The sequence below is a fragment of the Pinus tabuliformis genome, chromosome 4_1, assembly GCF_031772625.1.
Source record: "Pinus tabuliformis cultivar Carrire ecotype Pingquan chromosome 4_1, CPIR1, whole genome shotgun sequence".
In the NCBI taxonomy this organism is placed as follows: Eukaryota; Viridiplantae; Streptophyta; class Pinopsida; order Pinales; family Pinaceae; genus Pinus; species Pinus tabuliformis.
The window spans coordinates 584,621,147-584,765,325 of NC_142303.1; the positions used below are offsets into that span (position 1 = coordinate 584,621,147).

Sequence of the window (144,179 nt, forward strand, 5' to 3'; positions counted from 1 at the left end):
GCCCCGACCCCGAGATGGACTTGGTTGGGGTTGGCTGCCTCCATGCCAGAGCCCAGCACGTCATCTCCGTCCCCTGCCTTCTCTTATCATGTTGCATTTACTAGAGGAAGGGCGCACCATAATGAGAATCTATTGACCATGATAATGAAACAATACCCTGAAATGGTAACCCACAATCCCTAATTCGATGCAAGTATCTAGCTTAAGGGCCTGGTGCGTGCACTGAGAATTGAAACTTGTGGGAGTATCACAGAAAAATTCCACATAGCTATGAGTAGCAAGCCAATAAAACAAACTTTTTCCCATGAATATGATATGGGTATATTGAGAAAGGCCGGAAACATCAACCAGTGGCTCCACGAGCCTTCGAAGAACAAAACACAGAATCCATTCAGGCGGATACTCTCGCAAAAGACCCCCTGTCTTAAATAACAGCGGGAACAACAAGAAATCAAGATATAAAACTAAATGATCCATGCAGAGAGTACAAACTGAATGCCAAGGCACAAACCCCAAATACATGCCCATCCCGAAGAGTAAAATACCATAACAAACTGAAACAATTCTACCAAATTGAGACTACCCATAAAAAAAACCAATGCTTTCCTTCCAAGATTTCTAGAATGTAGTCCTTCTAATCCAAAACATTGTCCCAGAGGTCCTTTTCCAACAAATTATTAGAGAGTAATTAAACGAAGGGAAAAGGAAGGGGGAATTTACTGAGAGAACATGCCCATAGACGTTGGTCACAGGATAGAGGGAAAGACCTTCTGCACCAGGTTGACGGGCTTCAGGAGGAGCCTTCAAGAGCGCCCCAGAGTGTTCCACTATACCTATAACCATACCAATTTCATTATCTCTGACTCGATCCAAGCTCACGACATAAAATCCCAAGATGAAATTATCAAACAGGGCTCTTTGTTCTCCATTAATGCCTTGCATGCGTATAGCCACCTTGCAAAGTTGGTGAATGTGTGAGGGTCGATACAAGACCCCTCGCTGTCCTTTTGCCTCGAAATTCTATCCATGGCATGAATCCTGTGGAATCCAGTTCTCCACTCGCACCCCAATTGGGGACTCAATATATGGCACTTTTATTAAAATAATTGTTTATATATAAATTTAATTATCTATATTATATTTTGTATTTACCTATCTACATATATTTTATATTTAACTATTTTTTTGGTGTTTTTTTAATGACATTGTTTACTAAAGCCACAATTTCGCCCGGAACATATTTTTTTGCCAGAATCCAATCTAGTAATCTGTCCTTTCTCGAATATGCTTTTTAACTATATAACCATTTTATATTTAACTACTTTTTAATTATTTAACTATCTACTTTAGGCTTCTTTGATCCATATCTACATTATAAGAAGAAATTTTTCAGTAATAATCACATCAAGGAATATTTGTCGACACGTTTCGAACCAAGCAATGTGGTTCATCGTTAGGACAAGATGAAGAATTAGATCATGGCAATGAGTTAAATAGATAGACAAATCCTTCCAACGGGTACTTTTGATTGGGTCAAAAAATAGGGGAAGAATTAATTTAACTATTTTATATTCAATTATATTTAACTATTTAATTATATAGTCTATATTTTCTGTCGAAATCCAGTCATTTGTCCTTTTGGGAATCTACTTTTTAACTATTTTATATTTAACTATATTTATCTATTTTATATTTAAATATACATTTTATATTTTTGGCCAGAATTTGGTAGTTCCTTTCTGGAATACATTTTTTAACTATTTAACTATAAATATATTTTAATTATAACTATTTTACTATTTTATATTTAAGTATAACTGTATATATTGATATTTTATATTTAACTATTTTTTTTGGTGTTTTTATGGGGCATGGATATTAATGTCAAATGGGAGCGCATTTTTAATTTATATTTTTCTAACTTAATATCAAGATTTACATTGCATTAATAACATTTTCGATATTCTCATTCATATGGGTAAGGTAGGTAAATAACATTAATAAAAATTTCATGAATACCCAATTTAATAATTAAATATTTCATCGATACCCAAAGTAATAATAAAATATTTCAGGGATACACAAATTAAACAAATTAAAATCATTTAAGACATGTACCTCGTTTTAAATCTAAAGGATTTTGATTGGTTTACATATTATGACATAGAAGTTACGTGAAAATTTCATGGGCACTTATATGGTGAAATTTCCTCTAATTAGTATAATAACATAGTTCAAAAGGAAGAGAAGCCAAAGTAAAAAGGGTTCACATAATTCTAAAGGGTCAAGAGACATTTCTGACATGGAAGTAGACAATGTTGTTGTACCTGACTAGGTAGTATTGAGAATTGCTAAAAGCCAGTGGATAGTAGAACAATTGGATCAAGAAGAACTATTGTAGTCTAGCAGAAAGTGAGCATTGGTTACCAATAGAAAGGACAACAAGAACCTAAATGATCATATGCAACACAAGAAATATATAAGAGACACAAAGTATTCGAGAACTAGCAAAACAATACTTTATATTATATCTTCTTAATGATCAAATCAAACTAGTATATTGAAGTGGATACATTCATGTATGTGCACACACACACACACACACACACACACACATATATTCCACATCTCGACAGTTATAATAGTTTAACTAATTGAACTGACTTTGCTTAACCGACTTAGATGGTCGACTCGACTAGAGGATTGACCGAATTTACAATATTTCTTTCCTATCGACTCGACTAGCCCCTCCAGCATCTCACCCGCCCTTAATTCCTTGTTCGCCTAGAAGAAGTGGGAGATTTGGAGACTTACAAAACTTTACGAAATTTGTTACAATAGAAAGAGAAAGAAAGAACAAGTATTGGATAATATCATTGAGTTGTTGAGGAAGAAGGTTGCAAGGGTGCTTTCTCATGAGATGTTTTTTCCTCAACAATTGTCAGCTGATCAGTTGAATTTTCTTATCCTCTATCTAACAATTTTAAAATTTGAATTCCCCTTCTGTCTATTTTCATCGACGACCAATCTCCTTCTACCTCAATTTCTTGTGTGTCTGGTCTCTGCTCATGGGTTTGGCCATATCCTGACAGAATTGGTTCAAAGAACTGGTACATAGGTCAAGGAGGATTCAGTGCAGAAAACTGTGTTGGGGTTGGGACCTTTGAAAATGTTTCTCGGTGAATGATGGGTGCAAGTAGTTGGACATGTTGATCAAATATTATCCATTCTCTTACAGTTAGCCTTGCTTGTGCTTCCAATTTTTTTAGCTCTGATAGTAGTGAGTGGATCATCAACAAGCTGTTTGATGGTATCCAGTTGATCATCAACTTCAGTAGGAATTTCAATATTAATTTTGTATGCTTCTTGGTTCTTATAGTCCAACCAAACCTCCCTTTCTTGCTACTTTCTCTACTTAAGCTTATTATTACCTATTGAAATATTCTTCTATCTCCTCTTAGCTTCTAGAACACCATTTTTTAAAAAAGAGAATATTTGTCAATATAAGGAATCCTTGAGTTCAAATACTCCACTGGATGTATCGTTCAGTAGAGGCTTTTGGATTGATGGTGTAGAAGTACCTGTTGTAGTCGATTGGTCCTGTGGAGTGTGTTACTTGGTCAATTGTGTACTTAATGTATTTGTTCTTTCTGGATCAATTTTTACCAATGGAACTCTAGTTATATTGTCCAACTTAGTGTTCTTTGACGAGACTTCGTGTGTGTCTACCTGATGAGTAGTTTTTGAGTTGACCTGTTGAGTAGTTTGTGTGTTGACCACTTGAGTAGTTTGTGTGTCAACCTATTCAATAGTTTGTGTGTTGACCTATTAAGTAGTTGTTTGCCCTTCTTGACTATATACTTCTTCAAGGGGAAGTGATTCTAAAGATAAGTAAATTTCCAGGACTTGTTTCTTTTGCTTCCCGACCCCACTTGCTTGACCTTCAGTCTGTTGTGAAGCTGGAGTTTTCTTTGGTGTGCTCAACATTAAGGGAGTCAGTTGTTGTTGTACTTGTGTATGTTGCCCATCCATTAGTTTTTGCCTGACTTTTTCAATAAATATATCCTTAACTTTCCCTAAGGATCATAAATTGTCGGGTTCAATAGATGACCAAAGAAATTGTTGTGATCTCCTTGGTTTCTTAATTACTTTTCATTTTGCTCCACTGTCCTCTAGCACTTGTTTTGCAATGGTGTCTAATCTATTCTGCATTTTAGGATCTTCAAATTTGATATCGATAAAGACTTCCTACTAGTTTATCCCGACTACTAGCGTTTTAGCTTGGTCCAGATAGTGTGCTTCTCTACCTATAGGCTTTTGAGAAGATTTCGAAAGGGGCACTGATAAGTAGACTTTGAAGGGTTCTATGTACAAATCTACCTCTCATTCTTCTTCCTTCTCTACATTTTAAAGAGGTAGAATTACAAGTGTTTGGGTTTTTCTAGCCGGTGATGGACTTAGGAACACAGTGTTAGTTTGTCAACTCAATTCTGTAAATATTTGATCGACAGTAGGCTAGTATGGCAATTCTTGGGTGTCAACATCACTAGAGTTGACATAGTAGACCTTAGTTGTGTCTAAACACAATTGAATATGTGACGTAGTGGGCCACAAATCTCAAATGTGTTGAGGAACCCTCCATCTATTCGACACTGACTTTAAATTTGATAATCGGTTTCTAAATATTTCATGGGGTCTAACCTACTACGTTTTCTTGACCACCCATGTGCAAATATTTTGAAATTGTTCATTAAGGGAAATGACCTCTTAGTAAATGCAATTTCTCTAACTAGGGAGACTTGTCTCATGGCTAGCCAAATTAACGAGGGCAAGAATCGAATGGTATTAACCAAGTTTTGGAATCCTTGGCAGTTGGCTCTAGCCATGTTGGCTACATGTCACGACCAATTGTATACTTTCCCAATCTCCACAATTTGGCCGATTTTTTCCAGCATATTCAACTTAACATTAGAGGCTCTACCTACCGGATTGAGGTATAGGGAAACGTTGATGCATGCCCATTTAGTTTCCAAATCACAGACTTAGATGATTATTAAACCCTTAGAGTTCATGGTTATGATTTTACCTATAAATTTCTAGATCAAAGCATTAATGTCAACTATCTTTGGGATCTTGTATCCACGGTGTGGTAGGCCGGTGATGTTGTAAATAAAATCTGTTGAAATGGTTATTGGTTTTTCTAGACACAAAACCCCATTGTGGTAACGACTAATGATATACTTGGTAGATTCTTCCTTTAACCCATGTAGGTCTGCCACTAATGGAGCATTCAGGATATCTCATAGGTTAGTTTTATGTAACATTTCAGAGTCCTTGATCCACTTGTTATCAACCTTTTCCATTTCATGAATGCCTTAGTGTGTTTTTACCAAGAGGGCTCGTCCATTTTTTCTTGTTTGGTGTTATTGATTCAAATCTGCAACTCTGTTGCAATCAACTGGTCGAATCGAGCCTTTGTTCTTGGTTCTATATTGACATCCAACCCCTAAAAGTGCACTCACTTTTTGCCCATTTTGAAATATTCTTGGAATTATTTTGTTCTCAGACTCTTAAGTAGTTCAGGTTTTGAAACAACCACAATAGACAACTATGGATTTTTTGCAAGTTTAGTCACCCTATCTAGTGAGTGTTCAATAAAACTTATATATAGTTCCATGCGCTTTGTTCACATTTATACTTTTTGAATTAAATGCTTCGTTAATTTTGGCCTCAAAATCCATTTGGAGATGTCTCGTCACATTAACGCTCAAATTTTGCATATTTGTTAACTTGTGCAATGTACATGGCTCATTTATTTTTTGAGATTTGGCGGTCGATTCTGATTTAAATTTTGATGTGACATTGCAAGGTCTTAAATGTGACTTGAATGTTTTGTCAAACGAGGCATGATGGTCGAATATATCGATTTGATTTTTCCACCTTTTACATTTTGATCTTTATTCTTTCCAATTAGTCGATTCGAATGCATTCCTTTGCTTGATATCATTTACTTGATGTCTAACATTGATCCTTTTGGTCGAGTCAGTCAGTTAATCGGTCCAACTTCTAATTTGATATCTATTTCATCTAGTCAAGTCAGTTTCTTTATGATGATGATCTATAAATTTCCTTCACCACTCTTCCATTCTTTCATGGTGATGTCAGTTCCTTTCTTGTGCTTGTTGTTTAAATATCTCCTAAACTATGATCCTTGCTCCATTTTTCCATAGGCTTGTTTCTTTATTCTCATGACTTATTTCCTTAATAACCTTTTGTTTTGATGGTACAATTATTCTTTTTCCAAGACTTTGTAACTACTTCTACTAACTTATTGACTTAGAGTGTTTAATGACAAAATTAAATAGAAAGATACTAATATACATTTGACTGGCCAGCTTAGCTTGCCACAATGTGGTTTTTAGACTAGCCCATGTGCCTAATGCCTTATACAGGTTATCTCTAGTCACATGCCAATTTTTTCAAGAGATATACTTTTTCATTTGGGCACCATTTACAAGTGATTTAAATTGGCACCCTTGTATTGTATTTAATTGTACAACCCTTGAATAATGTATATCTTCAATGATAAAGGGTCCAAGCCATGCAATTTCTATTTTTTTATGCTTGCTCTTCACCTGACTATCATAAAGCAAAGCAAGGTATCCGACTTTTAAGTTCTTGGTCTACATATTTATGTCATGCCATGATTTTTGTTGATTCTTACTAGCTTATTGTTGGTGAAGCGCATGAATTATATCTTCTTCTAAACGATGCAATTGATGGTGTCATTCCTTCTCTACTTTTATATTATATTTTAGGATAGTCGACACACTTGCAACATTTAATGTGTAGTGGAGTGGTACGACTACCTCTTGGCCATAGACCGGTTTGAATGGTGCCAACCCAGTCAATTGCTTATATTCCATACATTATTCCCACGAGACAACTGGGATTTTATCATCCCAATAATCTTTGTCTAGGTTGAATATTTTGGTCAATCCTTTACGTAATGTTTTATTAAATGATTCTAAAGCATTGTAAGCATATTGGTGGTAAGCAGTGGTATGTCTATGCTCAATCATGAGTTTTTGCATCAACGTCAGGATTGTAGCATTGATAAAATGAGTTCCCCTATCATTGATTATAATTAAGAGGTAGTCGAATCAAGTTACTATATTCTCATAATAAATTTAACTATTACTTCCTTTGTGCATGACTCAATGGGCTCTATTTACACCCACTTCATTAAATACTCCAATGTTGTTATAATGTATTTTTATCCCATCCATTTAGACCTTTTGTGAAATGGTCTGACAAAGTCGATTTCCCAAATCTCAAAATGTAGCATCCGGTTTACTGAGTGGAGTGACATATGGTTCTTTACTAACAACCGACCTGATATTTGATGTATATCACATTTTTGGACTTGCACCCAATAATATCGAAATATCGTCGACCACCATAATGATGGCTGAAGAATCTTCTTTGCATTTGTGTCACCTTGACATTGTTCGCTTGCTCCTCATATATGAACTTCATTGATGATGGCTTCCCTTTCATGTTCCAATGCACACTGTCTAAGTATGTCATCTACTCCTATCTTGTATAGTTGACCATTTATTAATGAAAATGGTGTTGCTTTAATTGCTAATATATTCTTCTTATTCTTCTCTTTTAGTCCATCATGTGCCTTCCATGTGTGTAAAAATTGTGCAATTTCTACAAACTATGAAGGGATTGTTTCTACTTCAAACAGGTGAGCATTTGGTAAGTTACCTTCTAGGTTTGTCACCTTCTCCCTTGTCTCTAGTCATGACAAATGATTAGGCCTAACATTCTTCTTACTGGGTTGGACAATGACTTCAAATTTGAATTTTTGAAACAATAATAGCCATCGACAGGTTTGTCCTTCGACTAGTATAGTAAAAATATATCATAGAGCTTGGTGATTCGTAAAAAAAATGATTGGGTTAGCAAGGAGATAATGATGGAATTTAAGAAGTGAAAAGATCACGGCGAGCACTTCTCTTTCTTTTGTCGAGTAATTCTTTTTAGTCTTATTTAATTTTTGACTGGCATATGCATTAGTATAGTCTATAGACTCATTTTATGGTTGTGCTAAGACAACCTTGACTACCACAACATCAGCATCGACATGAACATGAAACTTTTTAAATCAGTGAGGGAATTTAAAATGGGTGCCTCAACCAACTTATTCTTCAGTAATTGGAACGATTTCTCACATTTTATTATCCATACATATGGAACATCCTTATTTAGTTATTCCTCCATTGGAAAAGTAATGTCAAATTAATGTCTTATAAACTTCCTATAGTGTCCTGCATGCCCCAAGGATATTTTTATCTGTTTTTTATTAACTGGAGGCTTTAGATCCAAAATTACTTTAATCTTTGCCATGTCTACTTTTATTTCATCCTTGGATACTACATGACTTAGCAGTATTCCAATTGGTGCAACAAAGATGCATTTTTTTATGTTTAAGTATAATTGAATCTATCTACATATTTCAAGCAATAAGTGTAGCCATTGAATGTGGTCTTTTAATAATGTATAGATTGTCCATTCATTGAAGTAAATTGCCATTATATTATAAATATATTCTTGAAAGTATTTAACCACGATCCTTGAAAACATTGTAGGTGCATTCTTTAATCCGGAAGGCATTACTTTGTATGTGAAACAACCAAATTTAACCAAAAAAAAAAAAAGGTGGCTTTTTCCTAGTCTTCCTTTGCAATGGGTACCCATTGTAGCCCAAGAAGTCACATGTAAGAAAATAACACTCATGACCTACTACTTCATTTATAATTTCTTCTACAAATAGAGTAGGGAATGGCTCAGTTATTATGAGCTTACTTAGTTCGTGAAAGTCAACACATATTCTGAATCATGTAGGGTCATGTTTTTTAGGTGGCATTACCATAAGACTTTACCATTTCAACTTGTCGATAGGATAGATGATGCTAGCAGCTAGCATCTCTTTTATCTCTTTCTACACAATGGGTTTATATTTATGCACAAGCTTGTATGGTCTTTTATTTATAGGTTTAGCTCCTTGAATGAGGTCAAATTTCATTCCCCCCATTTCTTTAACAAGTCCATTGAGATATTTGTAATCATAGGCAAAAACATCTTGGTACTCTTTTAGTAAGTCTATAAATTCTATCTTGTGTTTGTCCAACCAGTAGTCGCCTATTCAGGCCATCTTTGGTCGGCCATCATTTGATATATAAAATTCTTTTATTTTAATCTCTACATCCATCCAGTTGGGGTCCTTTGATTCATCGAGTGTCTGGTCTCCAATTTTTACCTCCTTATATGTGGGTGGAAAGTCTAATCAAGCTTCTCCTTTTCTTGCTTTTCGACTTTAAATTTTGAATTGATTTTTCTAAGATTTTCAAGATGTTCTTTCTTCCAGCAAAAACTTTGACCAGTTGTATGGGTATCTTCCATCTCCAAACGAATGGAAAACTTGTCATTTGGTAAACATGACACATGGTTGCATACAAGAGTCGACGAGGTGTCAAATGTTGCTTCTTCTTTACACTTGTTATGTGACTCTTCTTCAAAATTTCTTTGATATGTTGAGTTGTCTCGACTAGTTCCCGCTCTTCAAGTTGGAAATCAAAGTCCTTAATAAATTTGTTTTTTAATTCTTTCCGTTGTAAGGATTGACCATGAGCTTCCTCTAATTTGTATTATTTATAGGGAAAACCATCCATAGTGTTAGGAAATATATGTCATACCCTTTCATCCCTATATCCAGTTCTTCACCATCCTGACTCACAATTTTGCATATGAAGAATGGGGTCTTTTCTAGGCTTGAATATTGGGATATTTTCTTGTACTGATAATTTACACCCTCTAAACCTTTCAATAAAATATGTTTTGTACGTTGTCTAGGTTTGGAGTCAAGTCGAATGGATATTCCACCATCAATTTACTTGACCAGTGAAATTTTGCACTAGACTCTTCATTCTCCCTTAATCTCCAATAGATTTAGTCACTTGCTCAACATGATTCATAGGAGAAGCTTGTTCCTTGAATCTAAGTGGATTACTAGAGGCTTTATTTAAATCAAATGGTAGAAATAACGATATTTCTTTGATTTTCCTTTCTTAGATTATAGGCACGACTTTTATGTCGAAACATGGGTGGGAATTTTTCATTGATATTGCTTCAATTGTCTAAAACTCTTTTGCTTTAGATTCATAATTCTTGATTTTCCATTTGTATAGCTCAATGTCAAAATTTTGTCTAATAGAAAGTGGGGAGTTAGTTAAGATCTCTCTGAATGCATTAGGCTCCATGTTGTCTTTGTCTTCATGCAGGACTTGATACAACCTCCTTGTCTTTGAATCTTCTTCCCATGGTTCAACTCAAGATTTTCCTTCACAAGGGTTAAGAGGAATGATTATCTTCTTATTATAACCCTTTAATTTATTTCTATAATTTTTGTAAGGATATAGTAGTTTTCATCTTTCAACCCCATGGTCTTCCAAGTAAAGTTGGATAAGTTGGTATTTCATCGAATAAACATATGGCCTCGAAGTCCACAAAGGTTGAAATTCCCATAATCGATGTTTTAACTTGTTGCATTATTCTGATTGGCTCAATGAACGTTTGGTATACTAATTTAAGATAGTTAGTCGTCCTGTGAAGAGATGGTCTCCCCAAATTAATCCATTTTTCTCTCTAAAGTATATTTACTTCTATCTAGTCAATTTAGTGTCCTAAATTGCTCCACATAAATTATCAATCCGGGTATTGTAAACTGATGAAGTGTGGTGCACTATATGTGCTTAGTTAACCTTTTTCTTACTTCGTTGTTTTATAGTTTATGTTGTTTTTGGGGGTTTTGTTTCTCATGCTTAAGGAAATTAATCTAAGAAAGAAAAGTTATGCTTCTAATTGAAATCTCTAAATGTTAATGGACAACTAAATCTAATGACTTTTAATGTTAAAATCTAATTTCTAAAGAAGGGAGAAAATGAAATGAACATTAGATAAAAACAAATCAAAACTTTGAATAGTTAGATTAATCTAAGCCGGCAAAATGTCTATGAAATGAAAGAAAAAATGATAACAGCTAAATGAAGTGTTTTATCACTTTGCTATACAATTTTGGGAGAACTACCTCCTTGTGATAGCATTTTGAGGGACTCCATACTTCATTGTTCTAAAACTGAAAATGAAATTTAAATGAAAGACTAAGACTGAAAGTGAAATTGCAACTAATCTACTATAACAGCTAAATGAAGTGTTTTATCACTCCGCTATACAATTTTGGGAGAACTACCTCCTTGTGATAGCATTTGGAGGGATTCAATACTTCATTGTTCTAAAACTGAAAATGAAATTTAAATGAAAGACTAAGACTGAAAGTGAAATTGCAACTAATCTACTATAACAACTAAATGAAGTGTTTTATCACTCCGCTATACAATTTTGGGAGAACTACCTCCTTGTGATAACATTTGGAGGGATTCAATACTTCATTGTTCTAGAACTGAAAATGAAATTGGAACAAAATTAAATACAAAACATGTAAAGGAAAACTAATCTACTATGTGCTCTAATGCTCCAAGCACCAATTGGAAATACTTTCTTGGACTATTTTGCTAAGCATAGATTACACAGTTAGATAAATCTACAATCAACCGGTTGAACACACTTGCATGAATGGAAAATCTAAACTATTAAACTTGAAAACAATAAAATGACATACTTGAATGAAATCAAAGCAAAACTACAAAATAAAATCTACTCTACCTTACATTCTAATATGCTCCATGACATCTCCTACTTCACATCTCCTTCCATGTTGGGAACTTCAAAGCTTTATTCAAATTCTTCAAAATTACAAAGTACAACAAGTTGAGCTAACAAAGTTTACAAAGCTTTCAAATAAAGGAGAGAGATCTCCTATTTATACAAAAAGATGAGAAGTCATCTCATTAATGAGAGTCCATGAATCTCTCCCTATACCTCTAGAGTTATAATCAAAATAGGAAATGATAAGAGACATGTCTTCTTAAAGATTCAATACAAATAGGAAATGTGACACATATCTTCATGATCCCATGATCCTCTCCACTCAAATTCGAATTTTGCCTTATGATGCCACACAAAAGGTCTTCTAGAAGCTTCCTTTTGACCTACACATGTCAACAATCTCATCCCACTTGTTAGGTATAAGCATATGCACATTATTTTCTAATTTTTAACCACAAATTCACTTAAAAATGCTAAGAATTAATAAAGTTTGTAAAAGCATAAATGTGACCCAATAATGATGAAAGTGAGATGAATGTAGTGACATGTTAGTGAAATGAAGGTGAAATGGAGGTGATATAATGGGCATGATAGTGAAAGTGTAATGGAAGTGAATGACAATTTCAAGACCCAACAACTTCCAATCCAAAATCGAGCACGACTTGTTTCACCAAATATCCATTTCTATTCAAATCCACCCAAGGGTCGTGATTGACTAGATGTTTACCATGCGAGAGCTAGCGCAAGTTTTTCATTGATTTCTTCCTTCATTTAAACTTTTAATATATTTAAAATTTTGACAAGACGACCAACTAATTTTTCCTCCAATAATTCCAGAAGTTCCTCAATTTTTTCATGTCAACTTCATTAAAAAAAATGATTTCTTTTTCCATAGTGTCATTCTGAATTTGCATATCTGGATATTTAGTAGTACTTTTAGTAGGTCGAAGGATTGGTTGATTCTGAGAAGTATTCTCTTAACCCACACAAGACCTAGTAACAACATGGAGGTTTTTTGGATTTAAAATCTCCTGCTTCGAAACATATTGTAAAAGATTGACAACTCTTTTCAAGAATTTAGGGGCAATCCTCCAAGGAGTGATTGCCTAGACTACACATATTTCAAAAACGTGAGTCAATATTGTCTTTCAACAAGGATCTAGGTGTTGCATGGCACTCTTTCCAACATGTGAAATAATATAATCTTCCTCATCCTCGACCTCGGCCATGATCTCGACCACTAAATCTCTGCATTGACCACCACATCCTCTTCCTCCTTGTGTATGTATGGTAAACAACATGATATTTGGACTTTTTCTTTGCATTTAATTGACATTCTTGTTTTGAATGGATATTATCCTCACATATGGCACACCATTTCGGCTTAGTATTATGTAAGTTATACTGAAATTCATTAGTACTGTGGTTCAATGCAATTTGACATATATCATAATATATATTCGACTGAACTCGTCAAATGTCTTGATCAAAATAATCAACAAATTTATAGTTATTTTTGGTATACCCTTCACATGGACAATTAATACACCAAGTATTATTTTCTGGAGGGATAAAGCCAATAGATAACTTTGCAGTTGTTCAATATTTTCTTCTATTTTATTGTTAGCCGTTGAGGTATTCGACAACCCTTCAATATATGTTTCAATGTGTTGAGCCAATTTAAGGGATTCTTTGCATGTTTGTACTTCGTGTATCCATAGTGGTCCTCAGATTTTCTATAGTAGACCAACAATGTACCATTGGACTAATAATGCTTCATCAATAGTATATGGGATTTTACTTAACAAATATTTAAATCATTTATCATATTCTCTTTCTATCTCATTTTCCCATTGTTTATTCTATTTCAAATTTTGAGATGCGAGATGCTTGACATCTTATGCTTTAAAAAAGAAAAAGAAACTTGTTTGATATCATTTTTACTTTTCTGTTGATTTTCTGTGATATTCATGAACCAAGTAAGTGCTCACTTCTGAAGAGCAGTTGCAAACTGGGCCATTTGTTTGTCTTCATCAATAATGTCATTAGCATTCCAAAACTTTTCATAGACAAACCAATGTTTCTTTGGATCTCCATCTCCTTCATAAAGGGGGATATGATTTAACCCCATTTTTACTCGTAGAGGTGTAGTTTTTAATGTTACCTTCTAACAAATTAATTGGCCGGTCTTATCAAATTTGATTATTGGCTGGTGTATCGGACGTGTGGTATTTTATTGAATATCGACTTTGACTTATACAAAAATTACTATTTTTTTGTTGACTTGAAAACCTTTGTCTCTATGTTTGGTGAACCGACTTGTTCTGGGTCATGACTATTCAATGTCCAAGCTTGTATCTTTTTGTTCTTCAATAGATAATAATTGTAGAAGGGGGGCTACATTCGTGAGATCACAGATGTGGAGAATTATGTCTCCATTTTCTTTATTATCAATCTAAGTTTGGTTTACAATAGGAATTTCAAATTATAGTTGATCACTTAAATTACCCTTTTCATCTCTTCTATACCAAATTGTGGATGATTTTGAATTAATATGCAGTCATTGTTGGAGGAATTCTCTAATAGCGAGACTTAATATTGATGGAACTGGTGAAAGTGACAATGCTAGACCAGAGTCGTCGATTCCCATTTCGTCTACCCGCCTTCCAAGACTTACTTGTGGGTTATTAATCTCTGTCATAATGGGTGATGCTACACATCTCAACTCTTAATGTTGAGCATCAGAGGAGTATCGTTCATCTTCTCTCTCATGCTCCCAAGTTTGAATTTTCCTTCTCTAGTATTCATCTCTTATTTGTTCTTGTCTCTTGTTCCAAGCTAACTTTTGAATGTCGGTAAACTGTTTATACAATCGAAACCCGTCTGAAGTCTTTCATCTACTATCCTCATCTTGTCGTTTCTTTACATTCAACCTCTTTCCTCCCATTTTAATTTACTTAATACTTCTCCTTTTTCTTGTTTTTCTTTTCTCTTATTTATTTTTCATGAATCATTACCCCCCATGCAAATCTAACTTATTGTCAGTTGACGAGGGTAACATCAACATCCATTTTTTATTTGCTCAAGAAATAAACCCACGCTTCTTTTGATTTTTTACAATGAGTGTCGAGAAATTTATCCCAATTGATATGTTTTTGACGATGGTCGAAATTAAAGATTTCGTAAGGGGTGGTCAATATTTTACTATGTGGCTAACTCCTTTGTCAAGGAAAAACTTGTGTAACATAGTCAGTATGGTATAGAAGAAACTCTCGTGAATATCATAAAAAATCGTTCTTTGATTCATTCAATACAAGTATGTTCTTTTATTACTTTCTCCTCACAAAATTAGTTCCAAATATTTTCAACCCTCTCATGCAGGTTTGTTTGAAAATTGTTCGTTAGTTTCAATGTCAATCAACCATCATTTTATTTTTGTCACATTAGTGATATGGCCAAAAAATTTATTGATCTCGTCTAGGGATGCTACAATAAACCTTTCATGTGCAAGCGACAGTCAATGGGCCTTGCACCATCTGCTTGGAAGACATCTCTGTGACCAAGAGGTTATTTTGAAGGTGACATAAAATTATATCACTGATTGGTCTAGCCAGGTCTGCACTAAGAGTCATCGTTGAAGCTCTTGACATCCAGTTCCCTCCTCCTCCTATGTCGCCTAGTGACTTCCAACTCCACGGGCAATAAAGACTTTCGACTTCCTTCGTCCTAGTCTAACTTGGGCTTTCCTGGCGGCCATCCACCCAGTCAAAGGATGTCAGAGTCAACCAAACATGGGAAAAATATTGTTGAATATTTCAATCCTTTGAATAGAGAGAGGAACAAGTACAACTCCAACCATCTAGTTGTTGTTGTTGACAAGCCAAGAGACACAACTTTGCATCTTGTTGAGGACCCCTGTTGGGGTTGAGCTACTGTAGAATGGGAAAGACTCGATTCACTGCCAGAGGGACAAGAGGACACAACTGGATAACTCCTAGAATGCATAGAAGCGCCACCAGAGACCAGGAAAGAACTCATTAGTTTCCTTTGACTTTTTTGCTTACTCACTTTATTTTAGATGTCAAAATTTTGCTTTAAGACTCTTAGGGGGGCCATCTTCTTCTCATGTCTAGGAATATGGTCTTTCCTTGGCTTAGTCACACCTTATTTTTTGTGATTATGCTCAAGTCAAACAAGGTCCACAAATGCTCTTTCATGCTTGTACAATCTATAAATTTCTGGTAATATAATACATTATAGCTTAAAAGAAAAATTAGAAATATTATACTTATATATATATATATATAACCAAATTAAAATATTAAAATATTTTTTTAATATATATATATATATATGTTTCTTTTATTTTTTACTTTTATATTTTATACATGTTTCTTTTATATATTTGCTTTTATATTTTATTAAAATGTTACCATTCATTTATAAATATATAAATTTATATCATTTAAGTATATATAGTATAAATAAAGAATTAAGAATAATAATAAAAGAAAAAAAATTTAAAGATTAAAATATTATTTTAATTTATATATATTTCTTTTATGTATTTAACTTTTATATTTTATTGAAATATTACATAAGTGTGTATAGAATTAGAGAGCGCAGAACTACAGAGATGCACACACAAACAACTCAGAACTTGTTTTCATTTGATGACTGAAACAGGTTTTTATACACATCACAGATCTTTCTGGAGTCGGTGGGGCGGTGGCTTCTCTAGGAAGCTTTCCCATTTGTCAACGACTTCTAGACACTACCTGCTGAATTCTCTAGAACAGTCTATTAATGTGGGTGGTTGGAATTACTGTCTTCCAACATCTTCCAACACTCCCCCTTAATTCCAACCATATGAAAAATATACTATAGCACAATAAACAAGACACTATACTCTTAATCATGACAGCCTAAACTTTAACTTGCCCGCTGGTCTAAGTCTCAGCTAGGCTTATTTCATTTTTTCCTTCTTGCGAAAGGGTCCATGCTTATGCATTAGCTGGTACAATTTCATCTTCACCTTTTTGGGTTTCCTTATGAAATTCCTTTGCTCCTTGCTTACATACTTAACGTCAACAACCTCTTCTGGATTGGGATGCAATGCAAGATCCCGAACAAGGTAATCTAATTCATGTTCTCCCCACTTTCCATGAGGAACCAGCAAAGGAGTCACCAAAATGCAGTCATCTTTGAACATGAGCGGCCTCCGAAGAACATCCATGGTAGTATCTTCCATAGTAGCAGTCATCTTGAAAGCAGATCCAATAAAACTTCTAACAATTGGGTTATGAGAGAAGCAAGTTTTACTCTGAGTGATTTCTTCAATGACATGATCCTCAACAACATGAGTAATTTCTTCAACAACATGATCCTCAACAACATCAGTGATTTCTTGAACAACATGATCCTCAACAACATTAGTGATTTCTTGAACAACATGATCCTCAACAACATGACATTGTTTGTCCAAGAACTCACAAATACTGCCAAACCCAAATGGGTTCCTGAGAAAATGATCATCGAAAGGATCATTGTCAAAAAAGTCTAAAAAGATAGACATATCAGCTAGGCTTAAATTTTCCTTAAACTCTGGTCAGCTTTGACTTCAAAGTAGCACTAGGCTCGGCTCTGCCTCTCACTTCCCAAATGCCCACCACACTTTCGCTGCCCCTCTTCTGATCAGTGTTTTCCAACAACAATTTCACCTTCAAATTAAATCAATGATGAGGTCTCGGCCCTCCAACTTTGGAAATTCAATAACACATGCACATTCTACAACTTTAGCACCAACACACTCCAATAATCTCATGGCTATATACCAGACTTCATCAACACTGCTGTCCTTTGCCGTTCTCTGCCACGACCGCCACATTCTCCTGAGCCATTTTCTCACTCACACTCACAAATACAGAACACTCCTCTTACTCAGAAAGAGAGCGGAAACGTAATCGGTCAGACTCGAACAAAACAACGACTTACTGCCTCTTCACATTGCTCAAAACAGAATCCATACTCAAAGCACCATGTTGCACCTCTCGCAGCGACCTTCCCGCGTCGAACAACTCTCACCAATCAGTGCAAACAACAGGGCACACTGTCTCACAACTCTATCAACACTTCTAGACAACGCTCAACGGCTCCTCTAACTAGTCAATCACAACACACTACGCACTCCACACTGCGGCTTGATTGGCCGCACCAATCTACACATCACAGAGCACTCGCGACCTTGGCCAAACACAGCTAACCTGAGCTCTAATCTTGCAATTATGAATCAAACAAACAGGGCTTGCAGCAACACAGTCTCCATAGGTTCTATTCAGCGTCTGCACACAACCTATGACACAACTTTTCCCATGCTCATATAGCAGCTTCTCCCACACTTCTCTCTATGCACAACAATCAACTCGTTATGCCTGCCACTGTATCCTCCTAAGGCTACTCCTCAATGCCAGCACAACTTCCATGCTCTAATATCTTTCACAGACTCAGCAAAAGCCTTGGGCTTTGAAACTAAGCCTAACCCTCGGCTATCAAATTAATTGAATTGACTTTCAAAAAACAAAGGGTTTGACACGCCTCTTCTGCTGCCTCTCTGCAGCACACCTCAAAGCTGAGACAGGCCGCACCAATGATGAGATAGACAACACAACACTGGTCCACGGCAGGCTTTACTCCTCTCTTTCGTCGCGCTCAAACTAACTATATCTTCAACCTACGAACAGCGCTGCCAGGACATCCACAGGCCAAGCGAATACTCTGTGCAGGCTCCTTTCTACTGACAACAACCATATAACTAGCAGACTCAACCCTTGGCTTTATTCCACAGCGGACTGCTCTCTTTTTAGGACTCTTTCAATGGGGTTCGATCACACAACAACTCAACGACAGCTGAACCTTTAACCATGCACAGATGCACTTATCCCACACAGTAGAGCAAGAACACTCGACTCTACTATATTAGAGGCTTACCAACGGTCCCTCAACTTCACACGGTCTGCACGTAACACAGGACTCTCCAACTGCAGGATCTCAGAACCTACTATAAGGCTGCGCCTCTCCGAACAACAATTAAACTGAGATTTAACGGCAACACAGACTCACTCTGCTTCTGGCCTCTCAATCCTCGCTCTGATACCAAATCAGAGAGCGCAGAACTACAGAGATGCACACACAAACAACTCAGAACTTGTTTTCATTTGACGACTGAAACGGGTTTTTATACACATCACAGATCTTTCTGGAGTCGGTGGGGTGGTGGCTTCTCTAGGAAGCTTTCCCACTTGTCAACGACTTCTAGTCACTACCTGCTGAATTCTCTAGAACAGTCTATTAATGCGGGTGGTTGGAATTACTGTCTTCCAACATATAGTATAAATAAAAAAGCAATATATCAAAATTGTGAAGATAAAGATAAAGAAATAGAAATAGAAATGAAAATTATTATTAAAAAAATAGTGGTGTATGTAAATTAACAATAAGAGTCTCAACATAATCCCAAAGCTAACTTAATATGTATTGGTATTTTCCTCGTTATCAAATTTGACATTCATTTTGTCAATGCATATAACCTTGATTATTTTTTTTAAAGCCAAAAAAATATAGCCTTTTTTTTGGAACTTTTTTGAATTTCATGTGATTTCATAACGAACTTGAAATGGTTTTCAATAAAAATTTAGCCTTTACATTTTATTTATTTATTTATTAAAAACCTTTTTGAATTTCTTACCATTTGATAAAGAACTTTAAACAAATTTTAATAGAATTTTAGACGAATTTTGTGAAATTAGTATTTGTATTTAGCTTGAGATTTACAAACCTCATTCACTTAAAAATGAAAATTGCAATTATTCACGAGGTTAGCAATTGAAAGTGTGTACTGTCAATTCTGCGACTTTCGATATATTTCTATGCACACTTTGTGGTTTCATGGAGATGTTGGTTTAAATATTTAATTGGTTTTATGAAGATATTGTTGTTTTAAATTTGATGGATTGTAATAGGAATTTTAGAATAATGATTTAAACAATTAATACAAAGCCAAATTAAATATATATAATATTTTTATTTTATTTATTTATGAATTATTTTATTAAAAAGGAAGAAAAAGAATAGTAAAGGCCTATGCTAACCTTCTTGCACTGGGTGAGGATAGCCTAAGTCAGTTTACAAGCAACGAATATCTTATAACCTTCTTGCACTGGCTGAGGATAGCCTAAGTCAGTTTACAAGCAACGAATATCTTATAATTCCTTGTATGTTGTATCCCAGGCCACTTAATAAAGAATAATTATATTTTAATGAAAAGAATCAAAATATGTATATGTGAAGTTCACAAATCAAAACATTAAAAAATATAATAAATATTAAATATAATAAATAATAGATATTAAAATTGATTAAAAATAACTTTATTAATATAATTATATATATATTAAATTAAATTAAAATATCTATTAAAAGTATAATAAATTATATTTAAATAATAAAATTTAAAGTTGATTTGTTAACTAAGTTTATCTTTAGTTATTAAAAGAAATGATGGAAACCATTTCATCCAAATTTAATTCTCAGTAGTGATATAATAATCTTTAATGTGATAGCGTGATGGTTTAATTGGTTAGATTTTGTTTTTATTTTGATTTATTTTTTATTTTTTTGGCATAGAGAGAGGGAAGGTTAACAATAAACATATTTATATGACAACTTATAAACTATTATGTTAATAAGAGTATTGGAATAAGGATTTGGTATATTGAATATTATATCATAAGGACCATAATATATTGGATATTATTTTGTGCTGTAAACCATTTTTCTAAATCAATCTACTATATTAATTTTTGTGTAGAGAGGTATTTATGTTGTAGAAACACTTCCATGACACATAAATGTTAGATGTATCCAACTTACTAATGAGTAATTTTTAAGAAGACACTTGAAATGAACATCATGAAAAGCTTTATTTTTATTTTTATTTTTTGTATAGATGGAGAATAGATAGCTAAATAACAAAGGAATTCACACTAAATCTAAAGTCTAAAATCCAAATATGAAGACACGTGAAATGAACATCATGAAAAGCTTTATTTTTATTTTTATTTTTTGTATAGATGGAGAATATATAGCTAAATAACAAATGAATTCACACTAAATTTAAAGTCTAAATTCCAAATATGAAGACACGTGAAATGAACATCATGAAAAGCTTTATTTTTATTTTTATTTTTTGTATAGATGGAGAATAGATAGCTAAATAAAAAATGGAGAATAGATAGCTAAGTAACAAATGAATTCACACTATATCTAAAGTCTAAAATCCACATATAAAGTCAGAGAGAGAGAGAGAGCTTTATTTTTATTTTTATTTTTTGTATAGATGGAGAATAGATAGCTAAATAACAAATGAATTCACACTAAATCTAAAGTCCAAAATCCAAATATAAAGTCACAGAGAAAGAGAGAGAGAGAATTAGAATTCACACACTAAATCTAAAGTCTAAAATCCAAATATAAAGTCAGAGAGAGAGAGAGAGAGAGAGAGTTGTCTCTGAGCCATGAATTGGTGGTCTAGCAACACTTCTAAAAAGATGAAGCAGAGATAGAATAAAGTGGGTATTACAAGTCGAATATGTATGGATAAGGATGCAATGCATAATTTTGGTGCAGGATAAGAAATTACATGAAAGTTGAGAATAATTTGTATAAATGACGCCAACAAGAAATATGATAGAGGTAAAAGAATGCAAAGATATAAGAAAGTTGAATAATGTAACACACATAAAATAACATGAGAATGAATAGAGATCTACCGGTCACGACATATACAAAGAGGTGCGAATATATAAAAGAAAATCTTAAAGGGTTAGAGAGGTTAATGAAGATATATGATGGATGTTGAGGAGTTAATTATGAATATAAATAATATGATTTTTAATAAGGTTAGATTAACCCATCATATTAGAGTCAAGTTTAAAGTTTTAGTTAGATGAACAAAAACCCAGTGAGAAACCAAAAACTCTTAATTGTAAGTTTATACATTTTGACGATGAATATATGAGTAAACCATTAGGCCATGCCTATAATATGGTTTGTGATTAAACATATATTCATTATATTTGTGTTTTCTATATTACTATAAATTGTAAATCACTATGTAATTTAGGTAAGAGACAATTTTGAGTTATGCTTATCTTATAAGTGTAAAACCCTGTCTATAATATGGTTTGTGATTAAATATATATTCATTATATTTGTATTTTCTATATGGGTATCAATGGTAGATCACTATGTAATTAAGGTAAGAGAAAATCTTAAGGATTTATGCTTATCTTAGAAGTGTAAAAGCTTTAATTAGTATTATTAATTCTTAAAATGTGAATTATAACATATTTGATAATATTTTTATAAAACAATTAAATTTTTAAGAACTTTTAATAGTTTAAATAATGTTAGTTTTTAAATAAAATAATTTCATTTTGGGATAATTATTTTGGAAAATAATGGAAATTCAAGAATTCTATTATAAGAAAATGATGTTTAAAATACAATATCTAAAATATTAAGTGAGAACATACATCGATTTATTAGCAAATGAGAACATATAAGTATTAGCAGAGATTCAATGGTAGATCACTATGTAATTAAGTGAGAACATATAAGTATTAGCAGAGATTCAATGGTAGATCACTATGTAATTAAGTGAGAACATATAAGTATTTTCAGATTACATCCTATCAATTTATTAGCAAAGCCTAACCCCAAGTGTGTCAAGGAGAATAGACCCTGTGACCTCCCATTAGCGAGATGTTTTAGTGATGAGAGCTCAACCAATTGAGCTAACCCTCGAGGCTTAAAAACTATGAGCGATATATGTATGCTATAAACATCCTTGATTAAAAAAATTCCTCTCAATTTCTTTTTCCATATTTATAATATTAAAAAAGTTAAAAATAAATATTACTTTCTTAAAATATTGTTTAAACATTAAATCACAATTTCAAAATATTTATTACAACATTAACCTTTTTAACATCTTAATTTATCAAAATTTAAAACTATTTTTCTAAAAAATAAATAAATTACATAAATAAAATTGTAAATCAAAATTATAAATTCCCATAAATCAATATTATTTCAATTACACCATCATTATTATTACATTAAAACCTACCACCACCATCATCATAAATTCTTAAATTATTCACCATGCCAACCAAAAAGGAATATTTAGTTTTAATTCCTTTGGTTGTTAGGTGTGTCTATATCCTCCATTATTCATTATTAAAATTACTTAACTAAGCAAGTGCCCGTCCTAGATACAATATCTACCAGCATTTCTTTAATTTTTGAAAAACATTTAATTTCTTAACTGTAAAAGGGAAATTTAACTGGCTCTCTTAATGCTGGATTGCAATCACATTCTATTCTGAATTTAATTATTAAAATTACTTAACTAAGCAAGTGCCCGTCCTAGATACAATATCTACCAGCATTTCTTTAATTTTTGAAAAACATTTAATTTCTTAACTGTAAAAGGGAAATTTAACTGGCTCTCTTAATGCTGGATTGCAATGACATTCTATTCTGAATTTAATTTTAAAAATATATTAGTTTAGCTTTATTTTAAATATGAATTTAATATAACCTGAAACAAATTCATGTAAATTTTTTTATGAATTGATATTATTTAAATATTTTGTATTTTATTTTTAAAATTTTAAAATTCTTTGTTTAGCAAAATTTCAATTTTAATGACGAACAAACACCTTTCCACATCATACTGCGCTCTATAATAAATCTCTCCACTCAATTATAAAATTTTATTTTCCTTCTCCCGTAAAAGGTAGATAAACCTCCCAAGAAAATTGAGTGTTGAGTGTGAGGTTTGTTGTCAGTGCTGTCCTCATCTGATTTATAAACATAAATTGCTAAAAGTCTCACCAGCTTATATTTTAATATAAAAATGTATTGCGAGAATATCTTTAATAATATTTTTCACTGTAAAAGTTTAATTATTAATTTTAACTAATTCATATAATATAAAAATGTATTGCGAGAATATCTTTAATAATATTTTTCACTGTAAAAGTTTAATTATTAATATTAACTAATTCATATATTTAAGTTGTATAATGAACTTTGACAAACTTTAAAAGGTACATGTCTGATTATTAAATTTTATATATAATAAATTATCATATATTCTTTGTAAGATGGTATATTGAATTAGTTGGCAAATATCATTGTTTATTTGATTTTTATCCCATTCTTAAAGTCAAAGTCATTCATGTAACTTTATTTGAAAAATAAAAGGGGAAAAGCGATAGATGAGGGGATGGTTATGTTTAAAGTCAAAGTAGTCATTCATGTAAGTGTATTTGAAAAATAAAAGGGGGAACGCGTTTTAAGTATTATAATGTATAAGGAAGTATTATAATTTGATTAGAGAAAATATTATAATTTAATTAAGATTATTAAAAATAAATATAATATAAATATAATAACTAAATTTATTATATTTGATAATATGGTATAAGGAATTTAGTTTTGTTTTTAATCGTATAAAACATTTAGTTTGTTTTTAACTGTGTATTAGTTTTGTCTTTAATTATGTATTAGTGTGTTTTTGACAAAAAAATGATGAGGCTTTATTAGTGTGTTTTTGACCAAAAAATGATGAGGTTTATCTATAATTTAACATTGGGAATTTATTATTATTATTTATATTTATTTATTTGTAAAATGATTGGTTGAAGTCTTATTATGGGTTATTTCGTAACTTCTATTTATAGTTACTAATTTTTTGTTTTATTTTTTTTTCTTTCTATTATTTCCTTTTTCATGAATTATAAAATTTTCACCATTTTTTCAATTTAAGATGAGTTATTATATTAAAAACTTATTTTAATAAATTTGAGATGAGTTATTATGTTAATAACATCTTTTAATAGATTTAATTATAATCAATTATATATATTAATAGAAATAAAAAACACACATATATATTAAACTGTATATATGTTAATATAAACAATATTAGTTAGTCATATTTCTTAATTTTTGGTGATAACACAATACAATATTTTATTATTTGTTTTTATTTTTGTAATAAAATCTTTGTCTTTGTTATTTTTTGGTTTAATTAAGCTATATTTAAGCTAAGTGCCAGGTACTACCTACTATGTAGCCCTTGTTTTAAAAAGTGTTTGATATTATTATGATTAATATATTTTTTTTAAGTTTGGATTCATCGCTTTTTTGTTTTGTTTTTTTTTTTTAATTGTGATTTTTTTAAGTGTAAAATTTGAAAAAGATGTATGTCTCTAAAACTTTAATGTATTTAGGAGGTTAATAAATTTGGATTTAAAATGGAGGATTATAATAAATTTGGATTTAAAATGGATCTATGTTGTTATATATGTGTGTAAATGTGTATTCATTTGTTTATTTTGAATAATATGTATATAGTTGATATTGGAATGTTTTGTCTATGTTTATTTTGTCCACATTAAAATATTTTTATTATTAGTATATCTTTAAGTGATATTTCTTTTGTATTGGAAAATATAAAGCATACATATGTGGAAAAAGAATATCTATATACATTGTTTTTTTTAATAATAATTTTTTTTTTAAATGCTACACATCAACTTTATAATATTTTTTTTCAATAAAATAAGAAATCTTTTTATATATAACATTGAAGTTATGAATATAATTCATATAAAAATAATAAATTTAAATATAAATATAATAATAATAAATATAATTAGTTAACTAATCGTTACTTAGTTAGTAATAAAGAGACATGTCTTAGGGACATCGTCATTCATGAAAGGGCACTTGCCTAGGTATATAAGCGAACCCTCATTGTAATCATTACACATATCTTTTATACATTCACTAATTCTTAGATACAATTACTATTATGGTACTTACATATTTCAGTTCTTTTGAATTATTCCACTGGCTATAAGAACTTTGTTGGTTACATGTAGCTTGAGTTCTTAGATACATTCCCCTACATTTGCAATAAAACCACCAAAAATTAAAATTCTTGAAAATAGATTATACTCAATAGCATATTTACCATCTCTTATTGCCAAATAAATATATATAATTTTATAAAAGGAACATGTATTTATATATTTATATTAGAAAAAACAAAATATGGGGAAGGCCAACATCATTACATTTAAGCTCATATACATTATCTGCAGAATTGTCTAAGTAAACTGAGAGTTTACTTCGAGGAAGAGAGGGAATACACCATTTTAGGCAATAGATTTTGCAACTATAAATCTTTCATAATTCGGGCGCAACTATAAATCTTTCAGAATTCGGGCTTCTGTGATTCATAATGATGAATAGGAAGAGAGGAAATACACCATTTTAGGCAATAGATTTTGCAACTATAAATCTTTCATAATTCAGGCGCAATTATAAATCTTTCAGAATTCGGGTTTCTGTGATTCATAATGATGAATAATGTCTCTTTCGATTAATCACAACAATCTTTTTGGGGTCAACCCTTCAAATCCTCAACTATGGTTCATCTTATGGATATGGATAGAGCACCAAATCTAACAAGGAATAAATAATGTGGAGATGCTTTAGAGAATTCAATGGAAAAATTAAAGAAGAACGTTACAAATTCAACATCATTTAGTGAAAAACAATAAAACAATAAATTAATAAACTTTAGAAAGTCAGTCAAAAACAATAAAATAATAATTTAATAAACTTTAGAAAATCAACTTCATTAAGTTAAAAAACATAAAAATGAAAGAAGAATAAATATGTATATAATTTGAATATATCAAACTAAAATAAAAATAAATTAATAGGAATAATTAATTGATGAAAAAAATTAAAAATTCACTGAATAAAACATAAGGATAGAGAAAAGAATATAACTAATAAATAAATAAATTAAAATTGGAAATATCACTTAATATGAGAAAGCTACTGTAAATAGTTAAAAAAAATTAAATTAAAATAAGGAATAGAAACATTAAACAAAAAATCCCCAACAATTGTCCAGTCTTTTATAGAAACTGGGTTAAACAAATTAATTTTACAAAAACCCTAACAATTGTCTAGGTTTATACTCGTACTCTCATTAAGGGGATTTGAACTTTAGATCTCGGGATTTGAACCTTAAATCTCTGAACTGTCACAAATTTCACATTATTTCAATCACCAAATAAACTACTCGAGTACAATTAAAATTATTAAAATCTAATCTCATTTATAAAATTAAATAATTATTCTAAATTAACAATTATATTTTTTTTTTTTTTTTTTTTGCTACATAAAGGCTAAACTATTGTATTAATAAAAGAGAAAGTATTTTACAAAAGAGGCCGTAGCCTAAGAAGATGCAGACAGTATCTTCTGTCAGAGAAAACTACAGGTGCCTATGGCGACCTGGATTACATATATAGAGATAGTATCAGAAAGCATATCCATCCAAACATCAACGGCCATACAAAATGACAGCTTGTACTTATATAAATCTGCCTTTCCACTGTTGCTTGCTGTCAAGACCATGTTTTCCAAAAAAACTAGGGGGCCAACCCCACGCCTTGACTTTATGCCAAACTGAGTCTCCTCCATATTGCAAAACAGATGCATAAAACAGCAGAGAAAACATGACTTAATCCTTTGATGGCTCACCTGGAACATTTTCTGGATGATGAATTTCTTCATCAGTCTTCAGAGTGATGGGCTGATTGTCAGAATACTCAAGTGGCTGATAAGGGCGAGCCAGATCCCTCGACAATCCGAGAGTTGGCTGCTGGGGCCTTCTCAAATCCGGAGATGGCTCCCTCACAGTAATATCAACCTCAAGAGTATTATCCACATTGTCCTGCATGGCCCGACCAGGGATCGATTGATCCAGCTCCTCAGTATCTGACATGTCGTCCTCTTCCTCGGTAGCAATGACAGTGATGAGTAAAGAAAGCCGAGTCTGATTCCTCCGGCATCTAAAGGTGCAGCGAGAAGTATGGACTTGACTGTCCAGCTGATCAGAATCTTCAGAGGGAGAGGAGGGAGGTTCCACTATGGCTAGTGGCTCAATTGCCTGGGCTTTTGGTCTTGCTCGAATTCCCCAGACCCCTCCACGTCTAGGGACGCCTCGTTGACGAGGTGGCATTGTTCCTAAATAACACAGCTGAAACAGAGTAAACTGAAAAGAGTACAAATGAAACTGCGTGCTCTGAATTGAGCCTTCAGGTAGATTCCAGTGCCCCGGAGAATATAGAATTGAGGATTCAAGATCGATTGGAGATTCAATTAACCAGTCAACATACCCAAAAGACTCAGAGTACTCAGAAACTACTATGCAGGCACACAAATAGCATGGCAAATCCAAAACAGAGGACGCAGAATGCCCAAACCGCTCAAGAGGAATAGAGGGTAGGCGGAAGCCTCTGAAAATTGCAATTGGAGACCAAATTTCATAGCCCCTCACTGCAATTATCCCCAGGTGCTCAGAATCCACGACAAGGACTTTCAGAAGACACGGTAAATCAAAAACACACGAGACAATTTGCCCAGACCTCACGGAAGGAGCAAAGGGAAGGCAATAGCTTTTCCTTCCGCTTTCAGGGATTGAACATCCTCTATCAAATACTAAACGAAACCAGATTGAAACTACGACAAGCACTATGAACACAATTAGCAGAATTAACCCAGGATGCCCAAGACTCACTATGACTTCAATAGAATGACACAGTAAATTAACAACCTTCAAAACAGCCTGCACATACCACGCGGAGGGGACAGAGGGTAGGCTATGGCCTTTCCCCCTTCCTCCGGCTTTCTTGTGACTCTTACTCTCTAACTGTCGCTGAACCAACGAATGCTCTGTGGCACTGTGCAAATAACCCAATATATAGAATAGATAACTGAACTTTGAGGCGGCAATGGAGCTGAGGGTCCATTGGACTGCGTACGCTGCCATAACTCCGCCTCGCTTGAGGCCACATTCCCTCTGCCTGTACATCCTTTCACCCATCAGACGCATTGAAGGCTTGCAGGGGGTAGTTATTGTGGTGTCCAGCCTGACCGGCTGCGACCCACAGCTGCCTACTAAATGTGCATGCATATCACCATTTGTCACCCGCATCCGGGTAATTATATTTTTATTTTAAACTACATTTATTATTGTAATTTTATATTATTAACTATGTGCATAGTTTAATGAGACAACCTGTTTTTGCCTATAAAATAGTAGAAATTCAAACACTGTATTGATAAAATATGGTAAATTTTTTTGGAAATCAAGTACATAATTGTAAAACTTCAAGATTTTGATGTCTGTAAGTCTTAATAACACTGAATCTATTTCTAACATTAAAAAATTTTCAAAATTTTGATACCCATAATTCTTGATATTGCTGAATCTATTTCTAACTTAAAAAAATCCATCATAATGACAGAATTTCCAACATTAAAAAAAATCATTCAATCACTCTCACTATCCAATTTTTTCCAACATCCAATTTTTTTTTTTATTCAATCGCTCACATCATCCAATTTGTTTTGATACCCATAATTCTCTATCCAATTTTTTCCAACATCGAATTTTTTTTTATTCAATCACTCACATCATCCAATTTGTTTTGATACCCATAATTCTTGATATTGCTAAATCTATTTCTAACATTAAAAAAAACCATCCTCGTGATGAAATTTGCAGCATTGGAAAAAAAAAATCATTCAATCACTTTCATTAAAACCAGATTCCGGCGAGAAATGACAGTCTATGCGAATTTATCAGCTCGGTAGACAACGCATTAACCATGTGAGGAATAAAATTATGAAGTAATTAACCTATGATAGACAACGCCTTAACCATGTGAGGAATAAAATTATGAAGTAATTAACCTATGATACAGACATCCAAATCTCCATTAAACACAGGTTTGTGTTTGAACCTTTGACAGTGACAAGTCATTCAATACGTCATCTCTGCGATATTTTTACGAGTGTTCAGTTTGACATACTGCGCTACCTGAGACGTACGTACGTAAGTACGGAACTATTCAAATCGTATCGTGTTGAGAAATAGTAGCCTCCCGTCCAATTCTAAATCCTTTTTGAAAGTCCCTAAGAATCCGCCATTAAAGCTAACCGCACTCTCAAGCAATGGCTACCCGATCATATCTAAAGACTCTCAGACATCTTTGCACAATTCTCTGGCTTCTAAGTTTTTAGAGAGTCCGGAATCTTGAATTTCGGTGCTCATTTGAGTTATTCAGAAACCAATCGGCGTTCATCGAAGGCCATGAGAAAAATACCGCAGGTTTCGACAGGAATCGTCACTGCGGAAAGAAAATGGATGTTTCCTCTGCTCATGAGCGTCCTCGTCATGTTGATTCCACTGTTGGCCGGTCGAGATTTATGGGACATTCAGAGGCATTCTACAGGATTTTCTCGCTAGGGCGGCACGGGTTCGAATCCAGATCCACGGTGGCTTTCAAAGGCCTCGGTAGCCCCCTGTGCTGACGTACCTGATAAGCGGTACCCGCGGGGATGGAGAGCGGATGAAGAGGTTGCTGAATGCCGTTTACCATCCAAGGAACTAGTATCTTTTGCACCTGCACCGGCAGGCTCCGGATGCAGAGAGGGTCAAATTGGCTCTGTATGCGAAGTCTGATAGGGTTTTTAGGGTCATGGACAATGTAAATGTGGTGGGCAAAGCGGATGCTGTTACTTTCATGGGTTCCACTGCAATTGCATCTACGCTTCATGCTGCCGCCATTTTGCTTAGGATCAGTACGGATTGGGACTGGTTCATCACCCTCAGCGCCATGGATTACCCATTAATTACCCAGGATGGTAGGTTTCTCAACAGTTTATTTCCTACTAAGTTCGTTTTTAAAAGTGTCCGGGTTTTATTATATTTGGAAAAATTGATACTTATATTATTGAAAGTAGATGTAATTGTGGTTAAAACTCTTGTTGTGAAGAATCTTGTGGTAAGACTATTATTTCCTGGTACAACTTGCAAATGTACGCCTAGTCTTTGCTAGGCACATATCTTGGGGTAGAGTGTGATATGAACAAGTTAAGATTAAAACACATTTATTCCTAGTTATTCCTTGTTATTGATGCCTCTATAAGTTGAGATCTTTATAGGGAATATAAGTTGAGATCCTTATATAGAATCTAAGGAGGGTGGAAAGCTTCTTACCTCTTTCAGAACAGGTGTAGACAAGCAGAATTATGAGATTGGAAGACTAAGAAAACCTTCTTTGGTATATTAGTGGTGCCAGTGATCCTCTATAGTTGCAAAATATGGGGGAGCAACATGTCAAGCCACAAACGGCGACAAATAGAAAGAATTCAAAAGCACCTGGTCACAAGTAGCCTCACAGGTAAATCAACGGTCCCATATGATATCCTTTTAGCTGAGGCTGGTATGTTTCCAATTGAGGCACCAGCAATCATTCATTTGCTTAGTTACATAAAGAAGGTTGAAAATATGGATAAGCACGGGTGACCCAAATTGGTTGTTGAAGAAGAGCTAAACCGCTGGAAAAAGACATGGATGAAACAAAACAGAAAGTGGTTAGGCAAATGGGACATAAATCTTCATGATTGCCCTCACGCTAAGGAGGAGATAAAAAGGTGGGTGTTAGAAAAATTTAGGACTGCCATGTGGACAAAGCAGATAGGCAAAAAGAAAACATATTATGTCAAAGAATTTAACCCAAAGTGGAAACACGGTGATAAAGATTACTTGAGTTCCTCAATCAAGGGAACAGCTAAAATTTTAATTGCTTGGCTGAGGACTAGCTCACATCATTTAAGATGTGAACCTGGTAGATGGGCGGTCCCTAATGAAGATTGGGAAGAACGAACTTGCATTTTTTGCAACAAAGGGGTGGTAGAAACAGAATGACATTTTATCAAAGAGCGTGCATCGTATGAAGTTTTCCATCATCAATTTGTTAGCAGCCTAAAGGTGAACAGTCTTAGTGAGCTTTTTGAGGAGACGAGACTTAACCAAACAACAAATTTCTTACCCAAGATCCATAACAGCAGAATCAGCCTAGAAAAAGATTTGAATATGGATTAAGCGATAGTGGGTGGTCCCTTAGACCACGAGGTCTCGTGGACGTCATTAAAACCGTTTCATTTCATTCTATACGTTGAGTATCCTATGTGCAAAACGCCATAAGGATTAACAATACACATTGCTAATGTAGATATAAACAAAGGCTGAGAGAGGTTCCTTTTCTGTCAACCTCTAGTCTCGTGGTAAAGTTGGCATGAATATATTAATTGTTCCCCATATTTTATGTTAGAGCATCATAGATGACGATTACGTTGATTTTAGGAGCTTGCCTCAAGTTGTTTGATACGAAATTTCAATGTTTGTGAGTGTGAAGTTGCTATAGGGCAATGATGTTCACCATTCAAAGAAAGTTATTGAAGATGTAGAGAGCATGTTCAGTCCAATAGGGCCATAGGCCATTTGGAGGTCAAGAGGTTTTGGAGGGAGATATACAAATAGTCTGAAGGCAAGTTCGCCAATCCTCCCATAAATGGATTAGGCTCATCTTTGATGGACCTGGAAAATGGCTAGGATATAGATGCACAATCTGCAGTAAATATATATTAGCCTTTCTGAATCCTTCTAAATCTGGTACGAAACCAGTATCGATAACTATGGTCCTATTAGCATTTCTGAATCCTTCTAAATCTGGTACGAAACTAGCACCGATAACTATGGTCCTTTATCCTACTGTAATCATCTTGGGATCTATTTCTTCAATGGATATTTCCAGGGATCTAGATCTAGGATAAATTCCATACTGGGTCCTACCAACTATGTGCAATACATGATCGATGTTGTTCTAAGACCCAACTATGTGCAAAGCATGATGGATGTTGTTCTAAAATCTTGAGAAAAAAATATAAAATAAGAAGCAAAATAAAGAAAGAAAATATGAAGTTAGCTCTGAAATTAAAAATACCCTAGGAGGTGCTTCTTAGTAGATTGAGTTTAATCTATGAATCTCTGCTTGCAATATTTAAAGTTATCATTACGGCATGTCCATTGCTTTAATAAATTTACATATTTATTTTAACAGCCTTTTTGAAAATCCTAATTTGAAGATTCCACGAAATATAAACTTCAGATAATTTGTTATACTTGGATTAGATGTCATCGGCACTGCATTCTTGGATTTTTGTTTCTTGCAAATCTGGATGAGAACTTGCTAGGCAGACCTCTTCTGTAGTTAACTCTTGCAAGGTTAAGGACCTCTTCTCTCTTGGAGAGGAAGCCATCCAAATGCCAGCTAAGAGACGAGATGATCTTGCAAGCTATAACTTGTCTTTTGGATTTGTTTTTCCTCTCGCCTTTGGGGTGCTTGAATGCGGTTACCTCCAGATGCCTCTTTTGAAAAGCCTCTATAATCAAAATTGTTATATTATAGTTTGTGAAGATTTATTATTAATATGGTTTGTGACTCTATGCCATTTTTGAAATGTCATTAAATTTTTTAAAAATAAATTTCAGAAACAAAATATAATGCAAGGAAAATTCTTTTGAGTGGACACAATTAAGAGTCTGGCAACCTGCGTGATCTACACTGAGGGCAGACACTTGGAGATAAAAGCAAACAATCAGAGTTTAGGGGTTGAAAATTTTCACCCTTCAAAGTTTGCCACCCAAAGTCTATTAGGAATTGTCCTAACATTTGCGAGGAGACGACTCATGGCTGTTTGTCTTTTTTATTGGGGATTGGCTTGGGGTCTTTGTACTCCATGGATTTGAGAGTCAAACGGGTCTCATGTCTCACACTTGTTTTGTTTGTTTTGTTTTTATCTACTGTTTGATGATCATCCTCTTCCAGTGCGGGTTGATGGAGCTATCTCTAAAGTTTCGTCAATTCTATCCACTTTTGGAGTTGAGCAATTTTAAATTGACTTTCTGCCCCAGCATGTTCGAATTCACAGCTTTTTTCTCCAAACTCTCTTGCAAATTGAAGAGGAATTGAGGCTTTAGGATTTGACTCCTCGGGAGTATTTTGAGTTATATCCCCAGCTTGCTTTTGAAGTTTTGGGCACAAGCAGGTAAGGTGACTGTGCTTGAAGCAGTTCCTGCACTTGAATAGAATGTTCTCATAGTCTAAAGGTTTCTCCTAGATGTAATCCAAAATCTGGAATTTGATTGAGGCTGGCTATGGTTTGCTGAGATCCATATTTACACAAAGCTTTGTAAATGTTAAGTTGGCTTATCTTACAATAGCTTTATGAGGAATGAAGGAATCTAAAGCATTCATAATCTGTTACAAGGCTGAAGCGTATCAAAACTCTATAGTTAAAGTTAGAAGTCCTAACCACCTCAGAACTGAGGAGCCTTGAGGTGGTCAATTCTGACCATCCAATGCTCTTCATAAATATGCCTTCTCTGCTCATCATCCACCACACGCCCCCACCACCAGCCCTGCTTTCCCTCCTCCCCTTAAATAATTTCATTGCTGCGCCTAAGGTTCAAAAAAGATAACCTCTTGGTAAAAGTCTATGTACGCAACCATCTTGGCTTGCAAGCATTGCTACAGCCTGCAAAAACAGAGGGACATAATAGAAAGGCCATTAAAATTTTTGGAAGAAGTGCAGTAAACTTTAGAATTGAGCATGGAAGACATGCTATGGTGGCTTAGGCCTGCAGAGAGTCATAAGTTCATCAAATCTTAACGACATCCATCTTTATAAATGTAAGTAACTTGTTAAACGCCTTAATTAAATTAATCAACTATCATTTAAATTTTTCCTAAGTCTAACTTAGGAAAATTGGTTAATTAATAGTAATTAATTAAGGAAAGGTAAGAAAGCTCTAGAAACTCACACATATTGAGTTTGAAATGATCTTAGCGATAACGATTTAGTCATTGTCGTTGGTGATCCAACGAGAGATTATAAGAGCAGGTCGATGGGGATGGAGGAGATACACTTGAGCATAGCAGTGAGACACAGGGAGAGCCAGATCCTTGGCAGATCGAGCTATCCAGTTGCAAAAATCAAGTAAGGAAGAAGAGTTCGAGCCAGAAGGAAGGCAGGAGTGAGATTGAGGGAGCAACAACAGGGTATTCCAACAGAGATTCCCAGCATCACAACAATAAAGCAGGGAGGAGGAAATACTTTTGTAGGAAGCCTAAATAGCCAGTGCGAGTAGCCAGAAACCCAGTGTGAGTTGCTGGAAGAGGGTTTGCAGAGTTGTTGGAGGTTAGATAGAGCTCGAGAAGGCTAAGCAAATTTCTTCCAGTAGCAGAGGGAGGCAGGATGACTCACTTGGATCTAGCTAGCAGGTTGTACAATTTTTCTAGGCCAGGCAATGTGAATTCCTAGAGGCCGAGTTTCTCAGTGCCAATTTATTTTCCGCAGCATAATTTTATTGTGAAGAATTGCAGTGTTATTTATTCATTGTTTGCCATAGCAAATAAATTGCATAATTAATTAGTTAGATGAATAAATTTCCAATTGCTGCAATTTAAAGGAATTTTCATAGGGCTTATGTCAAATGATTGTAATGTGGAGTTGTTCACAACATTCTTGTTTGAGATTGCTGTGTTTGAGATCTGTTCGCATGAAGGGTTAAGAAACTCAATTTAAAAATATTTTTATGCTTAAATTTCTACATACTAGTTTAATGGACCTTGTCAACTTCTGTATAATTCAATTTGTCGTTGTATGTCTTTAAAAGTATGATATATCTTGTTTCTTTTTTCTGTAAAGAAAAACAAAAGATTTACACAATAAATATCAAGAAAGTGCAATATTGGTTGCCAGAAAGGGGGAGCGAAGTTATCATATATCTCCCAACTAGATGTCCAATTGATGTTACTAAACCACTATCAAAAGGTTACCCCATATTTTTTATTGTAATTACAATCAAAATCTTGATGTTGTTTGATGAAAATCAGATCTATGCACAAACAAACATGGTTTTCTATCTTGATCTTCACAAAATGTTCTTTGCTAGTAAATTGCAGTAACCATTAAAACATAGGCTAGATTGAGACAACTATAATAGATAGAGACCATGTCAAGCTTAAGAAATATCAATGGACTTGTCTTGATTAGGGATTCTATGAAGTTGAGTCGTGATGTTGCTAGGTGCCCAGTGATAGAGTGACTTCTCTTTCGTTGGGGGGGTTATTTCTATTGGTATAAGTTCCCATCCAACATCTTTTGCTTAACTTGGGGTGTCTTTGAGTTTGCATAACTTCCATTGCATGGACCTTTATAGTTGTGATTTTGCTTCTGATTTCGTCCAGTCTTTTCTTTTGTCTTCAAAATCTCCTTATCTTTCTCCTTGTAAACCTTTGTCAGTAGTTTTAATAGGGTACAACAAGAAGTCCACTGCTGCCATATATATCTGACAAAACTAACTGGATATTTCATTAAGAATACTTGCTTCTCACTCTTTCATTTCTTTTGTTAAAACTTAAAATGTATGCATTATTGTGGAACATTATGTTGCATGTATCTTCTTGATTTTGGTATTGCCTCCCTGTTGTTGCTTGGTGCCATGTGGACTCTCTCCCAGTTTCAAATTGGTTTAAGACTTAATTTCCCTTTTTTTGCCTCAACGTTGGCATGTAACCTCAATCCTTGATACCTCTAAACCTCCTACAACTTAGGAGTTTGAACAAACCAACAAAGAAATAAATAAAATTCAAAGAACGTAAAATCTAACTTCACCACTGTCACAGGTCGCAATAAGACTATTAACCCATCCATGACACACAAAGAAGGACACAAATTGTAGGTGAAAGTCGAGATTCATTTAAAGGTTAGGATATGTTCATATACCACCTTTCTTATCACTCGACTCACTGCTTCACATCTTTGTTTGCCAATCTATTCAAAATGAAAAGTCCTGCAATATGACAAAGATTAATTTTTTTAAAGGATAGGCATACATACATTAGTGTTTTTTTTGGATTAGTAAAAAGTAGAATTACATAATATTGAAATACATAGATTACAAAAATTGCTGAGTGGACAGAGAATGGATGGACCAAAACTTGACCTTAGCTTTTAAAAAAGTCCCCTATAGACCAGGCAAATAACTAGAGAATCAAGATTACTTTCATAGGTTCAAGATAGACACGTATGACCAACATAACAACTAGTAGATAGTAGATAGTGAAACAGAAAATAGATAGCATGTAGCTAAACATAACAAAAGATAATAGAAGAAAGCAGGACTAACTAGCCTTCACTAAACCTCCACCTTGAGTAGTGACCTCCTCAACACTAGTCTTCTTAGTAGTGAGCACATTTCTCGATTGAAGCTTGACCAACTTGGAGATATTTTTACAAAGTGCTGCCAAGTCTTTGTTGATAGGATTAGCATGTCATAAACAAGGTCTTTATACATCTTTTGGTCTTCAATTCCAACAATGATGAAGTCCTGAGTGTGCTGATGCATATCTAATACTTTCTTGAAGAGGGTATTCCTTCCAATGGTCTGATGGAGGTAGAGGAACACATGAAGGTTCCCCTTCAACCTACTCGACCTCTCTCCTCTTTAGTTTGGGTTCTCGTTGAAGCTGCACAATGTCCTTGTAGGCATATCATTAGAATTTTTCATTTGGAAGGTAGAGTGCATTTGAACATTCATCATTGTGAACTTGGAGGGAATGCCCTCATTTACGATCTAAGAGTGATCTCTATCTATAGTTTTCTTACTCAAGCTTGGGGTGACCTCCATTGTGTGTTTTTTCCCTAGCTTGTCAACTTGCTTCTTATCAATCATTTGAATTTTTGTAGGGGTGGGTTAATGCAACGACTTGGGGGGAGACTTGCCATTCCCTAGGACATTGTTGTTCTCCTAATTGTGCATTGGGTTAGCATGGTCCATCTTCCTCTAATGCTTGATGATTGAGGAATGTCTTGTTGGCAGAAGGAAGCAGTGGTTTCCTACAGTTTAGTCAAAGTTCTAGGCTGATCAAAGTGCAATATTGAGAAGATCTAAGCTTCTTATTGTAATATAAATTCCTTGGATGCTTTTGGATAGGAGGAACATTGCCATGACTTCCCATAATGCTAATATATATTCACCATTTTGAACATAGGTGCGAAGTGATCATCATATGGGGTTGGAGTATTGAGTAGGGCGCAAGTTGTTGCTTACATGTATTGATTTTTCATGAATCCTCTAAATTGATAATTACTTCTTATGATTTTTCTTAGGTTAATCTTTCTTGTATTTATATTCATCATAAAGCAATTACACAGAGGATCTCAATAGTAAAACAAAATACTAGTAGGAACATAAAGAGAGAACCAAACAAGAACACAAACATTTACCTTGGGAAAACCCACACGGGGGAAAGACCCAACAACCTTTTTCGTTAGAGAAATTCTTTAGTTCAACAAGAGGCACACCTAGATCTTCTAGTCATTCACAAAGTCAAATTGACCTTTAAAGAGACTTGGTCAAACTTGGTCTAACTCCTTCCTAGTCAAGTCAAAACTCTGCCCAAGAGACTTGGTCTGGTCTGCTTGCTAGGGCTGAATTTCGACATTCTTTTGCACCCAAAGTCTCGGTCCTACAACTCGGTTATATCTCAGAAGTTCAGCGTATCTGCTTCTCAGAATTTTGTCCTTCATTGTCTCAGGAGTCTGTCTGTCTTCATCAGAGATACTTCCTTCTTCTTCATCAGAAAATGTGCCTTAGATAATCTTCTTTTCCGCCTCAGATCAGACTTCTTCTTAGCCTTAGATTTGATTTCTTGTTATGACTCAGAAAGTTCGAGTTACTTGCTTTAGAGGAGGATGAAATGACTGTATATATAGTCAACTAGTGATATTGAATGGGTGCCTCTTCACCGGGGCTGACTTGCCTTAATTGGAGCCAAAAATTTTAATTTTATCTTTTTAAAACTGACATGAAGAACATGTCATATATTTTTCTCTTTTGCCAATAGCATGAAGAACATGCTTTATATTTATTACAAATACATCAAAGGCCAAAATATTAATTATGAAGATTGACCATAGCTACAAAATTCAACAACATCTTCCTCATTCATGCTAGTCTTGTCATTAGAGTATGGGGGCATGCGTCGGTTGTCCTTCAACCATCCATCCTCAACACCCTCATTTCTCACTAGGTATAGGACAATGCACATTGGCTTCTTCAAAATAATCTTGAAATTTATTTTACCAAGAGGGAGTTTCGAAAACCTAGGACATTGTAAAGTATCATACCATGATAAGAAGATCCTGCACTTAGGAATTTGGCCTAAAATGTTGGATGCTAAAATCTAAAAACTCTAACCGAAATAACCTACAAACACATATCATTGGTAATATGAACAACAAACATGCAAATTTGAACTCTTGAAATGTCATTGTTTTTATATTAGATTTTTGAAAACAATAAACTTGCTACTATAGTGTTAAAACTAAAACTCTTGAACCACCATAGTGATGCACGTTGCTTCTCTTTTATATACTAGGAAGAAGAAAATAAGGTATAATGGATTTGGACACATGCACAACAATGCACTAATTGAAAGCTTAGAACCCTAACCCTAATGTACCTTGTTTGCATGGATAAATAAGTCAAGTGAAGTGTGTATCTGCTAGAGATGAACTGGAGCATGCAAGCATACAACCTCTTAGAGATCTTCCTCCTGAGTCCTAACAAAGACTAAGAAGCCACATGCATGAACCCTTAGTCTACTGTCTAATCGACTCTAAGGAATTGGATATATCTTGTATCGTGGATACAAGATATATCCACAATACAATTGCTTAATAGTCACAAGATATATGTTCTTAAAGAAAAGATCACCAATATGCCAAAGATCCATAATAGATATCAACTATAAATCCAATGACGATTAGAGCACTTATCTACTTAGAGCAATTAGCTAATGAGACAATAATGATGATTAGACAATCAATGTTCTTATGCAATTATAAGCCTTTCAAGATACACCAACAAGATAATGCCAATATTGCAATTAGATTCCTCAATGCCAAATGTTCAAGAGATATTCAATTAAATTATATCTTTAGGAACAATAGATTCCAACATCCAATATACTCCTAGATTTATTCACTTAGGAACCATTCAACAAGATTATTGGATTGAGATTAATGTGCTTTTAGAGAGTGAGCTTATTAGTGCAAATTTGGAACTTCTTAAGTTTACAAAAAAACAACAATATGTTAGTGTCTTTGAAACAATAGAATCAATGTGACAATTAGCTCAACAATAAACTCTCTTCTCCACGATACACAATTATTACTAATATAGCATAAACAATTGACAATCCTTATGTTACTTGTGTTCCAATCACATTCAAATGAGCAATTAGTAAACCCTTTAGGAGTCAGGACAACACTAAATTAATCAATGACAAAATGAAAAAACAGTGCTAGAATTACCACTTCCTCTTGAGCTAGATTAGAGTATTTGATATGGAATGCAAATAGTGAAAATATGTTTATGCCAATGATATATTTTCAGACTTTGTTGAGCTTATGACAGTCAACAATTATTAAATTGGCAACTAGGGCCAAATTCCACCTTGGGACAACTCATTTGATGGAGATGATGATTGCATTGGATTCCTCTTTTCGAGAGGTCCAAGATTGAGATAAAGTTTATCTCATTCGGACAAGCAGAAGTGTGATTTTGAATTTATGCCCACACATGTGCAAATTGTTCAGGTTGGCCTCATCATCATGTAGACTCTGTTACCCACCACTTCGTGGGTGATATCCCCAAGAGAAATTTTTCTCCATGATGAACCTCAACCGACAGCTAACAACCCCTTGCAACCTCCTACTAGCTCGTTGTGCCATTTCTCTGCCACCTGAGTCAGCCATGTTGTCCCTCACCCACCTATATTGATCGTATGTTTGAAGGTGGGCCTCCCGAATCTAAAGGTATGTCTTATCATTTGGTAATTGAGTATTGGGTTTACTTATCATGGATACTTCTGGATATGGTTTGATGGGGGGATTTGGTGGAAAGGGTGGGCTTAGTTTGTGCTCTTGTGCCCTTGATCTCTTTTGGTTGTTACCCTTGGATTTTAGTCTCGTGGGATCTCTTTTATTGACCATTTGGTTCTAGGGTGGTACTACTTGGGAAACCCCGACTTTGGGTGCGTGGTATTGCTCCTTTTCCTGCATATATTACTCCCTTTCCACTCACTATACCCCATTCATCATTTCTCCCACCTGGGTCCACATTTCCATTTTGGGTCCACATAGGGCCAACCTCCCTATCCCCTTGCCCCCACCTTGGGTCAGGGTTGGAATGATGCCTCGAAGGTTGAAGCAGTTAAAAGAGAAAGAAAAAAGCATAATTGGCCACATATAACAGGAAATTGTACCACAAAATGCGAAAGATGGCTGGGACAAAATAAGTAGCATGTGGGCAAAAGCCAATACATGAGCTCTACCCCAATCCATGGTCATCACCCTGGTTCCATAGGCCCTAGACGAGCCTCCTTTATCATTTAGGAACCCATGATTGTCCCAACCCCTCGAGGGTAATGAATCGCCTTACCTAAAAGGGGTAGTCACTGCTATATCTTACACATCATGCTCTTGTCCTTTGAGCCCCGAGCAGTTAATTAAAGAAAATTCATAAAAGGAAAAAGACATATAAAAAAGGGTGGAAAAATCAAGGCCGGGGCACCTCATGTACCACGATTGCTTCCTCCTACACATTACATACCCAGGTGTTGGCTTCCCTTTATCTAGCTACCCCTATGCCCCAATATGTGGCCCAGGATTGCCCCTCTCATTCCCTACTCCATTCCACTTATTTATCACTTGATACCCACATTAGAGGGATGTATCTTGGAAATACTATCCCCTTTAAGGGTTGAAACCACCTAATAAGGTACTTGGTTAACCCCCTTTGGAGCTTGGAGACACTAGCACATGCCAAAGCCCACTACGGAAGGGCATGCCATTATGAAGTGCCCACATTGTTATCCATGATTTGTAAACTCTTTTACCCAATTATTTTAATGACTGGTTGTACTAGAAACCTAGTGGATGCATAGGATCTTATGCAGGATTACATGTGGTTTCCATTTGGGTTTGGTATCCCTATATGGGATCCTAACCCCCAGAGGTCTACATTGGCACATATAGGGTGTGCATCGAGAGCCATTGGCCTTTACAACAACAAACAACCCTCCACGGATCTTCATCGATGCTCAGAGACTACTAGCGATCCACTTTTGGGATGATGGTGATATGCTTGGTACATTATGCCCAACATGCCCCATAGGAGCCGCCCACACTTGGCAGGTGTCCAAGGAGTTGTACGATGTCATAACAACATTCATTCCACTGTAGAGGATCTACAGGCATCTCTGATTCATATGAGACTTATGGGGTCATTTATGTGCCCTCAGACCCACTGGGAGCACCATAGGTCTACTACTTGGAGAACAAGGGGCCACCCCCTTGTCCATCATATTCCGATGAATCTATTCCTCAATATGGCACTTCAGGATGTTATTAGGCCTTTGGAGGCCCCATGACATGTACATATTATTATTTGGCCCCTTGTGAGGCTTATTTTTACACTTGTGAGCTAGTTTAGTGGGCTTGTCACCAATAAGGGTTTTATTTGCACATTATTTTATCATTAGAGGCTAATGTAGGCCCATAGGCTAATTCGAACTCCTTAGGAGGCTATATATTGATGTTAGATGCATTCATTTGGATCATCACTTGACTTGGGATCTCTCTAATCATAGAGAACTTTGCATTTTTTCCTTGGAGGATATTTTTTGTAGATGGATGAATTTTGATGTATGGATTTGGGCTATTTTTCTCTTCTTGGAGCTTTGTTTTGCAAACGAAACGCTGGTTGGATATATTCTAGAACGTTGTAAGTAAAATTTTGATGTTGTTATTCTTGTTGCTGCATATTGCTAAAATTAGGGCTAGTTGCTGCATAATTGAAATGTGGAATCAAGCATGTTTTAGCTAATTTAATGTATGGGCCAATGTTATATGAATGAAATGTCTTAGAGATTGTTTGTCTCGATAAGCTTGCATCATTTGAGTTGAAGTATAAATGTTTGAAGGTCACTTTTCTTTTCTTTCTCTCAACATTGAATGAAGGTTACTTTTCTGGCCTCCTTGATCAAGAAACCAAGTTCTTACTCATCATCATCCTTGACTCCATATCCCCAAGTAAATTAGGCACTGATCCCTAAAAAGGGTGGTCATCTCCTTCACCTTTTTCACCTTTTACGACTTTTTTCCAGGTTTAGCCCTCAAAGGTCACCTAGGGCATCAATTTCCCGGGAATTGACCCAAGGAAAAACTTCGATCTCCTATAGGCTACTACGTTGGTGGGTTCCCTCCCTCTCCTCCATATTTGAGGCAATTCTAATGGTAGAATCTCTGGGAATCCCAAGCGCTAGCTCTAGGATCGAATTTTGCCTAGGCATCCCTAAGGCTAGACCTTAACAAGATCAATTCAACCTTTTGAAGTAAATATTCTTGTTTGGTCCTTTCCTTTCACCTTGTCCAGGATAGGAACATCATTGGTTGCTACATTCCATCCCTGAGCTTGGGCTGGGTCCACTTGGCCCTGTGTGGTCCCACTTCTCAATAAAGATTATTTGTCAAGGATCATTTGGGAATCCAAGTTTCCCAAGGATTATAGGGATTAAGAACCTCGTCCATAAGCCTATTTCTTCTCCCTCAACCTTCCAATCCTCACCCCTTACTCCTGGAGGATGAAGTCCCTTGCTTAAAGAGCAAGCAAGTTTCATTCTTAAATCTATCCTTGGTGGAAAGGGTTTCCAGGGTCACTTTCCACCTATCATTGACATATACTTTACAAGTGATCCCTACACTACCGGGACTCCTCCCATTGGTGAAAGTTCGTAAAGAGCAAGGAGACTTAGCTGTGGTGACAGTGGGCTAAGCCTCCACCGTTGCCCTTAACCTAACAATTGCCCTCATAGGAACCCCTTTTAGGTCCCCTGTTGGTTTGAGTGGTAACATTTTTGGCGCTGTTGCTAGGGAGGAAGCAGGTCTGTCTACCTAGCAATGTTTTAAAACTCCGACTCGGACTACGACTCGACCGAGGGTCGACTCCGACTCCGACTCGGTATCGACTCGGTCGGCTCGATTTCAATGACTCGGTCGTTGTAAAAAATAAATTAAATATTTATTTTTTATAAAAGCACATAATTTTAAAGATTTTCATTCATGTTTCCAAACACACGGCATTAGAATATAGATAGAAGACAACATATGATCAAAGTAGGCTCATGAATATATCCATTATATTAAAATGGCACCCAGTGCACTGTCCAATACATACACGATGATGATATAGAGATCAAAACAAAAATACATAACCAAGGAGGCTAGAAATGGCCTCTACAACAAAACTCTGTGACCAGTACTACTAGCTACTGCTAGAGTTGCCAACATCATTTGGCTCAGTGTTACTTGGGAACGGGAGCGAAAGCGGGGAGCGGGAGCGACATTTTTGGAAGCTCCCAACATCAAGGTACATAGAGGGATTGGTGCTCTTGATTAAATACGAGTTCCATACCCTAATACATGACAAACTTCAATGGAAACATTGCAATCCCCCAATCTTGAAATCTTGAAAAACCGATAAGTCTATTGGATTTTGAATGAAATCTAAAATTCTACTTTCTCCATATGAAATCCAATGAGGCCAGAACCATTCTCAAACATCTAGAGTCATTTCATGGTAATGTTAAAAATTTAAGTAAAAGGATGAAAATGAAGATTAAGGAGAATGTCACTTTTACTTTAAGAATTTAACATTACCATGAATAGCATAGCCTTAGTAGGGCAATATGATCAAATACTAGGGTTTGGGAGAGAGGAATGGACCCCAAATAACATTTAACTAATTTATAAAACACCTTGGAGTCCCCAACACTCAGCTAACAGTTAAAATTAAAAAAAAATATGAAAAATCGCATTTTTTTTGGGGTTACAGGCCGCATTCATTGACTCGGCCGAGTTATTGCCGAACCGGCCGGGTTGGTCGAGTCATGACTGACTCGGCCGAGTCATGCAATAACTCTGCCGAGTCAGTCATGACTTGGCCTCCCGAACTTGTATTTCTGCTGGGTTGTAAATTTTTTTAGTGACTCGGATCCACTCGGCCGAGTCACTAATGACTCGGCCAAATTTTAAAACAGTGCTCCCTAGTGAATCGTCGAGGAATTGATTCATTAAACGACATTCTTATTATTCCTTTCGCGACTCCACTCATTGTCAAAACCCCTAGTTTGCTTGAAGGAGACAACATTCCTCCTTTAACTAGGGTTGCTGCAAGAAGGAACCACGAACCATCACCTAGTGGCATTGCTCTCCTTCTTGAATTTGTAAAAGTCAGTGGCCCTACTCCGAAAATGATAGATACTTTTGGCATTGACAACAACAAGAGGACCAAAAGTGAAAAACATTTGGTTAGTGTATTTGCTCTTTTGAAGCTCGGTAATGATCCCAAGCCATTACTTGAAAAATACAATCGATGGTTACCCACGTTCAAAGGAGATGCCACTATGAGTGCCCGTGACTTTGTTGAAGAATTTTATTGGCCACTGCCCCCTAGGATGATCTTTGATGAAGATAGAATCATGATGCTGTTTGCTTTATCATTTGAGGGACAAGCCAAAGAATGGTACCTTAGTCTCCCCCCTGGATGCATTAGTGACTCCAATGAGTTTGAAGACCTATTCATGAAAATGTGGTCTTGCAATGCCCAGGGAACCTTCAACATCGAGAAGTTTTATCAGATATCCAAGGGAAGGAAAGACCTCTGGGAATTCATTCAAAAATTTGATAGGGTCGTACGGGATATCCTTGATAACCTAAAGCTTTCCGATGCCAACATTCTTGATAAGTTTGTCAAAGCAGTTGGGGGCCACCTAACCTATGCCTTAAGAGACAAGAAACCTTCCACATTGGCTGAAGCTAAAGAGATGGCAATGCAGGTTGAGGAAAACCTTCGTATCTTAAAGATGAATGTTGATAACCTACCTAAAGCTAGAACTGAGACTAAGAAGGAGAAATCAAAGGATCAACATGAGGAAACCCTTCTGGCTATCCTTGAGAAAATGGAAAAGCTTACCGAGGAAGTCCATTCACGAGATTGAATTGTTATGAACAAGATCACCGCTTTGGAGAAAGCCCAAAAATCAAATTTTATTTTGAGGGGGAAGCCTTTTCCAAGAAAGCAAGGTGAGGAGGATAAGCCTGGCTCATCTCAATTCCTAAATACCTTGGCTCCAACCAATATAGTGGAAGAAGATTCGATGATGATGAAACGAATGAGCAAGCTAACCTTGTAGAATCCGATATATTCAACATTCTACTTGGAGGTTCATACACTCATCCTCCCATCAATGATGTTCATAACCAAAGATGAGAAAGAGGAGCCTATTCTGAACATTGATGAGCGTAGTGGAAGATTCAGAGGGGTCCAATATTCCCGAAGAGACAATAAAAAATACCTTGCAAACTCCAGAGCAGTGTTGATAATATCGGTATCGGGAAAATATCGGCGAGGGTCCAGAAAATATCTTATCGGCAATATCGGCAAAAATATCGGCAAAATATCGGCAAATATCGGCAAGCATAAAAAATAATTTTTTCAAATTTTTAAATATAGCCGATATTTTGCCGATATTTTCAAAATATCGCGATATTTTGCCGATATTTTCCGATATTTGCCGATATTTGCCGATATTTGCCGATATTTTCAAAACAGAAAATATCGCGATATTTTCTCGGCGATATATCGTTTTGCCGAAAATATCGCGATATTTCCGAATATCGCCGATATATCGCCGATATTATCAACAGTGCTCCAGAGAGCCTAACAAAGAGGACGTTTTTCCCAAGCAAGATCCTCCCAAAAATGTCCCCTCTAAAGAGTCTCCTAAAGAGAAAGTCCTTTTGAGGAATCCTCCGAAAAGGGATTCCCAAACTAAAGCTGAACCAAAAAGGGGCCCTCAAAAGGGAGAAAGCACCAAAAAGAAAGAAAAGGGAAACATGCTAGGCTTAACATTGACATGGATGCTGCTATTGGAAAGATGACCGTATCTGTTCCTCTAAAGGAGATTGCCAAATTTCCCGAACAACAACAACAAATTAAGAAGTCCTCGAGTTTTGAAGAGGAAGAATTACTTGAAGACTTTCAAAACATTCACATTCTCGATCATAACCCCAGACACGAACCTTTTATGCTCACTTTGGCTATCAATGACCTTTATCTCCATAATTGTATGCTCGACTCAGGGGCTTCCACAAACATCATGCCTTTAACTGTTATGAAGCAATTGGGTCTCAACATCACCCGACCATACAAGAAGGTGTGTGGATTTAACTCCAAACCTGTGGAAGTGGAGGGTCTCATTAAAGATCTTAAGGTCTCTCTAGCTAGGAACCCCAACATATCCCTTCTCATGGACATTGTTGTCATTGATATTCCTGATGTGTGGGGGATGTTGCTATCTAGGAAATGGGGAGCCACTGTTGGGGGTCATGTTTAAATGGATCTATCATATGCTACCATCCCTCAATCCAATGGGACCCCTTTCATTCTTCATAGAGAACCTACCTACCTATCTCATGTAATTGAGCCTGGTCCCTATTATGAAGCACATAACATCGAGAAACCTTCTCCCATTCTCCCTTCACAAGAGGTTCGTATCCTTAAAAGACCAAACCACAAGCCAAGCAAAAGGTGGAAACCAAAGAAAGAATACAAAATAGGGGACTTGGTCTTAGTGGACAAAGAGTTTGTTCCCGTCAAGATTCATGGGAAAGTCAGGGACGACTATTACTACTTTGCCAAACTCAATGATGAACTTTGGCCTCGGCTAGTCAAAATAAGTCGCATCACTTCTTTCCTTGATACTTGACTTTGTACTATGTGCATGTTAGGGTAGAATGCATTGCATGATGATTTTGCATTAGAACTAATCGCAAATGATGTTTCCCAGAATAGATTAGATTGCATTTAAAAAAAGAAGAAGAAAAATTCCATTATTTTATTTCTTGTTGGTTTATGGGCTAACATTAAGCATGGGTGATCATAAGACACCGTGAAAAACATGCTGCCTTGTGGCTTTGATCTTTGACATGTGCAGATAATAGGTCTACGGTGACCAAGAGATTGTTGGAGTTCTCATGACCTCTCGTTCGAGCAACCTTGTCTACTTCTTCGAGAGATCACGTCCCAGTTGGAGCTAGATGTTACCCACCACTTCGTGGGTGATATCCCCAAGAGAAATTTTTCTCCATGATGAACCTCAACAGGCAACCAACATCCCCTTGCGGCCTCCTACTAGCTCGTTGTGCCATTTCTCTACCACCTAAGCTAGCCATGTGGTCCCTCACCCACTTGTATTGATCGTATGTTTGAAGGTAAGCCTCTCGAATCTAAAGGTATGTCTTGTCATTTGGTAATTGAATATTGGGTTTACTTATCATGGATACTTCTGGGTATGGATTGATGGGGGGATTTGGCGGAAAGGGTAGGCTTAGTTTGTGCTCTTGTCCACTTGATCTCTTTTGGTTGTTACCCTTGGATCTCCTTTATTGACCATTGGATCTCCTCCGAATACATTGGATCATTGGTTGATTGATAGTGGAGCCTCAAGGCACTTCACTGGGTACAAAGAGGCCCTCTCAAATTTGGTTGAAAAGAAGACTAACTTGCAAATCATACTTGGAGATAATGACACCTATCCCGTCAAAGGAACATGTATCGTCACTCTTTACTTGAATCAAGGTCAAACCATTCATCTACAAAAAGCATTGTATGTGCCCAATTTGAAGAAGAATGCGGTATCTATTTTTGCAATGGAAAATAAAGGCTTCAAGGTAGAATTCATTGATGGAAAGGTACGTCTTTGGCAAAGAAACCCTAAAGACACATTTACACTTGGATTTAGGGTTGATGCTCTTTATCAAGTTGCAAGAAGTCCTTTGGGAGCCATGTGTTGCGACACTTCTCTTCAATTTGAATTATGGCACCGAAGATTTGCCCACCTTTATTACAAAGCCTTACCTGGGGTAAGGAAGATGGTCAGTGGTATGCCCAATTTCAACATGAATCATGAAGGTGTTTGTCAGGGTTGTGTAGCTAGGAAACTTATAGGGGGATTATTCCCCTCAAGAGAAAGTCAAACTTCTGATATTCTTCAACTGGTCCATTCTGACCTATCTGGTATGTTGCTCGTAACATCATTAGGAGGATACTTATATTATGCTATTTTTGTGCATGACTTCTCTTGCAAAACATGGATCTATTTCTTGAAGAAGGATGATTTATTCAAATGGTTTTTTGCTTTCAAAGCCTTGGTGGAGAATCAAACAGGGAAGAAGATCAAAATATTGAGGACCGACAATGGGACCGAATATGAATCAAATGAATTCAATGACTATTGTAGAGAAGCTGGCATTAAGAGGGAGACAACCATTGCATACACTCCCGAGCAAAATGGAGTTGTTGAAAGAAAGAATCGAACGATCATGGAAGCCACTCGTGCCATGCTTCATGATCTAGGTCTACCAAAGTTCTTATGGGGAGAAGCTGCAAATACTGTCGTATATGTTCAAAATAGGTGTCCACATCAAGCATTAAATTTCAAGACTCCCGAAGAAGTTTTCACTGGTAAGAAACCTGATGTTTCTCATTTTAGAATATTTGGTTGTCGTGTATTTTCATGTGCCTAAAGAAAAGAGAAAAAAATTGGGAGTATGCGGGAAGAAAGGAACTTTTGTGGGCTACAGTGAAAACTCAAAGGCATATAGAATCTATGTGCTTGGTCAACGAGATGTGGAAGTAAGCCATGATGTTACATTCGATGAAGACACTGCTCTTGGGAAAGCCAAAGATCTCCCCATTCCAGGAAAAGAGAATGATGATGCTACAAGAAAGCAGGATGAACCTCCATTTGATGAGCCTATGCGTGATGTTGAAGGCTCGATGGATCCTATTGATCCACCTCCTTGTGATCCCTTTACCTCAAAGAAAACAATGTTGTGGCTCATGGACCAATGTTGCACGAAGCGGGAGCGAAGCGGAAGCGCGGAGCGCGGAAGCGTCATTTTCCAAAAATCTAGGAAGCGAAGCGTCCGCGGAAGCGTCTGCTATATATATATATTTTTTTATATTTTTTTGCATTTATACTAAAAAAAAACATCCCAAATACCAAATTAATTGTAGAAGACATGAAAACATGCATATTTTTGCATAAATCAAGATAGATATGGCATCCATGATTCCATTGTAGTTACTAGTATGTACAACAATCATCTATATTCTAGCTATTACAAACATACATCAGTATCAATTTGATACTGCTTGATGCCTATAAAATTTCATAGGACAAGCTCAAGCAAGAGAAGGAATGCAATCACAAGGAAAGTTATCAAGTTTCTATCAAGCAAGGGACTGTTAGAATTCAAGTTTGGGAATATGTCAGAGCTGGGCTCAATTGCTCATGAAGGCCACAAATCAAATTTGAAAATGCAAACCATGATTGCAAAGTCCTCCTTCAACATTTAATGGAAGCAGCCAGCAAGGAGGCTTGGAGAGCTAATTCAAGACTATTTAGGGCAGCATCTCACTTGCTAGATCAGGCCACAAGTCAAGAAGTTTTGATGCTTTTTCTGTGCTATTTTGTGGAGGGTTTGTCTCTGTTTACAAGGCTGCAGGAAGGTGCTGCTACAGCTGTATGAGGAGGAGGATTTGAGAGCGCCAAGAGGCCTAGAAGGGACCTACTGCCCTAGCTGCAGTCATCTCAAGCAACAGCACAGGTAAAGGGGGGTGGTTCCTTGTCCTAGAAGGAGATTCTCATTCTGTTCTGGGCCACAGAGGAGGGCTGTTGTTACAGCAAGTTTGGAGGTCTGTTTTGAGGGTATAGAGGCCTAGTTTAGGTCCTCTACCCAGGCCACAGTCATCCTGAGGATCAGTGCAGTTATAACCAAGTATATTTTCATGTATATGAAGACCTAGACCTTGCTGTAGCAAAACCGTGAATTGTAGGAGGCTTGAGGAGGAACCTTAAGCCCCACCAGCAGTACATTGAATACCTAGTAGATCAGCATAGGTGGAAGCATAGTTGGACATAAGATCACAGTGATTTGAAGCAAGGTAAGGGCAACAAACTACATTAGCAAGAATTGCAGACTTTACAAGGAAGTCTCTCAGATCTACTCTCACAGTGTATTGATAATTTGATACTGCACCTCTGGAATAATTGGACGTTCGTTATATGGCTATGCTCTTGCTCCTGGTATGATTTACCAATAGTGTCATATGATCATTGGCATATGCTTCAGTATGATTCTTTGCATTATGACATTTGTTCATGACATCAATTCAATATGGACATGTCACTTGCTTCAGTCATATATATGTTATCGTTTCTCATATAGATCAATATTGGTATGGCTTCCCAATATTGGCAATGATGGGTATAAACCTATAAGCAGAGACTTCTTCATTCTTATATGCACTTAGCATTATGTATGGATATCACTGCTCAAATAGCTTGAGTATGGTATTGCTATGTTCTAATTACAGCAGTATATGCATGACCTCAACTTCAACAGTTGTATATATTTATGTGTGTGTGTGTGTATCAATCTCACAAATATGTATGGCATCCCTATGTATGATGGTACAGTATATGAATATATAGAAGTGCATCCATCAGTTCAGTAGATGATTGCGCTTCCGGTTGCGCCACGCAACCCGCCCTTTTTCAATGTATATTCATTGAGTTGACATTGTATTCAGAGCAGTAAGACCGTATATTCAGGCTACAATGCTCAAGTTATATGGTATTAGGAATCCTATATGAGAATGATGTCATATTGGTGGGTTGCGTCCAGGTTGCGTCCAGGTTGCGTCAAGGTTGCGTCCAGGGATGCGCGATTCCGGGGGGCCGCAACCTCAAATGGCAGGAATCGTTTTTTTAACCCGGAATCGCGCCACCTCAAAAACGGATCCGCGCTTCCACTGGGGATTCCGGATCGATTCGCTCCGATCCGCGATTCTGCCTTTGGATCCGGGGGGGGGGGCGATTCCGGCAACACTGACACTTTCGAAGATGTTGAAAAGCATATTGCTCCAAGAGGGACATTTCGTGAAAGTAAGAAGCCCACTAGGTATCAAGGATACCTTGCTGCTATGAGTACCATTGTTCAATCTGAGCCTTGTACGTTCGAAGAAGCTGTGAAACACCAAGTATGGAAGGATGCGATGAATGAGGAGTACGAATCAATCATGAAGAATGATGTATGGGATGTGGTTCCTAGACTCAAGGACAAGTCTATGGTCACCTCTAAATGGCTTTACAAAATCGAACATGGAGCTGATGGGAGTACTGAAAAATACAAGGCCAAGTTCGTTGCTCGAGGCTTCTCTCAAAAGGAAGGAGTGGACTATGATGAGATATTTGCACCAGTTGCCTGATATACCACTATCCGTTCGATTATTGCTCTTGCTGCCTCTTAAGGATGGAGCTTACACCAAATGGATGTGAAGACTTCTTTCTTGCATGGCTCGCTTAAGGAGGAAGTCTACTTGGAATAACCTAAGGGGTTCGAAGTATAGGATCAAAGGACACACGTATGCAGGTTGAAGAAAGTCCTCCATGGGTTGAAGCAAGCCTCTCAGGGCTTGGTATGAGAGGATTGATAACTATCTTATGACTTTGGGATTTACAAGGAGTGAAGTTGACCCTAACCTATATTTCAAGGTTGAGAATGACATGCCTCTCATTCTGGTCCTTTATGTGGATGATCTCTTTCTGACAGGTGCAGAACCTCTCATTCATCAATGCAAGAGGGAGTTGGATTTCGAGTTCGAGATGAAGGACCTAGGACTGATGCACTACTTTCTAGGCCTGGAGGTCTGGCAAAAGCTAGGTGAGATTTTCCTTTCTCAAGGAAAATATATTGTGAAGCTGCTCGAGAGATGTGGGATGGTGGATTGCAAGTTCGTGACTAATCTGATGGAACTCAACTTCAAGAAACTATGTGGAAGTGCTATTGGGTCCGAATTGGCAAATCCTTCCGAATATAGACAACTTGTGGGGGCCCTGATGTTCTTGGTAAACTCCCGTCTTGACATATGCTTCGTTGTGAACACGTTGAGTCAATTTATGGTCAAGCCTCATCACATACATTGGATTTCTGCTAAGAATCTCTTGAGATATCTTTGGGGCACAATCTATTATGCACTAAGATACACTGTTGGGAATTTGAGGCTGCATGGATATACAGATGTTGACTGGGCTGGCAGTGTGGTGGATCATAAGAGCATGTATGGATGTTGCTTCTCATTAGGGTTTGCTTCAATTTCTTGGATGAGTAGGAAGCAGAAATCAGTTGCACTAAGCATCGTCGAGGCCGAATACATTGCAGCTAGTATGGCCTGTTGTGAAGTTGTTTGGTTGAGGAAGCTCTTCAGTGAGCTATTTGAGCACGTGTTGGATACCACCGTGATCTTCTGCGACAACTAGAGTGGGATTTGCCTTTCAGAGAATCCCGTGTTCCACGACCGTTCCAAGCACATTGATATCAGGTGCCACTTTATTTGATGAGTAGGTCGCAAATATCCTCATGAGGGTCCCGCTTGAGTTGGACACTGAGCTGTGGGAGCTCTTGGGGGCTTGGGGTACTTCTTGGACCTATGAGCGACCATAGGGTGAGTGGTTCACCTTCCCCTATGTTGTGCGCTGTGTACATGGTGAGTAGTTCACCTTCCTCTGTGACACCCCATGATGACGTGTGTAGGGTGAGTGGTTCACCTTCCCCTACGATTGACATATGCCTAGGATGAGTGGTTCACCTTCTCCTATGGCATATGAGCGGGATGAGTGGTTCACCTTCTCCTGTTGATGCCCCAGCATACATCCTACCCATGTAGTCCGAGACTCGTGGGAAGTACCTCTCATCTGGCCAATGAGTTGGGAAATGTGGATAGGGACCATACCACTACCGATGGACTTTTCGTGTACTGTTGTACTCCCTATGTCTAGGATGCATGGTGTTCAACAACTTGATCTGGGATCATCTGAGTTTCTACCGTCGGACTGACTTTTGTCAATGGAGAGTGGTAAGGTCTTGTGGCTCACTCTCGATCGATTCTTCTTCATTATTACTTCATGGTCCAATAATGCAGAGATGAGATGGCAAGGATGGTACATGACAATATGATGGCATGATGTCGACAGATGGATTGGCAGGTGGAATTCTCCCTAGCTGAGAGGGAGTGTTAAAATTTGAAACTAGGGCCAATTTCCACCTTGGGACAACTCATTTGATGGAGATGATGATTGCATTGGATTCCTCTTTTCGAGAGGTCCAAGATTGACATAAAGATTATCTCATTCAAATAAGCAGAAGTGTGATTTGGAATTTATGCCCACACATGTGCAAATTGCTTAGGTCAGACTCATCATCATGTAGGCTCAAGAAGCCCAATGGATGTGTCTCTTCACCCACTACGAACTGTATAAATACAAAAGACCTCACACCTCATTTGGCACATTTCATCACTTACACATTCTTCTCTCTCTTCATCTGATTGGTTCGTACAACATTGGGGCAACTTCTCTCTCTCATATGTGTGGCAAGGAGGACGAGTTTATGGGCAGAATTGTAGATCGAAATTTCAGAGTTTTGGGACAGGTTTGACCAACGTTGACCGAGGACTTGTTGACTGAGTTTGCTTGCGTTTTTGGGGTCAAAGGATCGATTTTTCTAGGTTTCATCTTTGGGCACAAAAATCTAGAAATTCTGGGTTGTTTGACCTGCGTTGATTGTTGTTTGATCGCAGAAAAATTACAACATTTTTCTCTCTCCTTTGATTGAGTTTGACCGAGTTGTTTTGAGATGAATTTATCCTCCTAATCAGGCCGAGTTTGACTGAGGAAGACCGAGTTGCTTTGAGGATGATTTGCTGCTGTTTTGACCAACTTTGAATTTTTCGTTAGGGCTGAAGTTTGACTGCAGAAAGTTACATTGTTGTTTTGACTTTGTATTGGGCAAGTCAATTTGACTTTTGTACCCTCACTTTCTGCTAAACTTTTGATTTAATAATAAAAAGAATTGATCAAAGGGTTTTCCCCACATTGGGGTTTTTCCTTGGCATCTGACAAATCTGGTGTCCTCTTACCTTGGCTTGTCTTCTGCATTTTGTTTCATGTTCTATCTGCTTTTATTGTCAATGTGATTATTGTGATTGCTATTGGAAATTGTTATTGGGCTACTAAAGAACATTGAAGTAAATTGTGCTAGGCATAGAACATACCATTGTTAACTAAAATTAACAACAATAAACCATGAAATGAGCCAAATATTAAATACCCACTAGATGCAATTAATTTCCCAATATGTTAAACAACTTATGGATGGTTTTTGGGGCACTTAGGTGAGTTTTTACCATTGTAAGGAAATATTTAGGGAGTTGTAGCAAGACAGTGAGACAAGGAGGGTTATGAGATTAAACCCATAAGCCCTAGGTCTAGAAGAAGACTAGCCCACTTGCCCAAATTTTCTCTAATAGTTAGGCCACCTGTAAACACAATGAACTTGTTCAATATCTCTGCAAAACACCAAGAATTAGCCCAAAAATTAATTGTCACCCAACAGTGAGACAAAAAGAGGCTAAGAGGGCAAATGAGGCAAGGAGAAAGCAAGGAGAGAGGGCAACAAGGCCTATTAGGCCTGCGGCTAGGGTGACAGAGGCCAAGTAGGGCCTATGTTAGGGTGAGAAGAGCCCCTTAGGGCTACCGTAGGCCCCACATGGGTTGCGACTTAGGAAGGGAGGCTGCCGCAAGGGTTAGGAGAGGCCTAGGGTTTGCGACAAAGGGAAAGAAGGGTGATAGAGGGGGAAGGAAGGCAACGACAAAGGAGACTGAGGGAGCAGATGGCTAAGAGGGGAGGCCAAAGGGAATGGAGGGCTAAAAAGGCCCACGACCTGGCCTTAGAGGCTTAAAAAGGCCCACGACAAGCCTTGAAAGGGCTGCCGTCCAGCTTAGGGAGGAGGCCGAGGCCTCTATGCCTCACGATAGGGGTAAACCAAGGGGACTGTAGCTAGGCTAACCAAGGGTAGCGACTAGGCTAGAGGGTGGATGTTGGGCGTGGAGGCCCTAAAAAATTTTGAAACCCTCGCCAAAAAATTTAATTCCACTTCAGATATTCAAATTATCGCCCAATTCAATGCAAAATCCTTGATGTTGGCCTTGCAAAAATTTTGGAGACTAGTTCTTACCCTCAAGGGCCTAGATCTAGATCAAAACTCCAACAAATCCTTTAGAGTAGCTTGAATCTCACATGCACAAATGAAGATAAAAATACCCAAAACCCTAATATATACAAAATTTTAAAAAATAAAACTCCAAACCCCAGTTGCTGCACAACAAGGGTTAGAAAAATTTATTTACAAAAAATAGTTTACAAGTTATATACAATGCTTGTGAAAAATAAATAATTTTTTAAATGATGAGCAATGACAATAGATCAAATGTGTTTCGAAAGTTATGGTGTTTCCCATAGCCCTAGTGAAGTAAGAAAATCAAACAAAATTCTCGGAGCCCAAACAAGGTCGACTCTTCTCTGAAGTCTGTGAACTTGGAGTCTAAGGGTCAAGGAACCTGTAAACTCTATATATTTCTTCAAGAAAACTTGTTAGACATAAGGCGAATGAGATCACCTAAGATAGACCCAAAATCTACCAATAGAATGTTCTTATCACCATTTAATGAATAAACAAGCTTATAAAATTTTAAGCACAATATAGGAAAACACATATCTAGCACATACCACAGATCATCAGACAAAGAACACCATGAACTGAACCCCAAAGTATTTTATTATGATATTTCAAATGTTCCCAGCAGATCAGTGGAACAACACTAGTGTTACAAAATTACATAGACCAGAGTCAGAGTTTTCATCATGACTTGAGAAGCAAAATGGCTTCTAATTTATAGATAAATCCTCCAAGTGGAAAATAATGGCTAGTTGGCTTGATCCCTATCAAAATAATCTCGATCGTTGATAAATATTTGATCATCTTTTAATCTTTGCCGTCGAAAATATTTATTTTTGAGGAATTTTCGAATTTCTCATAAAAACCATTTTTTATTAATCCAAAAATAAATATTTTGGATTAATTTCTTCAAAAAATTGACTTTGACTTAACCACCAAGGTCCAAGGGCTCAATTTTTCTTAAAATATCCATTTTTGCCTTGGTGGGGGACCTCCAAAAATTAACTTCTTTTTGACCCACGAATTTTTTGGTCATTTTCCACTTGGAAAAATTAATTTCTCTCGAATTTATTTTTGACTCTAAATTAATTAATTTTCTAGCTTAGGATTTAATTTTTATTTTTGCCAAAGAAATTAATTAATTGACACAAGAGGGGATTAATTATTTTTCCACCCTTAAATACTTAAGCAATGGTGTCTGATTGCGAGGGACCATGCACTAAAATATCTTTTACAAATTCAACCCTCAAAGGGGATACCCATTCATTATAGACCTTCAAATAGTTACCCAATTCTGCAACACAATATTATCTAATAGACCAAGTGATTTGTAATAAAATAATTTAGTCAAACAACTTAAATTATTCCCAAATCACTTTTACAACAGACTTGATCAAAAACATTAGGACTCACCTAAGACTTTATCTATAAATTCCACCCTAGCTCTGGGGTTCAAGCTGGAGGGAAAAGCTTTGCCGATTATCCGTGTTTAGAAACACACATAATGCTATGAGACAGAAAACCTCCTAGGATGAAATTAGTCGCCAAAATCATAGGCTTACCTAGGTTGTTACATAACTAAATGGTCGTACTAAAATCATTTACATTACAATTTGCAGAAATTGGGTTTACAATGACATAAGAACTAGCTGGTTGATGATTTTTAAGTTTGAAAAATTTTGTACAATTGCTTCCTTGGACTTGTGAAAAAATAGGTGCAACATCTGGCTCCATATGGGGACACGTTGCTTCATCGAAGTGACGTGAGAATTCAGAACCTTGTATCCAAGAAAACACAAGTTCGTCAAATAGATATCCATTCGTAATCAAAATCATCATACATATATAGAACTGAGAACGTTTGCTAGAATAGAAAAATCTACTCTTAACAAACTGAAATGTAAAAACATAAAGCATAAGTGCATAAAAGAAATCTAACTAATGACACAAATGAAAGGGAGTAGGGTTAGAGATACTATACAAAGATGCCCCATGGCATCAGATGTCTTCAACATAGTGCATACTGAGCATCTGCTGACTTTCAGGCAAGTCTGTCAGTTGCTTATCTGACGTGCTGTGTTGAATTCTGAAGATCCTGGGACTTTGACTTATCGGTATTTCGAGCTGCTCTCGAACATCAGATGCATCAAACCTCTTCCTTCTTTTCCGTCTTTTACTTTTGTTTCCAGTAGGCTATGATGCTAATAATGGGACCAATGTAGATTTTCTGTCTTGACCTTGAAAATGCTTGGATGAAAGATTTGAAGAATCCAAAGTACGCCCAATCTTATCCTGAATATACTCTGTGAATGGTGACATGTAGGTCTGATTTTTCTCAATTTCTTTTCCACCCACGACACTTCTAGCTAACCTGTCTTCAATGGGGCAAGTGACCTCCTCAAAATGAGATGAGAATTGCTTTGGCGGACTGGGAGGCTTATGATCTGTTGAAAGTTCTTTGTGTCTTTCATCATCTAATCTATGCTGAAATTCCTGCACCTGCGACCTTTCCATCTTTTGTAGCTTATTCTGAAGAGTAATTTGTTCAATTTTCATGGCATTCATTTGATTAGAATACTCAACCTTCATAGCACCGATTTCCTTGGCATGGTTTTCTTCCATGTTCAACGACTTATTCTGAAGACATATCTGACCAACTTCCATATCATTAATCAGTTAGACACGATTTTCCTCCATAGTGATCAAATGGTCTTGCATGGTGGTCATTTGATTAGAATGATTAATTTCAATGATTTTCAGTTCCTCAACATGTTGTTCTTCCATGGCTAATAACCTGTTCTAAAACCAACTTCCCTATCTTGTATAGAGCTCATTTCTTTGTTATGATTTTCCTTTATGGTGCTCAACTCCTCAACATGCTTTTCTTCTATAGCTATCAACTTGGTGTGCATGGATCTCATTTCTCTAGAACGATCCTTTTGGTTGAGTTTCATGGCCTTTATCAGCTGAGCTTGACTAATTTTCATGTCTCTAAGCTTTTGAGTTAATTGCCTAATAAGATCCCCCTGATCTTTTGTTTCCTGCCTTTCCACTATCGAGGATTCTTCTTGCAATAGCACAAGTAGATTCATCATGAATTTTTTTGCAAGGTCTGGAATATCTCAAGGATTGATCATTATTATGTTGTAGCTCGTTCTCTTGAGACTTCTCCATATTAGCTAGGCAATTCTTCATAGCAGTGATTTGATTTCTATGCTCAGCTTGCATACTTTTAATGATTTTCGTTAATACTTTAACTTGATTAATTGTATTTTCTTCAACTTTTCTCTCTAGAAGGTCATAAAGATAACCCTAAATGTTAGTAAAACGACAAGGGGAAAAGGAGCAAATGGATGTTAGAGAGAGATCTTTGTTCAAGAAAAACAAGAAGTCTACAAGAAGGGAGCTTTAAGTAGAAATTCTTGAAAAAAATGAAAATGTTAGTAAAATGACAAGGGGCTAACAAGTCATTGTTTAAGGGGAAAAGGAGCAAATGGATGTTAGAGAGAGATCTTTGTTCAAGAAAAACAAGAAGTCTACAAGAAGGGAGCTTCAAGTAGAAATTCTTGAAAAAATGAAAGAGGTGGAGTCGCTACTTGAACAAGAATCTAGCTCTAAATTCCAAAAGGCAAAAACTAAGAAGTTAGTCAGGGAGAAGCAAATGGATACCAGAGAGAGTTTCATGTCTGAGAAAAATGAATGCTTACTAGAATGTAATTTCTTCAACTGAGCTTTGAGAGAGGGGTTAAGTAAGCTAGCAGGATTTCTTCTAGAGTAAGCTCTTGTAAATGGATGAATAAGTGGAGTCGCCACCCAAACACTAAACCAACTGAAACGTCCAAGTGCTAAAGGTGCGGATAGAGAAGATGAAAGGATTAGTGAGAAGACAAAAGATAAGGTGATGAAGAGATAAGGAGAATATCACAGTGGCACCAGAAAATGTGGCGTTGATGGGATAAGGAATGATGAGATAATGAGGAAAAGATTAAGAAGATGTCGTTGAAGTGCCGAGAACAAGATAAACTAGTCCCCGACAACGATGCCATAAATTGTCGTTGCTTAGATTATACAGGCACGGTGTGACAATGACTCAGGTTGGGGGTTGTCATTCTGATACCTGACCTCCCCGTTCTAGCTGTCTCCCAACAACAGGGTATGTAGGGTAGTCCCTATGGAAGATGGAAATGCAAGACTCGTTTGCAACCAACAAATCTGAGAGACACAATTGAATGGCCTAGCCACTTGGTTGATTTTAGCAAGTTATGAAGTTAGATTGAATTAATTATGAGACCAGTGCCTTATGGAGTCAACTACTTACTTTAGATCAATTATGAATCAGGTGACTAGATGGACAACAACTGGTTAAATGCTTAACTATCCTATATGCTATGCAAATCCTATGACTTAGGTGAGATGCAAGAAATTGGTTTATTTTAATTAAATGCCTATCTAATTGTGTCCCTTGATCTTTATCTATATTGAGCCTAGTCTCTAAAGTAAGTGGCAGAGAGAAGTCAAGGTTAAGCAAGCAAGGGCTTTGTTAACGATCCCTCTCCTTGAAATTTACAATACCTTGTGCCTCTAGCGCTGCAGTGACTGTGGCTCTAATGGCTTCAAGGTCACCATTTTAAATACTAGAGAGCCTAGACTTCTCAAGCAAAGATGGGAGGGTGTTCCTATCTATCTATCAACCAAGCTTATGCTTGGAGGAAGTTATTAATGCAAGACTAGCTCTAGGATGAGAATGCAAGATTATTGAGTGATTCTTAAAGTGAGATTGTTTAATGTTCCTTTAAATACTTAATTATGATTGATTTTTAGTTACGATAATAAGTACTTAACAATGGTAAATAAGAGACAATCTTAACCACAAGAATTATGTGCCAATTTTACAAATGCCAACAAGATACAAGATATATCCACAATACAATTGCTTAATAATGACAAGATATATGTTCTTAAAGAAAAGATCACCAATATGCCAAAGATCCACAATAGATATCAGCTATAAATCTAATGACAATTAGAGCACTTATCTACTTAGAGTTATTAGCTAATGAGATGATAATGATGATTAGACAATCAATGCTCTTATGCAATTATAATCCTTTCAAGATATACCAACAAGATAATGCCAATATTGCAATTATATTCCTCAATGCCAAATGTTCAAGAGATATTCAATTAAATTAGATCTTTAGGAACAATAGATTCCAATATCCAATATACTCTTAGATTTATTCACTTAGGCAATCATTCAACAAGATTATTGGATTATGAGATTAATGTGCTTTTAGAGAGTGAGCTTATTAGTGCAAATTTGGAACTTCTTAAGTTTACACAAAAACAACAATATGTTAGTGTCTTTGAAACAATAGAAGCAATGTGACAATTAGCTCAACAATAAACTCTCTTCTCCATCATATGCAATTATTAACAATGTAGCATAAACAATTGACAATCCTTATGTTACTTGTATTCCTATCACATTCAAATGAGCAATTATTAAACCATTTAGGACAATAGTAAATTAATCAATGACAAAATGACAAAACAGTGCTAGAATTACCACTTCCTCTTGAGCTAGATTAGAGTCTTTGATATAGAATACAAATAGTGAAAATATGTTTATGCCATTGATATATTTTCAGACTTTGTTGAGCTTATGACAGTCAGCAATAAACCATAAAATGAGCCAAATATTAAGTACCCACTAGATGCAATTAATTTCCCAATATGTTAAGCAACTTATGCATGGTTTTTGGGGCACTTGGGTGAGTTTTTACCTCTGTAAGGAAATATTTAGAGAGCTGTAGCAAAACAGTGAGACAAGGAGGGTTAAGAGATCAAACCCATAGGCCCTAGGCCTAGAATAAGACTAGCCCACTTGCCCAAATTTTCTCCAATAGTTAGGCCACTTGTAAACACAATGAACTTGTCCAATATCTCTGCAAAACACCAAGAATTATCCTAGAAATCAAGTGATCACCCAACAATGAGACTAAAAGAGGCTAAGAGGGAAAATGAGGCAAGGAGAAAACAAGGAGAGATGGCAGCAAGGCCTATTAGGCCTGCGGCTAGGGTGGCAGAGGCCAACTAGGGCCTGTGTTAGGGTGAGAAAAGCCCCTTAGTGTTGCCATAGGCCCCACAAGGGCTGCGACTTAGGAAGGGAGGCTGCCGCAAGGGTTAGGAGAGGCTTAGGGCTTGTGGCAGAGGGAAAGAAGGGTGACGGAGGGGGAAGGAAGGTAGCGACAGAGGAGAATGAGGGAGCGAAGGGCTAAGAGGGGAGGGAGAGAGGAATGGAGGGCCAAAAAGCCCTTGGGCCAGGCCTTAGAGGCCTAAAAAGGCCCACGACAAGCCCTAAAAGGGTTGTTGTCCAGCTTAGCGAGGAGGCCGAGGCCTCTATGCCTCATGGGTGGGGTAAACCAAGGGAGCTGTGGCCCTTTTAGGGCTGCGTCTAGGCTAACCAAGGGTAACAACTAGGCTAGAGGGTGGACGCTGGGCCTGGAGGCCCTACAAAATTTGAAACCCTTGCCAAAAATTTTAATTCCACTTCAGATCTTCAAATTATCGCCAAATCACTGCAAAATCCTTGATGCTGGCCTTGCAAAAATTTTGGAGACTAGATCTTGTTGGAAAATGTAACTAGGTTCGGTCTTCATTATTGTACTTGAGTCAAAATGTAATTTATTTGTCAAAAGAAAGTGAAAATAATTTTTATTATTAAATTGAATTGACTTATTAAAGCATGGGTTTCATGCTTGGGTCAATTATAGGTCAAGCCTCCATTGTAGGCTTTAGGTTATTGTCAAAGTCATTTATTGTGTGGTCAAAGACTCCTCCATCAAGTCATCCTCTTCAGCAAAAGTCATCACTCGACCTCTTCATCAAAGTCTTCAAGTCGGCTTCCCTCTATATATTCATGTCGGCCTAATATAAGGATGCATCCCTTCATATAGTCATGTCGGCCTAATTTCAAGGAGAAACAACTATATAAAGGAGTATGGACTTCACATAAAGGACAATCAAACAAGTTTGATAAGATTTCAGAGGTAATGTGTCGATACTACTACAGGATAAGGGTTCGGATACATTACAAAGATGATCACAACAAAGAATATTTCGTATAAATCTCAGAGGAAAAGTCTCGGTGCTATCTCGCAAATCTCAGTGCTATCTTAAGGACAAGGTCTCGATGAAATATCAAGAGGAAGGTTGCAGTGCTTTCTCAGGGAACATTTCGGTGCCATCACAATAAAGGTTTTGGTGTCTCCACAGAGATGAGATCTCAGTGTCATGACAATGATGAGGTTTCAGTGGAATCACAGTGAGGGGATCTCGGTGTCATGACAGTGATAAGGGTGATGTCTCGGTGCATATACAATGACAAGTATTCAATGCAATTACAGTGAAAGAAGTATGACTTGATGGAGGGAGTCTAAACTAGTAGGGAGTCTAAACTAGTTTGGAAGGGTCATGGTTGTCTTATCTTGAATCTAATGAAGGAAGAATTTTTGTGATTGGGCTTTCCCCTTGAGGGGGGTTTCACCCTGGCAGCTTGCCTATATCTTGTGTTCTCTTTTATTTGTTGATTGGCATTAATCTTGATGATAAGAAAAGATAACTAAGAGATCAAATACTAATAATGAAAATATCACAAGTTAATGTCATTAAGAGGAAAATCGTTTTAATTGCCACCTATATGGATTTTCCAACATGGAATCAGAGCTCTGATCAAAGTCAAAGGTAGTTTGAAGAACACGTATACAACCTTACTCACAGTTCTGTCAAGATCCCTCAAGTCTCTACATCTCGGTAAAGGCTATACCTCACACAGTTCAGAGAAAAGCTCGCATAAATCTCAGAAGGACAAGTTCGGATGTCACAAGTTAAGCTCTCAATAGTTCGGATTTCAAAGAACAAGTCTTCAGTGCTATAACATAGATTAAAGTTCGGAGAAGGCAGAGGGTTCAGTGTCATTACAAGGAACTTGGATAGGATATTTATGCTTCCACAGTCCAATATTATGTATACACAGTTCAATATTATGCCTCCCACAAGTCGGTACTGTTATAGGCTTGGTGATACTACAGTTTGATGTCTCCACAGATTCGGTGATATGATACATGACTTGGTGCTACTACATCTCACAATTTAGGTGCCATTTTAGTTTGCTGTCACTACAATAACCTCAAAACAATTCGGATCAGGATTACAAAGATGTATTTTCGGTAGTCTCAGAAGCTATATTTCGGTGATATCACAAGAAGATTCTCGGTGCTCTCATCTCGGTGACCTCATATAAGTTCAAAAGAATAAATCTCAGAAACTCGCATATACATTTTTGTGATGGAGTCTCGGTGATCACAATGAAGTTGTTTTGATGTATCTACAATCTCGCTGCCATTCCAGTGCTATGATATTTCGGTATAAAACGCAAAGATGAAGCCTTCCACAACACCACAGTCTTTCAGAATCCGAACTCTGTCCTATAAAATATGAAATTGATAGTCCAAGGAACCAACTTGAAGAAAGGACTCTTTGAGGATCTGAGTACAAGGAACCAAGTAAGTATTGTTACTACAACAAGTTATCAAACTAAGAGGTATGCAATTACAAGGTACGTATGTTCATGAGTTTTAGATTTAACATTAAATGATTCTTGCTTATAACTAGACTAGGATAAAGATAGTAATCCCTAGATTAGAACCTTAATACTTGTTTTCTAGAGTTTACAAATAATCTAGGATGTCAAATAAAAGGTCCTACTATTGATTGAAAGTATGAACAACTTATCATAGGATTCCATCCTCCATGATTATGTAAAAGATCTAACTTAAGAAGTCAAATCATGTCCTTAGTATCACATGTTCTGCTTGAAAGTATGCATTACAGGTATAGAAGATCATGGCTTACACTTCCTACAAGGTTTGTCAAGAAACATCTCCAAGTATGTCTTAGACTATAAAATTCTATTTATCTTATTTTGAAAGTTTGCATTACATGACTAACATCGTTATGTCTAGCCTTGAATCATAATGATTCTTGTTCTGGGTGATTTATCACTTGATAAATCTACCCCTCCTCATATTCTTAATTGATTTTGTAGAACCCTAGACAGGTTCTCTGGAAAACCCTAACCTAAGGGTATGTTGACAATGTGTGAAACCCTAGCCTGCTTAGGGTTATTGTGAAATGCTATTTGAAGTTTTTGTTGATGATGTCATGTTTTGGATCTTGGTATGATCATGAAATCTTAACTTATTAGAATTGAATGATGTTTGTTTGAGATCCTAAACCTTCGAAATTTTTGGAATAGTAGGGTTTGCTTTGCTATGAAACCCTAGATCTTTAGGGTTTGGTTGAATTTATAAGCAAAACCATGATTATGTATTTAGAGTCCCAGGAACGAAACCCCAGTCACGTGTCCATTGGTTGACACTTGTTCTAGGACAGTCTATATCTAACTTTGCCTGACATATGATGTGCTTATGATGTACTGATGAATTCCTAGATATATGTGTTGAGTTAAGTGTAAATGGTCATGAGTCCTAGGGTTTGGAAGCAAGCCCTAGTCAAGGTTTGATGTTTTAGGATGATGATGTTTGGTAAATCTAGGGTTTTGCAGCGAACCCCTAGTAGTAGTTAAATTCCCTTGTATGTGTGACAATTTGGAATCTATAATCTATATAGTGATTGTTGAGAATTTGTAAATGGAAATCTAGCGTCTACATCAAACTCTAGGAGATGCTAGTCATGATGTCGACTAAGCTATGATTGGTTTTGTTTGTTGAAGTTCATGTTGGAAATCTAGGATATGTATGAAATCTTAGTGAAAAGTCTAACATATGAATTTTGAAAGTTGTTAGATTCATTGATTTGATTTGCTTCTAGGGTTTGCTATATGAAGGAACTTGTCATTGAAAGAATATTGAAACCCTATATATAATGAACTTAATATCTTGATGCGCTGTGGATGTGATTTAGGGTTTGTAACAAAACCTGGGCAATAAGTTGAAGTATAGTCTCTTGCTGATTATGTTTGTAAATGCTTTTGCTATTATAGGGTTTTGATATGGCTAACTTCATGCTTCTATAGATTTGGTTGTACTTGCTATCTAAGTTGTGCAGGTACACAATCTTCAAGATGGTGAAGATGTTAGTTGATGTGATAAGCATGATGTGAATGGTGATGGTAATGATAACTTTGATGAGATGGATGGAAGCCATGAAAGATCCAATGATGTCGTAAAGAAGAAGTTGATCTCCCTAAGTTAAGAAGGAGCCTGAATAGAAGAAATCTCCTTGAGTTAAGAGGGAGCCTAGATAAAGGAAATCTCCCTGGTTAATAGGGAGAGCATAGTTTTGATTGGAGAATGAAGGATATGTTGTTGCATGTGAAGTAGGAAAGGAAAGCGTATGATTGAGGAATCTTTTGTTAAAAGATTTCGCTGATAGTCGTACTATTGAAAGTTGAGAAACAACATCAAGTTGTCTGGAAGACCCCGGAGGTTTGTATTTGGTTATGTACATGTGAAGGTATATTATTGATTGGGGTTATGTTTGTACAGGTAAATCTGTTGAAGGTTTTGGTAGCATGTTGGTTACCGATCATTTTGATTGGGAGAGATTTGTTGTCCTTGATCTGTTGGATCAAGGAGTGTTGAGGCTTTGTGAGTGAAGCATTGCCTGGGAGGACATCTGGCTGACACTTTGTGTTGATGTCTAGGTCCTGAAGTTGGAAAGGTGGCATTGGTCATTGAGCTCTGGCACACACCTAGATTTTTGGGTTGATGGTTAGCAAGTAAGCTTGCTGGTACCTAGAGAGGCTGAAAGCTTGAGTCCATCTTATTCCCACTTGGATAGATTTCCTTGGTCAGGAATCCAGTCCGTGGCATTGCGGTGCCTAAATTGCTGAGAGACCAATGGATAGATTTCCCTAGTCAGGAATCTAGTCCATGGCATTGCGGTGCCATCTATCATATGTCAATCATGTCTTTAGAAGAGATGCATCCTTATGAATACCACCTGCGTCCTTTATCGTCTTTCATAGGCAGCCAAGTCCAACCATCAATGTATATGATGACCATTGAATCTGCAACATACCCTTCTCCTAAGGTTTCTCTGAATTTATCATGAGCCACTTGAATAGCTAAAAGCTTCTTCCGGATCACATTATGAAAAGTTCTGAATCATACCAGGCCCCGTTTCCTATCAAGACCACTCCTAGTGTTTCTCCTAAACCCTAACTTCAATTTGTAAGAGCATGACTTCCCTAGGGTTTCCTCTTAATCTATCATGGGCTTTTCATTGATCATATCATATCAAGGAGCTTCACTCTAGGGTTTCTTCCAAGGCAACTCTGAGGGTTTTCTCACGAACCCTAACCTCCATTGAAAGAACAAGGGTTTCCTAGGGTTCTCTTCAAACCCTAGCATTCTTTCAGGTCTTTGCTATCTTCATCTCTTTTGCTCTATTTGATCCATAAGTGTCTTCGCAGGGGTGATCTTCAATGACTTTTCTTTAGCCCTACAATTAGGTAAGGAGAAGGTTATACAGGCGATACATGATTCTCCACTAGCAGGACACACAGGCTACCTTAAGATTTAGAGGGTAGTTAGGGAGAGAAGTTTCAAAAATTTCAGGGTTTCTTCAACCATTTTTTAGGCCTCTCAAAGAGGACATTCTGATGTATGTCCGTGAGTGCCATATATGTTAGCATAATAAGGAGGAGCATACACACCTTGTCGGACTACTACAACCATTGCCTATTCCAGCGCAGAAGTGGGAGAGTATCTCCATGGACTTCATCATAGGATTGCCATCAGTGTAGGGGAGAGATTGTGTTTATGTTGTGGTGAATTTATTGACCAAATATGCCCATTTCTTTGCAGTTTCTTCTAGGAGTTCAACATCTCAAATAGCAGAGATATTTTTGCAGGAGTTTTTTAGGTTACATGGTCTGCCCAAGACTATCATTGGCGATAGAGAGAACCAGTTTATGGGAGGCTTTTGGCAGGTGTTATTCATATTGGTGGGCATTGAGCTTACTCCTAGCATGATTTATCATCTAGAGAGAGATGGGCAGACAAAGATAGTGAAAAAATGGTTGGAAGGGTACCTAAGAAACTATGTAACAGGGTAGCAAAGAGCATGGGTGAAGTGGTTGCATTTGGGGGAGTATTGCTACAACACTAATCATATGTCGATGGGGATGTCATCGTTCAAGGCATTATACGACTGTGATGCTTTATCATTTGCAGATATGGTGTTTGGAGACAGTTGGGCTCCATGGGCCAAAGGTTGGGTCCAAGAGCGCCAAGATATCCTAAAGGCACTCAAGGGTAATTTGCACACAACTCAAAATCAACAAAAGTTGTATGCTGATTGACACACTATAAAGAGTAGTTTTGAGGTAGGAGATGTGGTGTATCTACGTTTGCAGCCATATAGATGTTAGATTTTTGGTAGCATCGAACGTGTGTTCTAGTCTCGATTTTGTGTATAAGAGGCTAAGGAACACGAGATCTCCAAAACCTAGGAAAAATTGCGTGAGATATGACTCCAAATCAGTGTTGCGGGGGAGCGCCCCCCCCCCCCCCCCCTCGAACCCGCTCCCGAAGAGCGCTCCGGGCGGGAGCGGCTCGGGAGCGCGCTCCCGTAAAAAAATTTGCGCTCCCTGGTCTGTGAGGGAGCGCTTCAGGGAGCGATCGCTCCCGCGCTCCCGGAGCGCTTTTTAATGCCCGGGAGCGATCGGGGAGCGATCGCTCCCTGATCGCTCCCGGGCATTAAAAAACGCTCTGGGAGCGAATTTTAAAAATCCGGGAGCGGTTCGGCGGAAAAAAATTCCGCCGGACCCGAAAAAACAAAAAAATTTAACTAATTTTTTTTGGTTTATAAGCCCAATGGGCCAAAAAAAAATCATTTCAATGAGATTGAGCTTGAGCCTGAGAGCTGAGGAAGAGCAAAGGAGCAAGGAGCAAGAGCTGAGGAGCAAGGAGCCAGAGCTGAGGAGCGAGGAGCAAGTGCCAAGGAGCGAGGAGCAAGCTTGCAGAGGTAAGTAACTTAATCATTTAGTTAGTTTAGTTGGTTAGGTAGTTAGTTTGTTTAGTTTAATTTACCTGTTTGAGTTTAAAGATCATTAATTTAAATTAAATTAATAAATTAAATGAATTAATCCCAATAAACTAAATTAATTTGCAGATTCAAGACTCAAACCCTACAAACATCAAACACGATGGACCTGGGGATTTTTATTGGCATTTTCCTCTTCCTGGTCCCTTTTCTGGTTATTATGGTGGTGGAGAGTAGGAAACGGAGGGGGCCTGAAACTGAAGAGGTGGATGAAGAAGCCGGAGGAAGTCAAATAGGTGAAAACCCCAGTGAGGAGGATGTGGAGGAGGGTGAACATGAGGGTCAAAAAACTAAACAAGACCAAACTCCATTGTGGAAATATGTTCAGAGGGCTGAAACAGGGAGGGGGTGGAACCACTAAATTTCATTGCCCCCATTGCAACACTGATTACACAGGCTCATACACCCGTTTGAGAAGACACCTTTGCGGGAAAAGGGCATGGGATGGAGAGAAACAAATAGGAATCAGAACTTGCGACGCGGTGTCAACAGCAGATAGAGCCAAATACATAAAGGAAGAGGAGGACGCCCAATACAAAGCAAAAAGATCAAGGGGTTTCTTTGAAAGCTCACAAAGAACTCCTTCAGCATCCTCCCAAGGCAGTGGATATGGACATGGAGGCTCAGGGTCATCATCTTTACGCCGTAGAACCATATCAGATTTCCTTGATGAGGGGTGTAGGAATGATGTGGATTCAAAAATTTACAGGTTCCTCTATGCAAATGGGATACCATTCAATGTTCTACGCTCACCTTATTGGCACGAAATGGTTTCTGCCATAAATGATGCCCCTAAAGGATACAAGAGCCCTGGGTATGACAAGGCAAGAACTGTTGGCCTTGATCATGAAAAAGCAAAAATATCACATTCTTTGAATAAAATGACAAGTTCTTGGACTGACAATGGGGTGTCCATTGTATCTGATGGATGGACAAATGTAAAAGGCAAGCCATTGATAAGTGTTCTTGCTGTGTCCCGAAGTGGTCCCATTTTTCTAGCTGCACATGATTACTCAGACAAGTTCAAGACCGCTATCAACATTGCAGAAGCATTGCTTGAAACAATTGAGCGTATTGGCCCATACAATGTCATCCAAGTCATCACTGATAATGCTCCTAATTGTAAGGCAGCGGGAGCAATTATTGAGGATAGATACCCGAACATATTTTGGTCTGGATGTTTGGTTCACACATTGAACCTTCTGTTGCATGATATTGTCAAAAACAAAAATGAACAATACCAATGGATTGGTGATTTGTACAAGAAAGGAAAAAAAATGATAAAATTTATTACAAATCATAGCAATACCCATGGCCTTTTCCGCAGTCACTCGAGATTGGAGTTGCTGAAGATTGCGAGGACTAGATTTGGTAGCTATTACCTCACCTTCAGGCGCCTTTTGAAGGTAAGAGAGGGTTTAGCTAGCATGGTATCAAGTCCAAATTGGCAGGTGTTAAAGGAAAGGGCTACAAATGTAGCTGACATTGCAGGTTTTGAAACGGTGGAGGAGGCCGCTCTTGATGGGCAGTTTTGGACAACTGTGAGACAGGTATTGGATTTCACCAAGCCAATTTATAACATGATTTGGTTTGCAGATACAGACAAATCAGTGATTGGCGAGGTGTATGAGCAAATGGATACCATGTTGGGGAAATAAAAGACATTGTTAATAACAGAGATCCCGACTTGTACAATCTGATTCACGATTGTGTGTGTGAACGGTGGAAAAGGCTTAACCTTCCACTACATTGCTTGGCGTATATCCTTACGCCAAAATACTACTCAGATTCTTGGTTGGGCAAACCTGCAGCAGGGGGTGGTGTTAGGACCAAACCCCATTTAGATCGAGAGGTAACTAAAGGATATCTGGATGCATTAGAAAAGTTGGTGCCTGACAGGGAGGAATGTGCAGCTGTGCGCCTTGAAATAGGCAGATACTTCACTGGCAGTGGTTTGTATGGTAACTTCCATGCAATGGACGACAAAGATAAATTTGATTCTCTCACATGGTGGGAAACATATGGCGGCGACGGACTTTTGAGAAAATTGGCATTGAAAGTTCTTGCACAGGTTGTAAATTCTTCTTCTGCAGAGAGGTGTTGGAGCACCTACAGTTATATACATAATGTGAAAAGAAACAGGCTCAACGAAAACCGAGCAGAAAGCTTGGTTTATGTGCACTACAATTTGAGGTTGTTGAGCCATTACTGTGATCGGGCTAATGAAGATCCCACATATAAAATTTGGGACAATCACCCTGAGGACGACAATTTGGAGGATGGCATTGTACATATGGAAGAACTAGAAGATGAGCTTGTACGGGATGAAGCTGAAGCAGCTGCAGCAGCCATGCCACCTCCACCTCCACCATCCAGTAGCAGTTCTCGGGGCCCGAGTCTTGTTCCATTGCTGTCGCCACCTCCATCGACACCCTCGCGTGGAGGCTCTAGTTCTGGTCGTCGGTCTGGGCGGGAGACTCCTAGAAGACCGCCACGACCTACTTATACTCCTGGAGACTCTCGTGGCAAGGGCCACTTGTAGATTTACAGTTTACTTGTCTTTTTTAGTTTCTATTAGACTTGTTACTTTAGTTTTCATAACTGTTCAGTGTTGAGTTTTGAGTCCTTGACTCTTGACTCTTGACTCTTTCATATCATTATGACATTATGATATTTTTTGTAAACATTATATCACTGTGACAATGAAAATTTGAAGTTTGAAGTTGGGCCTTGGCAATTATAACTCATTGGTAATGATTGTGAATTATGAATATGATGCTTTGTGAAAGACTAAAGTTGTTTCATTTCATCTCATTATTCATGTTTCATTTTATAAATTTTTAACATTTCATATCATGTTAACAGTTAGAAGTTAGGACTTAGAAATATCTTCGATATTACTTCTTGTAATGGTTAAACTTGGCTTACAAGTACAACTTGTTACTTTGGTGATCAATGATGATAAATGTTATTGAATTGAATGTTATTTTAATTTATTATTTTACTAAGGTTGATGACGATTATAATTTCTAGATGATTGATGTGATATGGTTCAATGATCAATTTATGTTTTTTTATGTCTATTTCATCATTCTACATGTTTTTGTTGACATATATGTATCAAAAATTAAAAAATATAAAAAATATATATATTTTTAAAAAATCGCTCCGGGATTCGCTCCCAAACCGGGAGCTTCTGAAAATGGTCGCTCCCGCTCCCGCTTCCGCTCCCGCTTCCGCTCCCGCTCCCAAGTAACACTGCTCCAAATCACCTTAATTAGACAATAATTTAATTATTTCCCAAGTTTAACTTAGGGAAGTTGGTTAATTAAAGTTAATTAATTAAGGATGTTTGAGATTGCTCTAGAGACTTCTATTAATGTAGTCTAATTGATCTTAGCCGTTGATGGAGATTTAACGTTGGTCATTGAAGTCTCAATGAGAGATTATAAGAGCAACTCGAAGGGATGGATAGAGACATAATTGTGAGAGCAAGGCAGATTGAGCTACCCAGTTCGGAACTTCAGTGAGGGTGCAGTTCGAGCCAGACGGAGAGCATCAAAAAAGTTAGGAGGATTCCAAAGGAATTTCCAGCATTTCTTTAGTGTTGGAGTGGCAGGAGATAGGGGGCCGAATTATCTGCAGAAAAGGCCGCAAAAGTTTGTGCAAATAGCCAGAAACCCTTGAGTGAGTTGCGGGAAGAGATAAGATTCAATTGTCGGAGGCCAGATCAGCTTCCAGGAGGTATAGCGAGTTACTTCTAGAGGCAGAGGGAGGCAGGATGACTCACTTGGAGCCAGTTTGCATGCAGTGCGAGTTTTCCAGTGTGGGGTTCGAGTAGGCTAGTGGAGGCTGAATTAATTGCAAAGGGAGATACTTATCTCCAGTATATTTTTGGCTAGATATTTGCCAAAGGATTGCCAGTTGGGCATCTAGATTATTGTATTCCCAAATTCGCTGCATAATAATAAAATAAACCCTCATCTGCTGCACCAGTTTTCCCTTTGGGGTTTTTCTGGGCACTTTTAGTCCAATATAATTGTGATGATTTTTATGTCTGTGCATCTATTTCTCAGTTCCTTATTTTACTTCTGTAGCGTATTTTATTTGTGAAGAATGCATTGGTGACTTATTTGATATTTGTCGGAAACAAAAAAAATACTAATCAGTTAGAAGAATAATTTCCAGTTGGTGCATTCATGGAAATTTCACAATAGACAGTCCAGCCTTAAGCAGAAAGGAACGAAGAAGTTGAAGCCACAATTCTATGGGCCTTACAGGATCGTCAGCAGAGTGGGCGAAGTGGCTTACAAGTTGGAGCTTCGATAGGGAAGCAAGATACATAATGTCTTTTACGTGTCTTGCTTGAAGAAAGCAATCAGGTAGTAGGTTGTTCCTTCATCTGAGTTGCCTTCCTTGGATGAGGAAGGGCATCTTGTGTTTATTACTGAGGAGATTCTGAAGGTGAGAGAGAGGAGGTTGAGGAGTAGGACTATTAGGGAATATCTTGTGTGTTGGAAGGATCTACCCTCAGAGGATGCAACGTGGGAAGGAGAGCAGATATTGCAGCATCCAGGACTCAAATTGCTTAAGGACAAGCAATTTTGGGCGGGGAGGACTGTGATGTCCCTGCTATCTTGAGCACAGAGACATCATTCCTGCTGCCTAACTGGCCCCTTTAGGCTAGCAAGAGGGGAAATTTACGAATGGGGCTAAGGAGTTTTGCCCAATTTTGATATTATTATTATTAATAAAAAGGGGCAAAAAGTTAATTAGAGAAAATAAATGGCTCATCAATAAAATAATTAAAAAAGAAGAATTCTAGAAGGATGGTGAAGATTCAACAAAGTCTTATAAAAAGGGGAAGAGGAAGCCATTCATGATCATTATATCTTGTGATTTCTCATTGTGATTGTTTTGGAGCTCAAGCGAGTTTCAGCTCAAGGGTTTCAAGCGAGACTCTCGTGCTAGTTTCGGTGGACATCATTGCCACCCTAGCTAGTTCCCATCCAATTTTGGTGGGATGCTATTGCCACCCTAGTTGGAATTGCATGAATTATTTAGATTTATCATTTGATCTTGTTGCAGGTAAATTGGAACGAGTTATCTATTTACAGGAGGTGTTTTATTAATTTCTAAGAAGGTCGCATTGCTTCAATTGATTGTGATCCACTTCAGGGGGGCATAATCAGATTGCCTTTCGCTGAAATATCTATTATTATAGAGGGGCTGAATTCTTTTTCTATTGAGGGCCGAGTTGTTGGAATTCCAGATCATTATCTTCAGACACACTTCCCTCATTCTCTCAAAGGCTGAGTTCAGATTGTATTGCAGGGGTATTCTTTCACCGTGGAAGGCCGAAATTGTCACTCTAAGAGGCCAGATTTCTTTACCAGATCAGAAGATGAATTAATGCTCATTGGAGGACAAAATTATCAGTACCCAAAAGGCAGAGTTGCATCAGAAATTATCCATTAATCTCAGGTGTCCAAGTTGATTGTTTGGAGGCCAAAATCAATCAGTTGGAGGATGAACCTCTGAAGGTTATTCTATTCATTAAGCTTCTAGTCAAGTTCTGAAGAGAGAGAGGCTGAGCTGTGAAGGTTTTATGTATCCTTTCGTGGCAAAAAATTCTACCTCTGGGAGGGCAGAGTTCAGGAGTTCAGGGTGTATCTCTTTAATGCCAAATTTCTTCTATTCTTTGGAGGCTGAGACTGTTCCTAAGTCGAATTTCTCTCCAATTAAAAGATGCTGGGCCGAATTCAGTGTTGAAGGAGTTTGTATCAGTTCTTTGAGGGCCGAATTGGTCTATTACCATGCTGGAGCTGAGTTCCCAGGTTCCTTATTGAGTTGCACTGTAAAATCCTTCAGATCAGATCAATAAAATTTTTATGCTGCCCCATTTAAATTCTTGTTGACATTGTTCATTATTTTGTTAGCAAAATGTTTGATGGAATGTTGCTTGCCAACTGTTTGTATAAATTCTTCAAAGAGAATAATTTGTTTGCATTAGCGAATTGCCAGCTTTGGTACATTACAGCTTCCTTCTTCCCAATGCTTTCATCTTTGGCAGCCTTTACGATGTACCTGCAACCCTCACTAGGAGGTCGTGGAAGAAACAATTATAACCCAATAAAAGAAACAGAGACAAGATGCTAACTAATAGTAAAACAGTAATCATCATCATCATGCTGCTTTCCTTTCCTTTCTTGCATGAGCTAGGGTTTCTTTACTTAGCAGAAACATTGATCTAGGTCTAGCTCTAGGGTTTTATCCCCAAACCCTAGGGATTTTTCAACTTTGTACCAGGCTGTCCTTTTGATTACTATCAATCTTGTTGCTTTAGTACTAAATCAGTCATTTTGCTGTTAGGTCATACTCTTGCTATAAATGATTTTTTTCCTGGCCATCATGGCAACACTTGTTCTCTTAGCTCAGGCAGCCCTTCATTCAACATATTCTACAGCCAACATTCTCTCTTTATTCAATGGCATCAATATGAGTTAAACTTAACCGTGGCAAGTTAAACATCAGTTTAGTAGACATCTAATATACTGACACTCTTAGTAGCTTCAGCAATGAACCCTCGTGAGCAACAAGCACAATCTTGCTACAACAAAGGTCTACAGATCAACTTAGAATGGAGCTCAGGTTTCTGGCATCTGCTACAAAATTTGAGTTTATGCCATAGCTTCAATACTGTCAGAGACTTGAAAATTTACTCAGGATTATGCTTCAGATCTTCTAGGGTTTACAAACCCTAATCCAAAAAACTTATGTGCAAATATATCCTGCTGTAGTCAAGTGTCCAAAATCATAAAATAATGTATCATGGAATCTCCATGCCTCAGCATATAAAGTTGTCAACAAGGTGATCGTCCCTCCAGCGATCATGCCAACAAGGTGATCGTCCCTCCAGCGATCATGTCAACAAGGTGAAGGTAAGTTGTCTTCAGAAGAGGGAATGAGATCATGACATTCCAGTGCCCTTCTTAAAAGTTTCCAATAGAACTCTCTTAAACAACAACATTCAAGTAGCACAGGCATATGGTACTTGAGGAGACTTTAAATTTATTTCTATTATAACTCCAAACATGAAATTTCCATTGTCATTCTGCAATCAATTGAGAAGATAATTGTTCTAGATGCTGGGATGTTTTATGCAGTAAAAACGTTGGCCATCTGATCCTTAGTTGGAATATAAGCCAACTCAATGTTCTGCTCTGCGATCCCTTTAGAATGAAATGGTGATGTGTCTATAGTAAATGGCACTCTGATTATTTGTAGAAGCCAAAGTGACTAAGAATCCTTAGCCAAACTGTCTCATATTTAGCCAAAACAATTGCCTTATATTCTGATACTGTTATTGACAAAGAAACAATAGTTTGTTTCTTATTGCACCAAGAAATCATACCAGAACCAATGGTGAGCACACATCCGAGTGTAGATTTCATCTCATCCAATCTGACTCTGTGTGGCTTTGAAGGTTGAAGACATCACATATAGTGAATAGTCTGAATTGTAGAATTATCTTTGCAGCTTTCGAATGAGAGATGGATGGAGCTCTCATAACATCAAAAAAATGTTCACTAGAAGTATCCCAAACCAACTCAGCACTTTCTTGACAGACATGGGTTTGAAATCCTCCATATTTAAGCATTATAATAGACTATGTGAATATTTAGATCAAGATACAAATATGCCATTTTTCGTTTGCTATACTTCACTTCCAAAACATACTGTCCAGTCCCAACTCAGTCTTCCTCATACTGTCAAAACATACCAAATTCTCCTGGCCACCTTCTGAGACCTCTCGGCCGCTGTGGCTGTCACATGGATGCCTTTCAGTCCTCCCGAGGTCATTCCTGAGACCTTTTTGGTCCTCTGCAATTTGCACTGAGGCATTTTGGTCTCTTGTCACAGACTTCGGCCTAGAATTTAGACTTGTCTTCTTTTTAGGGCAGAATAGAACTTGGATCATAAATCATATAGGCAGAATAGAATATAGATCTTCTAGGGCACAAAAAAAGGCAAATCTTGGCCTCTTTTGGAATATTCTTCGTCCTGCTTACAACCAGAATTGGACTAGGGCTTCTAGGGATAGTGACAGAACAAGCCCTAGAGGATAACTTGAAACAAAATGGCTTCTTCAAGGTTGCTCTTTCACCCATGCTCTGACACCATGTTGATTTTTCAAGACCTTCTAATCTAATAGTTACTTCTAATGATTTATTTAATTTAATCTTTCTTGTGTTCACGTTTATCATTTAGCAATTACACAGAAGCTCTCAAGGATAAAAACAATAATGACAGTAGGATCATAAAGAGAGCCAAACACAAGACACAAATTTTTACCCTGGGAAAACCCTCTTCTAGGGAAAAACCCAACAACCTTTTCTTAGAGAAATTATCCAATTCAACAAGAGATACAATCTGATCTTTTCAGTCAAATAAAGTCAAACTGACTAGTCAACAGACCGAGGTCAAACTTGGTCAAACAGAGATATTTTCGACCTCTTCCACAGCTGGTCAACACAGGTCAACCAGGCTGAATTTTGGCCTCCTGTTCCCATGCAACATTGGTCTAGCCAAATTTAAAGTAAACAATACTCATACTAATTTGATATTTTGATGTAGGGAAGCACATTTGCTTCTATTTTACAAATTTGGGTTTGGAGTTTTAGAATAACACTTAATGTGTATATTAGAGGTGTTACATTTTGCTAGTCCCATCTGTCTTATGAAGCTTCGGTTGAACAGTAACTCTCTTGTGGTCATGTAGCAATTAATATTTGCTCCCTTCAAGAGAGAATCTCTTGATAAATGGAGATTCTTGGAGGCTTGGGAGTATGGAAATCCCAAAAATAATATGGGTTGAAATTAATCTTTTTTGGCTAGAATTTGGCCACAATAAGGCTTTTTATGTCAGAGTTTTACTAATTCATTTAAGATAGCGTGTGATCTTTAAACCTTGATCATATAACCAGATGAGATTAGAGGGGCCTTTTAATAATTCAGTTTTCTTTTGTGTTTGTTCATGATTGTAATCGTAGAAATTTCGCCTCTTTGGCATCCAAGAAAATACTAGATCATTGGAGACTCGTACATCTCTTACTGTTTTGTGAGTATTAGCATTTTTTTGTTAAATTTAATATAATATTTTTTTCTCCAGTTTTCTAAACTAAGCCACTTTACCTGAATTTATTTGCTATTTGCAGATTTGCTTTATGTATTATCATATTTGCCACGGGATCTCAACTTTATTGAGCATACAAGTGACCTTGGATGGAAAGAGTATGTAAAATGCTTTGCTTGTTAAAACATTTGTCTTTTATTCTTGAAACTCAGTCTTTGGAAATCAAATTTATTGTTTAGATGGATAGGAATATGATACATTCTTCAAATGAATTTCCCATTTCAGGTATCAAAGGGCAAAGCCTATCATTATTGATCCTGGGCTTTATCTGTCTAGGAAAAGTGAAATCTTTTATACTTCACAGAGGCGAGAGATGCCGGATACCTATAAGGTTTTTACAGGTCAGTTATCATCACCATGCTGATTCGTTTATTATGGCTTTTGATCATTTTGGGAGGTCGAAAAATGGACTCAAAATGATTTTATGTTATATCTATATATATATATATATATATATATATATATATATATATATAAATTTGAATGGAACTTCTTATTTCTTTTGTATGCTGTTGTTTGTGAACTGAGGACAATCTGTCAGAACAATATTTGCTACTTACTATTCAATCTGTCAGAACAGAGGCAGGACAAAAATAACTTATTCCATGATGGCAGGAATAATCCAACCAAAACTTCGTGTAATCAGGATGTCAGCAGGCAATTAATATTTACAGAAATCAGTTTGATTGGCATCCCATGCCTTGTAACTTTATCCTAATGTATGTGATGTTAATATGCTCATTTATTACTTATTCTTCAAGGATTAACTCAAGGTTGATGACCTTAGTCTAGTCAAGATGTGGGTGTGCTCTTGTTGCTTCCTAGGCTTTCTGTTTGCTATGTTGCCTGTGAAAATTTCACCACTGAAATCCTATTGCAGCAACTGGAATTAATTCTTATAATTGTTAATTAATTAACAATTTATTTGCTACGGCAAATATCGAATAAATCACACTACAACCTTCACAAATAAAACTACGGAAAATAATAACACTGGAAACTGAGAAGTATTCCAACACACACACATACAAATTGACACAATTATTTTTGGACAAATGTCCCCGGAGAAACCCAACTTGGGAAAACCGGTGCAGCAATTGAGGGTTTTATTATTATGCAGTAGTGAATTATTTGAGTACAATTTGGATGCAGAAAACTGGCAATCCTGCAGAGAAAATATTGGCAAAAATATCTTGGGGTAAATTACCCTCACTCCGAGCAATCCCGACATTTGACTGCTACTAAAAAGCAAGCCGTTCAACTAGGCTTGCGCAAGCTCTATGTCAACCTGCAGGTGCTTTCCACACGTGCTGCCTGAATTGTCTGCTAATCAAGCCGTCCTGTCTGCTGCTAACTGGGAAAATGCTTCTCCGACACTCTGGAACCTCTGCCCGACCTCTAGAACTAAATATGTTTTCTTGTCAGCAAAAATTGAATTGCCTTTTGACGGTATGCGCTCCCTTTGTGCAGCCTCCTGGAGAAATTTTGGCCTTTCTCCGCAATGCACTTATTGGATCTGGAAAAACTTCCTCCTACCTCACTATTTCTGATACCATGTGAACATTTCACAACTGAAATCCTGACACTTGACTACTATTGGAAAGCAAGTCGTTCAATCGGGCCTGTGCAAGCTCTGCGTCAACCTGAAGCTACGTGCTGCATGTGTTGCCTGAATCGTCTCCTAATCAAGCCGTCTTGCTTGCTGCTGACTGGGAAAATGCTTCTCCGACACTCTAGAACCTCCGCTCGACCTCTGGAACTAAAGACGTCTTCCCCTCGGCAAAAATCCAACTGCCCTTTGAGGGTCTGCGTTGCCTCTATGCAGCCTCCTGGAGAATTTTCGCCCTTTCTCTGCAATACACTTCACAGGATCTGGAAAAACTTCCTCCAACCTCACTATCTTCGCTTCTCTGTCTCTGCGTCCTTACTGAAGCTCGAACTCTTCCGACCACTATTGGCTCTATGGAAAAATTGAACCCTCCAAGAAAATCAAACCCCTCAAGTGTGTTCTCCATCTACCCATCAACTTCTTCTTATAATCTTTTGTTGGACCTCCAACGACCAAGATTAAAACTTAATCAAGGGCCCAAATTAATTCCCTGTTGATCTGTGTGAGTTTCTAGATAATTCACACCTTATCTCAATTAATTCTGATTAATTAGCCCCTTTTCCTAAGTTTAGACTTAGGAAATAATTAAAAATAGGCTAATAATCTAATTGAGACACTTCTAGGTAGAATTTCCAAAAACGATTTCTGGTTTATGGAGAACTCCTGTGTTTTAACCTCTCCACAAAGTTTCGAGACTATAACACATCCGATGCTACACAAACTAACATTGCCAAGTGGAAATTTGGTTATTATGTTGTCTTGAAATATTTGTGTTGTCAGTGATACACTTCGAATCACTAGTGGTCTATAAAAATGGCAAAGTGTTGAATGAATAATCAGGTAGGAATAAGATATAATTTTGCCATATCGTCTTATACCTGTGTAGAGATATTGGCAAAGCCTTAGAAATGACATATTTGTTATTACTCTTAAATTAGAAATGCTTTGCCTTAAATATGCTGGTAAGCCTTAATTTTGACTATTTTGGGGGATGATATCCCATTGGACACCACCCAATCCATGGGGGATATTTGGGTACATCCCAGATGTCCCTGGGACATCCCATCCTTGTTTGGGAATATCGTAGATGGCGATGTCTCAATTTCGGGGCATTGTCCTTTTGTGTATCCATAGCCACGCTGTAGAGGAATTCACTAATGTGTCTAAATGGCATTTTGTCAGTGTTGATAATATCGGTATCGGGAAAATATCGACGAGGGTCCAGAAAATATCTTATCGGCAATATCGGCGAAAATATCGGCAAAATATCGGCAAATATCGGCAAGCATAAAAAATGCATAATATATTCATTTTTTCAGATTTTTAAACATATAAAGCAATAACAACATGAAATAAACACATTGGCACATAAATATGAAGAAACACTGATATATATGATGTCAAATAGAAATGATACATCAAAGGCGATACCAAATCCTGCTGATCCCTGATAATTGTCCATTCAAGGACTCAAATGTGGAGAACCAATACAAAATAACATCACATATATAAAAGTATCTCATCATCATGAGTTATATGTAGCACAACAAATAAAACTAGCAGCTATCTATCTGAAATCACTGCCCTCTCCCCCTTTTACGGGAAAACATGATGGGCTGTTTGCCAGGCCTGCCCCTAGTAGTAGGAGGCCCTGACCCTGCCTCTGCACCTAATGTCAAATAATGAGTGCTAGGTATGGGGCTATGCTCTCCTATATCTATAGCAGATGGTGTTGATGCTCCCGCAGTGTCCTCCTCCTCCTCCTCCTGCTGTTGCTGCTCCTCTGACTCCGAGTCCTCTTGCTGCCCCTGCTCTAATGGATCATCTGCCACTGGCTCTAACCATGAAGGTGACTCCTCCAAGAGGGGCTCCTCAGACTCCACCCTCCACGGAGACAATACATCAATATTGTCTAAGCTAAGTCACATGACACGAGGACACAAGACACGGAGGACACGTAAATACGAGTATTCAATACGAAACACAACGACCTGGAAACAAGACACGGGGGACACGTTTTATATATATATATATATATACCAAAATATAGTTTTTTATCCATATTAAATTGCAGGTTGCAGCTTATCTAATCAAATTAAAATATAATTACTTCTCAAAGTTCATAGTTCACTTTAAAAAAATAAATAGAATCAAAATTTACTATTTAGAAATTAGAATGTGATATGCTTGGTCTTGATTCTTGAATATTCAATGTTCATTGTTCATGTACAACTTACAAGCACATAAGAAAATAACTAAAGTCCAATCCTATTGATTTCCTCTGCCCCTCTTGCGAGAAAATGCCACAACTTTCCCTTTCCCTCTAGATGTAGATGTTGGTGCTGGTGGAGTTGGCAGTGGAGTTTGCTATGCTGTAGAAGCTGAAGAACTAGAAGTAGGAGCTATAGGAGGTAGACCACGTCCTCTACTGGTGGTAGGGGTAGCCCGGGCAGGTGGTGTCACCTGGAAACATTGCAATCTCCCAATCCTGAAATCCTAAAAAATTGATAAGTCTGCTGCATTTTGAATGAAATCTAAAATTCTACTTTCTCCATATGAAATCCAATGAGGCCGGAACCACTCTCAAACATCCTGAGTCATTTCATGGTAATGTTAAAAATTTAAGTAAAAGGATGAAAATGAAGATTAAGGAGAATGTCACTTTTACTTTAAGAATTTAACATTACCATGAATAGCATATCAATACTAGGGCCTAGAACGCTCAAACCATCCTTGGCAGCAACCACATAGCTCTCCCCTTCCTTCTCCAGCAATCAGAAATGAAAATGATATGAAAAAAAACCAAAATCGGATTTTTATAAGCAGTGCAGAATTTTTTTACAGTCACCGGGCGATATTTTCGATTGTCGCGCGATATTTTCCGAAATATCGACAATATTTCGGAAATCGCGCGATTTTTTAAAAGCCGAAAATATCGCGATATTTTGTCGGTGATATATCGGCTCGCCGAAAATATTGCAATATTTCCGAATATCGCCAATATCTCGGTGATATTATCAACACTGCATTTTGTTAAATATGTACTATAATGAATAATTTCCTATCGTTGTTTGTGGCTCTCTGAGGTCACAACTCATTCATGTGGTTTGTGCTGATTTTTCATTATCTTCTAGTTTGATAATTACTTCTAGTGATTTCTTAATTAATTCTTCTTGTGTCACATTCATCATTAAGTAATTATACATAGAAAATATTAGCTATAAAACAATAATGACAGTAGAATCATGAAGAGACACAATTTTACCCTGGGAAAACCCTAACTAGGGAAAACCCAACAATCTTTTCTTAGAGAAATTATCCAGTTCAACAAGAGATACAATCTGATTTTTCCATACAAATAAAGTCAAACTAATCACAAATCCAATGAGTTAAACCTGCTCGAACATACTACATTTTTGGCCTTCTGTACTTCTTATGAAATTTGGTCAACTTTGGTCAAGAGGACTGAATTTCGGCCTCTTGCAATTTCCTCAGAAACCCTAGTCAATTGCAGTCAAACTGCCCAGAAAACCCTGGTCAACGTAGGTCAAGTTTCAATGTTCTTGACTTTTCTCAACTACTCAAAGCTTGTCCTTGAGGTATACAATCTTCACTCTGGGACAGAGGCTTTGTGAGAATGTTAGCGACTTGCTTATCTGTAGAAATGCATAGGAGCTGCACTATTCCTTTTGTACCATGTTCCACATTTGGTGGTACCATGATCTCAATGTGCTTTGATCGATCGTCTCTGTTGCGGCGTTGCCATGTACAACATACTTGATCTTGTAGATCCATTTGGAAGTCACCAATGACTTCTCTTTGGCACAATTTCCTCCATTATAGCATCCTTCAAACTTGTTGGCCTTCCCTGTTCCCTCTGAACTAGAAGCTCTTCCGGTCATCAAGCAAGGTTCTAAATGTCAATACAATTTCTCCCTCTTGAACACAAATCACTCTGGGAAAATCTTCTTGTCAGAAGCTTTGGTTCGTTTTTCCCAATGCTTCCATCTGCTGCTAAAGCCTTGGCAACCTTCACGATGTGCCTGCAAACCTCATTAGGAAGTCATGTAAGAAACGATTATAACGAAGCAAAAGAAACAAAGACAAGAGGCTAACCAGAATTAAATCAATAATAATAATCAAGGAATAAAGATATGAAGTACTTTTATTTTGAGGATTGTAGGGAATTGTCAACTCCCTCTTGATCTTTGCCTTCTTGCAGAAATCATTGAAATCCATCTGCAAACTCATCATCCCTAGTGTCGTCATTAGCATGTTGCTTTCCTTTCCTTCCTTGTATGAGCTAGGGTTTCTTCTTTCAGCGGAAACATCGATCTAGGTCTAGCTCTAAGGCTTTATCCACAAACTCTAGGGCTTTCTCATCCAAGACTTCTAGTCTTCTAGGGTTTACAAACCCTAGATTTCCAATTTTCATCTACACTTTTGTAAATCCAACATAGTTTGTCATATGCAAATTTTCTTTCATTATCCAAATGTCCAAAACCATAGAGTCCCCATGCCTTTGCACATGTGATGAAATCTCATCAATCAATCAAGGATGTTACATCCATTATAGCTTTTGTAGAGCTTGTGTTCTGCCTCTTTCTAGCATTGTAAAGAAAAAACACCCTCCAAGGACAAAATATAGCAGGTCGAATGAACGTAAGGAGTCTTCAAAGAAGGGAATAGGACCATGGCATTTCATTGTCCTCTATAGAATCTTACAAGAGAACCTACTCCCTCAACCAAAAACCTTAATAAATGAACAATCTTCAAGTGGCATGAGCAAGTTCCGGACTTCGTTTAGAGTCAATAGCAAATTCTGTCCACAGGATTTGTTCACAAAGATGATTGCTCTCGACCCTTTCAAACTAAGTAGCTCAGCCTCTTCAAAAACAATTATAGCAATAGCAACAATTTGTCCTTTACTAGGACAATCTTCAGTTCTGAAAATGACTCGTCTTTCACAAGAGAATTTCGGTCTCCAAAAGCTGATGAGGAACTCATCATCTTCTTCACTGTAAACTTGTGAATGCCCTTTCAAAAACTGAACTCAACCCCTGTGCATGATCAGCATACCACATTGATAAACATCAAAACATGAATTCTTTTACTTTCAAATTCAAATCATGAAGCTAGTGGAGTGGGTCTGTATTCAATCATCAATATGCTTTAACAGTTCATGACACTTGAATCAAGTGTATCCAATGTCCATTCTGCCTCAACAAATGTCTATAGCCAATACTATCACTATATTTAATGGCATCAATATGAGCTAAACTCAGCCATGGCAAGTTAAACATCAGTTCAAGAAACAGCTATCAATGCATTGACACTCTTAGTAGCTTTAGTAATGAACCCTCGTGGTCAGCAACAAGCACCATCCTGCCACAATAAAGGTCTAAAGATCAACTTAGAATGGAGCTCAGGTTTTACTTCAAAAAATTCGAGTGTATATCACAGCTTCAATACTGCCACAGACTTCAGAATTCACTCAGGATCATGCTTCAGGTCTTCTAGGGTTTTGAGCCCAAAAATTTATGTGCAAATTATCCTGCTGTAGTCAAGTGTCCAAAATCATAAAAAAATGTGTCATAGGATCTCCATGCCTCCGCATTCACACTGTTTGTCACTATATCAGTGATGTTTCATAGGCACAAGTTCATTTGACAATCTGATCTCAATTGACTCTTGGAGCTTGCTAAATTTGATAATGAATTGTTTTGTCATCTTCATGGAATTATTGGATTCTGTTGTTGTAATGGAAGCATAAGTAAATATCAGAGATCTTTTTGCACCATTGGGTAAAACACCATCTTTAGAAGGCAGTTATTAGAAATAGCTCCTGTACTTTCTGCCTTTGCCAAAGACTTCTGAGAAAGGATCAGATAGTGTGCAACTGACCAGATTATAAAGCTTAGAGGCACTTGGTCCTCCATGAATACTTTCGGCCTACTTAATCATCCTGTGAACCTGAACCTAGGGCTAGGGTAGCCTGCGGCCAGCCCTAATCTTGACACAGATCCTTAATCTTGGAGGGCCATGAACAGGTCTCAAACCAACCTTGGCCTGTCTAGAATTAACTCGGTCTTCACAACAGAAGGATTCTAGACAAAAACTCCTACTTGGCCTTCTTCTTACTTGCTTTATATCTCAATGTTACTTCAATGGCTGGTCTTTTTAACCTAGCTCTTTATACAACGGTCCATACAAAGTTCTTCTAGTCAGAATCAAAACCATCCTTGACTTGACCAGGGCTACACTTTTAATGGTTGCTCTTTGACCATGACTCTGATACCATGTTGATTTTTCATGATCTTCTAGTTTGATAATCACTCCCAATGATTTCTTAATTAATTCTTCTTGTGTCACATTCATCGTTAAGTAATTATACATAGAAAATCTCAACTATAAAACAATAATGACATTAGAATCATGAAGAGACAGTCAATCACAAGAGACACAAAATTTTACGCTGGGAAAACCCTAACTAGGACAAAACCCAGAAACCTTTTCTTAGAGAAATTATTCAATTCAACAAGAGATACAATCTGATTTTTCCAGACAAATAAAGTCAAACTGATTGCAAATCCAATGAGTCAAACCTGGTCAAACAGACCACATTTTCGGCCTTCTGCACTTCTTCTGAAATTTGGTCAACTATGGTCAACAGGGCTGAATTTCAGACTCCTGCAATTTCCTCAGAAAACCTAGTCAACTGTGGTAAAACTGCCCAAAAAACCTTGGTCAATGCTGCCCAGAACTCGGTCAAACAGATCAGAAGGAGGCTTTGTCAGATTTTGGTCTTCTCGACTCTTTCTCCTTAGTACATGTGGACAGAAAACAGAAGAAATTGAGTGATCCGAATTGCTTCAAGTGATGAGGTCGAATGGCAATATATAGTGGTTTGAGGTGCCCACTTGACTTTGTGGAGGCAATTTCAAAATTCAAAATTTCCTCTTTTTATTTTTTTGGCAGCCGACTTGAACATAAATTTGAATTTTTGCTTCTTTTAAATTTGTGAGCTAATGTAATTGAAGAATACCCACCACAGCTACCAAAATTCAACAGTTTGTTTAGTTTCGCTTGTCTTTTTATGTATCCCTGTGGTTAATGTCGAAACAAATAATTTCTTAATTAAAACAAACTATTCAGCTTGCTATTCAAGTGAAAGGTTGACAGATGGGTTTTATAATTTTATACAATTCCCGATAGTGATGAGAATCATTTTAGACTAATAGAATTCAAATCAATGAAAGTTTAAGCAAGTCAAGGTTGTACATTAGGTATTTTGAAGGATATTCTCTTACATTTGGCCGTTTGATTATGTGTTTGTTTATCAATGGCAGGTTCTCCATGGGTTGTACTCAGTCGAAGTTTCATGGAGTATTGTGTTGTTGGATGGGATAATCTACCAAGAACAGCGTTGATGTATTTTTCAAATGTTGTGCTAGCACAGGAAGGATACTTTCACACTGTTGTTTGCAATGCCCCAGGATTCAAAAACACGACTATAAACAGTGATCTGCACTATCTAGTCTGGGATGTGCCTCCAAAACCAGAGCCTCATTATCTTGAGCTAAGTGATTTTCAGGCCATAGAAGAGAATGGTGCTGCTTTTGCTAGGCAGTTTCATCAAGATGATCCAGTGCTTGACAAAATTGACAGAATTTTTTTGAAACGGAGGCAAGGTCGAGTTACTCCCGGTGGTTGGTGTGCCAGGAAATTTAGCAAAAGAAAAGATCCCTGCTCTCAGTGGGGTAATGTAAATGTTCTCATGCCAGGGCCACGTGCAAAATTATTTGAGAAGTTGATACTGAATCTGATTGCCAATGAGACTTTTAGGTCTAATCAGTGCAGGTTCCAGTAAGACTGCTTCAACAAATCATGCTAGAATTTATTGACATACATTTAACTTCAAAAATCATTGACATACTTCTGCTCGGCCTGCCAACCCACATCATCAAAACTTTAGCTTTGTGACTCATTGGAAGGTAGGCTTTTGAGCAAAGGGAGATGCATTCAAGAGAAGGCATGGAAAGAAGTTGAAACAGTATTTAAGATATGTTCTCTCTATTCAAAGCTTTGAGCATCTTTCAACTTCTGATCCTGAGTGCTCTTGAAGGGTGGTGCCTGTCAAAGAACCTAGCATGCAAAATTGATTTGGTTGCCTCTGGTGCAGTTAGGTTCTGGTGCTATTTAATCTTAGTGACCATTTCACTTGTTTAAAAGTGAAACTGACCACATTGGATTCTTTCCAAGCAAGTGAATCTCCTTCTATGCTTGTATAAATCACGTGATTCTAGAATTGACTGCAAACACATTTTTTTGAGAATTGGTTCGAGGGAAGTACAAATTCATGTAGAGTAGAACACACAGTGGTTCTGCTTTCATTTCTGTTATGGAACTTCTTTTGGATGCATTGCTTGATATTGTATCATACCAACAGTATAATCCCCAAGGGTGGTTGGGATACGCAACGTAAGACGTTGATTTTATATTATTAAAAGATACAGCAACCAGGTAGTCCATTCTGGAAAGGAAATATTACATAGCTTGCTGTCTTCTCTATCCACGGTGAAGAAAAGTCCTCCCATAGATGATCACTCCTATTCAGCAGGTAAAAGATAGAGTGAAGCATCTTTTGCTCAAGAACATCAAATTAAGGTTAGTCAAAGGTTGGTAATGCTCTTTTGAAGGACCGAGAAATATAAAAGGCTTGTGGTAGCCATATTATTTGTGACAAGCCTCAATTTTTTGAAAGGGTATGTTATAATCGAAGTATAAAGCGAAAAAATATTCTTGAGTAACCAAACGAAGAAATGCAAGTTGAAGTGAAAATATTTTGATCGAACAAACAAGATACGACATTTTTCCAAGAGAATAAGACAATGAATTGTTTTGGGAAACAAATGAAAAAGATATTTTGTAGTAGAATATGGAAAAGGGCAAAAATTCGGCGCAATCTTCACATTAAGGTTCTAGGTTTCTAAAAGAAGTTTTCAGTATCCCTGGAAATGTTTTATACTTTGTTAAATTGAAGGAATCAAAACAAGCTTCAGGGGCAAATGATTAAATTGCTGTGTTGTGTCTCATTCATCAAGTTAGCGTATTGGTCAGATTGATGTTCATGATGTGGAATTTGATTCCACATTGATACTCTGCTCCCACTGCTTTGTGTTAATCAGTGTTCCAAGAGAATGTTTTGCGTGTTAGAGTTTTACTTGTGTTGCTCTGAAGGTTATCTTCCTCCAGCAGCACAATGGTACACCCCAGTTTACCCTCAACAGGGAACTGTACCCTGTATCATCTTTGGTTTGTGTGTTCCTGGGTTGAACGCATAGTGAAGAGCAGCATCAGCATGGCACTGCAGATCTGTTTTGGTCTGTTCTGCAGCGTCAATGGGTTTGCATCTTCTGCTGTGGCATTCAGACCTTCATGGTGCACACAAAAAATGGTTATAGCGTGGCCGTGCGCATATGGAGGAGGGTGCTCGCATGCACCAAAGTCATATCTATTCGGTTTTAAGTCTCATTTTCAGGATAGATGCGTGTTTATATCTGATTTTGCCTTTCCAGGATTAGCTGGGAGTTCTTTTTAATGATGTTTTTGCACTTAACTATGGTACATGAAATTAACTCCCTTTCAGATAAGGACATTCTAACCTAAGTTGAGTGCATACTTGCATGCATGAACCTCTCCTAATGGACTCAATTCTCTTGTTAGTTCCCTTATGCAGGGAGATGCACTATTCTTTGCAGTTTTAGGATTAGGGTTTTATTCCTAGCTTAGGTCTCTATTTGTAACCTTTGTGTTCTTTGTCTATCAAAGATGGGTGGGTAAATGTGAGGTGGTAAACAAATTAATTAGTTTTGAGTGTGTTGTATTGTTTTTTTTATGAGATAATAAAAAAGCAAAGGTGTTTTCGAAAGTTGTAGATTTTGTATTTTAGTGCTGTATATTTGTTTTTGTTTGTTATTTGTATTTTTAGAATTTAACATGGTTAATAACTTGATGAAAAATGTAATTTCAAAATGGAGAATTAAAAACTTCAAAATCTCCAAATAAAAAAGTTGTGCTGTTGGCATAAATTACCACATTTTTCAACCATTGCATTAACAACTTTCTAATATTTTAGAACAAAGCCATTAAAATCAATTTCAATGAAAAGTAGTGTTAAGCATAATATTTTTTATTTTTTAAAATTTGGGGAATGATGTCTTAAACAATCAAAATCTAACAATCAACCTTTCAGTTGAAAAATAGTGCACTTATTGACATATTTTTCCTTTTTCAAAGTCAAAATTGCAATTTCGTTAAATTTCAAGTTCATAATAATTAATACTCTTGCAATCACACAACACTTAATTGAAAAGGGAAAATGCTACATGTAGCAATATTATCACTCTTGCAATCAAAATTTGACATCAACACTTAATTGAAAGCAAAAAATGCTACATGTAGCACTCTTATTTTCTCACGGTCAAAGTTGAAATCTGATCTCATAATCTCAGAGCTCAATGTTGTTGTAAATTAAAAAACAACAAAGAGAAAAACAAGGCCATATAGCTAGCGTTCTTGTCACTTAGTTTAATTTAACTATTAGTTTACTTTTATTGTTATGATGTAATTAGTATCAATTAAATGTAATTAGTCAAAAATTTGGTCAGAAGTATTCTGCCAAGCCAGTTAGTTCAAGAACTTCTGTGCTTCTCATGGGTGGCATTGGAAAATTGTATCTACATTGTGAGCCTTTTCTCTTAATACAACTTTATGTCAACTTTTACTCTTAACTTTTGTATGGTGGTGTTCATGTATCTTTTTCCCTGTCGTTTTGTTTATATAATGTTTTATTTAAAACATAGTATTTTAATTGTGGAGTTTCATTAAAAAAAATTCATGTATCACTAGTAATGAACATGCCATCAAAGTCATTATGGTACTATATTATAAATAATAATTACATTAACTACTAATATATTATTTAATTTTTTTGTTGTTGTTTATATGTTTAGGTCGATTTGCCTCCTTTTGAATCAATTTAGTAGTCTACATTTTCATTCTCTGATTGACATATGGCATATGGTTTTCTTTGACATTTGGCTACATATCTCTCTCCAAAATGGACGACTTCTCCCTCTCCACAATGCTTCCGGTTTTTGTTGTGCATGACCTGCTGCCATAACAATGCTTCCGGTTTTTGTTGTGCACGACCTGCTGCCATAACAATGCTTCCGGTTTCTGTTGTGCACGACCTGTTGCCATAACAATGAAATTATGCTGTCGTCTGGCCTTACAACTCATTCAATGTTTTGCTATACCTTGTTCAGAAGTTGTTCAATGCTCATTCAGTATTTTGCTATACCCTGTTCAGAAGTTCAGTGCTCAAGATTTCACAGCGAACCTAGGGAGACCAGAGGAGGAGCGCTAAAGCCCTTTAGGTAGGTGCTAAATACTTATCCACACCTGATTAGCATAGAAAAATAATTACCTGCTATCCAAACTAGTGAATACCAATTGAAGTGCATATGATGGTTTTTTTCGTTATCTTATGTACCTGCTCCAAGATTGGATATATGTTGTGTGACATTTGACCCTGTCTCTTGAAGAAGCGCATGAACACTTCGGATCAAAGAATCCATTTGGTGCCACTGTTAATGGTTTCTCATTATAATGCTAGTATATGTCTTTCAAAATCTTATGAAGCTCAATTACATCAATAACATATTGTGTAGCACTAACTCTTGCGCCAATGCCACTTCCACTCAACTCATTTGCTGTCCCCAAAATGAAAATATTGGTTGTCGGAATGTTGTACAAATAAACTAGATTAGCAAATCGCCAATACTGAAAGAACTAATGATAGAAGGCCCAGTTAAATGAGATTGCCAAATTCCCATGCATATATCTTATAACCATGGTCGATTGTGTCAATGTGTACTGAGTAAAGCTATGAGCATTGCTTGAATTCCAAGGACCTCCCAAATGACCATTTGCAGATATTTGATCCGAGGGTTTCGACCCTGCGACATTGGGTCGTTCAAAGCTTCCCATGCACGCCAACTCACTCAAAAACCGCCAATGATGTGGGTGATTGGTTTGAAGAGCTTGTTCAAAGGGTTGAATATGGTAAAGACTTGAGGGACAAGTTATACGCAAGGCTTACGAGAGAAAATCTCAATCAGTGCTCTTCTTCATCAACGGAGTCACCAGATGTCAATTGGGTGAATGAGCTTGTCAAGTAATTGATTTAGGGTTTTAGGTTTTTCTTCATTCGCAGGTATTGACCTTTTGATGAATTCGTAATTTTATTTCGATTGTTTTTCATATTTGTAGAAGTTGGGGACTTCAGTGGTTTTTACTCGGAGACATGAGAATAGTGTTGCATGGCCAAGTTCGCCATGGGGAAAAGAATTACTAAACTTGGGGAATGTACAAATGAAGATGGGTTGACCTAATCATAAATTTACAATTTGATGTCTGCTGAGCTGCAGTGAAAAGTGACAGTGAATTTTTGTGAGGGCAATGATGTCGGCCCTCTCTATTTTGCCTTGGCCAACAAGCTGCACATATATTTTGGCAAATGGTAGGTTGCTGGATGGGCAGAGCCTGCCTTCTTTTAATTTTTTTGGGATGTAGCTTAACATCCTATGATGCTTTGTATATACAATATTAATAATCGATCGATCGTCAGATTAGCCATGATAGTGAATACTTCCACTTTTTCTATTCATGTCTTAGGCTGATACAATAATGCATTAGTTTTCAGGATTCAGAATTTATCAACAAGTGCTTCACTGAATCTATGAGGCAGAATGTTAGTTGGGTGTAAGTAGGAGTGTTTACCCCCACGATGACCATGTTTAAATTCCATTGAGCATGCCTCACCTGAAGGGATTGTAACAAAATAGAGAAGATAGTGTTTATGTAGGTATGATAACCACTTCTTCCCATTGTACACTAAATGGATTCTCATAGTCCTTGAGAGGCAAAAGGTTATCGTGTTTTTGCGGCAAACTTGTTCAACTTGTCCCATCTGTCCATGGTAAGGCAACCTTTTGAGAACCCAAACATCTTAGAAGCATCCCTAGCAAAAGGATGATAGGGTTGTGACAGAGGTCCAACGTCGTATATCATTTTGTCTTGCAAAGTTCCACCCAACCTGATTTTGAGTGGTGAGAACGTTGCATGCCACCATAATTTCCCATTGTATTAGACTTTTCTCTTGACAATGTTACATATCTTGCACTCTATCTTATTGAAGCTAAAAAGTTTTAAAACAGAAAAGCACTTTGTCTCAATGCCACTTTTTCTATTCATGTCTCAGGTTGATACAGTGATGCATTAGTTTTCAGGGTTCAAAATTTATCAACAAGTGCTTCACTGAACCTATGAGGCAGAATGTCAGTTGCGCTGTAGTCTAGTGGGAAGTAGGAGTGTTTCCCTCCACGATGACCAGGCTTAAATCCCATTGAGCATGTCTCACTTGATAAGGGATTATAACAAAGTAGAGAATATAATGTTTATGTAGGTATGGTAACCACTTGTTCCCATTGTACACTAAATGGATTCTCATAGTCCCCGAGAGGCAAAAGGGTCTACAACAACAGAGGCATTCTCATCTTCCAATGTTTAGTTTTATTAATCTATGTTGTGTCTACTTTAAAGTTTGGATGTTTGGAGGTCTCTTTTGACCTTTTAACCACTACCAATAAGTACATCCTCCCTTAAACTGGTAGACAAGCCTTTTGTTCTTTCAAAAAGAAGGTTCATTGTACCTTCACTCTCTTAGAATAGATCTGCAATGTTGTAACATAGATTAGGGATGGATAAGGGTGATCAAGAGATTTGATCCTTTTGTCAATGAATACAAACTATAGATGTATATTATATTAGTCCTTATGTCTCCTTGAACAAGGCTTTTATGCCCTACAAATGCTTTCACTAGGCTTGGTTTTATTTATGTAATTTTCTACTATTTACTCTGCTTTCTGTACAACACCTTTCATACCCTTGCCAAGATTTGTAAGGACCAATTCAGCTAAATGCAACTCATAATAGAAAACTGGGGAATTATTTTAATAGAAGGAACAACCATAATTTGTCATTCGGCATTAACAATGGAAGTTTCAACACTAATAAGAAATATTTTGACAGTAAATTTTAGTGAGTTATAACAGAATTTCAGAGTTCAATAACCACAAGAGCAACTATACCAGTGATGCACCAGAAAAAAAACTATGGAATATAAGGTAATTCAATAAATGAATAGATAGAAAATATGTTGGTATTAGAGGTAGTATGGATGTTGCTCTATCCCCACTGCCTTAGAATTTGGATCTAAGGCAGAACACAAATGTATATATATGTTGCTACTCTGCTACAAGACTTTAAGGTGGGTTTCAAGCACTGTCAGATTTCGGTTTCCTTTATGCTCAGAGACAAAATAGGAGTCGTGACTCCCCTTTCTTGGTAACTATAGCATTTAGTTCAAATATTCTTTAAGGTTATATAACCCTTTAAACAAGGAACATGCTCAGGAATTCTTTTTATATAGCTTGCACTTTGAATGCACAAAAGTAAGATATGGATTTCCTTTTTCATAGAGAATTTGCTTCATAACTTTGGCACTTTTGACAATGGTCTACAAATAGAACATATGCTCAAAATAGTCCTCCAATGAATTCGATCTCAGATTTCCTTAGTGCATGGGTGTAGAGCAAGTATCTTAGGTCTCAGAGTTTTGATATCTTGGAGATTGTCTTTCTAGGGAAGATATTGGAGTTTTGCACATAAATTCGAGAATTTGGATGGAGGTGGCAGAGCTTGTGGGGTCTCTTTTGACCTTTTTACCTCTGCCAATAAGTATATCCTCCCTTAGGCTGGTAGACAAGCCTTTTGTTCTTTCGAAAATAAGGTTCATTATACCTTCACTCTCTTAGAATAGATCTGCAGCTTTGTAACAAAGATTAGGGATGGATAAGGGTGATCAAGAGATTTGATCTTTTTGTCAATGAATACGGACTATAGAATCTAGATGGATATTATATTAGTCCTTATGTCTACTTGAACAAGGCTTGTATGCCCTCCAAATTCTTTTGCTAGGCTTGGTCTACTCATGGGAAATGCTAGCTAGCAAAAAACAAATGAAGCCTTTAGTAGTGAGTTCCTTAGTCTCTTTCTCCATGGCATGTAAGGCAAATCGCATATCTGACACATACCCTGCTGCTTCCATCTGCAGTTGCAATTTCTCCAACATGGGATAGATTCTGCCAACCAGTGGATGGGATCTGTCTCCTGCCACAAATGTATGCACCCTCTTTCTGGTTTGCATCCGGCTACATCTTGGCTCCTTTTTCACGCTCTATTTCTCATCATTTTCCTCACCTTTACTAGATCGTCCCACTTTCTAGCAACAACATACATGTTTAAGTGCATTACATATGTTCCAATATTATATGGTTCCATATCAATCTGGTAAGTTTTTTTTTTAAGTTCTCTGCGTCATCCACTTTCCCAACATGGGCAAGAAGATCAATCAAGCAACTATAGTGGTATGTAATTGGTTTAACCGTGCTAGGCACATGCACAAATCATATCTGTCCATGAGACAACATGTTCAAGCAGATTATGAGCACGTTATAAGAGTTTTAGAAACATTGTTATAGTTTTGAGAAGGTTTAGACACATAACTTACATGCATAGCATGGAACTTAAAGCATTTTTAATTTATGCCAAAACATGTTAAAAATTTATGTGCTAAAAGGTTAGCCCGTCTTTAATAGTGATGTGAATGACAATGTCACTAGCTCATGTGGTAAGTTGTTTATTAAGTTTTCTGCCTCATCCATGTTTCCAACATGGGCAAGAAGATCAATCAAGCAGGTATAGTGGTCTGTAGTTGGTTTACTCGTGCTAGTCACATGCACAAATCATCGTTGTCCATGAGACAACATGTTCAGACAGATTCTAAGCATGTTATAAGAGTGTTAGAAACATCGTTACAATTTTCATAAGGTTTAGACACATACCTTACATACATAGCATGGAATTTACATAAAGCATTTTTAATTTATGCAAAAACATGTTAAAATTTTTTGTGCTACAAGGTCAGCTCGTCTTTAATAGTGGTGTGAATGACAATGTCACTCTCATATCGTATGCCTTTATTATTGTTTCACCACCAAAAGTTAGTCTTGTTAGATTACATTCCGCATTCACATCACATCTTTCTTTATTAGAATTTTGTGCTGGACGAAAGCAGGTCAATTCTAAATTTGTAATTTGTTTAATTCAACTATGTGAAGACTAATTCTAATGGCATGAATTAGATGATCTATCATTCTTTTGAATCAGTTTAGTAGTCTACATTTTAATTTTTTGATTGACATCTGGCATATGGTTTTCTTTGACCTCTGGCATATGGTTTTCTCTGACATCTCGCTACATATCTCTCTCCAAAACGGATGATTTCTTCCTCTCCAAGAACGTTCTGGTTTCTGCTGTGCACGACCTGCTGCCATAACAATGCTTCCGGTTTTTGCTGTGCACGACTTGCTTCCATGACCTGCGACAATAACAATGCTTCCGGTTTCTGCTGTGCACGACCTGTTTCCACGATCTGTTGCCATAACAATGAAATTATGCTGTCATCTGGCCTTATAGGTCATTCAATATTTTGCTATACCCTGTTCAGAAGTTGTTCAGTGCTCATTCAATACTTTGCTATACCATGTTCATAAGTTCAGTGCTCAAGATCTCACAGACAACCCAGGGAGACCAGACAAGGAGCGCTAAAGCCCTTTAGGTAGGCGCTAAATGCAAAATTTTATAAGTATCTTCTGTTTCAAATGCTTATCCACTCTTGATTAACATAGAAAAATAATGACCTACTATCCAAACTAGTGAATACAAACTAAGGTGCATATGATGGTTTTTTTCTTTATCTTATGTACCTGCTCCAAGATTGTATATATGTCATGTGACATCATTCAAAACATTTGACCATGTCTCTTGAAGAAGCACTTGAAACCAATTCGGATCAAAGAATCCATCTGGTGCTATTGTTATCGGTTTTTCATGAGAATGCTTGTATATGTCTTTCAAAATCTTATGAAGCTCAATTACATCAACAACATATTGTGTAGCACTAACTCTTGTGCCGATGCCACTTCCACTCAACTCATTTCTTGTCCCCAAAATGAAAATATTGGTTGTCAGAATGCTGTACAAATAAACTAGATTAGCAAACTGCCAATACTGAAAGAACTAATGATAGAAGGTCCAGTTAAATGAGATTACCAAATTCCCATGCATATATCTTATAACCATGGTCGACTGTGTACTGAATAAAGCTGCGAGCATTGCTTGAATTCCAAGGACATCCCCAAAGACCATCCGCAGATATTTGATCCGAGGGTTTCGAACCTGCGACATTGTGTCGTTCAAAGCCTCCCCTGCACACCAACTCACTCAGAAATCGTTGATGATGTGGGTGATTGGTTTGAAGAGCCTGTTCAGAGGGTCAAATTTGGTAAAAATTGAGGGAAAAGTTATAAGCAAGGCTTACGAGAGAAAATTTAAATCATGACTCTTCTTCATCAGGGGAGTCACCAGATGTCGGTTGGGTGAATGAGCTTGTCAAGTAATTGATTCAGGGTTTTAGGTTTTTCTTCATTCACAGGTATTGACCCTTTGATGAATTCATAATTTTATTTTGATTGTTTTTCATATTTGTAGAAGTTGGGGACTTCAGTGGTTCTTACTCGGAGCCATGAGAATAGTGTTGCACGACCGAGTTCGCCATGGGGAAAAGAATTACTAAACCTGGGGAATGTACAGATGAAGATGGGTTGACCTAATCATAAATTTACAAGTTGATGTTTGCTGCACTGCAGTGCAAAGTGACAACGATTTTTTGTGAGGGCAATGATGTCGGCCCTCTCTATTTTTCCCTCGCCAACAAGTTGCACATAAATTTTGGTAGATGGTAGGTTGTTGGCTGGGAAGAGCTTGCCTTCTGTTAATTTTTTGGGGATGTAGCTTAACATCCTATGATGATTTGTATATAACAATATTAATAATCGATCGATTGTCATATTAGCCATAGTAGTGAATACTTCCACTTTTTCTATTCATGTCTCAAGCTGATACAATAATGCATTAATTTTCAGGATTCAAAATTTATCAAGAAGTTCTTTAATGAACCTATGAGGCAGAATGTAAGTTGGGCATAAGTAGGAGTGTTTACCCCCACGATGACCAGGTTTAAATCCCATTCAACATGCCTCACTTGATAAGGGATTGTAACAAAGTAGAGAATATGGTGTTTATGTAGGTATGGTAACCACTTGTTCCCATTGTACACTAAATGGATTCTCATAGTCCCCGAGAGGCAAAAGGTTACCCTGCGTTTGTGGCAAACTTGTTCATCTTGTCCCATCTGTCCATTGTAAGACAACCTTTTGAGAACCCAAACATCTTAGAAGCATCCCTAGCAAAAGGATGATAGTGGTGTGACAGAGGTCCAATGTCGTATATAAGTTTGTCTTGCAAAGTTCCACCCAACCTGATTTTGAGTGGTGAGAGCGCTGCATGCCACCATAATTTTGTCATTGTATCAGACTTATTTCTGGACAATGTTACATATCTTGCACTCTATCTTATTGAATCTAAAAAGTTTTAAAACAGAAAAGCACTTTGTCTCAATGCCACTTTTTCTATTCATGTCTCACACTGATATAGTAATGCATTAGTTTTCAAGATTCGAAATTTATCAACTAGTGCTTGACTAAACCTATGAGGCAGAATATCAGTTGGGTTGTAGTCTAGTGGTAAGTAGGGGTGTTTACTCCCACGCAGGGAAAATTTTAAGAACCACCCTAAATTTATATGTATAATAAATGGGCGAATCCCCATGATACACAGGAAAAATGGGAGGCGATTTTATCACTAATATATATATATATATATATATATTTTGGCGAATCTCTGACCAGATTATATTATCTTGTAAATTCATGGCGAATTTTTCACTGAATTATAAAATTTTATAAGATCTTGGAAAGTCTTTCACTGAATAATAAAACATTGTGAAGTCTTGGCGAATGTTTTGTTAAAGTATGAAACCATATATGATAATAATAAAACATATTTATTAAACTGTAATATACTAACATACATGTTTGGAAAAAAGAAACATAATTTTCACTTCCTACAAACAATGTTGTAAGTTTTAGTGGCCATGTTTGTCATGGTAGGAGAGATTAATGTTTTATCTATCACTTTTGTCAAGCTCCCACTTTTGCCAAGCTATCAAATTTCTTTCTTATTCCATAGACTCCAACTGCGAGATAAAAAAAAACACATCAAGTTTGTTTACCCCAACACGCCAACAAGTAGCAGACCCCAACTATATAATATAATGAAGTAGTAGGTATCCCAAAGGCCTGAAGGGGATCTAATGGAAAGAAGTGACCGTTGTCGGAAGCCTTCCAATCAATATATAAATATATAAATGTAGATTTATTATTATTTTAATTGGAAATCTTCAATTAAATAATAAAATTTAATTACGTCTCTCCCAATCTAAATTTCTTATTAGCATAATTCACTACCTACATACCATTTTTAACAACGTTGTAACATGTGGATCAATTTCCTTTTTGGTGCACAATATCCACCTTTGAGGACAATATGGCGCAATGACCCAACCCCTACAGATCATTAGGACAAACTAAGAATAGTAGAGAAGATGAAAGGTTGTACAAACCAGCGTATTGTTCAAACAACTAATCCAAGATCAGTACCTTAACATTTTCATGAAGATATCATATTGAAAATGTTTGAAAAATGCTGGGAAATCTGGGCAGTGACTATCTCTCTTCTGCGAGGGTGATGCGAAAAGAGTTAAGATTTCATTGTTTTGAATTTTTTTTTCTTAAATCAGAAAAACTAATATTAATAGAGATATCGGTATTTTTTTACTAAATTTTGTGAAGTGACTAAATGTAGCTTTAACCATTCACCTTAAGATTTTTTTTACAATATAATTTCCTACGTCTATTTAATATATTCATTATCATAAAAACCAACCTATATCCATTTTAACTCCACATCTACCACTCTTAGAGTGATGAAATCTATTTATCCCTCCCAGCACTTGGTAGACTTGCAATTAAGATGGATCTCCGCTCATAGAATTTCCCCTTTAAATAGTTTATGCTCACATGAATACCATGGTATTACCGTGGGTCAATACCATGGGTTATCATAAACCTGGAGATTAAAAACTACTATTAGTAATTTATAAAAATTAATAAAATTAATAATTGATTTTTATTTTAACCAAGTTAAAATGTTTAAGTGACATTAAATTACAAGATCCATTTTTACTCTTGATCTACCAAGCCCCGAGAGTGATCAAATATTTTTTCACTCTATGTTAGTTTGCATATCACGATATTTGATCTAGAGTAAAGATGGATATATGCTAGTTTAATTCCCCCTTTAAATAGGTTGCATTCCATGTGAATACCATCGGTCAATATCATGTGCCATCTTTATTTTTATTAATACTAATATTAGGGTTAATCATGTTTTTTTCATGGTATTAATAATAATTTGGCCCATAGGCTTCACCTAAATACAACACATTTTTTGAGTGTCCTTAAATATAAGGTGGCCTATGGAGTAAATATAAAAAATATTTTATTTATTTACCATACCTCTCGTTTATTTATATTTTTATCAATTCACTATACATTTTTTATAAATATGGTATTTGGCCCATAGGATTCAATTAAATAAAACCTCTTTTTTGAGCCTTCTTAAATAGAAAGAGGGTTATGGACTAAATTTAGAAAGAGGTTTTATTTATTTACCATACCTATAGTTTATTTATATTTTTATTTATTTTCCATACCTTTGAAGTATAAAAAGAGGTTTTATTTATTTACCTTACCTCCACTTTATATATATTGCTATTTATTTACTCGTTTGCCTGTTCATAAATATAAGGTGACATATGGAGTAAATATAATTTTTTTATTTATTTATTTACCATACCTCTTTTATAAATATGGTGTTTGGCCCATTCGATTCATTTGATGAGGGTTATGGACTAAATATAAAAAGAGGATTTATTTATTTACCATACCTCTAGTTTATTTGTATTTTTATTTATTTACCATACTTTGGAGTAAGTATAAAAAGAGTTTTTATTTATTTACCATACCTCCACTGTATTTATATTTTTATTTATAACTATCATAAATATATTTTCTTGAAAATGAGGGTGAAAGGAAGATTGTAACTCCTAATTTCAAGGGCTAAATTTACTTTTTTTATCCTCTCCCTTAAAATAAGGTGGGTTAACCTCCATACCTAATTTTTTTATAAAATAAATTTGAGGCGATTTGTAACAATGTACTATGATACAAAATATTCGCCTAATAAAAATATAAAACCCCTTAATTTAGCCCAAGGGTGAAAATTCGCCCCTAAAATTTTCCATGCCCCCACGATGACCAGGTTTAAATCCCATTGCTGATAAGGGATTGTAACAAAGTAGAGAAGATAGTGTTTATGTAGGTATGGTAACCACTTGTTCCCATTGTAAACTAAATGGATTCTCATAGTCCCTGAGAGGAAAAAGGGTTTACAATAACAAATGCATTCTCAACTTCCAATGTTTAGTTTTATTAATCTCTGTTGTGTCCACTTTAAAGTTTGAATGTTTGGAGGTCTCTTTTGACCTTTTAACCTCTGCCAATAAGTACATCCTCCCTTAAACTGGTAGACAAGCCTTTTGTTCTTTAAAAAATAAGGTTCATTATACCTTCACTCTCTTAGAATAGATCTGCAGCTTTGTAACATAGATTAGGTATGGATAAGGGTGATCAAGAGATTTGATCCCTGTTTCAATGAATACGGACTATAGATGGATATTATATTAGTCCTTATGTCTCCTTGAACAAGGATTGTATGCCCTCCAAATGCTTTCACTAGGCTTGGTCTTATTTATGTAATTTTCTACTATTTACTCTGCTTTATGTACAACACCTTTCATACCCCTGCCAAGATCTATAAGGACCAATTCAGCTAAACACAACTCATAATAGAAAACTGGAGAATTATTTTAATAGAAGGAACAACCATAATTTTGTCATTCGACATTAACAATGGAAGTTTCAACACTAATAAGCAATATTTTGACAGTAAAGTTTAGTGAGATATAACAAAATTTCAGAGTTCAATAACCACAAAAGCAACTATACTAGTGATGCAACATAAAAAAGCTATGGAATATAAGGTAGTTCAATAAATGAATAGATAGAAAATATGTTGGTATTAGAGGTAGTATGGATGTTTCTCTATCCTCACTGCCTTAGAATTTGGATCTAAGGCAGAACACAAATATATATATATGTTGCTACTCTGCTACAAGACATTAAGGTGGGTCTCAAGCACTGTCAGATTTCGGTTTCCTTTATTCCTAGAGACAAAATAGGAGTCTCGACTCCCCTTTCTTGGTAACTATAGCCTTTAGTTCAAATATTCTTTAAGATTATATAACCCTTTAAACAAGAAACATGCTCAGGACTTGTTTTTATATAGCTTGCACTTGAATGCACAAAAGTAAGATATGGATTTCGTTTTTCATAGAGAATTTGCTTCATAACTTTGGCACTTTTGACAATGGTCTACAAATAGAACTTATGCTCAAAATAGTCCTCCAATGAATTCGATCTCAGATTTCCTTAGTGCATAGGTGTAGAGCAAGTATCTTAGATCTCAATGTTTTGATATCTTGGAGATTGTCTTTCTAGGGAAGATATTGGAGATTTGTACATAAATTTGGGAATTTGGATGGAGGTGGCAGACCTCGCGGGGTCTCTTTTGACCTTTTAACCTATGCCAATAAGTACATCCTCCCTTAGGATGGTAGACAAGCCTTTTGTTCTTTCAAAAATAAGGTTCATTATACCTTCACTCTCTTAGAATAGATCCACAACTTTGTAACAGAGATTATGGATGGATAAGGGTGATCAAGAGATTTGATCATTTTTTCAATTTATATGAACTATAGAATCTAGATGGATATTATATTAATCCTTATGTCTCCTTGAACAAGGCCTGTATGCCCTCCAGATGCTTTCGCTAGGCTTGGCCTGCTCATGGGAAATACTAGCCAGCAAAAGACAAATGAAGCCTTTAATAGTGAGTTCCTTGTTCTCTTTCTCCATGGCATGTAAGGCAAATCGCATTTCTGACACATACCTTGCTGCTTCCATCTGCAGTTGCGATTTCTCCAACATGGGATAGATTCTGCCAACCAGTGGATGGGATCTGTCTCCTTCCACAAATGTAAGCACCCTCTTTCTAGTTTGCATCTAGCGACATCCTGGCTCCTTTTTCACCGCCTGTTTTTCATCATTTTCCTCACCTTTAATACATCTTCCCACTTTCCAGCAGCAACATACATGTTTAAGAGCATTACATATGTTCCAATTTTATATGGTTCCATATCAATCTGGTAAGTTGTTTATTCAGTTCTCTGCCTCATCCATGTTCCCAACATGAGTAAGAAGATCAATAAGGAAACTATAGTGGTATGTATTTGGTTTAACCCGTGATGGGCACATGCACAAATCATAGCTGTCCATGAGACAACATGTTCAGGCAGATTATGAGCACGTTATAAGAGTTTTAGAAACATTGTTATAGTTTTGAGAAGGTTTAGACACATACCTTACATACATAGCATGGAACTTACATAAAGCATTTTTAATTTATGCCAAAACATGTTAAAATTTATGTGCTAAAAGGTCAGCCCATCTTTAATAGTGATGTGAATGACAATGTCACCAGCTCATGTGGTAAGTTGTTTATTAAGTTCTCTGCCTCATCCATGTTCCCAACATGGGCAAGAAGATCAATCAAGCAGGTATAGTGGTCTGTATTTGGTTTAACCCATGCTGGGCACATGCACAAATCATCGCTGTCCATGAGACAACATGTTCAGGCAAATTCTGAGCACGTTATAAGAGTTTTAGAAACATTGTTACAATTTTCATAAGGTTTAGACACATACCTTACATACATAGCATGGAATTTACATAAAGCATTTTTAATTTATGCAAAAACATGTTAAAAATTTTTGTGCTACAAGGTCAGCTTGTCTTTAATAGTGGTGTGAATGACAATGTCACTCTCATATCCTATTCCCTTATTATTGTTTCACCATCAAAATTTAGCCTTGTTAGATTACATTCCCCATTCACATCACATCTTTCTATATTAGAATTTTGTGCTGGATGGAAGTAGGTAAATTCTAAATTTGTAATTTGTTTAATTCAACTATGTGAAGACTAATTCTAATGGCATGAATTAGATGATCTATCCTTCTTTTGAATCAGTTTGGTAGTCTACAATTTCATTATCTGATTGACATCTGGCATATGGTTTTCTTGACATCTGGCTACATATCTCTCTCCAAAATGGACAATTTCTCCCTCTCAAAAACTGTCCCTATTTCTGCTGTGCACGACTTGCAACCATAACAATGCTTCCGGTTTCTGCTGTGCACGACTCGCTGCAATAACAATGCTTCCGGTTTCTACTATGCACGACCTGCTTCCACGATCTGCTGCCATAACAATGAAATTATGCTGTTGTTTGGCCTTACAGGCCATTCAGTATTCTGCTATACCCTGTTCAAAAGTTGTTCAATGCTCATTCAATATTTTGTTATACCATGTTTAGAAGTTCAGTGCTCAAGATCTCACAGACAACCCAGGGAGACCAGAGAAGGAGTGCTAAAGCCCTTTAGGTAGGTGCTAAATGAAAAAAATTATAAGTTTTTTCTATTTCAAATGCTTATCCACTCCTGATCAGCATAGAAAAATGATTACTTGCTATCCAAACTAGTGAATACAAACTGAAGTGCATATGATGGTTTTTTTCTCTTTATCTTGTGTACCTGCTCCAAGATTGTATATATGTCGTGTGACAACTTTCAAAACATTTGACCATGTCTCCTGAAGATGCGCTTGAAACCACTTCCGATTAAAGAATCTATCTAGTGCTACTGTTAATCGTTTCTCATGAGAATGCTTGTATATGTCTTTCAAAATCTTATGAAGCATGATTACATTAGCAACATCTTGTGTAGCACTAACTCTTGCACTGATGCCATTTCCACTCAACTCATTTCCTGTCCCCAAAATGAAAATATTGGTTGTCAGAATGCTGTAAAAATAAACTAGATTAGAAAACCACCAATACTGAAAGAACTAATGATAGAAGGTCCAGTTAAATGAGATTACCAAATTCCCATGCATATATCTTATAACCATGGCCATTTGTGTACTGAATAAAGCTGTGTGCATTTCTTGAATTCCAAGGACCTCCCCAAAGACCATCCATAGATATTTGATCCGAGGGTTTCGAACCTGCGGCATTGTGTTGTTCAAAGCCTCTGCTGCATACCAACTCACTAAGAAACCACCGATGATGTGGGTGATTAGTTTGAAGAGCTTGTTCAGAGGGTCGAATATAGTAAAGACTTGAGGGAAAATTTATACGCAAGGCTTACGAGAGAAAATCTAAATCAGGACTCTTCTTCATCAGCCGAGTCACCAGATGTCAGATGGGTGAATAAGCTTGTTAAGTAATTGATTCAGGGTTTTAGGTTTTTATTCATTCATAGGTATTGACCCTTTGATGATTTCATAATTTTATTTTGATTGTTTTTCATATTTATAGAAATTGGGGACTTCATTGGTTTTTACTCGGAGCCATGAGAATAGTGTTGCATGGCCGAGTTCGCCATGGGGAAAAGAATTACTAAACCTGGGGAATGTACAAATGAAGATGGGTTGACCTAATCATAAATTTACAAGTTGATGTCTGCTGAGATGCAATGCAAAGTGACAGTCCCTGGCTAACAAGTTGCACATATATTTTGGTAGATGGTAGGTTGCTGGCTGGGCAGAGCCTGCCTTCTATTAATTTTTTGGGGATGTAGCTTAACATCCTATGATGATTTTTATATAACAATATTAATAATCTATTAATCGTCATATTAGCTATAGTAGTGAATACTTCCATTTTTTCTATTCATGTCTCAGGCTGATACAGTAATGCATTAGTTTTCAGGATTCAAAATTTATCAACAAGTGCTTCACTGAACCTATGAGGCAGAATGTCAGTTGGGCGTAAGTAGGAGTGTTTACCCCCACGATGAACATGTTTAAATCCCATTGAGCATGCCTCACCTGATAAGGGATTGTGACAAATTAAAGAAGGTAGTGTTTATGTAGGTATGGTAACCACTTGTTCCCATTGTACACTAAATGGATTCCCATAGTCCTCGAGAGGCAATAGGTTACCCTGTTTTTGTGGAAAACTTGTTTAGCTTGTCCCATCTGTCCATGGTAAGAAAACCTTTTGAGAACCCAAACATCTTAGAAGCATCCCTAGCAAAAGGATGATAGGGTTGTGACAAAGGTCCAACATCGTATATCATTTTGTCTTACAAAGTTTCACCCAACCTGATTTTGAGTGGTGAGAACACCACATGCCACCATAGTTTCCCATTGTATCAGACTTCTTTCTAGACAATGTTACATATCTTGCACTCTATATTATTGAAGCTAAAAAGTTTTAAAATAGAAAAGCACTTTGTCTGAATGCCACTTTTTCTATTCATGTCTCAGGCTGATACAATAATGCATTAGTTTTCAGGATTCAAAATTTATCAACAAGTGCTTGACTGAACCTATGAGGTAGAATATCAGTTGGGCTGTAGTCTAGTGGTAAGTAGGAGTGTTTACCCCCACGATGACCAGGTTTAAATCCCATTGAGCATGCCTCACCTGATAAGGGAATGTAACGAAGTAGAGAAGATAGTGTTTATGTAGGTATGGTAACCACTTGTTCCCATTGTACACTAAATGGATTCTCATAGTCCCTGAGAGGCAAAATGTTACCCTGTTTTTGCGTCAAACTTGTTCAACTTGTCCCATCTATTCATGGTAAGACAACCTTTTGAGAACCCAAACATCTTAGAAGCATCCATAGATGAAGGATGACAGGGTTGTGACAGAGGTCCAACGTCGTATATTAGTTTGTCTTGCAAAGTTCCACCCAACCTGATTTTGAGTGGTGAGAACATTGCATGCCACCATAATTTCCCATTGTATCAGACTTCTTTCTGGACAGTGTTACATATCTTGCACTCTGTCTTATTGAAGCTAAAAAGTTTTAAAACAGAAAAGCACTTTGTCTGAATGCCACTTTTTCTATTCATGTCTCAGGCTGATACAATAATGCATTAGTTTTCAGGATTCAAAATTTATCAACAAGTGCTTCACTGAACCTGTGAGGCAAAATATCAGTTGGGTTGTAGTCTAGCGGTTAGTAGGAGTGTATACCCCCACAATGACCAGGTTTAAATCCCATTGAGCATGCCTCACCTGATAAGGGTTTGTAACAAAGTAGAGAAGATAATGTTTATGTAGGTATGGTAACCACTTGTTCCCAGTGTACACTAAATGGATTCTCATAGTTGTCGAGAGGCAAAAGGGTTTACAACAACCAATGCATTCTCAACTTCCAATGTTTAGTTTTATTAATCTCTGTTGTGTCCACTTTAAAGTTTGGATGTTTTGAGGTCTCTTTTGACCTTTTAACCTCTGCCAATAAGTACATCCTCCCTTAAACTGGCATACAAGCCTTTTGTTCTTTCAAAAATAAGGTTCATTATACCTTCACTCTCTTAGAATAGATCTGCAGCTTTGTAACAAAGATTAGGGATGGATAAGGGTGATCAAGAGATTTGATCCTTTTGTCAATGAATACGGACTATAGATGGATATTATATTAGTCCTTATGTCTCCTTGAACAAGGATTGTATGCCCTCCAAATGCTTTCACTAGGCTTGGTCTTATTTATGTAATTTTCTACTATTTACTATGATTTCTGTACAACACCTTTCATACCCCTGCCAAGATCTGTAAGGACCAATTCAGCTAAATGCAACTCATAATAGAAAACTGGAGAATTATTTTAATAGAAGGAACAACCATAATTTATTCATTCGACATTAACAATGGAAGTTTCAACAGTAATAAGCAATATTTTGACAGTAAATTTTAGCGAGATATAACATAATTTCAGAGTTTAATTACCACAAGAGCAACCATACCAGTGATGCAACAGAAAAAAAAAACAATGGAATATAAGGTAGTTCAATAAATGAATAGATAAAAAATATGTTGGTATTAGAGGTAGTATGGATGTTTCTCTATCCCCACTGCCTTAGAATTCGGATCTAAGGTAGAACACATATGTATATATATGTTGCTACTCTGCTACAAGACTATAAGGTGGGTCTCAAGCACTTTCATATTTCAGTTTCCGTTATGCCCAGGGACAAAATAGGAGTCTCAACTCCACTTTCTTGGTAACTATAGCCTTTAGTTCAAATATTCTTTAAGATTATACAACCCTTTAAACAAGAAACATGCTTAGGACTTCTTTTTATATAGCTTGCACTTTGAATGCACAAAAGTAAGATATGGATTTCGTTTTTCATAGAGAATTTGCTTCATAACCTTGGCAGTTGTGACATTGGTCTGCAAATAGAACTTATGCTCGAAGTAGTCCTCCAATGAATTCAATCTCAGATTTTTTTAGTGCATAGGTGTAGAGCGAGTATCTTAGATCTCAGATTTTTTATATCTTGGAGACTGTGTTTCTAGGGAAGATATTGGAGTTTTTCACATAAATTCGGGAATTTGGATGGAGGTGGTAGACCTTGCGGGGTCTCTTTTAACCTTTTAAACTCTGCCAATAAGTATATCCTCCCTTAGGCTGGTAGACAAGCCTTTTGTTCTTTCAAAAATAAGGTTCATTATACCTTCACTCTCTTAGAATAGATCTCTAACTTTGTAACAAAGATTAGGGATGGATAAGGGTGATCAAGAGATTTGATCCATTTTCAATGAATACGGACTATAGAATCTAGATGGATATTATATTAGTCCTTATGTCTCCTTGAACGGGGCTTGTATGCCCTCCAAATGCTTTCACTAGGCTTGGTCTACTCATGGGAAATGCTAGCTAGAAAAAGACAAATGAAGCCTTTAGTAGTGAGTTCCTTGGTCTCTTTCTCCATGGCATGTAAGGAAAATCACATATCTGACACATACCCTGCTGCTTCCATCTACAGTTTGAATTTCTCCAACATGGGATAGATTCTGCCAACGAGTGGATGGGATCTGTCTCCTGCCACAAATGTATGCACCCTCTTTCTGGTTTGCATCCAGCTACATCTTGGCTCCTTTTTCACCCCCTGTTTTTCATTGTTTTCCTCACTTTTACTACATCATCCCACTTTCCAGCAGCAGCATACATGTTTAAGAGCATTACATATGTTCCAATTTTATATGGTTCCATATCAATCTGGTAAGTTGTTTATTAAGTTCTCTGCCTCATCCATGTTCCCAACAAGGGAAAGAAGATCAATAAGGGAACTATAATGGTATGTATTTGGTTTAACCCGTGATGGGAACATGCATAAATCATAGTTGTCCATGAGACAACATGTTCAGGGAGATTATGAGCACGTTATACGAGTTTTAGAAACATTGTTATAGTTTTGAGAAGGTTTAGACACATACCTTATATACATAGCATGGAACTTAGATAAAGCATTTTTAATTTATGCCAAAAGATGTTAAACATTTCTGTGCTAAAATGTCAGCCCGTCTTTAATAGTGATGTGAATGACAATGTCACCAGCTCATGTGGTAAGTTGTTTATTACATTCTCTGCCTCATCCATGTTCCCAACATGGGCAAGAAGATAAATCAAGCAGGTATAGTGGTTTGTATTTGGTTTAACCCATGCTGGGCACATGCACAAATCATCGCTGTCTGTGAGACATGTTCAAGCATATTCTCAGCACGTTATAAGAGTTTTAGAAACATCGTTACAATTTTCATAAGGTTTAGACACATACCTTACATACATAGCATGGAATTTACATAAAGCATTTTTAATTTATACAAAAACATGTTAAAATTTTTTGTGCTACAAGGCCAGCTCGTCTTTAATAGTGGTGTGAATGACCATGTCACTCTCATATCCAATGCCCTTATTATTGTTTTGCCATCAAAAGTTAGCCTTGTTAGATTACATTTCGCATTCACATCACATCTTTCTTTATTAGAATTTTGTGCTGGACGGAAGTAGGTCAATTCTAAATTTGTAATTTGTTTAATTCAACTATGTTAAGGATAATTCTAATGGCATGAATTAGATGATCTATCCTTCTTTTGAATTAGTTTAGTAGTCTACACTTTCATTCTTTAATTGACATCTGGCATATGGTTTTCTCTGACATTTGGCATATGGTTTTCTCTGACATTTCGCTACATATCTCTCTCCAAAACGGACAATTTCTACCTCTCCAAACCCATTCTGGTTTTTGTTGTGCGCGACCTACTTCCGCGGCCTGATGCCATAAAAATGCTTCCGGTTCTTGCTGTGCATGACCTGCTGCGATAAAAATGCTTCCGGTTTCTGCTGTGCACGACCCATTTCTGCTGTGCAAGACCTGCTTCCACGATCTGCTACCATAACAATGAAATTATGCTGTCGTCTAGCCTCACAGCTCATTTAGTATTCTGCTATAACTTGTTTAGAAGTTGTTCAATGATCATTTAATATTATGCTATACCCTATTTAGAAGTTCAGTGCTCAAGATCTCACAGACAACCCAGGAAGACCAAAGAAGGAGCGCTAAAGCCCTTTAGGTAGGTTCTAAATGAAAAATTTTATAAGTATCTTCCATTTCAAATGCTTATCCACACCTGATCAACATAGAAAAATGATTACCTGCTATCCAAACTAGTGAATACAAACTGAAGTGCATATGATGGTTTTTTTTCTTTATCTTATGTACCTGCTCCAAGATTGTATATATGTCATGTGACAACATTCAAAACATTTGACCCCATCTCTTGAAGAAGCGCTTGAAACCACTTCGGATCAAAGAATCCATCTGGTGCTACTGTTAATGGTTTCTCATGAGAATGCTTGTATATGTCTTTCAAAATCTTATGAAGCTCAATTACATCAGCAACATATTGTGTAGCACTAACTCTTGCCCCAATGCCACTTGCACTCAATTCATTTCCTGTCCCCAAAATGAAAATATTGGTTGTGATATTGTTGTACAAATAAACTAGATTAGAAAACTGCGAATACTGAAAGAACTAATGATAGAAGGTCTAGTCAAATGAGATTACCAAATTCCCATGCATATATCTTATAACCATGGTCGACTGTGTACTGAATAAAGCTGCGAGCATTGCTTGAATTCTAAGGACCTCCCCAAAAACCATCTGTAGATATTTGATCTGAGGGTTTCGAACTCACGACATTGTGTCATTCAAATCCTCCCCTGCACACCAACTCACTCAGAAACCGCCGATGATGTCACTAATTGGTTTAAAGAGTCTATTTAGAGGGTCAAATCTGGTAAAAACTTGAGGGAAAAGTTATACGCAAGGCTTATGAGAGAAAATATAAATTAGGACTCTTCTTCATTAGCCGAGTCACCAGATGTCGGTTGGGTGAATGAGCTTGTCAAGTAATTGATTCAGGGTTTTAGGTTTTTCTTCATTCGTAGGTATTGACCCTTTGATGAATTAATAATTTTATTTTGATTGTTTTCATATTTGTAGAAGTTGGGGACTTCAATGGTTTTTAGTTGGAGCCATGCAAATAGCGTTTCATGGTCGAGTTCGCCATGGGGAAATAATTACTAAACTTGGGGAATGTAAAGATGAAGATGGGTTGACCTAATCATAAATTTACAATTTGATGTCTGTTGAGCTGCAGTGCAAAGTGACAGTGAGTTTTTGTGAGGGCAATTATGTCGGCCCTCTCTATTTTTCCCTGGCCAACAAGTTGCACATATATTTTGGCAGATGGTAGGTTGCTGGCTAGGCGGAGCCTACCTTCTATTAATTTTTTCGAGATGTATCTTAACATCCTATGATGCTTTGTATATAACAATATTAATACTCGATCGATCGTCATATTAGCCATAGTAGTGAATACTTCCACTTTTTCTATTCATGTCTCAGGTTGATACAATAATGCATTAGTTTTCAAGATTCAAAATTTATCAACAAGTCCTTCACTGAACCTGTAAGGCAGAATGTCAGTTGGGCGTAAGAAGGAGTGTTTACCCCCATGATGACCAGGTTTAAATCCCATTGAGCATGCCTCACCTGATAAGGGATTGTAACAAAGTAGAGAAGATAGTGTTTATGTAGGTATGGTAACCACTTGTTCCCATTGTACACTAAATGGATTCTCATAGTCCCTGAGAGGCAAAAGGTTCCCCTGTTTTTGCGGCAAACTTGTTCATCTTTTCCCATCTGTCCATGGTAAGATAACCTTTTGAGAATCCAAACATATTAGAAGCATCCCTAGCAAAAGGATGATAGAGTTGTGACAGAGGTCCAACGTCGTATATCAGTTTGTCTTGCAAAGTTCCACCCAAATTGATTTTGAGCGGTGAGAACGCTGCATGCCACCATAATTTCCCATTGTATCAGACTTCTTTCTGGACAATGTTACATATCTTGCACTCTATCTTATTGAAGCTAAAAAGTTTTAAAACAGAAAAGCACTTTGTCTCAATGCCACTTTTTCTATTCATGTCTCAGGCTGATACAGTAATTCATTAGTTTTCAGGATTCAAAATTTATCAACAAGTGCTTCACTGAACCTATGAGGCAGAATATCAGTTGGGCTATAGTCTAGTGGTAAGTAGGAGTGTTTACCCCCACGATGACCAGGTTTAAATCCCATTGAGAATGCCACACTTGATAAGCGATTGTAACAAAGTAGAGAAGATAATGTTTATGTAGGTATGGTAACCACTTCTTCCCATTGCACACTAAATGGATTCTCATAGTACCCGAGAGGAAAAAGGGTTTACAACAAAAAATGCATTCTCAACTTCCAATGTTTAGTTTTATTAATATCTGCTGTGTCCACTTTAAAGTTTGGATGTGTGGAGGTCTCTTTTTACCTTTTAACCTCTGCCAATAAGTACATCCTCCCTTAAACTGGCAGACAAGCCTTTTGTTCTTTCAAAAATAAGGTTCATTATACCTTCACTCTCTTAGAATAGATCTGCAGCTTTGTAACAGAGATTAGAGATGGATAAGGGTGATCAAGAGATTTTATCCTTTTGTCAATGAATACAGACTATAGATGGATATTATATTAGTCCTTATGTCTCCTTGAACAAGGCTTGTATGCCCTCCAAATGATTTCACTAGGCTTGGTCTTATTTATGTAATTTTCTACTATTTACTCTGCTTTTTGTACAACACCTTTCATACCCCTGCCAAGATCTATAAGGACCAATTTAGCTAAATGCAACTCATAGAAAACTGGAGAATTATTTTAATAGAAGGAATAACCATAATTTTGTTATTCAGAATTAACAATGGAAGTTACAACACTAATAAGAAACATTTTGACAGTAAATTTTAGTGAGATATAACACAATTTAAGAGTTCAATAACCACAAGAGCAACTATACCAATGATGCAAAAAAAAAAAAAAAAGACAAAAAAAAAAACAAAAACAGAAACAAAAACAAAAACTATGGAATACAAGGTATTTCAATAAATGAATAGATAGAAAATATGTTGTTATTAGAGGTAGTATGGATGTTTCTCTATCCCCATTGCCTTAGAATTTGGCTCTAAGGCAGAACACAAATGTATATATATGTTGCTACTCTGCTACAAGACTTTAAGGTGGGTCTCAAGCACCGTCATATTTCGGTTTCCTTTATGCCTAGAGACAAAATAGGAGTCTCGACTCACCTTTGTTGGTAACCATAGCCTTTAGTTCAAATATTCTTAAAGATTATATGACCCTTTAAACAAGAAACATGCTCAGGACTTGTTTTTATATAGCTTGCACTTTGAATGCACAAAACTAAGATATGGTTTTCATTTTTCATAGAGAATTTGCTTCATAACTTTGACACTTTTGACAATGGTCTACAAATAGAACTTATGCTCAAAATAGTCCTCCAATGAATTCGATCTCAGGGTTCCTTAGAGCATAGGTGTAGAGCAAGTATCTTAGATCTCAGAGTTTTGATATCTTGGATATTGTCTTTCTAGGGAAGATATTGGATTTTTGCACATAACTTCAGGAATTTGGATGGAGGTGGCAGACCTTGTGGGGTCTCTTTTGACCTTTTAACCTCTGCCAATAAGTACATCCTCCCTTAGGTTGGTAGACAAGCCTTTTGTTCTTTCAAAAATAAGGTTCATTATACCTTCACTCTCTTAGAATAGATCTGCAGCTTTGTAACAAAGATTAGGGATGGATAAGGGTGATCAAGAGATTTGATCCTTTTGTCAATGAATACGGACTATAGAATCTAGATGGATATTATATTAGTCCTTATGTCTCCTTGAACAAGGCTTGTATGCCCTCCAAATGCTTTCGCTAGGCTTGGTCTACTCATGGGAAATGCTAGCTAGCAAAAGACAAATGAAGCCTTTAGTAGTGAGTTCCTTGGTCTCTTTCTCCATGGCATGTAAGGAAAATCACATATCTGACACATACCCTGCTGCTTCCATCTGCAGTTGCAATTTCTCCAACATGGGATAGATTCTGCCAACCAGTGGATGGGATCTGTCTCCTGCCACAAATGTATGCACCCTCTTTCTGGTTTGCATCCAGCTACATCCTGGCTCCTTTTTCACCCCCTGTCTTTCATCATTTTCCTCACCTTTACTACATCGTCCCACTTTCTAGCAGCAACATACATGTTTAAGAGCATTACATATGTTCCAATGTTATATGGTTCCATATCAATCTGGTAAGTTGTTTATTAAGTTCTTTGCCTCATCCATGTTCCCAACACGGGCAAGAAGATCAATCAGGCAGCTATAGTGGTATGTATTTGGTTTAACCTGTGACAGGAACATGCAAAAATCATAGCTGTCCATGAGACAACATGTTCAGGCAGAATATGAGCACGTTATAATAGTTTTAGAAACATTGTTATAATTTTGAGAAGGTTTAGACACATATGTTACATACATAGCATGGAACTTACATAAATCATTTTTAATTTATGCCAAAACACGTTAAAAATTTATGTGCTAAAAGGTCAGCTCGTCTTTAATAGTGACGTGAATGACAATGTCACCAGCTCATGTGGTAAGTTGTTTATTAAATTCTCTGCCTCATCCATGTTCCCAACATGGGAAAGAAGATCAATCAAGCAAGTATAGTGGTCTATATTTGGTTTAACCCATGCTGGGCACATGCAAAAATCATATCTGTCCATGAGACAACATGTTCAGGCAGTTTCTGAGCACATTATAAGAGTTTTAGAAACATCGTTAGAACTTTCAGAAGGTTTAGACACATACCTTACATACATAGCACGGAATTTACATATGTCATCTTTAATTTATGCAAAAACATTTTAAAAATTTGTGTGCTACAAGATCAGCTCGTCTTTAATAGTGGTGTGAATGACAATGTCACTCTCATATCCTATGCCCTTATTATTGTTTCACCATCAAAAGTTAGCCTTGTTAGATTACATTCCGCATTCACATCACATATTTCTTTATTAGAATTTTGTGCTGGACAAAGTAGGTCAATTCTAAATTTGTAATTTGTTTAATTCAACTATGTGAAGACTAATTCTAATGGCATGACTTAGATGATCTATTACTATCCTTCCAAATTGGTGAATTTGATGAATTACAAGTATTACTATCACGAAAAAAATATTGCCCTCTGTAAATATTATGGAGCCAACCTTGACTGCGAACGCCATTCCTTTGTTGCTGAATGGTTCCACTGAGATTCAACCACTAGTCTAGATAATCGATATTGGTTCTGTTACCTCATTAAAAACTACATCCCCACACTTCCACATTACTTTATCTAATGGAACACATCAACACAAGACTTTTCTACCATATGCATATAGCCCACAAGTTGCCTTTGAAGATATCCAAATTGGTTCAATCATTCTACTTAAAAAACTACCGTGCACGGTGCTTCAAAACTCCTCGTAAGGCCCAACATTTGAATTTACCCTCTTTTATTTTTTGCCTTCTATACTCTTCCTGCATTACAAAAATAAAAACAAAAATGGAATCTACATTAATTCCTTTTGCATTTGTTTACATAAGGTCCATCTGAGTTGTTGAGCTTGAAGTTGTGATGTGTAAAGTAGCGTTGACCAAGGACTCATCAACACTACTATATGCAAAGGCAGGTACATCCCAGTATATCTCTTCATTAACACAAGAGAACTTTCCCTATGTAGTTACTCCACTAATTACAGTGACAACTACAACTATTCCATTCAAGGCGCTCAATGCCTATCGAAAGTATAATCCAAGGTAGAACATCTGCAAAAACAACATTGAAGACTTACAACAACATGTGAGGCTCAGGGAAAGTTTTTGTCTTTGACCTTATCAATCATGATAAAGAGGAGATCCACCTTTTTGCATTTGTTGAATTGTTCGAATCTCTTTACAGTCTAATTCAAGTTGGCTAGCTATACATTGTTTCAAATGGCACATTTAAAGAAGCAAACCCAAACTACAACCACCTAAAGAACAAATTGGAAATTTACTTGCTTGCTGCATCCACTATCAATCCATGTTTCATAGATGATCCAACATTTCCTTATCAGAGCTTTCTCTTCAAAACTATTGCTGAAATAAAAAATGCAATCCCAAATACGAATGTGGATGTCATTGGTGTTGTTACCTCCACCTCACCTGCATCAACAATTTGATGAAAAGACGGAACTGAAACATTAAGAAAAACACTCATATTAAAAGACAAGTTGGGTTTTAACATTGATGTAACACTATGGGGAGATCATTGTGACTCTATAGGAAAAAACCTTGCTGAATTATACTCTTTTGACAACCCACCAATCCTTGCAATCAAAGGAGGTCGTGTATCTGAATTTAATGGAACCACAATAGGGACAATATCAACTAGCATTCTCATCATAAATCCACAAGTTGAAGAAACTCATCAATTGCATGCATGGTTCCCTGAAACAGGTTATAACTCTTCTTCTCCATCTTTGAGTAGAAACTATGGTGTTGCTTTGAAACATGCCCTAACACAAAAGATGATTCATGAAATTGCTTGCATGCAAGCCTCCGAGAAAGCAATATGGGTTTCAGTTCATGCAACGATAACTTCTCTTCACATGGACGACTTTTAATTTCTTGCATGTCCATTAGATTTCAATGGAAAACAATGCATGAAAAAGGTTATTGAGCATTCTAACAATCTTTGGCATTGTACAAAGTGTAACGACGACTTCCTAGAATGTGACTACCCTTACAAACTTAAAATTGAGTTGAATGACCACACCGATGATCTGAAAAATGGGGCTCTTGGGCTTCTTGTCTTACTTACAAGAACCTCTCCCACTTCCAAATCTTTAAATTTTCCCAAGTCTTAATGATTAACCAATGCGGAATTAAGAAATGCTTGAAAATATAGGTGTATTCTTGTATTTGTTTTTGACTGTTGAGTGTTTATGTTCATTTGCTTATGCTGATGTGAAATACAAATAACAGTAAATAAAGCAGCAATTCAACAAACCCATAAGACAACAATATAATATGGAGTTCACCCTGATATCTTGGGTTACGTCTCCTTGAGCTCTAATCAACTCGATTAGACTCTCTGGGATTATGGCTTCAATTCTTTTACAAGTGCTACACTTAACTCCATTGGTTTACAGCTGAACCAATGGGCTTAGAATGCCATATTACCCCTAGTTGTCCTTGTTCTGCAGACAGGTCTAGGCTTCTCTCGACTTGACTCCTTCAGTCAGTGCTCTGAGCTTCTCCAGCTTCTGGCTTCTCTGACTCCCTCAGAATTTTGCATTTGTCTCTGTAACTCCTTCTCCTGCCTTCGACACACCTCAGACAACCAACCACAACTCGATCATTCAATCTCCTGCTATGCTGCAACTTCACTGCAGCCTCGTGGCTCTTTAGAAGTCTATTAGAGCTCTCTGGCTCTACGGCTTTGCCTCCAACCTCTGGTGGCTCTGCCTATTACAGTGAGCTCAATTTGAGTCTCACACAATACATACAATCAGTAGGACTGTACTTGGATCCCCCAAGTCTCTCTGGAATACCAGACTCTCTGGAGTACTCTCTCTGTCTTTGTCTTAACCCTGGCTCACTTACTGCCTTTGCTTCTTCAGGTCAGCTCAGCTTTGGTTTCTCTGCTTCCAGATCTGCTTACTTCTTCCTGGGCTGCCCCCCTCTCCTCTCTGTCAGTCTGTGGCTTTAAAGCCAATCTGCTTCCTGACTATTCGTTTCTGCTTCTCAGCTTTTGGTTCCCTGCCTTTGTCCGTTCGAATCCCTTCTTTCGGCGGTTACAGTAATTGCATAATGCCTTATAGGAGGTGGCCACCTATTCCTTTAATGGATGAGCGTGTCAGGTTCACCAGAAAGACTTGATCGTTTGAAGCGACCGTTATTTCCATTTACTCCAAGAATTCCCACGAAACACGAATCTCTGCCAACTCATTGTCCACGTCGGACTTCAGAATCCCGCACAATCTGCTTTATAACTTCGTCAAATCGGGTCATCCATTGGATTGCATCTTCACCGTTGATCTGGACCCTCCAGATCCTACGGTCATCGCACATATCGGGTGGATAACTTGCTCGACGTTTACTTGTCCGATGTGAGCGATTTTCTCTCTCTTCCGCCGGATGCGTGTCACTCGCTGTGTGGCATCGTGCGGGACTCGGTATAAACTGTTTACCGCTCAAATCCCTTCCGATATCTTTCCGGTTTCTGTGGAATCCCGCCTCGAACGGAACCAAAACACTTTCCACTACATTTCATGATTTTTCGGGTCCGAGCACATGTGGCGCTCCTTCTTCGAGGGGTTTTCCTTGTGAGATGTCGCTAATCGCATATCAAATTCCTCCCCCGTTGACTCAAACCATCACTGACTTTGCTAATTCGCGACAATGCACGTTACCATGGTCCGCCGCTCTGCGTGCTTGATCGATGACCCTCGTTGATCTGCGTTGATCGCAATTAGCAACTGTCATGAGGATTCCTCTTATAAGCTTGATCTTCACAAGATTTTTAATCTTTGGCATAAATTATAGAGAGTTCATGAAGACTTATAGAGTTTCAGGATCCATTTTGGATCAACTGGGCACCTACAGAACGTCATAGCTTTCAATGACGTAGGAAATGAGCTCATGGGCATCACAGAAAAATATGTATTCCTTCTTTCTATCGAACCAGCTGATCTTTAAGAAATTTGTGGCCGAATTTTAGGGCGCCGTTTCCTGCTAGCACTTTCCATTAAAACAGACTACTTCAATGGTGTCGAGCGCTTGCAACCAATACTGATTAATTCAGAAGAAATTCAATATGCCTCTGCATGCAAAGAAGCCCTTAATGACATTCAAACAATGTCCACTTCAAAACGACCTGTTGTTCGTCGCCTTTGAAATTTTTTCAGGGTTTCTTCAAATGTTACTGTTTTTACATAAATTGACATTTTTGCATCACTCATTATTCCACATTGTTGTAAATAATGCCCATGTTGTTGTGCTGCACACTTTCGCTAAAAATACTCTTCTTCAGCTATTTCAAAATATGTATGTTTACCCCTTTGCATTTTACATAATATAGATATCAACATTTGTAAAAACTTTAATTCATTTTTTTCCCTTCGCTAATTATGTGGCTATACATTGATTCCTTGCTTGCTAATCTATTCATGTTGTCATTCAATATTGTTGAAAAAAAAACGAAGAAGAAGAAAGCAAAAACTTGGTTATCTTTCTCTTCTCGTCTCAATAATAGATGCCATAATAACATATATTTTTGTAATACTCTTAATTACTACTTTCACCATATGTATGTTTACCCTTTCAAACTTTACATAACCTATATATCAAGCTTTACAACAATGTCAAATCATTCATACTCCCTCATTTATGTGTCTATGAATTACACGTTTGTCCTTTTACCTATTCTTCCTATACTTCAACAATGTTCAAATAAAAAAAATGGAATTCTAAAACTTGTAATACATTCTCTATACATGCAAAACTCGTTTATGATTCACTCTAAGTTGGTTATGTATCCAAACTAACGATAATTATTTGTACTTATTTAGATATGCCAAACAACAATCAAAATGCGGATAAAAACGAACGACGTCGTCTTCTTTATGCACAACACAAAGATACAATAAATGCACGTCGGTGACTTCTTTATAAAACCGCAACAACCCTACTACTTCCACTACATCCTTTCCCACCTCATGTGCTCTCCCAACTATGAAAAACAACCCACATCACCTTCATCAAATCCAATATAACCCTCCCCTTAATGATGGACATCGTCGCTTTTGACAAAGGATCGATAGACTTTCTACCATGCATGTTTACATAATATGCAAAGAATCATACCCAGGAACGAAAACAAGACTTTTACACGGTAGCCTTTAACAAGACTTGGTAGCCTTTCTTGTTTTCATTGTGCATCATCTAAGTATAGCAATCGTTTTTCTCATTTGAACAACATGGACCCTGGTGAACAACCATATGTCCTTCAACATTTAACACAAGTTGAGGAAATGCTCATTGCACATGTGAACCCCATTCTACAAGTCACTCATGCCCGTGGTGGTCAATACAAATATAGTGGCCATACAATTAGCTTCCCTCAAGACATCACTACTATTTCCAAATACTTACCTCGAATGATTTCTGACTTAGACATCCTCATTGTGAAAAGGCACAATCCATCTGAAAAGGCTTATGAATTCTTTGTTTGCAAATCACGTGTCCTTGCAACACTTGAATACAAAATAAAAATGACCCTTACTACAATGATGTCCAATTCAGCTCATCTGCAATTTCTACTCTACCAGATCACCCTACAGATATTTCTTCTCTTCTTCATAATGTAACCACCTCCTCTTTTGAACCCCATCAAACCAATATTGATTCTACTTATGATACTGATGTCATGCTACCTCCATTAGAAATCCAACCCTCTTCTTTCGTTCCAATACTCCCAAATTCATGTACTGAACTTGAGCACATATGTGATTATTTGTGCTTGACCCATTCAAATTCAACAAGGTCAGTTGACTGGCCTCTAATATCTTTAACAACTATGAATGAATACAACACCGAAGGTCTCTTTGCCATGGCATTCCCCACACTCTTTCCTACAGGCATTGCCATGATCATGCAACCAAGAATTACAAAAGTTGAGATGCATGAATACGCTTTGCACTTGTTGCACTACCATGATAACCGATTTGGCCAACATCCAAGATTCCGCTACTACCTTTATAACATTCTAATGCGCCACCGTAGCCAAACAAATGCTACTGTTTTTGTGAAGAAGTACATTGAGAACAACTTTCCAACAACGGTTTCAGACCTACGACAGTGTCTTCGTGACTTTCTAGATTCAAAATTACTTGAGCAAATAATGCAGTTTGGTTCAGGCCTACGAGGAACACGGTATTTCTGGAACAAACGACGATCTGAGCTAACTGACATGATCACACAAATAGGAAGTCCAACATTCTTTTTCACTCTCAGTGCAGCTGATACTAAATGGCATGACTTGCACATGATCATGCCTACCAATGTTCCTTCCAGTTCAGACAACCACTTCCAATGGAGAATTCAAAACATAATTAAAAGCCCACATCTAACATCCCAATATATGCATTTTAGATTTACAATTTTCCTCGAAGAAGTCCTGCAAAAATGCCTCCATGCAATAGATTATTGGTGAAGGTATGTTTTAATATCCATTTCTCTCTGCATTAATTTCTACATTGCATATATGTATTAACCAACTTTTACCTTGATGTTATATTTAGATACGAATGAAAACATAGAGGATCTACACACGTTCATGGCTTCCTTTGGTTGCAAAATGCACCAAATATGGACACTATTGACTGGAACAATGCATTAGAAGTTGCTGATGCACAGAAATATTTTGATCACTATGTAACTGCCTGGAATCCACGCCAGCTAGAACATCGAAATATTGCGCTTCACCAATCAGCAATTCATAACCCATGTCTTCTTGACACAACATCAATCTTCAGGTCAACCCAGTCTGAAGACTATGCAGAGCTTGTCAATTGCGTTCAACGTCATACAAAGTGTCATGAATCTTCTTGTCTTCGCAAGAAAGACAATGTTCTTAGCTGTCAATATGGAGTACCGTGGGAGTTAAACTCCACATCTTCACTTTTCATTGATGATAAAGGTCGTAAAACCTACGTCCCTACTCGCAATGATGATAGATTGAATATTCACAATGCCGATCTACTTTCTATCTGGAGAGAAAATGTTGATTGTCAACCAGTTCTATCTCGCCATGCTGTGTTAAACTATATTTCAAAGTATGCAGCAAAATCAGAAACAAGATCTGAGAGCTACTGGCAAATGCTATCACGACTTTCACAAAATGCCACTCCAAAAGCACCTACTGTTACTGTTATCTGGAAATTCCTTACAGAAACCATTGCAGATAGAGACATTGGAGCGCAAGAAATATGCCATATGTTACAAAAGCTACCTCTCTCTCTCTGCAGTCGTACATTTGTTTCTTTGAATGTTAACAGGACTGTTTTCAAACGTGTTTCTCAAGATACTGAGAATCCCCTTTCGACACCAAACTTTATCCTTGCATACATGAACAAACCTATTTCATTGGAATCACTGCCCCTCCTTGAAGTTGCACGCTCTTGGTCATTTTCTTCCCGTCGGAAAAAAAAACCAATGGAAACACATATTCCCTCCAATGATTGTACATGTCTTGCCACGATACAATGTCATTCCTTCCTCTGATGATCCTTCTTATGCCACTTTTTGTTGGAGTGAATTACTATTGTATTTCCCTTTCCGCACACTCCCCAATGACATTGGTTCAACTGATGCAGAAATAATTGCACACTGGGAACAAAAAAAAGGTACATATACACCATGGCATGTCCACCAAGAAATTGAAAACCCACAAACCCCACATACTGAAGATCAATCTACCTCTGACACCCCTCTTGATTCCATGCAAATGAATGAATGGAAAATCCTCTCTCAACTCCACCCAGGTTACAATATTGAAGTTGATGACCTCGACATGATTGGCTACCGCGACTTCGATGCCAACCACAATTGTGTAGGAATTTACAGGGTAAGTTCCTCAGAAAGAACACCAAAAGGACACCGCTCACAACTAGATCACAGATCAATACACCAGTATTTTTGACGTGGTTAAAACCCTCAAAGAGGGAAACAGTCCACGGCCTGAGCCAACGCGGCCACTTCAGGCAATTTATTAATCAAAGAATGAAAATTTACATAAGCTTCTCTCATGCACGGATTACCCTACAAATGACCCTCCATGCGCTTTAAATAGAATTCATGGACCAATCGGGTATCAAGCCACGGATCAAGTGTCGGTAATACCGAGGAGAGAATGAATCGTCGGATCACTACATATCATGACCGTCGGATTGTAAGTTACAAAATGTACAACAGTAAAGAAACACACTTTACCTAACTCTATACCTAACTCTACACTAGACCAAGTTGTACTTAACTATTTCCTATGTGTCGGAATATCCTAACATCCCCCCTTAAGAACAACTTGGGATAGGATTGAAGGATTTACAAATATGACACAATAGGAGAAGGAAGGAGGCACTAGAGCCTATCCCCCCTTAGTGACAACTTCCTGAACTCCAACCATAAATCGAAGTTTAGTGAACTTCGCCTCTGTGAGAGCCTTTGTGAAGATGTCTGCAACTTGATCATCTGTTGAACAATATTGCACTTCAAGAACATGGTCGTGAATGAGCTTTCTGATGAAGTGCATGTGCAGTTCAATGTGTTTGCTGCGCTGATGTTGGACTGGATCTTTGCATAGCTGAATGGCACTTTGATTATCACACCAAAGTGTAGTCGGATGCTGCTGCTCAAAGCCAAACTCTGACAGGATCTGACGAAGCCACAAGGCTTCCTTACTAGCTTCTACGGCACCACGATACTCTGCTTCTGCTGATGAAAGAGAAATGGCACCCTGTTTCTTGCAAGCCCATGTAATAGGTCCTGAACCAAGGGTGAACACATAACCGGCAGTAGACTTCCGATCATCAGGGTCACCAGCCCAATCGGAATCAGTGAAACCAACCAATAGAGGAGATGCTTTGGCACTGTAATGAATCCCAAACTGAACTGTACCTCGAACATAACGAAGTATTCTTTTAGCTGCTTTCCAATGACTTTCACGGGGGTTTTGCATGAACCGAGCAACAAGGCCAACAGCAAAGGAAAGGTCAGGACGAGTATGGGTTAGATACAAAAGTTTTCCTACAAGTTGATGGTATAAGGTAGCATCAACTTCAGGAGAAGTACAAGTGACTGAGAGTTTGACTCCAGACTGAAAGGGAGAAGGGGCTGGCTTACAGTCTTCCATGTGAAAATGACGTAGAATATCACAAGCATACTTGGACTGGGAAAGGGAAATACCCTCCTTGGATTGCAAGATTTGAAGACCGAGAAAATAGTGTAAGTGTCCTAAGTCTGTCATTTCAAATTTCCTTTTGAGGCTAGACTTCACATGGTTTATAAGGTTGGGATCACTACCAGTAAGGATAAGATCATCAACATAAAGAACAAGGATGATAAGAGAGTTTCCCACTTTCTTGGTGTAGACAGTATTGTCAGAATGACACCTAGAAAAGCCAGATTCTAAAAGAAAGCTATCCATTTTGGCATACCAAGCCCGAGGAGCTTGCTTGAGACCATAAAGGGATTTCTTAAGTCGACAAACAAGGCTGGAGTCTGTTTGTATGAAGCCAATGGGTTGTTCCATATAGATTTCTTCATGCAAGTCCCCATGCAAGAAGGCAGATTTAACATCCATCTGATGGACTTCCCATTTGAAAGAGGCAGCAAGGGAAAGAACAAGGCGGATAGAGTTCATTTTGGCAACAGGGGAGAAGGTTTCAGTGTAGTCAATGCCTTCAACCTGTGAAAAGCCTTTAGCAACCAGACGAGCTTTATGTTTATCAACTTTCCCATCTGGTCCATACTTGGTTCTGTAAACCCATTTGCATCTAACAAGTTTTCGTCCCTTTGGTAAAGGAACAAGATCCCATGTATCATTTGCCAATAATGAATGATATTCTTCATTCATAGCTGCTTCCCAATCTGGATGGCCTGAAGCTTCTGCAAAGGTGTCAGGATCATAATTTACTGGAGCTTGAGCCAGTAAAGAAGAGGCTCTCTCGAACTGAGAACGTGTGCGTCGCTGATCTGTGGGATCACCGGCAAGACCACCTGCTGCATCTTGAGTAGCACGAACCCATTTTGGAAGCTCAGGAGCTGAAGGAGGATCCTGAGATGGTGGGGGAGGATTGTCATCCTCACTTTCATCATCTGAAGAAGAAATGTTTTCAAAGGTAGAAGAGATAGGGAGAGGTGGCACATCCGCCGGACTAGGCTCACAGGCCGATATATTTTCATCAAATTTTACATCTCTTCTAATGATAACATTTTTGGACTTAAATGGAATAAGTCTATAGCCTTTGACATCTTCAGAATATCCAACAAAAGTACATTTTTCACTCTTAGGTTCTAAAGCTTTATGCTTTTCATCTGGAATATGGGCCCACGCTTCACTTCCAAAAACACGAAAGTGACTTACATCTGGTTTGATTGAGCTCCATGCTTCTTCTGGAGTGATATTCTTTAAAGCCTTAGTAGGAGTGCGATTTATTATGTAATTTGCACAGTTAATTGCTTCTGCCCAAAAACTAAGACCAAGTCCTTTAGATTGTAGCATACAATTAGCCATTTCCTTTAAGGTGCGATTCTTCCTTTCAGCTACACCATTTTGTTGTGGAGTATATGGAACAGTATGTTGCATTTGAATTCCATTCTCAGTGCAATAGTTGATGAATGTGTTTTTAACATATTCTCCGCCATTATCAGATCTTAACTTAAGAATTTGATGTCCAGATTGTTTTTCAACAAAGGCCTTGAAGGCCAAAAAAGTGTTAAATACTTCACTCTTGAGTTTTAAGAAGTATACCCAAGTGCGTCTGGAGAAATCATCAATGAAAGTTAAGAAATACTTGCAACCAGAGAATGACACAACTGGAAGTGGACCACATAAATCACTATGCACAAGCTGTAAAGGGGCTGAGGCGTGCCAAGAGGCACGTTTTTCAAAACTGTCCCGATGATGTTTTCCGAGTACACATCCGAAACAAACACCATCTCTGCAAGATACCATAGGAAGGCCTGTCACCATATTTTCTTTACATAGATGCTGAAGGGAGCGATAGTTTAAGTGACCAAATCGCTCATGCCAAAGTTTGCTCACTTCATCGTTATGAGCAACAAATACTGAGGGAAGATTTGATGACCCAAAGTTGTGAAACTTATACAACCTTGTAGAATCATCAGCAATGCCAGTAGCCAAAATCTGTTTAGGATCTTTTAAGTCCTTGATTACAACATCATGAGGTGAAAATTCAACGATTTTACCTTCACCTGAATGAGTTATCTAATATACAGATAGAAGGTTGCAGGATAAGGTTGGAACACATAATACATCATTAAACTGACCATTGTCTAGATGAACAGTTCCAGTCCCTACAACATTAAGAGATCTATCATCACCAACATATATATTTTTGGTGTTACAATCATTTAAAGAAGAAAACATGGCTTTGTTTTTGGCCATGTGATAAGAAGCTCCAGAATCAATGAGCCACTCATGAGAATGAGAAGAAGGAGAAGATACATTTAATGCATAGCCAGACCGAGATGCTTGACAACCACATGCAGAAAGGGCCATTCCTGAAGATGAAGTTGAAGTTGAAGATTGCCCCAAATGGATGTTATGCTTCTTCATTGCTGCTTCCAAGGCTTCCATCTTTTTAAAGCATTTTGATTCTAAGTGGCCATCTCGATTACAAAAGTTGCAATGTCTGTCAGTCTTCTTCCATTTGTTTTTATTGGTCTTATCATTTTGCTGAAATGATCTTTCATTTTGGGGTTGAAATTGCTTAGGACCCTTGTTTGGTTTAGGACCATTCTTTTTTGGATATGACTTCTTAGGATTCTTTGAATTTAGTTGCTGCTGGGCGGCTAACGCTTTCTTGGAAGAGTTTCCAAGATTAAGAAGACCAAGGTGTAAGAGTTTTTCTTGTTCTCTTATTAAAGAATCACAAAAAGAGTCAAAGGAAGGAGGCTTATAGTCTTTTCCTTGAGAAATGAAGGCTTCCCTTGTAGAATGGAAGGTGGAAACAAATACAGAGTAGGCTGGTCCCAACTTAGTAAGGATGGAATAAATAAGGTTACTATCTTCTTTCTTAACCTTAACACCTTCCAAAAGATATCTAAGGGTCTTGAACTTAGACAAGAAATCTTCAATGCAAGAAAAATTATTAGGGTCCAATGTAAACAACTCATTTTCAAGTTGATGGGCTCTAATTTCATTTTTAATCCCAAAAACTTATTGATTTGTTCCATTGCTTCATGAGGAGTTTCAAGTTCTGCAATATGGAATCTAAGATCTGGAGAAATAGACATCCCTATCAAACCACGTGCTTGATCTTGTCTATTTTCCCATTTAGTAGCCTTGTCTTCATCTTTCGGTTTCTTTTCTTGGCCTGTGGCTATTCGGTAGAGACCTTTACTTCTAAGTAAATCCTCCATGTAGGACAACCATTGGAAGTAGTTGGTGCTGTCAAGGGTAACTTGGTATTGACTTTCCATTTCAACAGAAACTGAAGCTGAAGATGCTGAAAGTAAGTGTTCCAATGGATAGATCTCGAAAAATTAGGCTGGTTTAAAAAAAACGGCTCTGAAAAAGGCTTCCGGATGAAGAAGTTATGGCTTTTTGAAAAAAAGTTGTTGAAGTTGCCGACGAAGTGCGGGAATGTGCGGAAATGAAAAAGTCCGCCCCCACAAAATGGAGACTTGAACCCAAGACCTCTACTCTCTTAAAATAGCTTTGAACCAATTGATCTATACAAAAAATTTGAGAGAGAGAGAGGGGGGGGGGGGCTTTGGGTTGCGTGCTTGCTTTGAGAAAGCTCTTTTTCCCTACAAAACAAAAAACACAAAACCCAACACGGACATGCAAAGAAAACGAACCTTTCGGCTCGAAGTTAGCTTTACCAAAAAAACTAAATATTTTCAAAAATTGAACCTTGCGGCTCAAAGTTAGCTTTAGCCGAAAAACTAAATATTTTTCTAAATGTTTCTGATTTTCCGAGATCACACTAAGGTGCAGGGAAAAGAGCATACGCATGAGAAAAATCCTTCCTTTCTGTTTCTGATTTGCCCAGATCGCACAGAGTCACAGGGCAAAGAGCATACGCAGAAATGAAAGGTATAGATCCGGTTAAAAAAAAGGTAAATAAACCGAAACCGAAATAAGCAGAGAGAAAATAACAGTAAACTGCAAATAAACACTGTATACCTCCAGATCTTAAAAATGACGCAGCTAGGGCTACCGGAAACCTTTTCGCGTGAAATGAAAGGGGTTCCTCACTGGAACAGATGCTCCGAACACAACAGAGTAGTCCTCTCAGCCCGAAAGCAGTCAGAAATAGCAGATCTAGGAAACGACAGTCGGATGCAGTTCTACTGGCTTCAGATTTGGATCACCAACGGACGCGGCCCTCAAATAGTTCTGATACCATGTAGGAATTTACAGGGTAAGTTCCTCAGAAAGAACACCAAAAGGACACCGCTCACAACCAGATCACAGATCAATACACCAGTATTTTTGACGTGGTTAAAACCCTCAAAGAGGGAAACAGTCCACGGCCTGAGCCAACGCGGCCACTTCAGGCAATTTATTAATCAAAGAACGAAAATTTACATAAGCTTCTCTCATGCACGGATTACCCTACAAATGACCCTCCATGCGCTTTAAATAGAATTCATGGACCAATCGGGTGTCAAGCCACGGATCAAGTGTCGGTAATACCGAGGAGAGAATGAACCGTCGGATCACTACATATCGTGACCGTCGGATTGTAAGTTACAAAATGTACAACAGTAAAGAAACACACTTTACCTAACTCTATACCTAACTCTACACTAGACCAATATCCTAACAAATTGGTCACATACTTCTATCCCTCTCCACTTGCAAGAAACTACCATGAATTTCGTTGAATTCAACTGCTCAAATATTCAAAACCAACATCATTCTGTTTCCAACCTTCCCCAAGATCGCACATTATCTCCTACCCAAAACATAGCTTTTACCATTATTTTTTCTCACTTCAAAACCTCTTCGCGAAAACCCCCACGCAGAATCATCATACAAGGAACAACTGGACAGGAAAATCCCATTTGATTAAATGTTTGCACCATGCATTTGTGGAAAACTCACCAATAAACAAAGACCCTTTGTTGTTAATTGCCCCAACCGACGTTGTATCTTTCAACATAAATTCCCTCACAATCCACTTTGCCCTTTGTATCCCTATCCAATCAATGCATCCTCTTGAAGGCCAGCCACTCCTACAACTCCAAGAGAATCACTGTCATGTAGAATACATCCTCATTGATGAAATGAGCTTCATTGGTCCAAAAATGCTTTCTCGCATTAACGATCATCTAAGAGAGGCATTCCCCCTTCATCGAAATGCATCATTTGGTAATCGCCCGATTACCCTTGTTAAAGATTTAGGCCAGCTACCACCTGTAAGACATTCCTCTATACGCTAGGACATCACGTGGCACTGCACTTTGGCGCAACTTTGACACATTCGTAACACTTTCAACTGTTTATCGCTAACAAAGAGCTAACCCGTCCCAGGTTGTTTTTGGAAAATACTCACAAATCTTAAAAATGGAATATTTATTCTTGAATATTGGCAACTCCTGATGTCAATGACAAATTCTTCTCTTATGCATGAAGATCAGTGCACATTTGAAGAATCCATGCACCTATATGCAACGAACAACTCAATTGTCTTGCATAATAAAAAAGTTCTTAAAAAATTGAACATTCCAGTCGTTCTTTTCTCTGCAGAATAACAAAGGCAACAAAATTCTACTACAACAGAAGATAAGCATTTGCCCGTAAAAGTGATCTTATGCAACGAACAAAAAATTATGCTCACCAACAACTTGCGGGTAAATGCAGGCCTTGTCAATGGCGCACTTGGGAAAGTCATTTCAATATTTTATTCAATTGACTCAAAGCCCATAGAATTACCATCCTTCATGGTCGTCGACTTTAGCCAATACAAAGGAACACCATGGGACATTTCACACCCAACATATGTACCCATTTCTCCCATCACAAGGGGTACACGCCGTCAGATACCACTTCGAATGGCATGGGATTTAACGATACACAAGTCACAAGGAATGACATTAGACAAAGCAACAGTAGACATCGACACCAAAGAATGATAAGGGCTAACGTTCACTGCAATTTCAAGAGTGTGGTCATTGGCAGACATTCAAATCAATCTAGAATTTCCATTCTCATGCATCGCACACATGCACCAGAATCCATATCTTAAACATAGATAACAAGAGGAATCATTGCTCACATCAAAATCTGTGCAAAATAATATACTCTAGCCAATCGTACACCTTGTCTTCCAAATTTACCCACATGGTAAACACCACTTACTACTTAACCAAATTTCACATACATTTGCTTGCTATTACATTTAACCTCATATTGTTTTATACTTATTTAAAAAATCGTTTATTTTATTTCAAATCTTCAAACAAGATGTTTTCAGCAAAGAACGACAAGGTCTAACATTCACTGCAATTTCAAGGGTGGTTAAGTAGCAAGAGGAATCACTACTCGCATCAAAATATGTACAAGAGAATGCACTCTAGCCAATCGTACACCCTGTCTTCCATATTTACCCACATGGTAAACACCACTTGCTACTTAACCAAATTTCACATACATTTGCTTGCTATTACATTTAACCTCATATTGTTTTATACTTATTTAAAAAATTGTTTATTTTACTTCATTTCTTAAAAAAATATGTTTTCAGCAAACACGTCCATTGTCACTTACTATTTTTTCTTTTTTGATGGCCAACAGGTATGGATACAGGCTACTTACGCATGCTATATGAGTATTGCCAAGAAATTTAGCAACATGAACTTACCTTACAAGATATGCAAGCAATGATCCTGCCCCGAAAATCATTGCCTCTTTATTGTTTGCGTCCAATTATTGAATTGCTATGAAAGATAAGAAAAATACTAAAAAAAACAATTCACATCCATGAAAGGGATGCACACAAGAAAATGCGGAATCAATTGCAGGAACAACTCTCACAGTTTGGCACCAAAATAAACATTAATTAGTGTTGCCGATGCCATGCCCCACATGTATATATGATTAGTTGCTCACTGTCAATTACATCTATATGCCATAGAATGCTTTTATTGTATATATATTTAGATGTCATAGAATACTTTATTGTATATATGTTTAGTTATTAACTACCAAACACGTCTCTATGTATAGACCATATGTAAAATTTCAAGAAAGACATTGCATAGCATGTACAATATTGTTTCCACTTTTATGATAATACTCGTCAACATTGTATATGATTCAAATTTCATTTGCTCATCATTGTATATAAATACTTGGTAATGTTTTTACTTTTAAATATATCACTTAAAGACGTTTCTGGTACGGCTTAATCAACCAAAACGCTCAATTACGCCTTTGTTTTTAGATAATAATATATTATTAATTTTTTGAAACAGATAATGCTAAAGCTCCTGTTGTTTTGGTTTGTTTTGGCCCATTAATATCTTTGCCCTTCTTTGCTCATTTGAAAAATTTTAGGAGCCAAACTGAGGCTTTCTAGCTTCACTAGATTTCTATGCACGCTCATGCATGCTATACTTGCTATCAGTGTCACCAGTAATTCCCACATGAACATGATCCACCCTTTAAATGATGGAAATGGTTAACATCCCTTAAAATTAGTTCTCTCTCGAAAATCTTGGAGATGAATTTAGTGGCATTGTGGCAGTCACCACAGACTCAAGGTTTTTCGTGATCCTGATAGGCGTAGCACTGAGCAGGGCTTGCATTTATAAGGCCAAAATCTATGGCTGGATTTTCACTATGACTATGCAACATGTCTTCCTTTGCCTCTTCCTCCACATCATGCAGTACAAAATTTGTGTCCGGGACATACCCTCCTTCCTCCATCTGCTTAGCCAAGCTGTTCAACACTGCATATATTTTCTCAGATTGAGGGTGTGACTTGTCTCCCACAATGAATGCATGCACTTTGTTTTTTACCTCAACTAGGTTGCAACCTAACATCTTTTTAATGCCTCGGTCTTTCATCAATGTCCTCACCTTTGAAACATTATCCCACCTGCCATCTGCAACATAAATATTTGACATGGGTACATAAGATCCATCTTTTTCAGGCTGCAGTTCAAATCTCGATTCAAGTCTTCTTGATCTTGCAGTTTCTACCTAATGCACTCTTCCCCTACTTCCACAAAGATTATTGCTTTTTATGCTTGTCCAGCTGGGTATTCATCCTAAGCATTTGTTTTCTTGTTGGTTTTAGTTCTTTTTCATAATTGTGCTTCCAATCTCTTCAAAATGTCTCCATTCTCCCAGCTCAATAATAACATATGAGAGGATGTCCAAACCCCCTAACTCTAACAACCATGGGCAAGACAGGGGACTGATATGCAGGATCACTATCAAAATCATCAATGATTTTGAAAGGGTCAATGCAATCATGAATGATATCCTTAGGGAAGTGATCAGAGAGCTAAGGGGACCCAACTATAAGATCGTATCCCTTACCACAAACTCCCAACCACAGGATAGATAGCCACTAAACAGGCTATTAATTCCCAGCCCTCGAGAGACCATTTTACCATAATCCCAACAAAGAAGGTCTCCCACAAAGGCCCAGAATTATATACCTGCACACACTATGCAAAATAATAAAATGCATCCAACAGAATATACACGCATGGATTAACATAAATTCATGGCAACTAAATTCCCATGACTAGAATTAAACATAATCTCTCTCTCTCACACACATATTTCCATATCAATAAACAACATTCAATTGCAAATTCATAAATAGAGAGACAAAACACTTGTCTTTAATGAAAAATAATCCAACAAACTGGCTGTATACAAGCAATTTTGAACCCAATTATATGCAACTCGGCTAGATGCCACCCCTAGGCCATACTATGAAGCCACCAAGGTGAGGGAACCAAGCTATGGGCTTCTCTTTCACTCATCTCAGAGAAATTGCTCTCATGGCTTAGTTAATCTACTCACTACAAAGCACTGCAGGCATCTCGTTAACCATCAAGCAGCCATGGCACTCTCTTCACTGTCTTACACAAGGAAGATCTTCCCTTTCTCTGCTCAACTATTGCTTAGGGATATTCTTCCCTTCCAGTGCTCTTCAGCATAGGGGGGAAAATCCAATCTACTAAATGCCTTATAGGAATAGCCTAGAAGAATATTACTTGGCTATCAAGAGACCAATGAGCAACAATAACCAATGGGTGAAGGCTTCATAACTTACCTGACAACCATCTCTCATCTAAGGTCTGCAAAATCCCCTTTACAGAGTTAAGTTGGACAATTTCCAAATTGGTTGATTGGTTATCCAAGGAAAACACAACATGAGAAATGTTTAATGTCAGCACAAGAGAAAATAACAGAATGAACTATAGTGAAAGAGTTGAGGTTATGATAGTTGAGTCTTGACTTTGCTTCTGATGGTTGAATGAAGTACTATTACGCTTCCCTATGATGACTATACTCAACCCATGGTCCAATAACTACATAAGCAAACTTCCCCACCAACCTATGCATGCATTCAATGATTGGCTTTAGAAGACAAGGAGGTAGTTGGGTTCATTTTAAAACATATGATGGAAAAAAGACGAGTTCATAGGCTTAAACTTGGAAATAGTAGGATACTTTCCCATAGGGCCCCTTCTCTCTTCCCCTCTAGTAGAATCATAGCCCCTCTTGTGCTCTCCTTGCCATATTGGATCATAATATATTATATTTCAACATCAATATTGACATAACTTGAGTTCACCATGGCAAGCCTACCACACAATTTGTAGATATATATTTACATCATCTACATAGTTAGCTAATGATGAACCAAGCCTTTCCCTTGAGCTCCACATTACAAATCCATACAAACATATTTACATCATTTGTACACAGGATCATTTATTGAAGTTTTTATGGCTTGACTCCCATCACTATAACCACATACAAATTATATATAATCTGATCAAATACATTCCAGTGGTCAAAACCATGGTATTATGAGGTTCAATAACAAAAGATACCTTATTCTACTGCAAAAATCGGTCTCCTGACATATATGTTGAAAGAAAGATCTGTCAATAGTTGATAGACACGAAAGAAAAAATTGTCAATAGATCATAGACAACTGTAGCATGACATTAAGGGGTGACTCCAATTTGATATGGGTAGAAGCATGGGCTTAACAGCTAGCCCTTTTAAAAATGCATTTGCCCATGTCGATGAAATTATGCCACTTACTGTCTCAAAGTTTTGGAACAACAAACAGAAAATAAAAAATGCACATGCAAGGCAGCTCTAACAACCCTAGAACAGATTGCATCACTCACAACAAACTTTAAGGGTTGGAACACCATATTTGATATATTATAGATAGATTGAAAGATTCATTTTGTCAGCAATATGTCCTTGGCTTAATTTATTCTAGAGAAGGCACTGTGCAATTGATTGGAAATGCATACATAAATGGGCGGAGCAATGATCTATAGACTATCTTGAGACCTAGCTCTAATGCCTTCTTTGTGTATTCATGAAATTGAACATACTTTCACAACTTGCTGCAATTATGTTGGTTGTAAGAGACAAGGTGGCAAAGCAATTGCTTACAAAGCTGATAGAAACAGTCATAATTTGGTATACAAAAGAAGCTTTGGGGAAGTGCTTGAGAATATTTCAACATCTGTAACTCAATTTGGAAAGTGGTAAATTAACTTGGGGTATGCACTTTATAAGCCAAATTCCAAATTCTGGATGTTACTCCACTAATAACCCCTATTGTCAGTGCATTGAACACAAGAGGAGGCACTGTGCAATTGATTGGAAATACATAAATAAATGGGCAGAGCAATGATCTATGGATTATTTTGGGACCTAGCACCAATGCCTTCTTTATGTATTCATGAAATCGAACTAGCTTGAACAACTTGCTGTAATTATGTTGGTTGTAAGAGACAAGAAGTTCCTTTCATATTATTTAGAGTGATTTCTCCATTTTGGGTTGGGATTTAAGATGGCATTTTTATTTTTATTTTAGGGATTGATATCTCTAGTGGGGCGGGGCCATATGCGAATCTATGCCTCCATTCTCCCCATCACTTGTGCTAGAATTTGTTGACTGTTGTCACAAAAGCACTCACAATTAATTGTCTCGCTAGTATAAGCCTTACAAACTAGCCTAGCGAAATCACAAACTTGAAATACATCATAATATTAACCATTTTTGTTATCATGCCCAAAGTGAGCAGTCATTTTTCTTCCTAAACTGATGACACCGTGGATGGGTATGTTCTCCTGAAATGCTCAGAATGTTGTTCCACAGAGTCTTCGTTCTTTGCTGCTGCTTCCTCTTGTCCAACGGAACCAAATATTTTGCTGGTGAGGCACAAGGGACCTCAGATCTGCAAGCCCATGATGTTGCTCCAGCTCCAAATTTCGAACTCCGTCCTCGAATTCTTGTATTAAGTCTTCTTGATCTTGTAGTTTCTACCTAATGCACTCTTCCCCTACTTCCAAAAGGATTATTTTCCTTTTATGCTTGTCCAGCTGGGTATTCATCCTAAGAATTTGTTTTCTTGTTGGTTTTAGTTCTTTTTCATAATTGTGCTTCCAATCCCTTCAAAATGTCTCCATTCTCCCCATCGATTTTGCTAGAATTTGTTGACTGTTCTCACAAAGGAACTCACAACATCTAATTGAATTACAAACGTGGTCTTAGTGATTTTCCTTTTCACTTGATCCAAAGTATATAATTTGAGTATTAACCCAAAATTCTTCTATCGTATTAGAATATGAAAAACAAGTATACCCATACAAGATCTCATGGTCGGTTTTTTGTTGATATTGAAAAATACATTGTCTTTTTGAAACTAAAGAGAATTTTGAATTAAAAGTGTTGGCTTCATGGTAAGTTCCTGATAGTATCCTTACTCCCTCCTTCCTCACCCTAAAACTAACATTGCTGATTATTTGGTGTTATGCCTTGTGACCTTCATTCAACATTGAAGTGAAGCCAATTTTTTCGACCCTTCATCTTCCACTCTTATAACCGTGCCTTGAGAGATGTGCACTAACCACTTGTACTTTTTTATCTTCTACAGAAATTCAACAATTCCAACTTCGTTATTCTATCGACCTCTCTTTGTACCTTTTGGAACAATTGCAAGTATAATATTTATGAGATATATAATTGGTAAAAATAGAAATATATATATATATATATTAAAGTACATTTTCAATATATTATTAAAAAACAATAAGAAAAACTTAAATGTATTTAAGTTATTCATTTATTTCAACTCAAACATGTGAATCTAGAAAATGATTTTCAAGAAGAATAAATGTATTTTAGAATTCAATATTATGTGCAATATTTTTAAGTAAAAGTAAGTTAATTATATAGTATATAAATTTTATTTTATTTTATTTTTAAAATGAGTTAAAATATAATATAATGTAAAATTACTACATGCATTAGTGTTTGATTAATTTTTATAATTTTAAATTTATAAAAAAAATCAAATTTAAATTAATAAAAAAATCATCTTTGAGTGTTGTTCTAACACATTAAATAAAATAATAACTAAATTTTAACTGTATTTTACATTATTATTATTTATAAAAATATTTAATATATGCCTTAAATAATATTATTAAATAATGGAAATTTAGGCTCAATTTATTATGAATTTTTTTGAATTGTAAATAACTTTTGTTACTTTACCATGGGCCAATATTACATAGACAATATGAAATGCGTTGATATTACAATTTCTTTAATTGATTAATTTCAAATAAATTAATTAAAAAACTATAATTAACTTGTAGATAAATCTTAACCTTGATCTGTGTATACTACTATGAATATTTAGGCATATTCCATAAACAAATTAATATTGTTTAATATGTAAAATTAGAGTGCCCAAAGGTGGTTTTTAATCATTTAAAAATGTATTTGAAATAATAACAAATTACAAGCTTGCTTGAAATTGTATAGTCATATTCCTTAAAAGTGTATTTTAAACAATAACAAATCACAAACTTGCTTGAAATTGTATAGTTAGATCCCAGTAAAGTTTATAAATTGGACTATACCATATTAAATTTATCATTTTCATATTTAATATAAATAATTTACTTTAATTATTTTATAAAATATGAAAATAAAATACAATTTATGAATTTAATTGCATTAAAATGCTAATGATGAAAATCTAATCAACTATTGTATAATGAATATATACTTGACACTACAGTAAGATATATTAAAATATTTAATTTTAAACTTAAAATTAAGCATTAAAAGAGAATAATGCTCAACCCTCCAACTTCCCATAGATGCCCATAAGTGTTATGATAAGTAAGGTGAAGAGTCCCATAGATGCTTATAACTGTTATGATAAGTAAGGTGAAGGGTCCTCAATGATATGCAAAGTTTTTGATAAAGCTTCTTTTATATGCGGATGACCTTGTATTGATTGCTAAATCGGCCCAGGGATTACACATGCACCTATATGCCCTTGAAATTTTTTGTAAAGCAATGGGGATGCAAGTCAATACCAACAAGACCAAAGTAATGATTTTCTCACATACAAAAAAGCAGAGACATCATGCATTCTTCTTTGAAGGCAACATTCTTAAAGAAGTAAATGAATACAAGTACCTCGAGATTGATTTCAACAACAAGCTTAATTGGGAGCACTACATGAAGAAGAGAATCTTAGGAGGGTGGAAAGCATTATATGCTCTTAAAAACAGATGTAGAGAGGCAAAGTTATGGGATTGAAAAACAATTAAAGTGCTTTTTGAGCTCTTATGGGATTGAAAAACAATTAAAGTGCTTTTTGAGCTCCTAGTTTGTCCAGTGATATTATATGGGCGTGAATTGTGGGCTAGCAACATCCCTGTCTCAAAATGGAAGCAAATTGAGAAAATTGTGGGCTAGCGACATCCTTGTCTCAAAATGGAAGCAAATTGAGAAAATCCCAAAGCACTTGATAATGAACAAGTTTAAAATAAAAAATTCGGTTTCTTATGAGATAATGTTGAGTGAAACAGGAGAAAATTCCATTGAAGCAATTGCTATGGTGCGTCTCATAAGGTATCTTCAAATAATTGAGTAAACGGGAGAAGGTAGATGACCTAAAGTTATATTCAATGAAGGAATGAGTGAAAACAAGAAATCTTGGATGAGACAAAACAAGAAGTGGATGCAAAAATGGAATATTTACATCAATGCATGTCCCACAAATAGCAAAGATTTGAAGAGTTATGTTATGGAGAAGTTTCGTAAGCATATATGGGGAAAAGAGTTGGGTAAAAAGAAGTATTATGTTCAAGAATTTAACCCCACATGTGATCTCCAACAAAAAGAGTACATTGGAGCTAGTATTCCATGGAGAGCAAAGATTCTTATTGCTCAATTAAAAACTAACTCACATAAATTACGGTGCGAAACAGGTCGGTGGAAAATATCGGTGGAAAATACCTAAAGAAGATTGGGAAGAGAAGGTGTGTACTTTTTGCACTTATGGGGTAGTGGAATCAAAAAAATATTTTATTTTGGAATGTGATGCTTTCAGAGACATTGGAGACAATTACAGCAATATGTTAACATTGGTTCCTTGGCATTATCTTTTTAGTGAGTGGACTGTTCGTAGTTTGGGCCATCTCATCATTAATTTGAATAATAAGATGATTGAATTGCAAAAGGAAAAAAGCAAGGAAGCTAGTGGTCCCATAGACTATAGCTAGTCTCGTGGACGTTAAAATTTCACTCATTCATTAGTGGTGGGCCAAACTTCTCCCGATGATAAACATGCGTTGAATCTTCTTAGTGATAACAAGATCCAAGAGTAAGAGACATACAATCCTCGATGATATATAATGTTTTCAAATGTTCCATTAGTACAAAGTTTTAAGGATTATGTGGGGTGTTTACTGGCTGAAGAGTATGAAGTGCATGACACTGTAGATGGTACAATACGATCCGACATGTGATTGGGGGCAAAAACATGATCACTCAATAATCTTGGAAGGAAACACCGTAAGGCAATATCGTAGGAAAGAGTAGCATTAAATTGTTACTCTTCCATAATGAAAATGAAAATTCTTTCTTTTTGGTCATTTAGTGTATTCCCGGTGGAATGTATGCATGTGTGAGAGAGAAAGTTTTGTTGTGTTGTTCTCACGATTTTATGGTTGTTGATTGTAAAGCAATTCATACTTTTCAATTTTTGATGACTGACATACACTTCAACATATTTGCCTGATGGGATGTTTATGATTTGATGGCAAGTGGTTGTTAACTTTTAATTGTTTTGATTTATGTAAAGCACGTATGCTCTAGCATGTTTGATTGGGGTTCTTAGTGCCATTATGATCAGGGGTGTAGTGACAAAGGGAAAATTATGGCACATGCTTGTACACTAGTGTTGGCACTGCAAATGACAGTCCATAATATTTGTTCTACTTTCCCCAATTTGGTAACTTCTTTTTATTGAGTGTTCAAAGTTTTCATTTGCAAAGAACTTATTACAATTTGCTTGATTGAATTCCCCAATTCGGTAACTTATTTTTATTGAGTGTTCAAAGTTTTCATTTGCAAAGAACTTATTACAATTTGCTTGATTGAATTTTTATCTTCTTAATTTTCATCTATAGACAATTTTAAGTACAAGCTTGGATTTAACATAAGAACAACTATAGAGACTAAACTTTAGAGAAGCAAAGCAGTTTTAGAGATGAAACAACTCTGCCCAAAAAAATAAATGTTGCATTTCACTAACTATCAACTATTGAGGCCGAATTTGAAAAGAAACTTTGAAAAGAAAAGAGAAACAACTTTTCCCAAAAAAATAAATGTTGCATTTCACTAAGTATAAACTATTGAGGCTGAATTTGAAAAGAAAATTTGAAAAGAAACCACTGTCTTTCTGTTAGAAATTTTGAGAGAAGAAATATAATAGAAACATTGCAAAATAACATGTATCCAAGCCTTGGCACGTGGTCCTGAATAGTTCAAGCATTAACCTTTGAGTTTGAGTAAATTTCATCCTAGATTGATGTGTGGTTGAGATATTATCTCAAACCAGTGATTATGTCCAAAATAATTTGTCTATCTTGAAATAACACTTCATGTATTTATATGTAATATTATTTGATTAAAGAAATGTGCTTATCTAATTTTATTTATAATTTATTTTGTATTTATGATTTTTAAATTTTAGAAACTTAAGAAATATCATGAAGCAAGTTTTTTTTTAGTAATTAGTATTTTAATTTATATAATTTATATAACTACCCAAGTATAAATCTATTTAGTAATCTAGATTAGATATAAAATATTGATAAAATCTACAAATTTAAACATTTGAATCCTTTTATCATCTCATCCCATTTTAAAATTGTAAGTATGTTAATGAAATTATATTGGAATTGAGCTTGATGAGTTTATAAATGTGTTTATATAATTTTATTTATAATTTATTTATAATTTAGTTTGTATTTATGATTTTAAAATTTTACAAACTTGAGAAATATCATGGAGCACATTTTTTTTAGTACTTATTAGTAATTGATATTTTAATTTATATAATTTATATAACTACCCAAGTATAAATCTATTTAGTAATCTAGATTAGATATAAAATATTGATAAAATCTACAAATTTAAACATTTGAATCCTTTTATCATCAAATCCCATTTTAAAATGGTAAGCATGTTAGTGAAATTGAATTGGAATTGGGCTTGATGAGTTTATATTTTCAATAACAAGAATGGTTGAGATTTCAGGCTAAGACTATATTCGATGCACTAGACAATATAAAAAAATTCCAACTTAAATTTGTTCTTAATTTATTAAAAAATAATTTGTAAAACATGGTTGTAGTTGTAATTTATTAAAAAATATTTATGAAACATGACATTGTCATTTGATGTGGCTTTTGAAATGTTGGTATGGATTAATAATAAATAGATTCAAAGTGTATTAAATTATGTAATGTGTAACACATATGGTTAATAAAAAAAGACATTTTAGCATATCATTGGCAAGTGGATCATAATTTGACACACTATCCTCAACATAACATTAGCTTCCATGCCACATAGCATATAAATGTATATTAACTTTAAAGAAAAAGAAGAGAGTGTATATTCAAATTTATTATTACATACAAGGTTGAAAGCTAAAATAAAAACCCTAAATTAAAGGGATAAGTAATAAATAGTGATCAATGAGGTTAAAAAATAAACAAATATATATATATATACACAAACAAGGCAATGGTAGTGGAGATTAATAAACACTTTGAAGTGCTTGGATTGGTTAGCAGATAAACATTCAAAGGACAATTTCATTGAAACCATGGAAGACAAATGACACTTTCATTTTAGTAAGACTTTTTGGAAGCTTTTCTCGTGGATTTTTCTGATCTAATTTCTCTAAAATCCGGCAAGAATTTATTGAAATCACAAGTTTGATGGGTAACCCTAGACAATCAAAGTGCCCTAAGGGTTTTTCAAGGAGCTGAATCCATATAAATCAAAAAAGCAGTTTAAATAACAGAAATCAAGATTTCACCTTAATTTTTTCTTCCATTCCAACACTGGAAATTCTGAAAAATTGCACTAAAAACAACTCCTATATATAAAATGAATTTTTTATTGTATATAATATTGAAAAATTTGTCAAAAAAATTCAAATATGTGGTCAATGTGGATTAAACTAAAACACACATTTTAAATTAAAACAAAAAAAACCTAAATTAAATTAGGTTTGCATTATATCAACCCCATATATATATCATTTTGAAAAAATTGTATATATATATATTATTTTGAAATTTTAAATTAAAACAAAAAACCTAAATTAAATTAGGTTTACAGTATATCAACCCCCACATATATACATATATATATTACTTTAAAATTTTTGTATAATCTGCTTACAACTCAAACCAATAAACAACGTGTAAAAAAATACAACTCAATCCATTCTTTTAAATTTTAGAACAAACTGATAAAAAGAGATGTGCAAAAATACAACTCAAACCATTAGTCTGAATTTTAGGACAAACTGATAAAAAGATATGTGCAAAAAAAATTAGAAGATAAAATAAAATGTCTATAATACTGCTGCTACATAAATGTTTGGCAGTGAGGAATGAGGCTGGCCTACAGATGTTTGCCGATCAGCGTCCCTTACATCGTTTGCAGGGACGATGTTTAATCAATGCAATATAACCAGGCATTTCATTCCCTCGTTTTTCCTCACTGGCGTACCTTCCATCGTTTGCAGAGATTATCATTACTCATTACAACATAACCAGACATTTCATTCATGCTTTTTTTCTCAATGGGCCTCCGAAGATTATCATTCATTATTCCAATGTAGCCGAACATTTATTCACGTCCTTTTTCCAATCGGTGTCCCTTCCGTCGTTTGCAGGGATGTTTAATAATCTTTGTGTTAGAAATTTTAAGAGAAGAAATATAATAGAAACATTGCAAAATAACAGCATGTATCCAAGCCTTGGCACGCGGTTCTGAACGGTTCGGGCATTAGCCTTTGGGTTTGAGGAAATTTCCAAAAACACTGGACAGTTTTCATTACATGTCGAGGGAATTCCTTCCAGGTAGATCTACAGTACTATTCGCCTCGCATTACGTTGTCATTTTCTCTGCTACTGTAACGCTTTAGCTTCCCTTGGGGCAATCATTATCCAGATGCTCGCTTCATCAGCTCATTTTCACACCAAATCATTTTTCCACACTACATTTTAAGTATAAACCACAACACTACGAACAAGAAAAGCCATAACAACGATCAAAGTTAAGGTTTAGGAGGAAGAGCAAGTAAATTCAATACTGTTCGTATTTGAGAGAGAAGAGTCTGGCCCATGCTGATGAAGAACGCTGAAAGTAGTGCAACTTCCGATTGATAAGCCTTCAATCCATTCAACACTTAAACCTTAAAAAAAAACTAGTAAAATACAATTTTGCGGCAAGGTTTGAACAATAATTTACTCACTAGAAGCAATGTCCGCAGAATCATGGAGCACTGTGCCGCGGGCTCTGTAGGATACACAACAAAAGGGCCTCCATGTAACCGTATCAATGTTCGTCGCGTAATTGCTGGGGAGTTAGTAACGGCATGGAGGTATCAATCTTCGCCGCGTAGTCGCTGGGAGTTAGTAACTCTCTTGAGGTATCAATATGATGGTAGAAGATAGTTTTATCGTCAAACATAGAGAATTGAGCGTTCATACAGTTAGGGTGTTGGTTCTTAGGGTGTAATTAAACTAGATTTCCAAATTTTAAACAATGATCAATGAGCTTAATGTTATTATAAATAAATAAACCAAAAAACGAAAACCAAATTAAAATAGCAAAAAATACAAATTCTTATTTTAATTTAATTCAATTTTTTTTATATAAATTATATATATCCACAGTGAAGTGATGAGTGGGCATATGTTAAGGGGTCGTAGGTGGGGCTCCTCTATACGTGTGGAGCGGTAGGTGGGTGAACGAATGAGTGCATGTGGGGTGGTAGGCGAGTGATGGAGCGTGG

General features: G+C 36.7%; 1 pseudogene across 1 annotated transcript; it reads left to right on the forward strand.

Moving 5' to 3' along the window:
* The first annotated feature begins 30,109 nt into the window (after nucleotides 1-30,109).
* Nucleotides 30,110-88,340, forward strand: LOC149177311 (beta-glucuronosyltransferase GlcAT14A-like; annotated as a pseudogene). Its single transcript, XR_016258099.1, has 4 exons — nucleotides 30,110-30,663; nucleotides 78,493-78,568; nucleotides 78,696-78,811; nucleotides 87,429-88,340. The product of XR_016258099.1 is annotated as a beta-glucuronosyltransferase GlcAT14A-like (transcript).
* The last annotated feature ends 55,839 nt before the right edge of the window (nucleotides 88,341-144,179 follow it).